The sequence below is a fragment of the Salvelinus fontinalis genome, chromosome 11 (genome assembly GCF_029448725.1).
Source record: "Salvelinus fontinalis isolate EN_2023a chromosome 11, ASM2944872v1, whole genome shotgun sequence".
Taxonomy (NCBI): domain Eukaryota; kingdom Metazoa; phylum Chordata; class Actinopteri; order Salmoniformes; family Salmonidae; genus Salvelinus; species Salvelinus fontinalis.
In genome coordinates, this window is record NC_074675.1 from 14192165 (window position 1) to 14336343 (window position 144179).

General features: G+C 42.6%; 2 protein-coding genes and 1 long non-coding RNA gene across 7 annotated transcripts; all 3 read right to left on the reverse strand.

Moving 5' to 3' along the window:
• Nucleotides 1-21700: 21700 nt before the first annotated feature.
• On the reverse strand, nucleotides 21701-65779 carry LOC129865103 (anoctamin-4-like). 5 transcript variants are annotated; one of them, XR_008761317.1, is made up of 29 exons: nucleotides 65280-65779; nucleotides 64002-64082; nucleotides 57772-58008; nucleotides 46303-46497; nucleotides 45863-45999; nucleotides 45393-45545; nucleotides 44477-44577; nucleotides 41792-41836; nucleotides 41557-41688; nucleotides 41091-41197; nucleotides 40693-40748; nucleotides 40235-40356; nucleotides 39854-39988; nucleotides 39465-39561; nucleotides 38785-38845; nucleotides 31579-31661; nucleotides 30226-30366; nucleotides 29778-29942; nucleotides 28478-28514; nucleotides 28160-28271; nucleotides 28008-28065; nucleotides 27385-27482; nucleotides 27151-27293; nucleotides 23898-24050; nucleotides 23440-23587; nucleotides 23214-23333; nucleotides 23027-23135; nucleotides 22459-22927; nucleotides 21701-22362 (listed from the first exon to the last, which is right to left on the reverse strand). XR_008761317.1 is itself a non-coding variant. In XM_055937590.1 (29 exons), the coding sequence occupies exons 1-28, from the start codon at nucleotides 65518-65520 to the stop codon at nucleotides 22745-22747; spliced, it is 3450 nt and encodes a 1149-aa protein (XP_055793565.1). In that variant the 5' UTR covers nucleotides 65521-65778; the 3' UTR covers nucleotides 21701-22362; nucleotides 22733-22744. The 5 variants fall into 5 exon arrangements, 4 of the variants coding, with proteins under 4 accessions (XP_055793565.1, XP_055793566.1, XP_055793567.1 ...); XM_055937590.1 differs by having other exon boundaries at nucleotides 22733-22927; nucleotides 65280-65778; XM_055937591.1 differs by lacking the exon at nucleotides 41792-41836 and having other exon boundaries at nucleotides 22733-22927.
• Nucleotides 65780-78728: 12949 nt separating this feature from the next.
• On the reverse strand, nucleotides 78729-86596 carry LOC129865105 (normal mucosa of esophagus-specific gene 1 protein-like). The gene is made up of 4 exons (XM_055937595.1): nucleotides 86365-86596; nucleotides 85999-86087; nucleotides 85691-85751; nucleotides 78729-84075 (listed from the first exon to the last, which is right to left on the reverse strand). The coding sequence occupies exons 1-4, from the start codon at nucleotides 86404-86406 to the stop codon at nucleotides 84007-84009; spliced, it is 261 nt and encodes an 86-aa protein (XP_055793570.1). The 5' UTR covers nucleotides 86407-86596; the 3' UTR covers nucleotides 78729-84006.
• A 19274-nt stretch (nucleotides 86597-105870) lies between these two features.
• On the reverse strand, nucleotides 105871-141472 carry LOC129865106 (uncharacterized). The gene is made up of 5 exons (XR_008761318.1): nucleotides 141290-141472; nucleotides 133233-133300; nucleotides 122069-122166; nucleotides 108454-108545; nucleotides 105871-108316 (listed from the first exon to the last, which is right to left on the reverse strand). It is a non-coding gene; the product is annotated as an uncharacterized LOC129865106 (long non-coding RNA).
• Between the last annotated feature and the right edge of the window lie 2707 nt (nucleotides 141473-144179).

Consider the following 144179-nt stretch of genomic DNA (forward strand, 5'->3'; position numbering starts at 1 on the left):
GGTGTAAAGTACCAGAAAATACCCAATGTTCCCACATTATTTCCTATCAAATACCAGGTAAATACCAGTCAAAACAGCAGTGGTGGATAAAGTACTCAATTGTCATACTTGAATAAATGTCAAGCTAAGCTGCCTGCCACCCAGGACATCTACACCAGGCGGAGGAAAGGCCCTAAAACTGGTCAAAGACCCCAGCCACCCCAGTCATAGACTGTTCTCTCTACTACTTCATGGCAAGCAGTACAGAAGTGCCAAGTCTAGGACAAAAAGGCTTCTCAACAGTTTTTACCCCCAAGCCATAAGACTCCTGAACAGGTAATCAAATGGCTACCCGGACTATTTGCATTGTGTGCCCCCCCAACCCCCCTTTTTACACTGCTGCTACTCTCTGTTTATCATATTTGCACAGTCACTAACTATACATTCATGTACATACTACCTCAATTGGCCAACCAACCAGTGCTCCCGCACATTGGCTAACCGCATTGTGTCCCACCCACCACCCGACAACCCCTCTTTTACGCTACTGCTACTCTCTGTTCATCATATATGCATAGTCACTTGAACCATATCTACATGTACATACTACCTCAAATCAGCCTGACTAACCGGTGTCTGTATGTAGCCTCGCTACTTTTACAGCCTCGCTACTGTATATAGCCTGTTTTTTTACTGTTGTTTTATTTCTTTACCTACCTATTGTTCACCTAATACCTTTTTTGCACTATTGGTTAGAGCCTGTAAGTAAGCATTTCACTGTAAGGTGAAATGTTGTATTCAGTTGTATCCTGTTGTATTCAGCGCATGTGACAAATAAACTTTGATTTGATTTGAGATAGCTTAATAGAAAATTACTCAAGTTAAAGGGAAAGTCACCCAGTACAATAGTACTTGAGTAAAAGTATTTGGTTTTAAATATACTTAAGTATCAAAAGTAAATGTAATTGCTAAAATATACAGTACTTAAGTATCAAAAGTAAAAGTATAAATCATTTTAAATTCCTTATATTATGCAAACCAGACTGTACCTTCTGTTTTTTTAATTTACTTCCAGAGAGCCAGGGGCACACTCCAACACTCAGACATCATTTCCAAACAAAGCATGTGTGTTTAGTGACTCCGCCAGAGGCAGAAGGATGACCAGGGATGTTCTCTTGATAAGTGCGTGAATTTTCCATTTTCCTGTTCTGCTAAACATTCAAAATGTAACAAGTACTTTTGGGTTTCAGGGAAAATATATGGAGTAAAAAGTGAAAGTAGTCAAAAATATAAATAGTAAAGTACTGATACCCCCAAAAACGACTAAAGTAGAACTTTACACCACTGCAAAACATTACTGTTAATTTTTTGTGCTACAGAGAAAATATGCCTACTGTACACATACAGAAGGTAGAATCATTGAGATATGATGCACTCATTACTCAAGCGCTAATAATTCATTGATATCAACAGGAAATGTGTCATTTCAGATTTGCATATCTCAAGTTGGGATTGAATAGTACACTAAACAGTGTGACATGACAGAGTTACACAGGAGTGTAAAACCTTCCCAGTATGAACAAAACAGAGACGGAGAGAGCAAACCACCCACAGGGCACACACTGGTTGAATCAACGTTGTTTCCACGTCATTTCAATGAAATTAGGTTGAACCAACGTGGAATAGACAATGAATTGATGTCTGTGCCCAGTGGGCATTGTAAAGGGCAAACTTTCATATCGTAGCCATCAAGAAACCCAGTTCTGTTAAGAGGAGCTCAGGTAGGTCACACCACAGACATGCATTAGCTGAAAATAGAGAAAGGGGGTGTCACGTTCCTGACCTTATTTTCCCTTATTTTGTATTTCGTGTCAGTGTTCGTGCCAGTGTCAGTGTTCAGGGACCGTGTCAGTGTTCGTGTCAGTGTTCTTCTGACGAAGAGGAGGAAATCTGCCGTAACAGAAACACCCACCACCAAAGGACCAAGCGGAGTGGAAAAGGGCAGCAACAGCAGCAACAGCAGCGGCCAAAAACCCAGGACTCCTGGACTTGGGAAGAGATCCTGGACGGCAAAGGACCCTGGGCTCAGCCAGGGGAATATCGCCGTCCCAAGGCAGAGTTGGAGGCAGCGAAGGCAGAGAGGCGCTGGTATGAGGAGGCAGCGCGGCGACGCGGTTGGGAGCCCGAGAGTCAGACCCAAAAATTTCTTGGGGGGGGGGGGGCACACGCGGAGTGTGGCAAAGCCGGGTAGGAGACCTGAGCCAACTCCCCGTGATTATCGTGGAGTGAGAGGGCGTCGTACTGGTCAGACACCGTTATGCGGTGGAGCGCACGGTGTCCCCAGTACGCGTGCTTAGCCCAGTGCGGACTATTCCACCTTGCCGCACTGGTAGGGCTAGGTTGGGCATCGAGCCGGGTGTCATGAAGCCGACCCAACGCAGCTGGTCTCCAGTGCGTCTCCTCGGGCCGGCGTACATGGCACCAGCCTTACAAATGGTGTCCCCGGTTCGCCAGCATAGCCCAGTGCGGGCTATTCCACCTCGCCGCACTGGCAGGGCTACGGGGACCATTCAACCTGGTAAGGTTGGGCAGGCTCGGTGCTCAAGAGCGCGTGTCCTCCTTCACGGTCCAGTATATCCGGTGCCACCTCCACGTACCAGTCCTCCGGTGGCAGCCCCCCGCACCAGGCTGTCTCTCCGTCTCCTCCCTCCAGGTGTACCTGCCTGCCCAGCGCTGCCTGAACTGCCTGCCTGCCCAGCGCTGCTTGAGCTGCCTGCCTGCCCAGCGCTGTCTGAACTGCCTGCCAGCCCAGCGTTGTTTGAGCTGCCTGCCTGCCCAGCATCATCCGAGCCGCCCGTCTGTCCCGAGCCGTCAGAGCTGTCCGTCCGCCAGAGCCGTACGCCAGACAGGAGCAGCCAGAGCCGTACGCCAGACAGGAGCAGCCAGAGCCGTACGCCAGACAGGAGCAGCCAGAGCCGTACGCCAGACAGGAGCTGCCAGAGCCGCCAGGATCTGCCAGAGCCGCCAGTCAGCCAGGAGCCGCCAGAGCCGCCAGTCAGCCAGGAGCCGCCAGAGCCGCCAGTCAGCCAGGAGCCGCCAGTCAGCCAGGAGCCGCCAGAGCCGCCAGTCAGCCAGGAGCCGCCAGTCAGCCAGGAGCCGCCAGAGCCGCCAGTCAGCCAGGAGCCGCCAGAGCCGCCAGTCAGCCAGGAGCCGCCAGAGCCGCCAGGAGCTGCCAGAGCCGCCAGAGCCGCCAGGAGCTGCCAGAGCCGCCAGCCAGCCAGGAGCTGCCAGAGCCGCCAGCCAGCCAGGAGCTGCCAGAGCCGCCAGCCAGCCAGGATCTGCCAGAGCCGCCAGCCAGCCAGGAGCTGCCAGAGCCGCCAGCCAGCCAGGATCTGCCAGAGCCGCCAGCCAGCCAGGATCTGCCAGAGCCGCCAGCCAGCCAGGAGCTGCCAGAGCCGCCAGTCAGCCAGGAGCTGCCAGAGCCGCCAGTCAGCCAGGAGCTGCCAGAGCCGCCAGTCAGCCAGGAGCTGCCAGAGCCGCCAGTCAGCCAGGAGCTGCCAGAGCCGCCAGTCAGCCAGGAGCTGCCAGAGCCGCCAGTCAGCCAGGAGCTGCCAGAGCCGCCAGCCAGCCAGGAGCTGCCAGAGCCGCCAGCCAGCCAGGATCTGCCAGAGCCGCCAGCCAGCCAGGATCTGCCAGAGCCGCCAGCCAGCCAGGATCTGCCAGAGCCGCCAGTCAGGAGCTGCCAGAGCCGCCAGTCAGGAGCTGCCAGAGCCGCCAGTCAGCCAGGAGCTGCCAGAGCCGCCAGTCAGCCAGGAGCTGCCAGAGCCGCCAGTCAGCCAGGAGCTGCCAGAGCCGCCAGTCAGCCAGGATCTGCCAGAGCCGCCAGCCAGCCAGGATCTGCCAGAGCCGCCAGCCAGCCAGGATCTGCCAGAGCCGCCAGCCAGCCAGGATCTGCCAGAGCCAGCCAGCCAGGATCCGCCAAAGCCTGCAGTCAGCCAGGCGATGCCAAAATCGCTCTTCACTCTGGAGCTGCCGGAGGCGTCCTTCACTCCAGCGCTGCCGGAGTCTCCCGCCTGTCCGGCGCTGCCGGAATTCCCCGTGCATTCGGGACCCAAGGCTAGGGTTCCCAGGCCAAGGTTTTCCTCGCCGCTCATAAAAGGCCACGGGGGCGATTAAGGAGGCGGACAAAAACATTTTTGAAGTGGGGTCCACGTCCCGCGCCAGAGCCGCCACCAAGAACAGACACCCATCCAGACCCTCCCCTAGAGTTTTAGGTGGTGCGCCCGGAGTTCGCACCTTAAGGGGGGTGTTATGTCACGTTCCTGACCTTATTTTCCCTTATTTTTGTATTTCGTGTCAGTGTTCGTGCCACACGGGACTGTTGTTCGGTTAGATTATCTTTTGTTATTTTGTTTCGTGTAGTGCTCAGTTTATTGTGAATAAAACATGGACACTTTCCACTCTGCGTTTTGGTCCGATCCCTACACCTCTTCGTCAAATCTGCCGTAACAGGGGGAGTGTTCTATGAAATGGAATGTACTGGATATTCGGAAGTGTTGTCAATTCACTCTTTTCTAGTGCTTTAATAGAATGGAAATTCAGTGGTAGTTATTTTCATGGGCGCAACTTTGGTTTTAGAAATGAACTTTTTTTTAAATCCAGTCAGACACACTCTCCAAACAGCCTACCTGTCACGTTCCTGACCTGTTGTCTGTTATTTTTGTATGTGTTTAGTTGGTCAGGGCGTGAGTTGGGGTGGGCATTCTATGTTTTGTGTTTCTATGTTTAGGTCATTGGTAATTAGCCTTATATGGTTCTCAATCAGAGACAGGTGTTTGACGTTTCCTCTGATTGGGAACCATATAAAGGTAGGGTGTTCACACTGTTTGTTTGTGGGTGGTTGTCTTCCGTGTCTGTATGTATGTTCGTACCACACGGGACTGTAGCGTTTTTTGTTTGTAGTCTATACCTGTTCGTGCGTTCTTCGTGTTATTTGTAAGTTCTCTTGTTCAGGTCTGTCTTCGTTCGTTTTTGTTATTTTGTAATTATTCCAAGTGTTGTTTCGTGTTCGTCTTCGTCGTTTAATAAATTCATTATGTTTTCTAAACCCGCTGCATGTTGGTCTGATCCCTACTCCTCCTCTTCGGACAAAGAGGAGGAGAACAAGCGTTACACTACCCGACCGCTCGCAGGTGTCTGCATGGTCCTAAAGCACACCATTGCCTCGTTTTGTATCACATTCCAATGACAAACCTGGGGGGAACAAAAATGCAATTTCAGAATGTGGGGAAAGCATGTCCCCCTCCCCCAGTGAAAGTTGCACCCCTGGATATTTTGAATGATGAAACATTTTAAATTGCCTTGAAATGAAACGTAGGTATTAAGGAATAACTACCTTCTCTGTTATATGCATTTGGGCTCCAGATGCGTTTGGGCTCCAGGTCCACCTAGACTCAAGTAAGCTTTATGCAGAAACAGCACTCAAGTTATTTTCAGTTTCTGTGAATGGAAATTACATCACTTGTAATTCTTAGAAATGCACCACTAATATATTTAGATTACATAACATCAGTGTTTTCCCAGGAATATTGTGTCAAATGGGCTTCCAACAACTATTTCAATGATTCAATAATTGTTTTATTTAACTAGGCAAGTCAGTTAAGAACAAATTCTTATTTACAATGACGACTCCCGAATGGCGCGCTGCATCTGAGTGCTACAGATCCTGGTTCGATTCCAGGCTGTATCACAACCGGACCACGCTGGACCAATTGCGTGCCGCCTTATGGGACTCCTGATCACGGCCAGTTGTGATACAGCCCGGGTTCAAACCCGGGTCTGTAGTGATGCCTCTAGCACTGTGATGCAGGGCCTTAGGCTGCTGCGCCACTCGGGAGGCCATTCATACGTTTCCTCTGGAAATATTTCTTCCTTCACAATTTAATATTTCTGTTTTCTATCAATTACTTTATAAGGACATTTACTCCAAGGCTTGCAAGCTTCCCCCTTTTCCCTCCAAACATAACAATGGTCATTATGCCCAAATGGTTCTATTTTTGTTTCAGAGGACATTTCTCCAAAAAGTACGATCTTTGTCCCAATGTGCAGTTGCAAACCGTAGTCTGGCTTTTTTATGGTGGTTTGGAGCAGTGGCTTCTTCCTTGCTGAGCGGCCATTCAGGTTATGTTGATGAACCAGACTTGTGGAGGTCTACAATTTATTTTCTGAGGTCTTGGCTAATTTCTTTTGATTTTCCCATGATGTCAAGCAAAGAGGCACTGAGTTTGAAGGTAAGCCTTGAAATATATCCACAGGTATACCTCAAATTGACTCATATTATGTCAATTAGCCTATCAGAGGCTTCTAAAGCCATGACAACATTTTCCGGGATTTTCCAAGCTGTTTAAAGGCAGTCAACTTAGTGTATGTAAACGTCTGACCCACTGGAATTGTGATACAGTGAATTATAAGTGAAATAATCTGTCTGTAAACAATAGTTGGAAAAATTACTTGTGTCATGCACAAAGTAGATGTCCTAACCAACTTGCTAAACTATAGTTTGCTAACAAGAAATTTGTGGAGTGGTTGAAAAACGAGTTTTATTGACTCCAACCTAAGTGCATGTAAACATCAGACTTCAACTGTATGTCCCGTACATAGAACTTTTATGAGGGCCTGATTCCACAATTGAGCTAGAGTTCTCTGCACTAGACAACACAGCCTTAAAAACAGTTACAGGTTTTAGTTAATCAGATTCCTTCGTCAGATGAAACCTAGTGATTGGAACTATCCTGGTACTACATGTCTGTACAAGTCACATTTAGCTGTGATAGAATATTATACTGTGATCACGTAATACTCACAACACAGTTTGTAAAAATGGCACAACAGGACACATTCTACAGTTTGAGGGCTGAGTCTCTGGTTGTTGGTGAAGAAGTTGCAAACATCTTATGAGCCACTCTTAAGCGTTCCATTCAAAAAGAGCTGAGAGAGAGGAGAGAGAGACACACAGAGACAGAGAAAGATGGGTATTGGCATCCAATACTGTCATATGACAGTTATTAACTTGTTTTCTCTGCAAAATAGCCTTAATGCTAGAGTCCTTAATTAAAACAATAAAAAAGCGGCCATCCCACCTGTTTTGGTAAAAAAAGAAACTGAGGGATGGACATGGAGAAATGTAACTACTCAAATTCATAGACATAATGGATCATCAGTCCCTGCATCCACAGCTCTATCATAATTATAGTTTTAACCATGTTGAGCCTTTACAACAGGGCTGCCCAACCCTCTTCCTGGAGATCTACCTTCCTGTGGGTTCTCAGTCCAACCCTAATTTAACACACCTGATTCTACTAAATTAGCTGCTCAACAAGACCTTAATTAGTTGAATCAGATATGCTAAATTAGGGTTGGAGTGAAAACCTACTGGACAGTTGATCTCCAGGAAAAGGGTTGGGCAGCCCTGCTTTACAGTGTTTGTTTACATTTACAAACATTGTAGTAAAATTTGTTGACATTTTGGGTTCTTATGGGGTTAGTTGAACTAAACTCATGAGGCATTAGCTATTAAATTAGATAACCATCTGGATTATGCTCGTTTAGTTGACTACTTACAGTGGAATACCTCGAACCACCATGTAGTTTAGAACTACTAGTGAAACTGTTATTTTACCAGCTGAAAATTAGGCTATAAGGGAATAGATCGAGTCTCATTGAAAAGACTCCCAGAGAGCTGCCAAACAAAAGAAAAGGTCAAAGCAATAGAACGTTTAACATAACCACTTACATTTCCAAACGATGAAGATCCTCACAATAATGCGACATCGTTTTCTTCGTATTGTGACCATAACCAATGAACGTATTTCGTTATCCTCTGGAACTGTTCTCATCTCACAGAAGATGCGTAGGCTATATTTCGTAAAATAAAAAAATATTATATCCAATACTTCATACAATAAAATACACTTTCAAGCAGAATGCCACATGATTGAGCACTTCAAACGCGGCGTAGTCATCTCTAAACAGACTTCAAAAGCGTCCGAATGAAAGCAGAGGTTTTAGGACTCAGGAAGCGTGTTGTTCAGTTCACCTTTTTGTGGTAGCGGTTGCGCACAAAATACATATGGCACATCGATAGTAGGCTTAGGCTATTAAATCAATTAGGCGACTTGTTTCCTCGTGTCCCCGACAAATAAAAGCGTTGCTTGTTTCTCTCAAATGTTGTGCACCAATTTGTTTACATCCCTATATGTGAGCATTTCTCATTTGCCAAGATAATCTATCCCCCTGACAGGTGTGGCATATCAAGACACTGATTAAACAGTACGATCATTGAACAGGTGCACCTTGTGCTGGGGACAGTAAAAGGCCACTAAAATGATTTGTCACACAACACAATGCCACAGATGTCTCAAGTTGAGGGAGCATGCAATTGGCATGCTCACTGTAGTAATGTCCAACAGAGCTGTTGCCAGAGAATTGGATGTTAATTTCTCTACCATAAGTCATTTTAGAGAATTTGGCAGTACATCCAACAGGCCTCACAACCGCAGACCACGTGTAACCCAAAAACTCATTCTGATTGGCTGCGCCTGGCTTCCCTGTGGGTGGACATGGCTCCCAAGTGGGTGGGCCTATGCCCTCCTAGGCCCATCCATGGCTGCGCCCCTACCCAGTTATGTGAAATCCATAGATTAGGGCCTAATTAATTTTTTTCAATTGACTGATTTCATTCTATGAACTGTAACTCAGTAAAATCATAGATGGGCTTGGGCTTGCTCCTACCTATCTTTCCGAGTTGGTCCTGCCGTACATACCTACACGTACGCTACGGTCACAAGACGCAGGCCTCCTAATTGTCCCTAGAATTTCTAAGCAAACAGCTGGAGGCAGGGCTTTCTCCTATAGATCTCCATTTTTATGGAATGGTCTGCCTACCCATGTGAGAGACACAGACTCGGTCTCAACCTTTAAGTCTTTACTGAAGACTTATCTCTTCAGTAGGTCATATGATTGAGTGTAGTCTGGCCCAGGAGTGTGAAGGTGAACGGAAAGGCTCTGGAGCAACGAACCGCCCTTGCTGTCTCTGCCTGTCCGGTTCCCCTCTCTCCACTGGGATTCTCTGCCTCTAACCCTATTACAGGGGCTGAGTCACTGGCTTACTGGTGCTCTTTCATGCCGTCCCTAGGAGGGGTGCGTCACTTGAGTGGGTTGAGTTACTGACGTGATCTTCCTGTCTGGGTTGGCGCCTCAGCTTGGTTTGTGCCGTGGTGGAGATTTTTGTGGGCTATACTCGGCCTTGTCTCAGGATTGTAAGTTGGTGGTTGAAGATATCCCTCTAGTGGTGCGGGGGCTGTGCTTTGGCAATGTGGGTGGGGTTATATCCTTCCTGTTTGGCCCTGTCCGGGGGTATCATCGGATGGGGCCACAGTGTCTCCTGACCCCTCCTGTCTCAGCCTCTAGTATTTATGCTGCAGTAGTTTGTGTCGGGGGGCTAGGGTCAGTTGGTTATATCTGGAGTACTTCTCCTGTCTTATCCAGTGTCGTGTGTGAATTTAAGTATGCTCTCTCTAATTCTCTCCTTCTCTCTTTCTTTCTCTCTCTCGGAGGACTTGAGCCCTAGGACCATACGTCAGGACTACCGGGCATGATGACTCCTTGCTGTCCCCAGTCCACCTGGCCTTGCTGCTGTTCCAGTTTCAACTGTTCTATCTGCGGTTATGGAACCCCTACCTGTCCCAGACCTGCTGTTTTCAACTCTTAATGATCGGCTATGAAAAGCCAACTGACATTTATTCCTGATTATTATTTGACCATGCTTGTCATTTACGAACATTTTGAACATCTTGGCCATGTTCTGTTATAATCTCCACCCGGCACAGCCAGAAGAGGACTGGCCACCCCTCATAGCCTGGTTCCTCTCTAGGTTTCTTCCTAGGTTTTGGCCTTTCTAGGGAGTTTTTCCTAGCCACCGTGCTTCTACACCTGCATTGCTTGCTGTTTGGGGTTTTAGGCTGGGTTTCTGTACAGCACTTCGAGATATTAGCTGATGTACGAAGGGCTATATAAAATAAACTTGCTTTGATAGAAATTGTTGCATGTTGCATTTATATTTTTGGTCAATATAGATAGGCTAACCTACCCCGGTAGAAGATTATGGCATAGGGTTTCACACACATGTGTTAAAATCCATTTCATCAGTTTTATTTAGAAATTATTTAGTAAGTAATACTGAAAAGCTAAGTCTAGTTGTCTTATTTTAACGATTTAAATAAAATATGGGGGGATGGTGTTGCACGTCACCATTAATACCCGCACTATGAGGAGATTTGACGTAAAGTCCTTTTTAACTCACCTGCACATTCATTTGATTTGTTCTTTCTTTGTTGCTCCTTTTCCATACAATCCATTATGTACCATTACACTAAATATTATTTGAATAATGCAAGATCTTAAATCCCAGAAGTCCTTAAAATGACATTCAGGAGCAAAAGGTTTTCTATAGTGTTTTTAATTAATAAAAAAAATATTCATTGGAATATAATATTGGAATGAAATATAAATAATATTAAATAACATTGGAATATAACATTTAATAACAGTAACATAACTAATTAACTCAGTGTAACGATGTGGCAACTCTCTTATGTTCTGCTATTGCACAATTCTAATTAGTACATGTAGGTCACAAATAAAGCTATCCCTAGTAAAATTGGAGCACAACTCATGAGCCCACCTCCTGCACTGCTTGCACCTAATCCAGTCCCCACCTGTGACTGAAAACAGGGGGAGAGATGCCAATTGAAAAGCTCTCTCTTAGCTATCTACATTTTTTCTAGCTATATGACATAAAATGCTGTGTAAAATAGCTAAAAGGCTATAAAGTTGAATTAACAGTAAAGCTATCAGTCACTAGCGGAAACATTTAGAACTGAAATTAAGTTATTGTTACATCTGCTCCTGCAACGCCCTCTACTGCTCATCCTGTGTCTCCTTGACCTCTCCTTCACCACTCCGCCAGTACTCTCTCCCGCTCCCTCTCTGTGTGTGTGTGTGTGATTGTTTGGGCGGAGACAGGTGTGCTGGAGTCAGAGCAGATCTCCACCAGCTGCAACCTGTTCCATAATCAAGACTTTTACAAATACTCAGCCCTGCCACTTCCACACTGCCAGATTGTAATATCTGCTCAGTCAGTCTACGCAGCTAGCTATTTGTTACTATTCAGATCCTGTTTTGCTTGCCTGATGCTGTTTTCCTCTCCGCTACAGTTCTGCCCGCTCTGACTCTGGTGCCTGTCCCACGTCTCGTCATCATGCTACTCTGTCCTGGATTCCCCATTCTATTACTCCCTTGGATTCCCCTCCGGACCTGCTTACCCTGTCTCAACCCCTCTCACTCCAGCCTCCGCACCTGGTTTCCAGCAACACGCCCGAGCTTCCCCTGACCTGCACTCCATCTCCCCCCTGGGGTTCAATAAATACCTTGGTTACTTCATCCCACTCTCCTTGTCGGAGTCTGCTCTTGGTTTCCCCTGTTCCACTCTGCGTAACAGTTATGTTATCTTTTTTAATGTATTTTTACCTCAGACGATCTGGTAGTGAGGTTGCTAGCTAGCACTCCTAGCAGCTTATGCTAACTAGCTAGCTGGCAAGCATTTAATGCTAGTGAAGTTGCTAGCTAGCATAAACTAGCGCTAACTGGGCTAGTTATTGTCTAACTGACAGGTATAAACACATTCATAACCATAAAGGGGTAACTAGCCCCCAGAGGTCAGTTACTCCCTAGTAGGGGGGAGAGTTGCCCCAACACACTCATCTAACATACTCAAACTATCAACATGTTTCTCTCTAAACAAGTTGGTTATTTATGTTAAGGCTTTCCTACTTGAATATTTAACAAAAATATATAGATCTAACTTCATTGGAATGTATCTACAACTTTTTCTAAATGTCCGAAAATTTGATCAACTTACCACAAAATCGTTTTGTTGAAATATCTCAAAGTTGTCATGACACAGGACATTTTTTGTTCAGCAAGAACAGTGACAGTCAGGGAAAGTGTTGGAAAAATAATTAGACATCTTGTGGTCTTTATGTGAATTACAGGAGGGGGGTGGGGGCAGTTACCCCAGGTGGCTACTACTACCCTATTTACAATTATTGTTGCTAAAGGCTAATCAAATGCCATTTGTAATATACAAGTCTAATCAAGAAATGTAGGCTATGAAAGCAAAGAGAAATCACAGATATTGATAAAATCGATAATCAGTAAGTGCAATCAAAGGTTTTTTCTTGAATTATGTAGGCTACATTCCACTGGACAGTTGTTGTCAACTAAATTGAATACAGCAACAGAAAATTCCCCATGTCATTGGATTTAAGTTTAAAGTCGGGTGAAAACACCCCGATATACCCTTATGTTGATGTTGATTTGATTTTGATTGATTTTTGAAAAATCCAAATCAGTTTTCCAAATTGATTCAACGTTGAATCAACTTAACCAGTTTTTGCCCAGCGGGATGTTTCTTTTGCCAAACATTTTATTGCGTTGCATTCTCTGTTGTTCATGTTATAAAATCATTGAAAGGATCCTGCGCAGACACAATTAGGTGGCCTATCCCATATCTCTCAAGTCTCCACTTAAAGGGCCAATCCGCTGTTGAAACAATAACAAAGCGTCAACCCTGCCTCTGTTTTGGTAAAAAGCTGAGGGACGGGCCTGGAGAAATTTAACCATTTAAATTCATAGACAGAGGACTGACCATACATTATATCAAAGGTGTTGTTTTAACCATTAATACCATGTTTTAACTATGTTTTTCGTCTATACAGTGTTGAGGCTATACATTTACAACGTTTACAATCATTGTAGTAAAACCAGCTTATATTTTGGGTTCAGATGGGGTGTGACAGTTCAACTAAGCTCATGAGGCATTACGTTATATTCTTCAAGAATGGGTATATATAATTAATTTATAAGTCCAAAAATGGATGTAGCAACTGCAGTTTGCCCTTCATTCTGTTCCTGAGCAAGGAAGTTAACCCACTGTTCCCCGGGCGCCGATGACGTGGATGTCGATTAAGGCAGCCCCCCGCACCTCTCTGATTCAGAGGAGTTGGGTTAAATACATAAGACACATTTTAGTTGAATGCATTCAGTTGTACAACTGACTAAGCATCCCCCTTTCCCTTTAAGTCATATGAAGACAGTGGCTTTTTAAATCGGAATAGAGAGTAGCATGGTTATGGAAATCACCATATGTCTTCTACCACAGTCTTTAGTGGAGAAGAATTTCAACAGACATCCACTGTAACAAACTGGTGCATTGAACTGTATTTAGCACCTGGAAAAGGGAACAATAGATTGATTGTATAAGAAGATAATTATAGGCCTACAGTATATATTTATAAAAAATAATCAACACTTGAACTTGTCTACTTTGGATAAAAAATTATATATTTCATAATTGAATATGAGGTACTCTTATTGTCACAACAAAGGACATACTGTATGCCATGTCTATTGAAAAGCAGTTATTAGGCCTATCTGGCAACGTTTCAAGTCTTTTGGGACAATCGAAAGACCATGGAGCTTTAAATTCAGCCCATACCCCTGACTCATGTACCTCATTTCCTGTGACTGTGTTCTTCGAAAAGGTCCCGCTGACATGACCAATGCCTGGTGGTGTTATATTGATGTTATATGCCACCCACGGGGTAGTATTACCCACATATTCTATTAGGAATAACATTATTTTAACAAATTCAGTGCATGGGTTAAATCTAAGTTTGAAGGGTTTGATTGGCATAACCAATATGAAACACTTCTCACCCACCTAACAGCTTTTAGCATTGAATATAAAATATTTGATTAGCTTGAATGATACAACTCATCCTACACAGATTCCCTCCCTAAATAGGACATGATGTGAATCGCTGTAGGCAGTGGTGTAGTGGTGCCTGGAGAAGTGGATATAAAATCCAAGAGAGGAAGAAAAATCCAAATGGCCCACCCGGCAACAGAAAGGCACCCTGTGAGAAAACATCTGAGAAATAGTGACACACTCTGAATGACCTAAAATGATAAATCCCATATTGGTCTTTCACAGTCAGGCCTACCAAAGCTGTACTGTGCAAGTAGGCTAATAGTAGGCCTTCTATTGAAACATATAAATGAGTCTGTCAACTGAGTCAGAAATTCACAGGTTTATTATTTACATATTTTTTAAGGTTTTTCAGTCACTTTTTTAATATATATATTTTTTAAATTGGAAGTTCTAAGTCACACTTGTCAAACTCATTCCACGGAGGACCGAGTGTCTGTGGGTTTTCGCTCCACCCTTGTACTTGATTGATGAATTAAGGTCACTAATTACAATAGTAAGGAACTCCCCTCACCTGGTTGTCTAGGTCTTAATTGAAAGGAAATAACAAAAACCTGCAGACACTTGGCACCTCCATGGAATGAGTTTGAACCTCCTCTTCTCCACATGGTCTGTGAAAAATCAAATACATACATTTTTTATTGTAGTTACCCTTTGATTCAAGTGTGAAAGCACATAGCACTGTTGTTTGGTTAGCGGTGTTTCTGTAGCACATGGGATGGAGTTTTCAAAACAAATAGCCACTGGATTGATGCAAATAATCATGATATCATTCAGCCAGGTAGGCTACTTTGTAGCTGGTTAACATTTAATTGAGAAGGTTTTGGGAAAGCCTTTCCATCTCCCAGAAGGCGGTTAGTCCCATCAATTGGCAGCAATTACATTATACAATACTTCCTCATATGCATTCTCCTGTTTTATTGGTTTTCTTTAAACTTTCTTTCATTGTCGAGCCACCAAAGGCATAATCCTAGTCATATTAGCAACCCATGATGTTGCATCTTTAGATCTCCCCTCTTTTAAAATGTCTAACAGATATTTAGATCTCTGTCCATGAAACTGCTCGCATGTGCGATGGGCATTTCAGAACAATGTTTTCCCGCAAATTGCATTTTGGAACATTTGCGAGTAGGCCTACCACCATGTAGCCTCTGCAGACTCCCCAACAACTGGATGTTCAGTTTTGAGGGAAATAGAGCCTGTGATACAACTTTTTCTATTGGATTTTAACAAGGTGACGCTCCAGCTTAACTCCTCCTCCACGTGTACTGGATTGGTTGAACAGTGCAGAAGAGAACCTCCCGACAGCTTTTTTTCCTTCTCGTCAAGAGCAGTATGTAGGGGATCTAGTTTCAGGCGTTTCTTTTACGCCTGCTACATTAGGTTAAACTCCATGTGCACATTGGTGCGCTTAAAATGTGAAGAAATAAGTTTATCAACATTTTAAGATGTTGATTCAAAATTGTCTGTTCCATCAGCCTTATTAATTGATACGGCGTATACTGTACCTCCACTACACTAGTCTCTGTGTCGTCAGCAAACTTAATGATGGTGTTGGAGTCGTGTTTGGCCATGCAGTCATGGATGAACAGGGAATACAGGAGGGTACTAAGTACACACCCCTGAGGGGCCCCAGTGTTAAGGATCAGCGTGGCAGACGTTTTGTTGCCTACTCTTAGCACCTGGGGGCGGCCCGTCAGGAAGTCCAGGATCCAGTTGCAGAGGGAGGTGTTTAGTCCCATAATCCTTAGCTTAGTGTCCCCATCCTGGTGCACGCCCTGACCAACTAAACACATACAAAAATAACAGACAACAGGTCAGGAACGTGACAGAACCCCCCCCCTCAAGGTGCGAACTCCGGGCGCACCCCTAAAACTCAAGGGGAGGGTCTGGGTGGGCATCTGTCCGCGGTGGCGGCTCCAGCGCAGGACGAGGACACCACCATTGTCTTTGTCCCCCTCCTTAGCGTCCTCCGAGTGGCGATCCTCGCCCCCAACCCTGGTCTAGAAACCTTCACACCGGTCCCCCCTAGATAGCTCAGGACAGAGAGGTAGCTCAGGACAGAGAGGTAGCTCAGGACAGAGAGGTAGCTCAGGACAGAGAGGCAGCTCAGGACAGAGAGGCAGCTCAGGACAGAGAGGCAGCTCAGGACAGAGAGGCAGCTCAGGACAGAGAGGCAGCTCAGGACAGAGAGGTAGCTCAGGACAGAGAGGCAGCTCAGGACAGGGTGGCAGCTCCGGGCTGTAGGGCAGCTCCGGGCTGTAGGGCAGCTCCGGGCTGTAGGGCAGTTCCGGGCTGTAGGGCAGCTCACGGCTGGAGGGCAGCTCACGGCTGGAGGGCAGCTCACGGCTGGAGGGCAGCTCACGACTGTCCGGCGGAGGGCTCTGGCTGATCCTGTCCGGCGGAAGGCTCTGGCTGATCCTGTCCGGCGGAAGGCTCTGGCTGATCCTGTCCGGCGGAAGGCTCTGGCTGATCCTGTCCGGCGGAAGGCTCTGGCTGATCCTGTCCGGCGGAAGGCTCTGGCTGATCCTGTCCGGCGGAAGGCTCTGGCTGATCCTGTCCGGCGGAAGGCTCTGGCTGATCCTGTCCGGCGGAAGGCTGGCTGATCCTGTCCGGCGGAAGGCTCTGGCTGATCCTGTCCGGCGGAAGGCTCTGGCTGATCCTGTCCGGCGGAAGGCTCTGGCTGATCCTGTCCGGCGGAAGGCTCTGGCTGATCCTGTCCGGCGGAAGGCTCTGGCTGATCCTGTCCGGCGGAAGGCCCTGGCGGCTCCTGTCCGGCGGACGGCCCTGGCGGCTCCTGTCCGGCGGACGGCTCTGGCGGCTTTGCGCAGACGAATAGGTCAGGCGCCGTTGGGCAGACGGGCAGTTCAGGCGCCGTTGGGCAGACGGGCAGTTCAGGCGCCGTTGGGCAGACGGGCAGTTCAGGCGCCGTTGGGCAGACGGGCAGTTCAGGCGCCGTTGGGCAGACGGGCAGTTCAGGCGCCGTTGGGCAGACGGGCAGTTCAGGCGCCGTTGGGCAGACGGGCAGTTCAGGCGCCGTTGGGCAGACGGGCAGTTCAGGCGCCGTTGGGCAGACGGGCAGTTCAGGCGCCGTTGGGCAGACGGGCAGTTCAGGCGCCGTTGGGCAGACGGGCAGTTCAGGCGCCGTTGGGCAGACGGGCAGTTCAGGCGCCGTTGGGCAGACGGGCAGTTCAGGCGCCGTTGGGCAGACGGCAGCCTCTGGCCGGCTGAGAGGCACTGTAGGCCTGGTGCGTGGTGCCGGAACTGGAGGCACCGGGCTAAGGACACGCACCTTCAGGCTAGTGCGGGGAACAACAACAGGGCACACTGGACTCTCAAGGCGTACTATAGGCCTGGTGCCTCATACCGGCACTGGTGGTACCGGGCTGAGGGCACGCACATCATGGCGAGTACGGGGAGAAGGAACAGTGCGTACAAGGCTCTGGAGACGCACATGAGGCTTGGTGCGTGGTGCCAGCACTGGTGGTACTAGGCTGGAGACACGCACCACAGGGAGAGTGCATGGAGGGGATGCCGTGCCTCATGCACCAAACCAGTACATCCCTCATATCTTTCTCCTTCAATTTCTCCATTAACTCCTTTACTGTCTCTGTGTCACTCACCTCCAAATCCGCCCTCACCGGCTCCTTATGTAAAGCAGGAGGAGTTGGCTCAAGTCTCCTGACTGACCCAACTATATTCACCGAGAGCCCACCCCCAAGACATTTTTGGGTTTGACTTGCGGGCTTCCAGCCTTGTTTCCGTGCTGCCTCCTCATATCGCCGCCTCTCCGCTTTCGCTGCCTCCAGCTCCGCTTTGGGGCGGCGACACTCCTCTGGTTCTGCCCAGGGTCCTTCTCCGTCTAGGATTTCCTCCCATGTCCATTCCTCCTTGTACACCTGCTGCTGTCCGTTAACCCGCTGCTTGATCCTTCGTTGGTGGGTGGTTCTGTAACGCTTGTTCTCCTCCTCTTCGTCCGAATAGGAGGAGTAGGGATCAGACCAAAATGCAGCGGGTTTTGAGAACATAATGAATTTATTAAACCACGAAGACGAACACGAAACAACACTTGGAATAATTACAAAATAACAAAAACGAACGAAGACAGACCTGAAATAGAGAACTTACATATAACACGAAGAACGCACGAACACGTATAGACTACAAACAAAACGCTACAGTCCCGTGTGGTACGAACATACAATACAGACACGGAAGACAACCACCCACAAACAAACAGTGTGAACACCCTACCTTTATATGGTTCCCAATCAGAGGAAACGTCAAACACCTGTCTCTGATTGAGAACCATATAAGGCTAATTACCAATGGCCTAAACATAGAAACACAAAACATAGAATGCCCACCCCAACTCACGCCCTGACCAACTAAACACATACAAAAATAACAGACAACAGGTCAGGAACGTGACAGCTTAAACTAATAACACACAAATTATTGTATTTATCTTGTCTATATTGAATACATAATTTACACATTCACAGTGTAGGTTGGAAAAAGTATGTGAACCCCTAGACTAATGACTTCTCCAAAAGCTAATTTGAGTTAGTAGTCATCTAACCTGCAGTCCAGTCAATGAGACTAGATTGTAGATGTTGGTTAGAGCTGCCTTGCCCTATAAAAAACACTCACAACATTTGAGTTTGCTATTCACAAGAAGCATTGTCTGATGTGAACCATGCCTTGAACAAAAGAGATCTCAGAAGACCTAAGATTAAGAATTGTTGACTTGCATAAAGCTGGAAAGGGTTACAAAAGTATCTCTAAAAGCCTTGATGTCCATCAGTCCACGGTAAGACAAATTGTCTATAAATTGAGAAAGTTAAGCACTGTTGCTACTCTCCCTAGGAGTGGCCATCCTGCAAAGATGACTGCAAGAGCACATCGCAGAATGCTCAATGAGGTTAAGAAGAATCCTAGAGTGTGTGTGTGTGTGAGAGACGGAACAGGTTGCTGTGTCGCTCCAGGCAACCAGTGAGTGGTTCTTTCTCTCCCTGTAGCAGGGACAGAGGAAGACAGTCATACATCTAATCTGTTTGGGCAAACAGCCTGCGAGGAGGGCTCTTTATCAGCAACATTAGGACCGACAGCTAGGACCCTGACATTCAAGGACATGCACCATGGCACTGTCGCCACGGGAGTGCTGAAATCATTTATGACATATGATAAAAATACAAGACCATGTTAGAAACCAACACACATCAGTTGTGTGTTGGTGCTTTCTGTTGCTCAAGGGGCCTATGCATTATTCTGGCAAAGCTCTCACTGGGGTTGGGAAATGTCTGAGGGACACTGTGTGATTCAGGTGTGCTAGAGCTTTTTCACCCTCACATTGTAGTTCCGGATCCTGACAAAATAGCTTTTACCTGTGAGCCTTGATCTTGGGGTATACAAATTTGACCATTATCAAATCCAAGTTGTCTGTGGTAGCACACCGAGCTAAAGCCTTAGAATTAGCTCTAGGAGCTGACATGGGTTTGCAGGTATCAGGCTGGTTGATCATCAGGCAAGCAACATTCAAGGAACCACACAATGCAGGGGGTCTCTTCAATTAAAATCTGAATGTCTATATTTGAGAACTCCGATTAAATGTTATTGAACACCAATAAGTCTGGGTATAACGTGAGACATTGTGTTTGATGTCTGAATCGTGGCTGAGACAGACTGGAGAGGTAGACTGAGTAGTCCTGCATGAATAAGTATTAGAAAATGAGTTAGAATGGATTAATTAAAACGACTAGCGAGGGATACAAATTTGAGGAAAGAAAAACCAGACGGGTCAAGGAACACTGGTCACTGGTCTGAACGAAATGGATGAAAACTCAAATGAAGCTTACATCCCATCAAACAGGAGTCTGGACATATACATATAATCTATTCATTCATTCTATTTCTATGTTCCCAGGTCCCCTACCACTTCATATTGGACATTTCTGCAAAAATACCGGATATGAGGCCATGGTCAAAAAATACAGGATATGAGGCCATGGTCATTTGATCCATATGAGGCCATATGATCGCAGATTCCCAGGATAGCCTTACGCAACTCAAAGCCGATGTCAGGGATAATCCTCTTAGAGGAGAAAATTTGCCTTAATAGGAAACAAACACGCCATGTTTCCCCTCCTGTTTTTAATTCTCAAAATGGAGAGTTTACGTGTGGATGGGCACCCTACGCTAACTCCTCCACCACACCACAGTAATCCACCCTGAAGGACATGGCACTGGACTAAATAGAACTTATAGCCTCCAATTTGTGGTGATGTGCATCATGTGCATCATGTTCAAGCGAAAGTTACAGCAGATTACAAGCATTTTGCAAGGGTCAGAAGGATTAAGCATTTTGAATATGTAATATGGAACAATATGGAAAAGTTATGAAGCTAAAAACAATATAGAAAGACCCTTATGGATACGGTGGTTATTAGATTAGTACATCCATGTATTATTACTTAATACTTAAACTACATCTCAACGACTCAGATGCTAATGTGATTTCCAACAGCTTCCAGCTCCACATGTAACAGTTCCAGTCAAGGTCAGACAGACTAAGAAGGGATACTTTATGTAACCTCAGAATGGCTTTATAATGCTAACACAATATGACCATAGACAAAATACTGTAAAAGCGGTTTTCATAAAACCTACAGAATGGTTTGGAACTTCCCAGTGGCATTACAAAGCCCTTTTCTCAGGCTTCCAGGGTCAAGACAGTTGCAAGATGAGTGTGATTCCGTTGTCAAGACAATCAACTTCCAACCAAAATGCTGTCTCTCTTCAATGACATTCAGCCAATAAATTTTCCCCCAACATTTGTGTATTTTGTGCTCAAACAGGAGCATCCAATCTCTGCTTGAATCCAGCCCTGTGGTTGCTGCTGAAAAGGCCTTTCTGTGTGCTCTGTGTGCCAACATGATCTTGACTGGCCACTTCAGCAATCTTCTTGTTTTGTCTTATTAGACCCCTGAACCTCAATCATGAATAGGAGCTGTAACAGTTTTAAATGACATCTTATCCTCAATGTAACTGGGATAATGTAAAAGGGATAACAAGCTATTTCACCTTGATAGGCTGTTATAGTGCCAAATGTGTGAAACAAGTCTGACAATTCCTACGGATATGAAAGAAAGTGGTTGATATTGAGGTGGTGCTTGGGGAACCAACTGTTGCCCTTGGCAAAATGTGTATTACGTAGACACTAGGAATTATATAAAACGTACAGGAGAAAGCTGCCAACAGAAGAGAGCATTCAAATAAACATAAAGCTTTAAGGTTTGACAGATATTTTACACCAATAATGGTGTAAACCAAACAAGAATTGCTCCAGGGGCACAAAACAAAAACACCCTACAATGTCAATGGTAATTTCCCCTACAATAACGTAAATAAAGATACTTCTCATCTTCAAAGTATCAGAACATGACTGTTTATTTTTGGACACTTGAGAACTAACTGTAAACCTATTCCCTTCTCTCTCATTGTTTTGAGGCCTGTAACTGCATCAGAAGATAGGTGTATTGGCGCCCCTTGGTGGCCAAGTAGGGAACTGCAGAGGGGGAATCATGTGTTACCACACTAGACACTAGAGACAGACAGTAGCTGCAGCTACAGTTACTTAGTGGGCAGCCTCTAAACGAGCTGGAGGAGACATCAGTGTTAGTGATGCATACTGTGTTCTGACAACCTGACCTACCCGCTAAGGACGTGCTAACCTCCATGGAGATTCTCATAGTGGAACGTTCTGTCAGATGGAAACATGTGAAACGGTTTTAAAATTACATCAAAGTGCAAATTGGACAATTACAAAACCGGTTTGTAACAAATATGAATTTTTATTACTCTTGTTATTAGTATCCATTGTAAAGGAAGGCATTGGATGTTTGAGCAGTCTGCGTTCACTAACACAGATCTGAAGGAACGTTTCAAAATAACATTGTAAGCAGCACACAACGTAAGCAGAGAACATGAATTGCTTTTACAACCTTGTAAAAGCAATTAATCATGATTCCTCATGAGTTTGTCCTCAAAATAAAAAGACTAGGATTGTAAACAGGGTTTGTCATTCAACCGCACGGATTACTTTTTTTAAGTTGTGACAATAGAACTGCAAAAGTTTGTTTTTTGTGTTTCTTTGAAATCTACATTCAGGTTTTGAAGAAATGTACAGTTGTGAGTCCAAAGTGGAAGGAGCAATCTGGAAAAAAGTAGTAAACCCATATTGTCAAATGTTCCAATGTATGTCCTCTTTTTTCCCCTCACCCACTGGCCTCTCGGATTCAAAATGACGTACAGTACGTTTGAACACCATGGCGAGGAGCATGCTGAATGCAGGTTTGTTGGACGGTCCTCTTGGGGGCGCTCACCTGGTCCAGTGAGAGACGCAGACAGGCAGGACAGTCCCTGGCGTGCATGCAGCCAGTTCTCTGTCATTCCCACACACAACGCCACCGAGCAAAAATGGACACCAGCATGACCTGTGGAGTCATAGAGAGAGTGTCAGTAGATAATCACAACAGTAGTGGAACTTCTAGACAACAGGAACAAATAGGACATTACTTTATTTTATTTACTTATTTCGCTTCCTTGCACAACCTGGTCCCTTGTCTTCCCGTGCTTCAATTGGCAAATCTTACTTCGATAGCTGATGTGTGTTGAGCGTTCAGGCATAAAATGACAGCTGTGCTTCACCCAGATGAGTGGTGCTACACATTGGTCATACAGGTGAGTTATTCTTCCTATATATAAATGTAATTCCTATGCGCCACACTCTGCAGCCTGCAAACTTATAGATTGCCTGTCAGTATTCCGTGCTGGTCCCTTCAGTGCAGTGTAGTTATTTATCACCTGTTTGTGCATTCAGAGCAATGCGTTATGATGGGCCCTGTAATTCTTCTTTTTCTCCTTCTGCAGTCTCTCTAGCTCGGCCTCGTACATCATCTCCTGGATCAGGTACTTCTCCCGCCGCATGCGGTCCCGCAAGTCCTTGGGCAGGTCTGGGATCAGGTAGGCGATCAGGTTCTTGATGGTGAAAACCATGTGCTACAAAAGAACAACACCAATAGTACAGTAATTACAGAATCATCTTGGCTGAATATTGTGTTATGGTTTTGTTGAATGGAATGAACTGTACAAACTAACCTCGAAGACTATGATGAAGGCCAGCCGTGCGGCCAGGACATGCCAGAACTGCAGCGTGTAGGAGTATGGCTCACCGGGCGAGTCTGGGGGCTCTCTGTAGTCACGGTACCTGGGGGGTCAAAAGTTATGACTTTTCTGTTCAAACAAGCCCAACCATACCAAGACTCTCTTTGGTCACCAAACCTACCTGCAGTACTTCACTGCTTCTCCAAACGTATCCGATCCATCTGTCCTGGGCACGGACGTGTTCTCAAAATCAGACACTCTGAACATCGATAGACTGGCGTTCACATATCCCATCATGCACCTGGACAGGAAACAATAAAATGTCAGTGGTTTGACGTTGTGATGCCAGAATACATGTCAAAGGCAGACACTTTGCCTGTGTGGTCACTGTGGGCAGGCTCGCTCACCTCTCCCCGGCCCGGCCCTGCCCGGCACACGGGCCGTACTTGTATGCGTATACAAGGCGTGGGATGAAGTCGGAGGTGACGGCGATGACAAAGGCGTTGGTGATGACGGACAAGATACCGATGCCCTCCAGAATGCCGTACCAGATCCCTGGAGGGAAAATAACAATGTTCTTGCTCCGATGCAAATGATTTATTACAGTTCACCAGCAAGCAGCCTGTCAGGACTTCAAAGAATACTTATAAAAGGGTATGAAAATTATTCCAAAAGTATAAAGCATAATAGACTGGCCGGCTAAAATCATCTGTCTGTGCTGAAACTAATGAAATAGGGTTCCATTAAGTGAAAATAGCTGAGGCACGGTGTTGGCGTAAAATAATTACGTCTATATGGCATGTTTTGCGTTCCTTTGAAAATGGCCCTACAATAGGGGATTGTCAGACCGGAAGATGAGCCTAACCTATGTCTTTGGCTTGAGAGGGCAGGGGTCTCCGCCACTGAGTGACAAACTTGTAGGCGTCCAGGCGGATCTCAATGATGTTGTTGAGGAGGGCCAGGAGCGGGGCCAGGGGGAAAGCTGCCACAAATATGGTGGTGAAGCCAAACTGTAAGACTGAAACACACAGACACAGAGAGTAAAGCGTCACCAGTAGTCCTATTCAAAACCCCATTCAAAAACCCCATTACATTTTGTACAGATGGCCACCCCAAAGCCATATTCACTCAGAAAGGCCAATATGATTTGAGGTTATACCATTCAATGTCGCAATTGTTACTGTATGTCAGTGCGTGTGGGCATTTCACAGGATAAAGTTAGCCATTTGATTTTGTGCTTCGTGAAGAGCCTCGCCAAGGAAGTCACAGTACATCGGGCGTAAATAGAAATCAGCATTCAAAAAGCCTACAGAGACACCACATAATGGATCTATGCAGCATTATGGGTTAAAATAGCATTATGGGTTAAAATAAACAGTGACGCATGCATGTGGATATAGCTGCATGCTGTGTGCAACCACGGAATCCTAGCCTAAGCGTTACACTGATCTGTCATTGTCATAAATGTCACGGTCATCTGACATTGTCATACATAAATCTGTCTACACCAAACACATGTAGGAGAAATGCTTCAAGCAACCATTGTGTGATTAATACATGGCATGTGCCTGCTTTATGTATACCTCACATAATCATACTTAAAGGACAACTCCACCTCAAACTAATTAAACAATACCAAAAGATAGTTTTGGGGCAGACTCTTCCTTCAATATACACTTGGAAAATATATGTAGACATTAATGATTCATATTTACCAGCATTCACATTGATGGTAAATAAATGTAAACATGATATATACAGTACATGGCATGTATATAATGGTTTACATGAGCAAACACTGTACGAGTGCTAGTTTATGGTTAACCTTTCGACCTCCAGCTCCCCAGGGGGGCAAAGAGGATAAATCAGTCATGTAGATCAACTTATTCTAGAATGTAACAAGAGCAGGTTAGAGATCTTACTGTCCAAACATGGTCCGGTTTTTACTCAACAGTTCTTAAATATCAGACTGTATTATAGGATTATAAAATAGTGAAATGATGACATTTCAATAATGATCTCTCCTAGTTAGTCAAGTTGGCAGAGGCTGCATGCCGTTTTAGAGGATGTCATTCCTGTAAAGGTGAAGAGCTTGATATGGACATTTCACATGGAGAATTGCAACGCATTATAAATCAGTTAACTTTTCAATAATGACATCATACACAGGTCATAACCACTCATTCTTTACACCAGTGGTTACTTGGTCAATTACATTCCCGGGTCATTTGTAATACTGGTATAAATTGTTAGAAATTCTGTATTCTTATTACAGGTGTTTTTAGCCTTGTGGGCCCTGTGACGTTTAATCTATGAACTGGCCACTTATTCAAGTAGGCTGTATTTCAGTCTGGAATCTCTCAGACTGAAAGGTCATTTCCACCACCCAGTAACTAGCTAGGTTAATCAACATCCTCTGAGGTGATCTATAGTCATCAATAGACTGTAGTCAGGTGTGTTATTGTTTTGGCAGCCTGGAGAAAAAGTTGCCACTAACACCAGCACTTTGCCCACTGCAGAACCACCCGCAGCCCCTTATAGGACACTGTTTTGCCCAGTGGAAATCTTTTTTCTATAGATGTAATTAGGTCATAAGCTAATATTCATGGTCTTTCTCCTCTCCATGTGCAGTTTGCCTGGCAAAGCAGAATATGATGGCAAGGAGCGCAATAAACATATTTGGCACATGCATTCATGACCTAACTAGTAAACAACATTTTGTTCTACAGTACCTTTCATGTTCACTGCAAGCAATCAGGCAATCAGGGAAAAATGACAACGGAGTTGGTGTCCCACATCTGACCAATAGGTTCTCTCAACTTATTAACAATTTACATTACACTACTCTTATTACTGTTGAATTATTATTGTAAGCAGTGCAAAAACAATTGTAATTAGTCATTGCTACACTGTACTTACTGTTAGCGTAACTAATGGTTACGTCTAGGGGTGCTGCTAGGGTTAGTTGTGCTGCTCTAAGTCGGAGTGTAACAATGAGTAATTAAAATTCTTGTAACACTGTACTCACAGGAATAATTACACTGTACTCACAGGAATAATTACACTGTACTCACAGGAATAATTACACAGTAATAAGAACCCTGTGTAAAGTGTTACCCAAATTGTTTAAGGAAATGGTTCACCCAATAGACACATGTACATTGTTTTCCTTCCACTGTAAGACGTCTAGAGATAAGGTTAGACATCAATCAATCCTTTGGTATTATATACCTGGCCACAAGTCCCAAATTCTAACATTGTGTTTTTTTTGTCCAAAGACCAATCTAACTCAATATCCCCAAAATTAACATGTTTAGCATTTCATGTCCAAATCATTCCACATTGTCTACAATTGAGCCATTTCTAGTCAAAGCGTGTGAACATAACAAACAGAACAGTATGAGCACCACTGATGGGAATGGGACAAACAGAAAGAACAGGATCTATCGATGACAACATCAACACATTTTTACACCCATCTTACACAGAGGAGTTGGCTATGTTTTCTGCACTTGTGTATTAACTGTATACAAGATGATGACGGCAATGACTCTGTGTTCTCAATGCAGAGCAGTGGCTTACTTGGTTGCTCACTCAGGTCTATATCGCTCGAGCCACACTGATTTCTTCTGATTGGTCAATTGATTGATAGTGAGATAGAAATGATTTGCATTTTAAAGTAACTGTCCAGTGTTTCCAGATTTCTATGGAATATAACCTAGAACAAATTACAATATGAGTGAAATATTTTTCATCCAAAAAATGGTACTTAAGTATGTTAAAAAGCAGCTTTTTTGTATTGGAACGTTGTGGCCTAACAACAGAAAGGTGTGGGTGTACGCTGGTAAAAACATTTTTTTATATGAGTAGACCAACTGATTGGCCAGGAGGATGACATCATCCTCTATGTGGAAATAGCAAGCAATTTTTTAAACGGTCTGTTTGAGGTGTTTTTTAAAAGTGTTTTTTTCTCCAATGTATGCTTTGGCCACAAATACGAGTATAGGATGAGTCAACAACATTATTTGGGTATGAGTTTACAGAATATTAAGTTTTAAAAGTGAGATTTTCATTGGACAGTTGCTTTAAACGTTGGCTCAGGGTCAAAGGGCACATACTCATCTCCAGGTATTCGTCAAACAGTCCGTAGGCATTCATGGGCTGCAGGTTGTAGTCCCTCTCCCACTGCGGGAAGCTGGCCTTGGCGTTGGGGCCGTGCTCCTGCCTCAGCCTTCGCCGCGTCCACCAGTTCTGGATCAGCCTGACAAACAATAAAGTCACGGGGGGTGACTGGTGGAGATGACACCCTAGGCGCTAGTTGCGTCTAATTGGCTAAGCCAGGCCATACTCACGGGTAGCCCAGCTCCATGAAGTTGTTCCAGGTCTGCTTGAGCACCATGATGATACCCATCTGCATGCAGAGATCTATCAAACAACCACTGGGATGGCACTGCACAGAAAGGGGAAACAGTGCTGAAACTTTATTCAATCAACAACTCTTCAAATAACTATCCAGTAACCCTGCACCCTAACTCTAATTTTCTGGTTCATAACACAGAGGTTTGAGTGAGAGTACAGTGCTCCAAGCTACTTTCCACTTAAATCTGGGACGGCATAAATTCAATTCAGTTCTGTGCGGAGACGTGTTAGGAAATATACTAAAGAGATTAGTGAAATCTCCACCCCTCTAAACTGAAACTCTCAGACAGTTTCTGGCAAGTCTACGGGACAAATTGTCCCCTCCACTTCCTAAATTCGAAAGATGCGAGCACCTGCGAAATTGTGATGTGATCAGCGATGAAAAATCTACGTACTGGAACAAAGTTTCTAATTCGTAGTGGCATCCCACAGTCTGTCGTTAGATGCTACTACCATTTTTGTTATGTGCATCTGTCCACGAGAGTACTTTCCACTATAAATTTTCCACATTGAACACATTTGAAAAGCCTAATGAAAAACATACAAGTTCACTCACCTCTTCCAGTTTCCAGCGGTTAATGAGGCGTATATAGGCTCCTGGCCGACCAGTGAACCTGACAAAGGTGGTCACATCATTTTACTAACTAATCTCTATGAAATATAGCCGGGTATTACAATTTACACCATGAAGTAGAGATGTTTCTTCACCTGCCCAGGAAAAAAGCTATGTAGAAGGTAGAGCTGTTGAGATTGACAAACTGAAACAGGAACATCTTCAGGGTGAAGCTGTTCTCCCACTCGGACTCAGTCCTTGGCTGCTCTGTGGATACAGAAACAGAGGGAGAGACAGAGAAACAGAAAGAGAGAGAAAATAGAGAATAAAATTAAAATAGAGAAAGAAAAGAGGGAGACAGAAAGAGAGAGGGTGTGTATAAAATGACAGCCCCTGCATTATATTGACTGTAATTACCTCTGAGGAGGGCATGTTACAGCATGATGACAGATGGAGGAACAGTTGTAGCTTACCTAAATTGGTGAGCAGAAGGGCAACTTTTTCATACAACTGAAAAAAACAAGGTGACCAGTTAATAGGGTTTGTTTTCCATGATTCTCTTGATTCTCATGATTCTCATGCTGTTGTAGATAAAACGCGATACGTCATGACATTGAAGGGCGTTAGGATCCATTTTTAGCAACATTTTGAGCGCAACTGTATTTAACTATATCAAAAAGCGCTACACGACATTAGGGTTTCACCACTAATAGACATTAATATACACTGTGTACAAAACATTAAGAACACCTTCCTAATATTGAGTTGCAACCCCCTTTGCCCAAGGAACAGCCTCAATTCATCAGGTCATGAACAAGGCGTCGAAAGCGTTCCACAGGGATGCTGGCCCATGTTGACTCCTATGATTCCCCCATGAATTGCTGGTAGTGGATCTCTACTCCAAATAGCTTGTTCCATCTCATCCCACAGATGCTCAATTGGATTGAGATCTGATGACTGGGCAGGCCACTGCAGTAAGCTGAATTCATTCATGTTTGTGGAACCATTTCTGGACAATCCTAGCCTTGTGGCATGGGGCATTATCCTGCTGTTAAAAATCTATTCGCAGGCGGATACGCTGCTGCCATGAAGGGATGCACCTGATTGGCAATGATGTTCAGATATCCTTTGGCATTCAAATGTTGCTCCACTTTTATCAAGGGGCCTAATGTGTGCCATGAAAACACACCCCACACCATCACCACCAGCCTGCAATGTTGACATACATCAGTGTGAAACAGCAGGAACCAGGATTCATAAGACCAGGCAATGTTTTTCCAATTCTCCAGTGTCTTCGTTGCTTAGCCCACTGCAACCACAGTTTCTTGTTTTTTGCTGAAAGAAGTGGAACTCTGTAAGGTTGTCGGCTGCCATACCCCATTCGTGTCAAGGTACGACGAGTTGTGCATTCTTTTGTGTGTTTTTGGGCACCAATGTTGTACTGGACTGTCAGTTGACTAACTGTAGCCCGTCTGCTGCTCTGCACAACTTGTGTCAGCCTCCTTTGTCCCGTCATCAATGACCCGTTTTTAACCACTGGTTTGTTATTGGCTGGATGTCCTTTGGGTGGAGCAGGTGTTCCTAATGTTGTGTACACTCAGTGTGTGCGTGCTATATATGTATGTGTGTGTATATATATGTATGTGTGTGTATATATATATATATATATATATATATATATATATATATATATATATATATATATATATATATATATATATGGCACTTTTTTAATCTCATAATCCTAAATGCATTTCTCAACAAAGCCCTTACCACATTGAGGAGCATGATGGTGCAGAAGTTGATGCACACGGCTGTGCCGGTGGTGGCCACCTGAGAGTTATTCCTGATGAGAGCCCAGCCGAAGGCGGCAAAAGTGCTGACTGTGATCACGCGGTAAATCACGATGCCGAAGACGGCAGCGATCACCACCAGTATCTGAGGTCAATAAAACATTCCGGTCAGACACACCGATAGCAACAAGGCAAATTCGATAGCTCACTGGCTTGAGTTAGCTTGCTTGCTTGCAACATCACAGTTGTGGGTTTGATTCCTGCATGGGCCACTTACTGAAGATTTGAATGAAATAAAAAAAAAAACAGTGGGAAACTAGTTCAACAAGCGGCAAGCATGAGGCAACATGCAAACCATTTTAATGAATCTGTGCCTACTCAAATTGATTTATTATGAAATATTCACTATACCTACTCCAGGGACTTACCATAAAGAAGATTCCAGAAGCTGAGACGATGAGTCGGCTGTACTTGTCTGTAAAGGCCTGGTACGGCTCAGGCTTTCCAGATATGGGGTTCATCCTCTCCTTTTTGGAATATTTGGCCTCAAACTGGGGACGGATTTCCTCCTGCAGCACACAGAAAGCTGGCTGAGCCACAAACGCTCCCAGAATGTTCTGCAAACGCCTGCAAAATGTTCTAGGAATGTGATCATGACACGTCTCCTTGGATTTCTTGAAACCGCTGTAGAACGCATAACTGTGGGTATTTCAAGAACACAGCAGAGTGTCATAACCTGAGGTCAATAACCTGAGGTCAATAAAACATTCTGGGCTGCGGCCAGAACGCCGCAGCCCGTCTGGTGTTCAACCTTCCCAAGTTCTCTCACGTCACCCCAGTATTTCCCGCCAAAACTGGAAGTGTCATTCAAAGTGTTTAATTTTTTGCGTGTGGACTATGTCACTGTATTATATGGACATCGCTCAAACCATGAAGCTGGGAGATAAACTGTTATGCTGGTGCAGGACATGCAGCCTACAAAGTTAAAAGTATAAGTAAGTGAATTTGATTGAAAAAAATGTATGTAGTAAGGCCTATTTTACATTTCTATAATTAGTAGGCTTACACCTATATACACACACCTTTCATAATATTTCCCCTAATGTTGTGTGACGTGTGTATTAGCGTATAACCACCCCGTTTGGTAATATTTAGATATGTGCAAAACTGGCAAACACATTTGGAAGGAAAATAAGTGGGCAGAATGTATATATTTTTGTTATTCAATTTAAAACCCTAAATTTAGAAAGGGGGTGTTTAAAAAAATATATTACATGAATGTACCTCAACATAAAAAAAAAGAAAACAATTCTGTGCTCCATACTGAGGTGGGTTGTATGTCCCCAACGTGAGCATTGATCATGGAGATTTGTGATAGCAGAGAGAAGGCCATAGACTCGATAAATTATATGTCTAAATCTTAACAGTTATATTTCACATCATGCTGTTCATAGAAATAATTTACCGGTTTCTTGCTGTTAGTTATCCAGAGAAAAGGGATTGGGTTTGAGTGGAAAATCTCAGTAACCCAGTTCCCGCTACTCAAACCTAGTCATAACCCGAGTGGGAATCTCAAGGCAATGCTCCCTCTTGTAATATGTTGTATATTTCAGCAAAGTGGAACGTCCCTAGGACCTTCATGGTATGATTGTTAAAATCTTATAAGAAATGTAAAAAAATAAAAATGTATCTGAAAAGATCTTCTTGAAAGAAACACACACGTTATGCCTGGGAGATTATTTCTAATTTGATGATGCTGATTACAATGAAGATATATTTACCTCCTCTTCCTCCCAGTCAATTAGGTCCCAGTCATACGCAAGGACCGCTCGCCGCCTCTTCCAGAACTCGAGAAACACGGTTGCTAAAATACACAACTAGGTTAGTGTTTGAGGGTTGTTAGGGCTAGGTGAGTATGTGTCATATTCAATGTGGGACAAATATGTACACTTGTGTTCAAGCTATAAAACAGTGTTGGCAATGTATTACAAACAGAATCTTTTAAATTCAACCATCTCTTGCAATGCTGCCAAAAACAAGAACCATTTAAATTCAATGTTGAAGGAAGGTTGTTTTGCATGACTCAAAATGATTAAATTATCACTTCAAGAAGTTCTCCACATTCAGATAAGACAATAATACAAGTATTTTGCAGCAGGGTTGCTGGGTGCCAGGATTCATACTGTTACTTCAGTTATCTAAAATTGTTCACTTTTTTAGCTATTTAGGATGGTCACAATAGGTCATTTCACCAACAAGCCATTGCTGCCTTTAAAGCACTGGAGAAAGAGGGAAGGTTCTCCTGAACAAGGTCTTTTGGATGGGTTACCCATTGCCAATCTGTTTACCAGTGTGTCACTTGACAATCAGAGCAATTTCTCTTTGCAGAGGCTGGACTAAGATCAGTTAAACTAGTAGCTCTGAATGCAAAGGCACATGTTTTAGTAGTTCCAGACAGTTGCGTGATGCCGGCCAGTGACTAGCGGTCTCTTTTGGTGGAAAGGCACATGTTTCTGCAGAGCCAGCAGCAGGGGAGCACACTTCAGAGGAATGTTAATGAAGCGATTTCAATGGTATTCTACTGTAGGTGAATGCCAAGAAATAGTCCGTGTTGGACAACAGCAAGGCCCTGCAGCAAGATCCACTGCTCTCCAGACAAACCCAGGTAGGTTGTGTTTTATACTTATTTACAGGCAGTCCAACGATACTGTATGGCAGGGATCATCAACTAGATTCAGCCGCGGGCCGTTTTTTTCTTCAGCGCATGGTTAGGAGGTTAGAACATAATTACAAATAATTTGTAGATTGCAAAAAGACTGCCCAAACAGATTGTTTGACTTAAACAATAATTTCAAACCTTGCTTGCATTTGTATATGATCACGTCATGTCTCTCTATTATGCGGGAGAATACTTGGGAACAGATTTCTTAAATTAGAGTAACTAAAGCTGTTTTCTTTTTTACAGTCTCATGTCCAACAATGAAAATTCCCCCCACAAAAAAAAGAAAACGTTTTTGCTCATTTGACCCCATTAACCTATACATGAATCTCGCTAAGACATTAGATAACACGTTAGATAACACATTAGGGAAAAAATTCACAATAGGCGAAACAGCACCACTGGACACCCCACCCGTATTGTTCTTATTTTGAGGAAATAAGCATCCAGCATCGTACATACTCTGCTGTTCTCTCACGCGTGCAGAGATGGCCGAGGGGGAAAAAACAATTTGTTTTAAAACCTCTTGAAGCTAGGGGGCAGAATTTTTATGTTTGGAACAATAACGTTCCCATTGTAAGCTGCCTATTTCTCAGGTCCAGATGCTAGAATATGCATATAGTTGACAGAGTAGGATAGAAAACACTCTAAAGTTTCCAAAACTGTAAAAATATTGTCTGTGAGTATAACAGAACTGATTTTGCAGGCAAAAACCTGAGGAAATCCAACCCGGAAGTGACTTACATTTTGAAAAATCCCTGTTCCATTGCCTGCCTTTCGTCCATTTAAAGGGATATCAACCAGATTCCTTTTCCTGTGGCTTCCTCAGGGTGTGAACAGTCTTTAGACACAGTTTCAAGCTTTTATTTTGAAAAATGAGCGAGATTTATCAAAACGCGTCAGTGGATACACGGATGTCCCTCAACACGGAACCCAAACCGGCTGCGCGCGTGCGCCATCGTGCGCTATTGTGCATACATTTCTTTTTCCCCCCACACCAAACGCGATCACGACACGCAGGTTAAAATATCAAAACAAACTCTGAACCAATGACATTAATTTGGGGACAGGTCGAAAAGCATTAAACATGTATGGCAATTTAGCTAGCTAGCTTGCACTTGCTAGCTAATGTTAATTTGTCCTATTTAGCTAGCTTGCTGTTGCTAGCTAATTTGTCCTGGGATATAAACATTGAGTTGTTATTTTACCTGAAATGCACAAGGACCTCTACTCCGACAATTAATCCACACATAAAACGGCCAACCGAATCGTTTCTAGTCATCGCTCCTCCTTCCAGGCTTTTTCATCTTTGAACTTATGGTGATCGCATCTAAAACTTTCATTGTATTACTACGACAACAGGCAACAAAGTTCGTCTTTCTGTCACCCACGTGGGTATAACCAATGAGGAGATGGCACGTGGGTACCTGCTTCTATAAACCAATGAGGAGATGGGAGAGGCAGGACTTGCAGCGCGATCTGCGTCAGAAATAGGAACAACATCTATTTTAGCCCTTGGTGTCGCAGATGCTCGCAGACGCTCGTTGGCGCGCGCAAGCAGTGTGGGTGCAATAATTGAATAACATGGATTTCCCAAAAAAATTTGCGACGCTCGCGCACGCGACTTGTCCGGTCTGGTCAGCATGTTCTTGCGCGCGACACTGGTTGCTCAACATTTTCTCTCTCTCCAGTATTGAATAGTTTACAGTCCGGTTGAAATATTATCGATTATTGATGTTAAAAACAACCTGAGGATTGATTATTTTAAACGTTTAACGACCTTTACGGATACTATATGGAATTTTCGTCAAGCCTCGATGACTTGCTTAGGCTGTGGAATACTGAACATAATGCGCCAAACAAATGGAGGTATTTTGATATTAAAAAAATCTTTATGAACAAAAGGAACATTTGTGTAACTGGGAGTCTCGTGAGTGCAAACATCCGAAGATCATCAAAGGTAAGCGATTAATTTTATTGCTTTTCTGGCTTTCGTGACCAATCTACATGGCTGCTAGGTGTTCTTAATGTTTTGTCTAGTGATCGATAAACTCACAAACGCTTGGATTGCTTTCGCTGTTAAGCATATTTTCAAAATCTGACACGATAGGTGGATTAACAACAAGCTAAGCTGTGTTTTGGTATATTTCACTTGTGATTTCATGAAAATAAATATGTTTAGTATTTTTTTTTAATTTGGCGCTCTGCAATTCAGCGGTTGTTTACGAAAATGATCCCGCTAAAGGGATCCGTGCGTCAAGAAGTTTTAAGTAACGTCTTTGTTGTTGTAATATCGCAAACGGATGTGGCAGTTTCACCGCTGGATTCAAGCTTTAAGTACACGATGCCTAAGTAAAGCCATCACAAACAACGACCACTGATCAACACGTGACCATTCAAAACAGTATGACAAAAATCATGACTCATGAAGTATGCAATCAGTAACCATAGCTACTAACTTACACTGAAGAAACATGCATACCCTACTGTCACAAGCTCTTATGAAGAATGACAGCCTCTGTCAAGTCCAAAATGTTGTTATCTAAAGCAATTGGTGGTTGACGCTACATGCTAATGTCTCTGTCTTCTCTGGATTGGTCCTGGTCCAGTGTAAAGGAGTAGATCGATGGGCTGTCCCCAGAATGACAGCTTCTCTCTGGACCTTTCCCAGTCAGACGTCTGGGTCTGGCAGCCAGAACCCACGCCAACGGCGGGTGAGTGAATCACATACAGCTGAAGTCGGAAGTTGACATAAACTGAGTTTAAATGTATTTGGCAAAGGTGTATCACAATTCCTGACATTTAATCAAAAAATGTCAGGTCAGTTATGATCACCACTTTATTTTAAGAATGTGAAATGTCAGAATAATAGTAGAGAATTATTTATTTCAGCTTTTATTTCTAAAATCACATTCCCAGTGGGTCAGAAGTTTACATAAACTCAATTAGTATTTGGTAGCATTGTCTTTAAATTGTTTAACTTGAGTCAAACGTTTCGGGTAGCCTTCCATAAGCTTCCCACAATAAGTTGGGCGAATTTTGGCCCATTCCTCCTGACAGAGCTGGTGTAACAGTCAGGTTTGTAGGCCTCCTTGTTCGCACACGCTTTTTCAGTTCTTCACACAAATGTTCTATAGGATTGAGGTCAGGGCTTTGTGATGGCCACTCCAATACCTTGACTTTGTTGTCCTTAAACCATTTTGCCACAACTTTGGAAGTATGCTTGGGGTCATTGTCCATTTGGAAGACCCATTTGCGACCAAGCTTAAACTTCCTGACTGATGTCTTGAGATCTTGCTTCAATAACCACATAATTTTCCATCTTCATGATGTTATCTATTTTGTGAAGTGCACCAGTCCCTCCTGCAGCAAAGCAACCCCACAACATGATGCTGCCACCGCCGTGCTTCACGGTTGAGATGGTGTTCTTCGGCTTGCAAGCCACCCCCATATTCCTCCAAACATAACGATGGTCATTATGGCCAAACAGGTCGATTTTTGTTTCATCAGACCAGAGGACATTTCTCCAAAAAGTACAATCTTTGTCCCCATGTGCAGTTGCAAACCATAGTCTGGCTTTTTTATGGCAGTTTTGGAGCAGTGGCTTCTTCCTTGCTGAGCGGCCTTTCAGGTTATGTCGATATAGAACTCGTTTTACTGTGGATATAGATACTTTTGTAAATGTGTCGTCCAGCATCTTCACAAGGTCCTTTACTGTTGTCCTGTGATTGATTTGCACTTTTCACACCAAAGTACGTTAATCTCTAGCAGACAGAACGAGTCTCCTTCCTGAGCGGTATGGCGGCTGCATGGTCCCATGGTGTTTATACTTGCATACTATTGTTTGTACAGATGAACGTAGTAACTTCAGGCGTTTGGAAATTGCTCCCAAGGATGAACCAGACTTGTGGAGGTCTACAATTTTTTTTCTGAGGTCTTGGCTGATTTCTTTTGATTTCCCATGATGTCAAGCAAAGAGGCACTGAGTTTGAAGGTAGGCCTTGAAATACATCCATAGGTACACCTACGATTGACTGAAATTATGTCAAGTAGCCTATCAGAAGCTTCTAAAGCCAAGATATCATGTTCTGGAATTTTCCAAGCTGTTTAAAGGCACAGTCAACTTAGTGTATGTAAACTTCTGACCCACTGGAATTGTGATACAGTGAATTATAAGTGAAATTATCTGTCTGTAAACAATTGTTGGAAAAATGACTTGTGTCATAAACAAAGTAGATATCCTAACCCACTTTCCAAAACTAGTTTGTTAATAAGAAATTTGGGGAGTGGTTGAAAAATGAGTTTTAATGACTCCAAGTGTAATGTAAACTTCCGACTTCAACTGTAAATCAAGTGCTATATATTGCATCTGAAAATAGCCTAGAATGCACCTTGGAGCATTGCTCCATTGTTTGTGTTGGTCAATTCATTCTTCTTGGATAAACTGAATTTAAATAGTAGACTTACAGTACCGTATTATATGTAGAGTGTGTAATGAATACCTGATCCAATGTATGTTGAAGTTAAATCCCTCTATACCATAAATTGCTCACCATAAAAGAAAAATGACAAAGACATTTATAAGAGTGGTTTCCATAAGCCCTGAAGACAATGTCTGAATTTGCAGTGCAATCAATAATTGAAAAACTAAGAGTTACAGCTATTTTAATGAGCACAGTCTGGCAGCGCACTCACCACCTCAGCTTTGGAAGTCACCTGAGAAGAATAGAAGAAACATGACACAACTTGTATTTCTCATTTGAACTATCTGGAAAATAGAGAGGACTGGTAGTATGGATTAGTGTTTTGGCAGTTTACAGTCCGGTATCTACAGTGTATTAAAGCCATAGTTCATGCCTGTTGTGTACGTTTCTGGAAAACAGATGGAAGAGGACTGGTGTGGAAGAGGAAATTAGATTTTTAATTCGATTTTTAATCTGTTCTTCGTCTTGTCTTTAAGGTTGTTCTGTTCCCTGATATGTAATATAACTAGTTTGTTTTAGAACTGTTTCTAAACTGCCCTGTTGTAATTTCCTGTCAAACAATCTTTCAGTGTTCCTGTTGTCCCAGGATGTGTGGGGGAGTGGACATGTCCTTGATATGATTGGTCTTTCTCAGAGTCTACTATCTGTGGTGATAAGCAGAAGTACCGGACTCATTTGAAGGGCATGTGAAACACCCCACCCCATCCTTGGTCTGTATAAAATGTCTGTGGAGAACAAATAGCGAGTCAAGTTGGTTTTCCCTTGCATGCATGCTCGTAATAAAGCTTTTTTATTTTGAGATTGGACTGCCTTTTTCCACCACACTGGTTACAGTCTACAACTTCTGTATGGTTACTTTGCTATATGTTGCAAAGGGCTTGGCCCTGGCCATTACGAGCGCTTGTCCAGATGTGCTAGGTCTAATCTAGGTCCATTTCCCCAGGGACATTTTGGATAAACTGTAGACATTTGATCATCCCTTCCTCTACATCAGTCTATCAGCTTTGCGCTCTTCCTTTATCTCACTAACTCTTTCCCCACCTGTCTTCTCACACAGCCGCCCAGGTCTTCATTTGGCTAGCGCTTCTGTTGGCGTTTGGCCTGCAATTCTACCTAGCTGTGTTCTGCCTGCTGAAGTGCTGGAGTTTTGACACGAGGCTAAAGCAGGCTCTTAAAAACCTGCCCTCTACAGGGAAGCTCCTCACAACAGGTAGGCCTATTCCAGGGATGTTGCCTTGACACAGTGCAGTGATCCATGAACTGACCAAGGCAAGTATGTAGTTTGACAAAAACTTGTTTTTGCTTTATCAAATCCACTGAACACTTTCGATCTCCCTACATTCTGAAATCAAAAGTTAAGCAGGTTGAAATGCGACCTTTGATTTGAATAAACTGGAGGCAATGTTAATAACACCTGTATTCCATGTTTCAGTCCCTTCCTCCATCATTCAACTTCCAGAGGACTTGAAGAGTGTGAAACCACCGGCTTACTGTCGTTATGACGTAGAAGTGGCTGAATCCTCCCTGCCTAGACCCTGCTGCTATGACGATGAGGAGGCTGGGCCCTGCACTAACTCTCCCTATACACCCTTTGCCTGGGATCTTGTGCAATGCTGAGGAGAACCATGTAACACTTCACTGTAAATACTGACACTTAAATATAGTGAACATGGAATGCTGATCCATAAAACTGTTGAGTAAGTTACTTCTTAAACTTTATTTTTCAATAAAATTATATTTGTTTTAAATTGAACCTATAGTATTTATACTAAATGCTAACTCACCCCACACAGCCATGAATACAGCAAAGAAAACTGTTGCTCCGTTGTCAAAAAGATGGGTGACCTAAAACCAAGAAACAGATCAATAGCAATTGCTTAGAGAAATGAATTCAGTACAAACACATAAAGTAGTCACATTTGTATAGAAAGATTACAAAGGAGGGTTGTTTGTTAGACATTTTCCAGAGCAAGCTCACAAAGTAGTCCCGTGTAGCTCAGTTGGTAGAGCGTGATGCTTGAAACGCCAGGGTTGTGGGTTTGATTCCCATGAGGGACCAGTATGAAAATGTATTCATTCACTACTGCAAGTTGCTCTAGATAAGAGTGTCTGCTAAATTACAAAAAATGTGAAGTAAAAAGGTTACCTTGCTAAGTGTGTTGTACTTATGTTACTGTGGCATAGCTCTGGAGGAAATGTGTCAAAAAATGCAATATTGTTTTAAAAAGTATATGACAAAAATCCCTGTTCCTGGAGTGCTGCAGTGTACGCAGGCTTTTGTTTCAGCCCAGCTCTAACACAAAATAATTGTGGTCTAAATTTATGACCATCATTAGTTAATCATTTGAATCACACACAGTGGCTCTCCAGGATCAGAATTAGCCACAACTGCCCTGATGTTTGTCAGCAGTGCTCAGTCTGGGGCAAACGTTTAACATACTCTACATGGTAGTACGGAAGTCACCTTGGCATAGATGCAGCTGTCTGAGAGTCTCAGGTAGGGGCAGTACTCGTCACATATGGGGCACATGATGATGTCAGTGGCCTGGCAGATTTCTTTACTGGAGAATCACAGACAACCTTTAGCCTGGTTCCATACACTCATCAATTCTTAGTGCATTTATCAGCCTGTGTCAGTGTTGCCACACAACTAAGGTATTGATAGCATTGGTAATAGACTTCTATCAGACTAAGGCCAAATTTACACCAGTGTAAAGCATGTGTCTGTTTGGTATTTTTTCTAGTGGAAGAACACAAGACCAAACATAGTGAAGGATAAAATATGTATAAAATACTAAGGTAAAACAATGAGGTAAAAAGAAGACCAATGAGTATTAGGTGAGCTCACATTACCTGACCTGGCAGTGGTCTAGGGTGAACCAGCCGTAGAGGAAGACCATGAGCCCAACCAGCGCCGCAGGGAACAGCATCCCAGTGTACCAACCCAGCCAGGCAAAATAGAGACCAATTTTCTCCCCGAAATACCGCCTGACAACACCGCCAGGAGACAAACATGTCATTATGTACCACCACTGAAATTATGTTGTGGCTTCATACGTTTTTAATGATCTAGTAAATTCACTCCTTCATTGATTAATTCATGTGGCTTTAATACATGTGGCTGGTGAAGTTGTATTGCTTGCAGGTTTGAGGACAACCTGCAAGGTGCAGATAATACATTGTATTAGATCTGTGATGTCCTTATAGAGCAGGAGTGTTAACACAGTGTTGTACCTTATGAGGTCCAGTGGCTGGTACTTGTACCACACCCCCCACCAGGCCCAGCATTCATACAGCAAGTGTCTGTGGTTCTCTGCCCCATGCGTCCGGATGGAGTTCTTACTTCTGTAGCTCCCCTGTTAACACACACACAAACACATTATTATAACTACAGATGTAGGATCTTAATTTGATCACCGTTTTGTTGCTGACGGGAAATGCAAACTTGTAGTGTATTTGAGTTTGAAAAATGCTTTGAAAGCTTGTAATTTCCACTTTGAAATATAAGACTTGATTTGTCCCTATGAAAAATGTATCAACCCCTACAAAAATGTCCATTAAATAAATAAAATAATAATTCACATTTCCGGTTGCCGCAGGATCATTTTCCCGCTGTAGTGAACCGACTCAAAGGAAGATCCTACAATTGATATTTATCTTCCAAGTCAATGTGTGAAGTGTCAGTGCATTACCTCATGAAGGGGAAAAGCTGCCTCGTATGAACTATTGCTCAAAAGACGATTCAGCCCTGGAGCATAAACAAGAACATGAAGACACCGTCAATAACTCTACACACCAGAGACATGCTGTATCTCAAACGTGGAACACATCTAGCAGTGGACTTGTACTACTTGGAGAGGCGCCAGGTAGCCTACCGGTTAGGAGCGTTGGGCCAGTAACTGAAAGGTCGCTGATTCGAATCTCTGAGCCGACTAGGTGAAAAATCTGTCAATGTACCCTTGAGCAAGGCACTTAACCCTAATTGCTCCTGTAAATCACCCTGGATAAGAGCGTCTGCTAAATGACTACAATGTAAATGTATTATCCAGAGGCCATTTGTAACTGTGTTAGACGACGATGACAATCTCACCCATTTTGTCTTTGCCCTCCTCATATTTGACCCTTTGCAAGATATGATGGACGATGCGACTCCTGGTAGCGTTGTTGAAGAACGTGTCTTTGTTGTGAATGGTGAAACTGTAACATAATATAGATACAGAAAAGGATCCTAGATCATATTTCTTCTAGACCGTTCCAGTCCGTTGGATTTATTGAGCTTTTGAAAAGCACACCATTTTGGCCTGATGTCATCTCAGTGCATTCTATATCATTTTGCCTCGACTGGCGCTTGTGAGCCCCCCCAAAAAGGCCACTAAAATTGGACCACACCCACAAGGAAATTTTGTTCATTTGTTTACACTGCAAAAATGTGGTACCCAAAACTAAGAATTGTGGTTTAAAGATGGAAGACATTGATTCATTTTCACCTTTAAGTTAGTGAGGAAAAAACATATACCAGACTGGTGGTGGACACACACACACACACACTCACTCACTGATGTATTCTGGAGCGACTGAAGGGGGCGGTAAAGCTCTCGTTCTCCTCCAGGTCAGGGAGGTCGTTGTTGTCAAACTTCATAGGTTTGCGAGGCAGCCATCCTCGAAATCTGTTGATTCTCTTCTCCATCCTGGATGGTGACAGAAAACCCAAAACCACATCAAACATAGCCAGAGACCATTAACATTAGGGCTGTGCCCCAAAATTCAACCAATAAATAAATTCGCACTCACCTACTCATGAACTTGTACCGTCGATGCATGTAGTAGATTTTTCTCCTGAAAACTCCCACAACATTATCAACTATTAAAAGTCTCAGTGCATTAATGCCTTGCAGTGGCCTGCGGCGGTCTAGCAGTCTAGGTCACTTAAGCCTCTGGAACACACGGTGCTCGAATGTGTTAGAATGGTAAGAGTGCTCTAGAGGGGTCAGATTCTATCTAACAAACATGAAGAAATACAGAAAATAAAAGTGCATTGCAAATAACTGTAGATTCATAGTATATAAGAGAGAGTCAGTGAGAGAGAGAGAGAGCGAGAGTCAGTGAGAGAGAGAGAGAGCGAGAGTCAGTGAGAGAGAGAGAGAGCGAGAGCCAGTGAGAGAGAGAGAGAGCGAGAGTCAGTGAGAGAGAGAGAGAGCGAGAGTCAGTGAGAGAGAGAGAGAGCGAGAGTCAGTGAGAGAGAGAGAGAGCGAGAGTCAGTGAGAGAGAGAGAGAGCGAGAGTCAGTGAGAGAGAGAGAGAGCGAGAGTCAGTGAGAGAGAGAGAGAGCGAGAGTCAGTGAGAGAGAGAGAGAGCGAGAGTCAGTGAGAGAGAGAGAGAGCGAGAGTCAGTGAGAGAGAGAGAGAGCGAGAGTCAGTGAGAGAGAGAGAGAGCGAGAGTCAGTGAGAGAGAGAGAGAGCGAGAGTCAGTGAGAGAGAGAGAGAGCGAGAGTCAGTGAGAGAGAGAGAGAGAGCGAGAGTCAGTGAGAGAGAGAGAGAGAGCGAGAGTCAGTGAGAGAGAGAGAGAGCGAGAGTCAGTGAGAGAGAGAGAGAGAGCGTCAGTGAGAGAGAGAGAGAGAGCGAGAGTCAGTGAGAGAGAGAGAGAGCGAGAGTCAGTGAGAGAGAGAGAGAGCGAGAGTCAGTGAGAGAGAGAGAGAGCGAGAGTCAGTGAGAGAGAGAGAGAGCGAGAGTCAGTGAGAGAGAGAGAGAGCGAGAGTCAGTGAGAGAGAGAGAGAGCGAGAGTCAGTGAGAGAGAGAGAGAGCGAGAGTCAGTGAGAGAGAGAGAGAGCGAGAGTCAGTGAGAGAGAGAGAGAGCGAGAGTCAGTGAGAGAGAGAGAGAGAGAGTCAGTGAGAGAGAGAGAGAGAGAGAGAGTCAGTGAGAGAGAGAGAGAGAGAGTCAGAGAGAGAGAGAGAGAGAGAGTCAGAGAGAGAGAGAGAGAGAGTCAGTGAGAGAGAGAGAGAGAGAGAGAGAGTCAGTGAGATCGTTCCACAGAGCTGTGAACGATCTGAGAGACAAGGCAAGAAGGGCATTCTATGCCATCAAAAGGAACATAAATTTCAACATACCAATTAGGATCTGGCTAAAAATACTTGAATCAGTCATAGAGCCCATTGCCCTTTATGGTTGTGAGGTCTGGGGTCCGCTCACCAACCAAGATTTCACAAAATGGGACAAACACCAAATTGAGACTCTGCATGCAGAATTCTGCAAAAATATCCTCCGTGTACAACGTAGAACACCAAATAATGCATGCAGAGCAGAATTAGGCCGATACCCACTAATTATCAAAATCCAGAAAAGAGCCGTTAAATTCTACAACCACCTAAAAGGAAGCGATTCCCAAACCTTCCATAACAAAGCCATCACCTACAGAGAGATGAACCTGGAGAAGAGTCCCCTAAGCAAGCTGGTCCTAGGGCTCTGTTCACAAACACAAACACACCCCACAGAGCCCCAGGACAACAGCACAGTTAGACCCAACCAAATCATGAGAAAACAAAAAGATAATTACTTGACACATTGGAAAGAATTAACAAAAAAACAGAGCAAACTAGAATGCTATTTGGCCCTAAACAGAGAGTATACAGTGGCAGAATACCTAACCACTGTGACTGACCCAAACTTAAGGAAAGCTTTGACTATGTACAGACTCAGTGAGCATAGCCTTGCTATTGAGAAAGGCCGCCGTAGGCAGACATGGCTCTCAAGAGAAGACAGGCTATGTGCTCACTGCCCACAAAATGAGGTGGAAACTGAGCTGCACTTCCTAACTTCCTGCCCAATGTATGACCATATTAGAGAGACATATTTCCCTCAGATTACACAGATCCACAAAGAATTCGAAAACAAATCCAATTTTGATAAACTCCCATATCTACTGGGTGAAATTCCACAGTGTGCCATCACAGCAGCAAGATTTGTGACTTGTTGCCACCAGAAAAGGGCAACCAGTGAAGAACAAACACCATTGTAAATACAACCCATATTTATGTTTATTTACTTTAACTTGTGTGCTTTAACCATTTGTACATTGTTACAACACTGCATATATATATAATATGACATTTGTAATGTCTTTATTGTTTTGAAACTTCTGTATGTGTAATGTTTACTGTTCATTTTTTATTGTTTATTTGACTTTTGTATATTATCTACCTCACTTGCTTTGGCAATGTTAACACATGTTTCCCATGCCAATAAAGCCCCTTGAATTGAATTGAATTGAGAGAGAGTCAGTGAGAGAGAGAGAGAGTCAGTGAGAGAGAGAGAGAGTCAGTGAGAGAGAGAGAGTCAGTGAGAGAGAGAGAGTCAGTGAGAGAGAGAGAGAGAGAGCGAGACAGAGAGAGACAGGCAGTGTGTGTGGTGGGAACCTGTTTGTCGATGTGATTTATGTGTGTGAGTGTCTGGAACTACAGAGGCTGTGTGTTCTCCTCCCCACCTGAACGGCATCCGAATGTTCATAAGCTCTGCGTAGCGACACAGCACCTCCCAGGGAGCATGCAGCTTCAGGAAGATCACATCACTGTTGCACACAGACAACTGTTGGAGGGGAAAAGACCCAGCATTAGAAGTATTATGTCCTGTTGATACTATTTCTTAGAACAGTTTCTTAGCACATTCAAAAATGTGAATAATATAAAATCTAATGTTTTAAATGAAAATGTTTCTATTCTAAATCATGTTGCCACACATGTATCGAGCTTCAGTAGATATGACATTATTTTGATCTCTTTTAGTCCTCATTTGGACTAATCTTCTTTATGGACTTCATAACTGGACATAAAGAGGAAAGGGACAGTTGAAATATTGATTTTCTTTTCTCTCTCATCATTTCCTGTGACATCAATATCCTGTGACTGATCTCAGAACAGTTAACAGGCATTCACTGTCATGGCTGCGGAATAGTTTGTACTAGGATCTTTAAAAGATACCAAACTATGTGAGTTTGATTTCGTCAAAATCCCAGTAGCACAGTTATATAGTCAGTACTGCATTCTCTGATAATTTCAAGCAGAATTCTGCCTTGCATCTTGTTGTCATCATAAGCAGTCTGACAGCAAATGATGCTGTTAAAAGAGAGAAGAAGCATAGTCTCTTTGAATGCTCCATATGATGACCTTGATGTTACTGCGTCAGCACACTAGGCGTCAGCCTCTCACACACATGCAAAAGCACACACTCAGCACATTGCTTCCCTGCTCCATTTAAACAGGCTTGAGGATGAAACTTGCCATCAGCACATTTGTATTGGTTTATGAGTGAAAGGCAGAGCTTCAGTGACTACTGTAATACTGTCATACTATAATATACTATTACTGTAATACTATGTTACTGTAATACTCCGTAGTACTCGCCTCCTTCTCCATCTGCAAGCCCTCGGCCCGGATGTTGCGCTCAAATATTTCCCTCTTCTCCGACTGTGGACCAGACTTCCTGTAAACCAGGATGTAGTCGATGTGGCACTTGCCATCGCTGAAGCACAAGCCACTGGACCTACTTCTCCCTACCTGGGGAGAGAAACAGAGGGAGGGAGTAACCACTATAAAGTTGTTTGACCCAAAGTGACTTTAATATATTTTACCATTAGCACTGCCTAACATTTACAGAGGCAGTTGAGCTAAAGTGCTTTGCTCATAAGCACAATATCTAAATATACTCTTCCAAGGGTTATATATCACACTACTGTAGTAAGAAACCAATGAGCTCACCCTAAGAAGACTAAACGTCTTTACAGTTCCCCCAAGGAGGATAAGAATAACACTGACAGCTTCAACCCACATCGACCATACGTGCTTTACGGACACACCTGTAATTGACCTCTCACCTCTGGTGCCGGGTCAGTCCTGGTGTTGTCGTCCAGGATGCTACTGGTCCCGGGGTCGAGCAGGGTCGAGTCGCCATCTTTGGACGGAGTGCTCAGCCCCTCCAAACTCTCCATTAACAACTTCACATCCTTCAAAACTGGACAGAACATCAGCAGAAAACCCAGCGTCATTGGTCAAACCCTCAATATGTTGTTGATTCTGTGGACACCTAGATTACTTCCTAACTCACTTAATCCATCAAAAACATTTAACAACATATTGACAAAAATCCCAAAAAATAAATAATAATAATTAAGTGCATGACTACCACTCAGATTAACTTCACAAAAGTTTTTTTGTCTCATAAAAGCTGCTCTTTAAAAAGACGCTGCACAACAGTTACATTATGGTAATGTTATTTGGTTGAGGTACCCCTTTAAGGAGGTGCCAAATGGCTTACCGGGGGGTGGCACGCTGTTCTGTGTGCTGGGGGAATCAGGAGCCCCAGCCAAGGACTCCTCCATTCTGACTGGCGACCTGTTGTGGGGGAAGGAGAAATCCGCAGCCTCAACCCCAGGGGACGGGGGACGCAGAACTCTGCGTCTGTGGGGGCTCTGCCATTGGAGCTCAGCCCCATGTAGAGAGAAACTCACACCTGGAGGAGAGATACAGAGACAGAAAGACAGAGCGAAAGAGAGAGAAAAAGATAGAGAAAGAGACAGTGAGAGAGAGACAGTGAGAGACAGAGAGGAGAGGGAGAGAATTCATCATATAATCAACCATCAGTAAAGACTGAGGCCCCACATTTAGTGGAAAACAGATGACTATAGAGGGTGAGGGGTATTATCAGAGCTCAGTAAATAAAGTAAAACTCACAGTTAAATAAGGGTTCAATAAAATACAAATACAAATAAAATAACCTAACAGGAAGGGAGCTGGAACATTTACATTGTAACGTTTGAGACCTTATCAAACCTTCAGGAGACATCCTCTGTTGGTTAGGAAATGGGAGATAGGTGAATCCAGAGCCTTATATAGTAGGGCTGGGAATTTCCCGGGAGTTCACGATATTATCATCTCGATACTTAGGTGCCGATATGATAATGTATGGCAAATCTCACGATTCTATATGTATGGTGATTCTATATGTATGGTGATTCTGTGATTTTATTGCGATGCGATACTGTGATTTTATTGCGATGCGATACAGTGATTTTAATGCGATGCGATACAGTGATTTTATTGCGATGCGATACTGTGATTTTATTGCGATGCGATACAGTGATTTTAATGCGATGCGATACAGTGATTTTATTGCGATGCGATACTGTGATTTTATTGCGATGCGATACTGTGATTTTATTGCGATGCGATACAGTGATTTTATTGGGATGCGATACAGTGATTTTATTGCGATGCGATACTGTGATTTTATTGCGATGCGATACAGTGATTTTAATGCGATGCGATACAGTGATTTTATTGCGATGCGATACAGTGATTTTATTGCGATGCGATACTGTGATTTTATTGCGATGCGATACAGTGATTTTAATGCGATGCGATACAGTGATTTTATTGCGATGCGATACTGTGATTTTATTGCGATGCGATACTGTGATTTTATTGCGATGCGATACTGTGATTTTAATGCGATGCGATACTGTGATTTTATTGCGATGCGATATTGTGATTTTATTGCGATGCGATACTGTGATTTTATTGCGATGCGATACTGTGATTTTATTGCGATGCGATACTGTGATTTTATTGCGATGCGATACTGTGATTTTATTGCGATGCGATACTGTGATTTTATTGGGATGCGATATTGTGATTTTACTGTGATTTTATTGCGATTCGATGTTTCTAACATATTGCTCACCATATGTCTGCTGCAGAGAGACAAGAGAGAGACATGAGAAAAGTAGTTTTGATCAGTCAGGGAAATAAGTGCTGAAACCATGTTGGCTTAATATTTAAAAAAGAAGATGGAGAACAAGCTATAGGAGGTAAATACCAGAGTTTTGGCACAGGTTGGCCCACAGCCGATAGCGCTAGCTAACGCTACCAATAGTAGCAAAAATAAATAAATACTTTGTGTCAAATATTGATATAATATTGTCCCAAAATAATACACCCCCCCATCACTATTATACAGACATGCAAATCATGAGTAAACTTTACAGTGGCCCCAAAGAAGATGTAGAGATATATCTATCTCTATACAGTCGGGTCTGAAATGATTGACACCCTTAATAAAGATGAGCAAAAAAGACTGTATAAAATAAATAATACAAACACTGAGCTATATTGTTTGCACATTTTTTTGTTGATACTAATGCAATTGATCAGAGAAAGAAATTGCGTGCCCTTAAGTGATTCTGTGCTCCCCCTGAGAGGAGCCATTATCTAACATGGCCTAGTGAGTAGGCTAACAACAGCCCCTCTGAAGAGGTCTGTGACCCACTCTTCCATTTGACGAGCCTAGGCTCTGGGGAAGGTCGTCGCTGGTCTGAACGCTGAATTTCCCTTTGTGACAGCTCCGCGACTCAGCAGAATATTTCTGCTGAGCCCCAGACATACAGAGGAGGAGTGGGAGAGAGAATGCTCCCTTCCCGCAGTGGCTGAGGTATTGAAATAACAGCAGGTAATAAAACCACCATGAACTCTTTCTTCCTGGCTGAAATCGATGGGCGGGTTCCCTCAGTGACTTCAGTTGAAATAAACGTTTCACTCAGCCATCAGCTGCTAGATGGTCTTTTATAGCGCGAGTAGAGGTTACTGCAGCCCCAAAGGAGAAGTGAGGGATAAAAGCCAGGGCACTATAGAAATCGAATGATTCCTACCATAATAACATTACATTTGAAAGAGTTGTCCAACGCAGCTCTGCCGGTCTGAATTGACACATCAAAGCATATCATTTGCACACTTTAAAATTCCACCTGTGCCCATCAAAATCCAAATGACCTGCTACTTCCAAACACAAGGTCTATATTGTGCTGTTACCACGACTACCACAGTACCCTCTAAGTTCAAGATTAAGCACAAGTCACAACATTGAGAAAACCCTTTACATTTAAAATATACTTTACATGATTTATATTAACTAGTCAGTAGATTAGACCCTGGAAAATTATAAATATTGAACATGACAAGATGATTGGCCTACTAATAGACCATTAGGTTGATCTAGGTTGGATGATAAGATATGATATAAGCATAGAAGCCTAGGTGTCCATAGAGAAACAAAGCCAATCAATAATTAACAACAGTGGTTCTGTTGCCTCCGAGTGACCACTAGGCAGCAGCACACACACATTTTAGTCATTTAGTAGATGCTCTTATTTATTTATTTTTTTATTTTTTTATTTTACCGTTATTTTACCAGGTAAGTTGACTGAGAACACGTTCTCATTTGCAGCAACGACCTGGGGAATAGTTACAGGGGAGAGGAGGGGGATGAATGAGCCAATTGTAAACTGGGGATTATTAGGTGACCATGATGGTTTGAGGGCCAGATTGGGAATTTAGCCAGGACACCGGGGTTAACACCCCTACTCTTACGATAAGTGCCATGGGATCTTTAATGACCTCAGAGTCAGGACACCCGTTTAACGTCCCATCCCGAAAGACGGCACCCTACACACAGGGCAGTGTCCCCAATCACTGCCCTGGGGCATTGGGATATTTTATTAGACCAGAGGAAAGAGTGCCTCCTACTGGCCCTCCAATACCACTTCCAGCAGCATCTGGTCTCCCATCCAGGGACTGACCAGGACCAACCCTGCTTAGCTTCAGAAGCAAGCCAGCAGTGGTATGCGGGTGGTATGCTGCTGACGATCCAGAGCAACAGTAGTGAGTGCATACATTTCCCAATACTGGTCCCCCACGGGAATCGAACCCACAACCCTGGTGTTGCAAGCACCAAGCTCTACCAACTGAGACACGCACACACAAAACACAAACTGATTTACACAGAGTTAGACAGTCACAGTGCAGAGTCAATGGGCATATCGGCCAAAATCCTGACCCAAAGTACACACACAAAATGCCAATTGTCATGTGGTAATCCATGCCATAAGCGTGGAGGCCAAGCCAGTGCTAACATGTTGCTATGCTAGCTATCTCAGGAGGATGTTCAGGCTAAGCTAGTTGGTTTAAGTAGTTTCCCACACAAAACCATTGTACAGTCACAAACACATAATACTCCTCTCCACTGAATAGTACTATCAGAAACTTCTAATTGATAATGAGAAGTACATTACATTCAGGTGTGCTGCATCACATCACCAGCTAATTACAGGACAAATAGAGTGTCTCATGTGAAAAGTCTAAACAGGATCCATGGGATTTCCCAACTCTAACGACACCCAATTGAAGTTGACATTTAAAACGTTTAATGGTTAGAGTAAGGGCAGGGAAGTTCCAAGGATCCCAGATAGCACCAACAGTGGCTCATGGCCTCTGCACGTGAACAGGTAAGCATTGAGTCTCCCACATGGAGGGAAAAATAGGCTCTATTCCTCCAGGAATGGGGGTCATTACCAAGATGCAATGAAGTTAGCAGACAGCAAAACAAAGTATGAAGTTACATTCAGTGGATGTAATCTAATTACACGCAGGAAATGTAACATGGGACTAAAGTGATTCTTAGGTGACTTTATTTGCTAATCTGTGAGTAAAGCTGCACCATTTAGCTAACATGATTTAGCTACAGTGGCGACAAGCATGATCTCTTTTTTGTTTTCTTGAGTGAGGCAGCTCCAAAATGGAGGTGTTTCAGCCTAGCTCAGTGCTTTTTGTGGTGGTGGGGCGAGCCAGCAGAAAATAGGAGCATTGCGCCGTGATTGGCTTAGTGTTCTGTCACTCATGGGGACACTATGTCATCGCCAAGTTTAAGTCCTTAGTAAGAGTAGACATGCAAAATTTCAGTCCTTTGGGTCCTGCCATAGAGCTTTATTACAAGTCTCAAGATCATTGGCCACATATAAAATTATGTCAAATCACGTTATATGTACAGTAGCTTTGATTGGACTGATCATGTCAACATCTTACTTTCAAAGTCTTAGTTAGCTAGCAAGTCATCATCATCATGAATTAAGTCAACAATCTACTGGCAAATCATTTTTAATCCTTGTCATATGAAGAGAAATAATGAATAGAAATTATAGATAAAACGTTTCGGTGCTCATCGGCCATTAGACATAAAGATTACACAACAAGTTTGAAATCACAAATTCAACAATGAGTGGTTTGTAAGAAATCAGTGGCTGACTGCAACATTGCAAAGCAACCCCTAGCCTGCTATTCAATGGAGTGGCTGTGTGTTTTTCCCCCAGTGCACCCACCATAAATCCAAAGAATGCCAGACTTTGATGACAAAGTTTGATGACAAATGTGTTGTATGCTGCTGCATAAATGATGTAATATGCCAGAGAGATATGTATACTGTAGCTAAGAAAGTAATACTAAGTGTATGTTGTGTAGTAAGCTGTTAGTAGCCCATGTGCATCACCTTAATATTTTGGTTAATTTTCACCAACGTGGTATTGTAAACACATCGTTTGTGGGAGGTGTGTGGTTATTTGCTAATTTTTGTTTGTACAGTGCTACTGATAGTAGTGGTGGCGCTTGGCTTGCACGTGCAAATTCAGCACACACAACATTATATAATAGAATTGTGTTATTTGACTTGTCAAATTAAAAGCTTATTTAATGAGTCAAATAGTGTTATATGACGTGTATATTTTTGACAGGCAAAGACCCAAACGGCGTTCAATGTGCCTCACCTTAATAATTTGGTCCATTTTCACCTCTTAATTTTGTCTACTGTTCTAACTTGGTGGTGCACATGTAGCCTATAACCTGTTTTATAGAAATGTAATAACTGAATATTGTAAAAGCTTTCATTGTCTGTTTATGTGCCCCCTTTATTTTTCCTATGGTTCTGACTTGTTGTACAGAGAGTACACTAAGAACGGCCCATGTTCTGAATTCTGTCGCTGTACATTTCAAAAGTCCTGAACAAATAGTTATTGACTACGTCCGTAGTCGCTCGCTCATTAATCGAAATTACAGATTGCCTCTTATCCGCTTGTCGTCCTCTTATGCCATAGTTTGTACATCTCAATTGTCAGTAGAAACCACATTTGTTTAAGCAAGTCAGCCATCTCAGCTATGTTTTTTTAAAAGGCAGTAAATGAGGCTGAATTAACTTTCTTCTCTGGGAGACAAGGCTCCGCTGAAAGCCAAGTGTAGCAGTGGTAAGGTGTTGGGACTGCTGTTGGGACAGCTTTATGTATGACAGCTTTATTGGGGCGGCAGGTAGTCTAGTGGTTAGAGCGTTGGGCCAGTAACCGAAAGGTTGCTAGTTAGAATTGCCGAGCTGACAAGGTAAAAATCTGTCATTCTGCTCCTGAACAAGGCAGTTAACCTACTGTTCCTAGGCCATCATTGTAAATAAGAATTTGTTCTTAACTGACTTGCCTAGTCAAATAAAGGTTAAATACAAAATAAAATGTAGGCCCTAACAGTTTGTGGTCACTGTTATAGTGCAATAAATGTATTGTTTAGTGTTGTGTTGTGTAGTGGCTTTGCTGGCTTTGCTGGCATGCATCCCACATTTTGTTTTGTGTGCCCCACCAAGATTTACATGTTATAATCACCACTGTTTAGCTAACATTATTTAGCCTCGCTCACAATTCACAGCAAACCAAATCACATTTTATTGGTCAATTACACATATTTAGCAGATGTTATTGTGGGTGTAGCGAAATGCTTGTGTTCCTAGCTCCAACTGTGCAGTAATATCTAAACAATTCACAACAGTAGTGTTTCCTACAAAATAATCATTCTGTCAAGAGTCAATTTGTTTTTCCCTCATTCCCATAAATGTTACCTCTTACATGATGAAAAAGAGATAGGTTAGTATTGATTCAGAATATTTATTTCACATTTCATGTTATTTATGACCACACAAATCTAGTGAGCTGAGCTCATAGAGGTCCTATAATTCATGTGATTCTGTATGTAATTCTATGGCTTTAACAGTCGGCACTCATTAGATCTGTATCATTATAAGATTCTCTGTTATACCTGAATTTGAGTGATTCCATACGAAACCAGGACAAAATGTCAGAAATATGCCAACTTTTATTAATTATTTCTCAATTATACGTTTAGATAAATATGTCAACAATACCTCCCCCAAAGAAAAATGATATGAATAAAATAGTGAAAATCCCCAAAAACCATGGTATTTCTTTGTCCTGGTTTCATATGAAATCTCCACTCATTTGTAACATAAGCTACTGGTGAGGTCACCTCAGCCTTGGCAGCAGAGGAAAACAGACAGAGCACCGAGATGTTTTGGGATGGACGCCCATTTTTGGATCTGAATGTCTGGAAATAGTGAACTCGTCAAAAACTAGACCACCCACACAATTAATTTATCATGGAATCTACAAACAATCTAAAACTGTTGAACAGGACAGACAACAGCAAATGTTGCATGATACCCAGTCAGACACACCGATTAACCAACAATCTAGGCTACATGAGAATACTTAAAAATCAGAAGTAGGGTTCAAATAAATAGTCAAAGCTAGTTTCGGTTGGTTTTCAAATAGCTATTTAGTGGACTTCTCCACGCATCGAGGAAACAAGCCCAAGGCTTCCAGGCTCCCACTGATGCAACGATGGTGAGTTACATTGCATTACATTCTTGGGTACAATAAAACTTTTGTTGAATATTAAGATGTTTTGCAACAAAGTCCATGAACTGCTAGTTATGCTGCGAAAATGACTTTTGAATTGAATGAAAAATGCTACAGTATAACAGTATTGCTAGTTGATTTGTAACCCTGAATCCTAAACCACCGATGATTGTCAGTAGAGAAATCTTTCTTGCGAAAAATTATTCCCCAATGAAATCGCTAGCGCCTCCTCAGTTCATATGACATAACCTTGCCTTAGCATGACAGCTCACAGTAGGCTAGCTGGTTGGGTAAGTGAGCGGAAAATAAAAAGGGGGGAGGGTTGCCATGGGGACCAGGAAGACAGAGGAGGGTTCTGTACCACTACACCAGCACAGTCAGGGGACAACAGACCTCCAGGCTTCGTTAGGCCCCGGGGCAACACAATGGCCGTTTCACGCCTGCCAGATGGGAAACAGAGCTCAGACACACGGCGTCTCCACTGAGCCCTGACCCACTTCTCCTTCCCTGAACCATGCATAATGGAGGAGTGCTACACTTTGGACACACAGCTCATTTACAACCCCCGGAGTGAAACTGTGTGGGAGGGAGGGCGATACGGGAGCCAAGGAGAGATGGGAGAAAGAGGGAGAGAGTGTGTGTGTGTATGCGTGTGTGAAGGTCAAATGCCTGTACGGTTCAGGAACACAACAGTGTGAAAAGAGAACAGAGATGATAGACAGTAAAAGAAGAGTACATGTGGGTCATAGCATATGAGTGAGGGACAGAGAAAGAAAGAGATCGAAACAGAGAGGGGGGGAGCGAGCGAGAGCGACAGAGAGAGAGATCACTGCAGCAAAACCACTACAGAGGGGGAAAACACACTGCTGTGGGTCAAGTTGCCTGTAGCACTCACCATGCGAGGTAGAGAGGGAGAGAGCTTCAACCCCTCAGAGGGCAACAGGAGGAGGGGACGACACAACCCAGGGGCCGACCCAGCGGAGGCTCTGCAAGCGCTACAGTAGCGACAACTAGCTAAACTTGGCTCCCGCACTAAAGACCCCGCAGGGGGAAAAGGACCTTCTGCAGAGGCAATTAGCTGCATTCCCCATGTTACTTCCACTCCCGAGCACCGCAGCGCTCTGCTCTAGCTCCTGAGCTCCCTCACACACACACACACCACTCTGCTCATCCCCAAAACATCCCTCAGATTATATAAACCTCTGTCCAGCCGGCACGAGGCAAAGCTCAGGAAGAAACAGATGCAGACCAGCTTAGATCCTCTCAGAGAAAAATACAAGCAGAATGTCTATGCAGAGAGAGGGAGAGAGCGAGAGCAAGAGAGCTGCAAGACAATCAGTATTCTTAATCAGTTATCCCCGTCAGCCAATCCGTGGGATAGAAGCTTTGAGGGTAGCCAATCGGAGCAGGGCTGCCTCTATCAGTGTGGTTGTTGACCAAAGGAATGACAGTTTCTGCTGCTCTGGGTGTCAATGTGTTTTTTAAAGCCAGCACCTCACACACATGCACATAAACACATTGATGCACACACACAATTGTTGTGTACAGTGTATATATTTTAAAAGGAGGAATCCTTTAGAAAACTCTACCATTAGTTACCCTACTTGCATGCAACACTCAGAGTGAGTGAAACTACTGCAAATTAAACAAACCCTACATATACTATAATAGCTGGCTGCTTTCCAAAAGTGTGTTTTCAAGTCTGTTGTACGCTTTACCATGTTAGTAACACTATTTTAACAATTTGTTTTCAGGCAGGATCCAACTGGAACAGTCTGCTAACTAGTGGTGTAAAGTACTTAACTTCTTTGGAGATCGGTGTCCCTTCCACGGGACGGTTGAGGCTAATGCGATTAGCATGAGGTTGTAAGTAACAAGAACATTTCCCAGGACAGACATATCTGATATTAGCAGAAAGCTTAGATTGTTGTTAGTCTAACAGCACTGTCCAATTTACAGTAGCTATTACAATGAAAGAATACCATGCTATTGTTTGAGTGCACAATTTTGAACATGAAAAGTTATTAATAAACAAATTAGGCACATTTGGGCATTCTTGATACAACATTTTGAACAGATATTAAATGGTTTATTGGATCAGTCTAAACCTTTGCATATACACTGCTGCCATCTAGTGGCCAAAATCTAAATTACACCTGGGCTGGAAAAATATATTATGGCCTTTCTCTTGCATTTCAAAGATGATGGTACAAAAAAATACAAAATAATGTTTTTTTTCTTCTTTGTATTATCTTTTACCAGATGTATTGTTATATTCTCCTACATTCCTTTAACATTTTCACAAACTTCAGTGTTTCCTTTCAAATGGTACCAAGAATATGCATATCCTTGCTTCAGGGCCTGAGCTACAGGCAGTTAGATTTGGGTATGTCATTTTAGGCGAAATTAAATTTTAAAAAAGGGGCAGATCCCAGAACTTTAAAGTATTTTTAATTAAGACTTTTTGGGGGTATCTGTACTCCACTATATTTTTTTGTTGTCAACTTTTACTTCACTTTCCTAAAGAAAATAAATGTACTTTTTATTCCATACATTTTCCCTGACACCCAAAAGTACTTGTTACATTTTGAATGCTTAGCAGGACAGGAAAATGGTCAAATTCACACACTTATCAAGAGAACACGTGGTCATCCCTACTGCCTCTGATCTGGCAGACTCAATAAACATAAAATGCATAATTTGTAAATAATGTCTGAGTGTTGGAGTGTGCCCCTGGCTATCCATACATTTTTAAAACAATAAAATGGTGCATCTGGTTTGCTTAATATTGTCACGCCCTGACCTTAGTTACTTTTTTATGTCTCTATTTTGGTTTGGTCGGGGCGTGAGTTGGGGTGGGCATTCTATGTTTTGTGTTCTATGTTTTCTATTTCTGTGTGTTTGGCCGGGTGTGGTTCTCAATCAGAGGCAGCTGTCTATCGTTGTCTCTGATTGAGAACCATACTTAGGTATCCTTTTCCCACCTGTGTTTTGTGGGTAGTTGTTTTCTGTCTCTGTGTCTGTACCAGACAGGACTGTTTCGTTTGTTCCGCTTTTGTTATTTTTTGTTTTAGTGTTCAGTGTTATTAAAAATCATGAACACGTACCACGCTGCACGTTGGTCCTCTCCTTCTTCCTCAGGCGAACACCGTTACAAATAAGGAATTTGAAGAGATTTATACTTTTAATACTTAAGCATATTTTAGCAATTACATTTCCTTGTGATACTTAAGTATATTTAGAACCAAATACTTGGACTTTTACTCAAGTAGTATTTCACTGGGTGACTAACTTTTACTTGAGTAACTTCCTATTAAGGTATCTATACTTTTACTTAAGTATCACAATTGGGTACTTTTTCCACCACTGGTACTAACCACAAATAGACTGTGTGTGTATGCTTATGTAACAACCATATTTGTTTCAAGCACAGAATTTTTTCGAGCATGGTTAGGTTTTGTGATGTACAGTATGGTATTTCAAATATTAGATTCACAGTCAACCAATAAGGTGGAAAGCATCCACATATTATTTCAAAAAGGTCAGCGGTGGGTTGTTCCACCTCAAAAAGCACAAGAAAGAGGATTTACACCCATTATCTCAGATTGTTCTGAAATTGTTTCTGTTAGAAACATAAGATTAGCACTCCTGCTACATTATTTTGTTGAGATATTAAGCTAATTTATTGAGTATTATATGAATCCTATAAATAAAAAATTGGCAATTTGCATGCAATCAATTAGCTTGATTTCTCAGAAATCAAATTATATTTCAACAAAATAATGCTGCAAGACATCTTATCTGTTTCTAACTACAGAAATAATTTCAGAACAATCTGAGATAGTGAGTGTCATGACTTGCTGAAATGACATGGAACAATCCAGGTGTGTTCATACTATAATGTGATTCCAGGATACTCTCTTCTGTGCAACTCAGAACCAACAGACTGACTCAATATAACTCAGAGGCCCGAATGCATTTATTTCAAATTACTAACTCAGTAAAATCGTTGAAATTGTTGCGTTTATATTTTTGGTCAGTATACATCTACTGATGGCTCTCACTACTGCCATCTACTCCGATTACGGTCAACGCCAAAGGTTCTGAGCTTAGGCAGGATAAGCCGTTTCTAGACCGGATCTTTAGTGACCAAACCACAGAGCTGAGATTAGAATGAAGTCAGGGTTCAAAGTTGAAAGGTGAAACCTTACTTGTGCTGCTTTCGCTGATGGTCTCCTGGCTGGCGCTGCAGTGGGATGATATAGGGTTGATTGACAGGGAGGCAGGACAGGACACTGGCTCTTGGTACTCAGGGAGTTGCGGGGCTGCGGCAGCGGAGGCCTCGGAGCGAACCCCATCAGGACTGTCACACAGGGGGTGACCTCTGGAAGGGAATGGACTGTTCCAATGAGAGATACCAATGGCCACTTGGCCCCCGAGATCAAACCCTGTAGGGAATATTAATATCTCAGACTGAAAGAGTTTCTCAAAACAGACTCCCTTCCTATAACACATAACCCTGGAAAGCATGTGAATGTGAACACTTGTCCTTGCAACTTGCATACTTAGTCTATTTATCTTACAGCAATGTCAGGGTTCTTTGAAAAGCCTTGATATTGAATAGATCCCAGAAAGTCAGACATTGCAGAAAAATCCCATTGCTTGAAAAGGGAAATGAGTGATATTATTCAAATAATTTCATGTTTCATAATGAAACTAAGGTTGTTGCTCTCTGGAGGATTGAGTTTCCACTTACGATTACATTTCCCATATCTCAGAAATTCAGGGTTCCGCTTCCCTAGTTGAACCAATTTAGCAAAATGCAGACATATTTCGCTCTCCCAGTTCATAAGGAAAAATATGTCCATAACAATGCTGCTCTCTAGTGGTTGATGTTGCCAACTCCATGACTGTCCTTTCCCTTGTCTGATGAGTCCATCTTCGTTTCTCGTTTGTCAGTGGTCTACTTCCACATACTTAGTTCTGATACTTCCCAATATGTATGAGGAGGCTACTTATGACAAAAAGTATGTTTTGACTGTTGCCAACTAAATCTATATCAAAAAGGTATGTTGTGAAACATTTCCACCTGCAAGCACCTTTGTGGAAGTCTGTAAATTCTGTAAAATCTGTAGAATGAAATAAGAAAAATATGGTAACATTGATAGCATGCTGCATAGTGTACATTTAACTTGAATTGATTTAACAGAGTTTACTTTATGCATTTGACTTTCCTTTTGAAGCATACCACATGAAGGTTGCCAACAAACCCAACAATCCTAAAGACATTGTATGAACGCAAATATCCAAAGAGCAAAGAGATCCTTCTTTAGCTTTTCTGGAAACACAACCCCAGCACATTATAAGATACACTTCAAATGAGTGGATTTGGCTATTTCAGCCACAACCGTTGCTGGCAATCTCCATAGACAAACATTGACAGTAGAATGGCCCATCTGAAGAGCTAGTAGCCTTCTTATTAATGCTGTGTAAAGCATCAGTAGACAGTAATGCATAATTCATTGCATTTTTTATTAGGCTATATATTACACTGAAGCAAGCACTAAAATGGAATTAAGAATGTAGGAAAAAAATGTATCACCTCTACAGGTGGCAACTATATTACTACTATTTATTCATTAACATAAATCTTTATTCCTATCATTGCAAATGTAGTGGATCCCTGGGAAATCTCAACCTCCACTGCAACTGTATGCCACTTGAAATGCTATAGCATACAAGGTAATCCACTGCAACTGTATGCTACTTGAAATGCTATAGCATACAAGGTAATCCACTGCAACTGAATTCTACTTGAAATGCTATAGCATACAAGGTAATCCACTGCAACTGTATGCCACTTGAAATGCTATAGCATACAAGGTAATCCACTGCAACTGTATGCCACTTGAAATGCTATAGCATACAAGGTAATCCACTGCAACTGTATGCCACTTGAAATGCTATAGCATACAAGGTAATCCACTGCAACTGTATGCTACTTGAAATGCTATAGCATTCAAGGTAATCCACTGCAACTGTATGCTACTTGAAATGCTATAGCATACAAGGTAATCCACACCTGCGTGTGCTTCAGGGTGCCCTCTAAAACCATCCATGCAATGAGCTGTTTGAATGATACAGTGTGTTCTAAGCAACATCTCTGTCGCAGTCATCATAAAAATAAATGCCCTGCCTAGCTCTCTGAGGAACGTGAGGCCCAGATCACCACCGCCAGCACTTCCTGCCTCTTAGAGGGACCAAGGTACACTACTATGCAGGTGCCTAGAATTGGGCTAGATTTGTATTATTTTGTATTTATTAAGGATCCCCATTAGGCAGCAGCTACTCTTTCTGGGGTCCAGCAACATTAAATCAAATCAAATTTTATTGGTCACATACACATATTTAGCAGATGTTATTGCGGGTGTAGTGAAATGCTCGTGTTCCTAGCTCCAACAGTGCAGTAGTATCTAACAATTCACAACAATACACAAATCTAAAAGTAAAAAAATGTGTTGCATTAAGGCAACATATTACATGACATTACATTTCATAACACTTTTCACAACACATTAAGTATGCTCCCTCAGGCAACTACTCTACTACCACATATCTACAATACAAAATCCGTTTGTACTTGTGTGTAGAGTGGGTGTATTATCATGTGTGCCTCTTCACAGTCTACAGCCTTATTCTAAAATGTATTAAATTAAAATGTTTTCCTCATCAATCTACACATTGTAGCCCATAATGACAAAGCGAAAACTGGTTGACATTTTAGCAAATGTATTAAAAATTAAAACAGGGGTCTCCCGAGGGGAACAGCGGTCTAAGACAGTGCTGGAAGTGTCACTACAGATCTGGGTTTGATTACGGGCTGTGTCGCAGCCGGCCGCGACCGGTTGTCCCATGAGGCGGCGCACAATTTGTTAAGCGTTCAGCATGCGCGCTGACTTTGGTCGCCAGCTGTACAGTGTATCCTCTGACACATTGGTGCGGATGGCTTCCGGGTTAAGCGAGCAGCGTGTCAAGAAGCAGTGCGGCTTGGCGGGGTCGTGTTTCGGAGGACGCATGGCTCTTGACCTTCACTTCTCCCGAGTCCGTACGGGAGTTGCAGCCATGGGACAAAACTTTAACTATCAATTGGATATCACGAAATTGGGGAGAAAAAGTGGTAAAAAGTACAAACAATTAAAATATATACATATTACAAAAAGCTCTCGGCTGTGCTTCCCTTTGTAGTCTGTAATAGTTTGCAGGCCCTGCTACATCCGACGAGCGTCAGAGCCGGTGTAGTACAATTCGATCTTGTCCTGTATTGATGCTTTGCCCGTTTGATGGTTCATCTGCGGGCATAGCCGGATTTCTTATGAGCTTCCGGGTTTGAGTCCCCCTCCTTGAAAGCAGCAGCTCCACCCTTTAGCTCAGTGCAATGTTAACTGTAATCCATGGCTTCTGGTTGGGTTATGTACATACAGTCACTGTGGGGAAGACGCCATCGATGCACTCATGTGGTGTACTCCTCAATGTCATCGGAAGAATCCCGGAACATATTCCAGTCTGTGCTAGCAAAACAAAACACAGTGTCCTCCATCATTCTTAAATGGAAGAAGTTTGGAACCACCAAGACTCTTCCTAGAGCTGGCCGCCGGCCAAACTGAGCAATCAGGGAAGAAGGGCCTTGGTCTGGTAGGTGATCAAGAACCCGATGGTCACTCTGACAGAGCTTCAGAGTTCCTCAGTGGAGATGGGAGAAACTTCCAGAAGGACAACCATCTCTACAGCACTCCATCAATCAGGCCCTTATGGTAGAGTGTCCAGACGGAAGCCACTCCTCAGTAATAGGCACGTGACAGCTCGCTTGGAGTTTGGCAAAACACACCTTAAGGACTCTCAGACCATGAAAAACAAGATTCTCTGGTCTGATGAAACCAAGATTGAACTATTTGGCCTCAATGCCAAGCGACACGTCTGGAGGAAACCTGGCACCATCCCGACGGTGAAGCATGGTGGTAGCAGCATCATGCTGTGGTAATGTTTTTCAGCGGCATGGACTGGGAGACTAGTCAGGATCGAGGGAAAGATGAACAGCGTACAGAGAAATCCTTGATGAAAACCTGCTCCAGAGCGCTCAGGACCTCTGGGGTGAAGGTTTACCTTCCAACAGGACAACGACCCTAAGCACACAGCCAGGACAACGCAGGAGTGGCTTCGGGACAAGTCTCTGAATGTCCTTGAGTGGCCCAGCCACAGCCCAGAATTGAACCCGATCTAACAGCTCTGGAGAAACCTGAAAATAGCTGTGCAGCAACGCTCCTCCAACCTGACAGAACTTGAGAGGATCTGCAGAGAAGAATGGGAGAACTCCCCAAATACAGTTGTGCCAAGCTTGTAGCATCATACCCAAGACTCAATGATGTTATCGCTGACAAACGTGCTTCAACAAAGTACTGAGTAAGGGGTCTGAATACTTATGTAAATGTGATACCATTTAAAAAAAAAATGTTTTAATAAAATGTCCCCCCAAAAATGTAAAAAAATGTTTATGCTTTGTCATTATGGGGTATTTTGTGTAAATTGATAGGGGGGAAAACTATTTAATCCATTTCAGAATAAGGCTGTAACTTAACAAAAATGTGGGGAAAAAACAAGGGGTCTGAATACTTTCCGAATGCACTGTACCTGATGTGAAATAGAGTTCCATGTAGCCATGGCTCTACAAAGTACTGTGCACCTCCCATAGACTGTTCTTGACTTGGGGACTGTGAAGAGACCTCTGGTGGCATGTCTTTTGGGGTATGCATGGGTGTCTGAGCTGTGTACTAGTAGTTTAAAACAGACACCTCGGTGCATTCAGCATGTCATGGATATTATTAATGTTTGCTCTCTGTGTACATTTAAGGGCCCTGTTCTGAGCCAATTGTAATTTTCCAAGGTCCCTCGTGGCAACTGACCACACGACTGAACAGTAGTCCAGGACGACCAAACTAGGGCATGTAGGACCTGCCTTGTTGATAGTGTTGTTAAGGTAGAGCAGCGCTTTATTATGGACAGACTTCTCCCCATCTTAGCTACTGTTGTATCAACATGTTTTGACCATGACAGTTTACAATCCAGGGTTACTCCAAGCAGTTTAGTCACCTCAACTTGCTCAATTTCAACATTATTTATTTATGGCTTTACTCAAAGCCAGTGGCATATCATTAGCAAAGATTGAAAAAGTAAGGGGCCTAGACAGCTGCCCTGGGGATTATGTTGGAGAGGAAGCCTCTGTGTTCTGTTACACAGGTAACGCTTTATCAACAATATAGCAGTATTGCAATATAGTAAAGGCTGCTGAAACTTACTAAATAAATAACGTCTGTTTTTGGATGGACTTTTTTTTAAAGCCATAACACATACGTTTTTTCGGCAGCAGACAATGATCGATAATGTCAAACGCAGCACTGAAGTCTAACAAAACAGCTCCCACAATCTTTTTATTATCAATTTCTCTCAGCCAATCGTCAGTCATTTGTGCAAGTGCTTGTTGAACGTCTTTCCATAGAAGCGTGCTGAAAGTCTTGTCAATTTGTTTACAGTAAAATAGAATTGTATCTAGATTCATCATGGGCTGTGATCAGCTGGCCTGGTCAATAAGTGAATTCAAACAATGGTGAGTGCAGCAGTCAGTATGTTTGACCAGGCAAATATTCTGCATCAATAAATCAATTCAATACATTTGATTAGATGTAGCTCATCACTTTAGAACACCATTTGCTTGGAATCCAGGAATTGTCCATGGTTATAATACACTTATTAATTTCCGATATTCAACAGCACTTACTAGAGTAAAGACTACAACAAACCAATAGAGTTGAATTAGGGGAGACTGAACGTCCATTAGCACTTTAGGGGACCCATAGTGATGCAGAGTATCCTATCCTGGCAAACAATGGGGAAAGATTTTAAATCACACTCATCCAGGGGGCATATCGACTCCTCTGAAGGCAGCTTATTGAGAAAGGCTATTGAGGTCACTTTCTGAAGACTAGAGGTGGCTCAAGGTAAAGCATGTGGGCTACATTTAGAATGATCAATCTGTGAAGGACTTGTGCCTGGTCAAGAACTCATCCATGCATCCATTAACATTAGCTTTTTATGTAGGCTACTCTATATCAATTTCATTGTCAAGAACTCCACATACAGCACCTGAAGAATTGTTCATGTGCAGGTGTAAAAGATGCATGATATTGGATCTTGTCTACTTCTACCTGATAAAGGATAGACTCATTTTTGAAATGTCTGATTTCTTGGCGTGATCAGCATTTTCACACAGGGTCTATTTTCCAAACATTTCTGAAAGTTTCAGTGTGACGTTTTCCCGCCAAACCAAATACGGCCTCCCGTTGCGGTCTCTTTTGGATATAGAGTAAGACATTCTGTAAAGTACAATTACCGATGGTGATCTGACTGACGCAGCTGTAAAAGGTTCCCGTTCCAGTGGAGACGTTGTAACTGCCACTGCTTGGTTCACGGTCTGGAAAGACAACATCATCATTGGTTGCCCTTGATCAGAGCCACTCTCACATCACACTCAACCTTCAAGAACATGTTTATTCACCCCAGATAACCTGGATTCATCCCATGCAAGGTCACACACAGTAGTTGGTGTACTGCTTTGGAGTTTCTTTAAGGACATCTTTGTGTTTTAGAACAGAAGACAAAAACACCCCCATTGGTTCGATAAGCTTTTATGGAGGAGCTAAATCTTGCCAGAGGCTGCTGAAACTTACTAAATAAATAACGTCTGTTTTTGGATGGACTTTTGTGTCTGGGATGGGGAAAGTGCTGCAATATAATCAATACTGTACTCAGAGATACATGCTTCCCTTAATTCAGGGGGATGTTTGTTGTCGCCACTCTGAAAATGGACTGAAAACATTTGCGCCTAACTATCCAATGTGTATTTAAAGTAAAGGCACACTAAATAGGTCCTAAATTGCAATACTGTTTCACGTCCACTACAAGACCTATGTCGAGTCAGACTACTCAAAATATGCAATGGTCATTCAGTAGCCAAAAAGACATTAACATTTTGGAAACGTTACTACTTATATTAAGGGGAAAGGGTGCCAACATTTACAAACAATTACGTAGGCGTACTTCAGATAACATGACGCAAAAGGTTTAAAAAGACTCACATCTTGTATTTCCACACTTGGTGTCATATTGGAATACTGGTGTGCATGCATGTCAATGACTCTCCATAATGGGTGAATGTGAGCAATTTTGCTGGTTACGATTATGAGGGTCATCCAGTCAAATAAAACATTTACCCTGAAACCTATGGCTGATGAGCTGAGAAATAACCAATTCAATCTGGGTCATCAAGGGAAATTAAAATGTTAATGTTTAATAACTCTGAGTTGGCCGATAGAAAAACAATCACATTTAGGCTTCATCAGGACTATACATGATTTATATTAAGCATCTATGTACTTGCTTATGGCTGCCCTTAAATGTTTAATTTAAAGTTAGTGTGGGATGTTAGTGTAAATTGTAGCGCACTGTACATTTTGCTACATTGTATCACCACCCATGCACCAACACTTATCTACAGAAGCAGATATAAGCGCTCTGTGTAAAGGGGTTATTCGTTTGTTTTCATTAATCTCGTGTCGCCTACTTTGAAAACCTTAAAGAAAAAATATACAATGCTTTCTTTGGACTTTACCTGCTGTGGAACAGGAGGATAGCCGCGTGTCTGTCGCCAGTGCTGGGCTTCCAGGACACACCCGTCCCGTTTCATCCTGAGATTGCAGACAAACAATATTTTCATTGACGTCTCCAGTTTTACATCCCCGTTGCTGCTCGGTCCCTCCGCTGCATATCCCTGGTTGAATCCTCATACCCTTGTTGAGCTGACGAACCAACCGAACATCAGTCCCAGAACAGTCATGATCCACGAGCATCATCACCAGCAAGTTCAATTCCTGGGATATGTTAGCCAGCCTACATGTCTCGAGCACACGTGTAGCTAATATTTTAATGACTATAAATAAATACAGAACGTAGCCTACAACTACTCAGGATGTATAACGTTTTTTTATGGATAATTTGGTTTGCCATTCTGTTATCGTCCACCCTGACTTCGTCCTTCCAAATAGCTTGGAGAATAAGGTCGATGGATTTAGCATTGGGCGAAGAGTTTGGGACAGGCGTGGTTTTCATGCACGTCAACAAGGTGGCATCCTGCCACACTCCTGACTGTTCATAGGCTGCAGATTAATAGATGGACGTGTTCCTACAGCTAGAGACTTACAAAATACGCATCTTTATAAATTAACCATGAGTGTAGCATATTGGTGTAGCATATTGCTGTAGCCTAAGACCATTAAATATATTTTAACCTTAGAGGCATTTTCTGATTTAAGCACACAACCCTTTATGGAAAAGTACTTACATTTGACTGACGTCAAACAACAAATTCTGCAGCATATAGCACATTGTGTGTATAATGCTATTATAGAAAAATATGGCGGCATGAAGTAGCCTACTTAATTTCACTAGTTCAAATGCCAGTGTTTGAGTTTTCAACCGAATGTAGGGATAGGGTAACCCGTGATACCACTTTGAGGGTGTCTCAGGTGTAGTTGGCATATGCACAAAAAAATAGGATAAATAATTATAAGCACCCACCAAATGATTATTGTTGTAGATCTGTGGCTACATGCAATTACGGACTCTCGAAGAGGGGATTATCCTGCACAAAATGTCTACATAAAAATGCATGAATGAATCAGCAGTCAAATATAAGTAGATTAATGCATTACACATAAACTCTACCTTGTGGATGGTTTGCATGGTACAGTGAGTACAGATGGCTTTTATAATTAACACAAATAAACAGCTAGGTGCAGAGCTTGTACACTGCATCTTTCAGCACTGTCAGATTGTGCTATAACCTTGAGTCTCAATATTTTTGTCAGGATTTCACATTGGAGGGAGCTGTTTATCATGCAACTGTTCGAAAACACTTATGCAATCAAATTCTCAAATGATTCTACCCAATGAGGAATACCAGTGTTTATCGACCTGTGGAGTGGTGTGATGAAAATTGTATAATCCTGGATCACCAGGAAGTGATCTTTTGTGTTCAACAGGATGTCTACAACACACCTGTCGTGATCAAATCAAATCAAATTGTATTGGTCACATACACGTGCTTAGCAGATGTTATTGGGGGTGTAGCGAAATGCTTGTAAGTTTGATATGATCCACAACCAATCCATTAAAATCATGGGGCCGTATCCTAAAATGTCCATGTGAATTTAATTTGCAGTAAGAGGTTCATGAGCAAATCTACGTAGGCTAAGATCAAGGTCTTTTGGGTCAAGAAGACAAATGTTGTTTCCATGTTTCTGCTCCACCATTCACTTTCATGTAGTACAGAATGACAGTTTGATATGATATAGCAGCTTCTGCCACCCTGTACAGCTTAAAAACACCATGTTGACTCCTTCAAGTTTGTTAAAAAAATTTGTTGGTCACTTGCACTTAAAGAGTCCTTTAAAAACTAGGATAAAACTTTTCGGTGCAGCGATGAAAAGTATGTGCGCTATACATTATATGCTTGCTCAGATGCTGTGAAGTGGAATCTCAGCTAAATCGATGTCTAAACCGAACATGGAGGTATCTAAAATATATTTTCAGCATGGGCATAAAAAAACGAATTTATAGGACACAGTTTGCATTGCAACATCTTAAAACAGGAAAATACTGGAAAAATGTGGAGCGTGTTTCATAATTTTTTGTGTGCGTGTTTGTCAACTTTGGGTGGAAAAGCTCCTCAGCAAAGCACAGCACTGTGGAGAAAGGCCCTCTTGCCCAGGGGAAATAGCCCAAATCCGTCAGGTCATTACTCAAAGGCCGATATCCTCAATGCCGTGTTCTACATTCACAAACATAAGATGAAGGACCTGGGGACTTGAAATTAGGGTTTCGCCTTTGCAGGGAACTTCTGAAAGTATCCCTCGCTTTACCTTCACATCTTTCAATGTAAAAGGGGGAAAATGATAGAAAGTTAGAGCTGGGCTGTTTTAAAGGGCCAGTGCAGTCAAAAACCTGATTTTCCTGTGTTTACATGCTATTTCCACACTATGAGGTTGAAATAATACTGTGAAATTGTGAAAATTATGATAATGCCCTTTTAGTGTAAGAGCTGTTTGAAAAGGCTGCCTGAAATTTCCGCAGGTTTTGCATGGGTGGAGTTTTGGCCTAGTCCTGGACTTAAAGCATGCTCAATGGAGAATCTCTGAGTAAAGTACTTTTTAAATTCAGGACTAGTAGGCTAAATCTTTGGCTGGAAAACCGTCTTTTAATGTTTGGCAGATTATGCTGCCATATGCTTTGCTTCTCTTATGCTGAATTCAATCAGTACTTCACATATCAGTGTCTACGGTCTTCCAAGAAAAGGTGCTATCTAGAACCTAAAAGGGTTCTTCAGCTGTCCCCATAGGAGAACCCTTTGAAGAACCCTTTTTGGTTCCAGGTAGAACCCTTTTGAGTTTAATGTAGAACTCTTTTTCACAGAGGATTCTACATGGAACCCAAAAGAGTTCTGCCTGGAACCAAAAATGGTTCTACCTGGAACCGAAAAGGGTTCTCTTATGGGGACAGCCGAAGAACCCTTTTGGAACCCTTTTTCTAAGAGTGTATTTCACACAATTACGTTCAATGTTATTATTCACCACGAAACAGTTATCTCTTTTCAAAGTACATTTTGAAGAGACTTTTTGGGGTCACTAGCAGCTGCACTGTCGCACCATCGGACCCATAAAGAGTGGGAGAAGTTTACCTCTAATTTCTGTGAAACACAATACATATTTTCTGATGAGCTACAACGTTGTCATAGTCATTTGAAATGAATTAAACAAGACTATGGGTTCATCTTATGTCAAAAAGGGCCATCAGGCAGTCACTTTTATCTGGCAACCTGCCTCTTCCCAGGGTACAGCTTCAGTAAAAGGCAACCTGACACTAAAAGTGTGTGTATGTGTGTATGTGTCAAAGTGAGAAACAATCAATGTCAGTTGCCTCACACCAAGCAGCTGTATGATACACAGCAGTGTCTTTTGTTTGCTTGAGTAGTGTTAGGCCTCTCTACACAGCTGCACGTCTTCATTTCACTCACCAAGCAGCCTACAGTGCATCCTTACAGCCAAAGAGTATAGTCTAGATACAGAAAGAGGCCCAGAAGCCGTCATCCATGAAGCTGGAAAACTAAGCAGTCACAGCTTCTATGGCTAGCTCAGCCAAACAGCACAAAAGGCATGTGACCATGTCAAGTTGCAGAACATGTGTAGTACAAGTTGTTGTGTTGGAAACTTTGACAAGAAACTTTGTTGTTGTTATTGTGTTTGAATTGAATCTGAATCTTATTAGCCACATCAACACAACACTTGTGAAAGCCATCCGTTAGGATGGAGTAGCCCACACACATCAAGCAAGAACCTGTGTGTTACCTAAGAAGAGACATAGAGGTGGACTCATCATTGCCTTTCTATCTGGGTTGCTGTGTCTGCAATCTGAGGGCATGTTCCACTAAGGCTGTGCAGAGTGCTGACTCAGAGGCTCCCTTCCTCACCCTCTCTCTCTGGGGTGGGGGTATGCCGGTGAGTAGACGCATAAAAGTAGATGCATAAATAGGCCATGGTGCATGACTCCCACTAAACAGATCTCCAAGGCTATCTGTAGCAAGTAAATGCTGTGTGCCATAGGTTATGAACACACTTTTGCACATAACCTACCACCAGGTACTACAGTATAACACTGAATGACAATACATGCCTCTTGTATTGTCATTCAGCAGAGTGATCTTAGAATGGAATAGGTCCATTTGTATTTCTGAATCTCTATTCATTCATGTTCAGATGAGAGCTCGTATGTGTTAGCAATAGTGCTTTTTTACATTCATGCTAAAGACGCAATCATTACCTTGCTCAGTTTGTCTATAAAACACTGTTTACTTTGTAACATTTCCACCGTGTCACCATCTTGAAAGTCTCACGTTCGGTGTTCTCAAAAGCGCTCTCATGCACTACTTTACCTGTGTAGTGTGCAGGCATTTTTTGGGCTAAGTTTTGTGTCAATTAAAATGAATTATACTAATTCCATGACCATTATACACTGAGTGTACAAAACATCAAATCTTCGGGGCATGTACTCTAAAAGGTGTCGAAAGCGTTCCACAGGGATGCTGGCCCATGTTGACTCCAACGCTTCCCACAGTTGTGTCAAGTTGGCTGGATGTCCTATGGGTGGTGGACCATTCTTGATACACACAGGAAACTGTTGAGCGTGAAAAACTCAGCAGCGTTGCAGTTCTTGACACACTCAACCAGTGCGCCTGGCACCTAAAACCATACCCATTCAAAGGCACTTAAATATTTTGTCTTGCCTATTCACCCTCTGAATGACACACACACAATCCCTGTCTTCATTTTCTCAAGGCTTAAAAATCTTTCTTTAACCTGTCTTCTCCACTTCATCTACTCCGACTGAAGTGGATTTAACAGGTGACATCAATAAGGGATCATAGCTTTCACCTGGATTCACCTGGTCAGTCTTTCATGGAAATAACAGAACATGTTCATAATGTTTTGTACACTCAGTGTATGTGTTGATGTCAAATAAACGCTTATTGTATCTTGTTTTCCTGGAGGAGAAAAGCATGCATGCAATTATGTAAACATAATTCCTCTCCTCGCCTCCTCTCCTCAATTACCTTTGAACTTCTTCAAAAGGAGGCAAGGAGAGGAAGGAGGGAGTGGAAGTAAGGAATCGAGGAAATCCAATTGAGAAAAGGCCAAGGAGGCATCAAGAGAGGTGAGAGGATGCGAAGAATCGAGGAAGATTAATTGAGAAGCAGACAATGTCCTAACGCTCTCTCTGTGTGTATTGTGATTCGAGTGCCCTCTAGTGTCAGTGCAGGCCAAGGCCCGACACCTGTTGCTCCATACCTACAGTACAGCCTGACCAGCTGCATCGAGCAGGTCCTGACTCACAGGAACAGGGCTACACACACATGCACAAACTGCAGAGAGTCCACCGCCTAGCCTAAAAAATGTGCATCTATTGGGCATGCATTCTAAGTGGTACACTGGTATGGACATTAGAACAGAGACTGCTATTCTCTTCCAGAGGAGGTTGGTGAGAGGAGCTACAGGAGGACAGGCTCATTGTAATGGCTGGAATGGAATAAATGGAACTGTACAGTATATTTTATTTTATTTCACCTTTATATAACCAGGTAGGCTAGTTGAGAACAAGTTCTCATTTGCAACTGCGACCTGGCCAAGATAAAGCATAGTAATTCGACACATACAACAACACAGAGTTACACATGGAATAAACAAAACATAGAGTCAATAATACAGTAGAAAAATAAGTCTATATACAATGTGAGCAAATGAGATGAGATAAGGGAGGTAAAGGCAAAAAAAAGGCCATGGGGGCGAAGTAAATACAATATAGCAAGTAAAACACTGGAATGGTAGATTTGCAGTGGAAGAATGTGCAAAGTAGAAATAGAAATAATGGTGTGCAAAGGAGCAAAATAAATAAATAAATAAAGGAGCAAAATAAATAAATAAATACAGCAGGGGAAGAGGTAGTTGTTTGGGCAAAATTTTAGATAGGCTATGTACAGGTGCAGTAATCTGTGAGCTGCTGTGACAGCTGGTGCTTAAAGCTAGTGAGGGAGATAAGTGTTTCCAGCTTTAGAGATTTTTGCAATTCGTTACAGTCATTGGCAGCAGGGAACTAGAAGGAAAGACGACCATAGGAGGAATTGGCTTTGGGGGTGACCAGTGAGATATACCTGCTGGAGCGCGTGCTACGAGTGGGTGCTGCTATGGTGACCAGTGAGCTGAGATAAGGTGGGGCTTTACCTAGCAGAGACTTGTAGATAACCTGTAGCCAGTGGGTTTGGTGATGAGTATGAAGCGAGGTCCAACCAACGAGAGCGTACATGTCACAATGGTGGGTAGTGTATGGGGCTTTGGTGACAAAACGGATGGCACTGTGATAGACTGCATCCAGTTTGTTGAGTAGAGTGTTGGAGGCTATTTTATAGATGACATCACCGAAGTCGAGGATCGGTAGGATGGTCAGTTTTACGAGGGTATATTTGGCAGCATGAGTGAAGGATGCTTTGTTGCGATATAGGAAGCCGATTCTAGATTTGATTTTGGATTGGATATGCTTAATGTGAGTCTGGAAGGAGAGTATGGAAGCCACATGTTTGACTCAGTTCCATTTATTCCATTCCAGCCATTAAAATAAGTCTGTCCTCCTATAGTTCCTCCCACCAGGCTCCTCCGTTCCCTTCCTAACCTCAGGATCCAGTACTGGCCGGTCATTGATCACATGATCAGCTGTTAGTTTGTGTGTGAAGGATCCTTGGTTATCAATTTTGAGTTAAATTATCACTAGACTGAGACAGAGAGAGTGAGATCTGTCTTTGTGTCTGTCACTCACGCTTTCTTTTACTAAACAATGCAGCATAACTGTCAGTCACTGTCTCACCTGGAATATATGTTGACTGGAAACATGTGAATGAAGAACCTGTTAGTACATTCTGAAATAATAAATATAGTATTTTGAAAACTCACCTAAAAAGTTGATTCGTTATTAGATACAAGGACCCCACTGGGCACAGATTTCAAATCAACATCAATTCCATGTTTGTTCAACGTGATTTTATTGAATTGACGTGGAAACGACGTTGATTCAACCAGTGTGTGCCCAGTGGGAAGAGGCAGAGAGACGTGAGTCAGGTTAACATGTTTAGTTATAATATGGCAATGACAGAGGTCATACATGTTAACCTGGGTTTTGACATTGACTGATATATTATAGGACAAGAGTGTTATTTGTGGTCTCTTCTGCTTCTATGGAAGACTAGAGTGGTGAGATCCTGTTTCTGCTGTTGTATTACACTAACACCACTAGATGGCGTAGTTGTCAGCAGTATGGTGTGTTCTGTCCAGACTTGAGCCTAGGTGTCACAGTCAGGAAGAAGTGAAGCATACACTCATGCTGATAACCACTACACTTGACTAGCCTGTTTTTCTTCTATACTAATAACCACCACACTGTGACTAGCCTGGTTTAGAACTGTAGTACTGCACTCTGCTCTTGACCTGGGTGATCAGTTTAGAACGGATACAAACCCTGCCCATCCCAATAACCAAGAGGAAACACAGTCCGTGTTCTGATTATGGAGTGGAGTGGACGCCTAAGTCACAATGAGCTAGACTTCCCGATCACAAGACAGTGGTGTGAGTGGCAGGATGTGTGTATGTGAGACTGTTGTCACGTACACACACTGACCCTATTCAAACCCTTTACATGTGCACCTTTCCTTTCTTTCTTCTTTCCTCTAGGTAAGTGCAGATCTCACACAATTGAATGAGTGTAAGCAAGGGTTCTGTTGTATAGCTTTCACCCATCCAGTCATATCAGATCATTGATTACCTCAAAGAGAGGAGGATGGACTATTTAGTCTCTGTGGTAATAAAGAGGGTCTTTTTTACTTGAGATATCAAATTGATATGGTTATAGAGAAATATCTGTTGATACAGTTGAAGTCTGTTTACATACAAGTTTGTTTACATACAAGTTTACATACACTTAGGTTGGAGTCATTAAAACTAATTTTTCAACCACTCCACAAATTTCTTGTTAACAAACTATAGTTTTGGCAAGTCGGTTAGGACATCTACTTTTTCCAACAATTGTTTACAGACAGATTATTTCACTTATAATTCACTGTATCACAACTCCAGTGGATCAGAAGTTTACATACACTAAGTTGACTGTGCCTTTAAACAGCTTGGGAAATTCCTGAAAATTATGTCATGGCTTTAGAAGCATCTGATAGGCTAATTGACAAAATTTGAGTCAATTGGAGGTGTACCTGTGGATGTATTTCAAGGCCTACCTTCAAACTCAGTGCCTCTTTGCTTGACATCATGGGAAAATCAAAAGAAATCAACCAAGACCTCAGAAAAAAATTGTAGACCTCCACAAGTCTGGTTCATCCTTGGGAGCAATTTCCAAATGCCTAAAGGTACCACGTTCATCTGTACAAACAATAGTACGCAAGTATAAACACCATGGGACCACGCAGCCGTCATACCGCTCATGAAGGAGACGTGTTCGGTCTCCTAGAGATGAACGTACTTTGGTGCGAAAAGTGCAAATCAATCCCAGAAACAGGTACAAAAGTATCTATATCCACAGTAAAATGAGTCCTATATCCACATAACCTGAAAGGCCGACCAGCAAGGAAGAAACCACTGCTCCAAAACTGCCAAAGCCAGACTACGGTTTGCAAATGCACATGGGGACAAAGATCGTACTTTTTGGAGAAATGTCCTCTGGTCTGATGAAACAAAAAGAGACCTGTTTGGCCATAATGACCATCGTTATGTTTGGAGGAAAAAGGGGGATGCTTGCAAGCTGAAGAACACCATCCCAACCGTGAAGCACGGCGGTGACAGCATCATGTTGTGGGGGTGCTTTGCTGCAGGAGGGACTGGTGTACTTCACAAAATAGATGGCATCATGACGATGGAAAATTATGTGGATATATTGAAGCAACATCTCAAGACATCAGTCAGGAAGTTAAAGCTTGGTCACAAATGGGTCTTCCAAATGGAAAATGACCCCAAGCATACTTCCAAAGTTGTGGCAAAATGGCTTAAGGACAACAAAGTCAAGGTATTGGAGTGGCCATCACAAAGTCCTGACCTCAATCCTATAGCAGAACTGAAAAAGCATGTGCAAGCAAGGAGGCCTACAAACCTGTTCTCAGTTACACCAGCTCTGTCAGGAGGAATGGGCCAAAATTCACCCAACTTATTGTGGGAAGCTTGTGGAAGGCTGCTTGAAACGTTTGACCCAAGTTAAACAATTTAAAGGCAATGCTACCAAATACTGAGTGTATGTAAACTTCTTACACACTGGGAATGTGATGAAAGAAATAAAAGCTGAATTAAATCATTATCTCTACTATTATTCTGACATTTCACATTCTTAAAATAAAGTGGTCATCCTAACGACCTAAGATATGGAATTTTTACTAGGATTAAATGTCAGGAATTGTGAAAAACTGAGTATAAATGTAGTTGGCTAAAGTGTATGTAAACTTCCGACTTCAACTGTATATGGGTACCGAGGTAACAAGAGTTCAGACTTTGCCTCACAGGAAGTCTACCTGTCCAGGTTCACCATGTGGTTAAATGACACAAGCTCATCTGTGGTAATGGCAGCTACAGTGCCTTCAGAAAGCATTCACACCCTTGAGTTTTTCCACATTTTGTTGTGTTACAGCCTGAATTTAAATGGATTAAGTTGAGATTTTGTGTCACGGGCCTACACACAATACCCCATAATGTCAAAGTGGAATATATATTTTTTTAAATGTTTACAATTTAATTAAAAATGAAAAGTTGAAATGTCTTGAGTCAATAAGTATTCAACTTCTTTGTTATGGCAAGCCTAAATAAGTTCAGGAGTAAAAATGTGCTTAACAAGTTACATAATAAGTTGCATGAACTCAATCTGTGTGCAATAATAGTGTTTAACATGATTTTTGAATGACTACCTCATCTCTGTACAAAACATTAGGAACGCACCCCTTTCCCCCCCCGGAACAGCCTCAATTCGTCGTGGCATGAACTCTGCAAGGTGTCGAAAGCATTCCATTGGGATACTGGCTCATGTTGACTCCAATGCTTCCCACTCATGTATGACGAGTTGTGCATTCTTTTATAGGGCCTTGGGCACCAATGTTGTACTGGACTGTCAATTGACTAACTGTAGCCCGTCTGTTGCTCTGCACAATTTGTGTCACAGCCTCCTTTGTCCCGTCATCAATGACCACTGGCCTGCCGTTGACTGGAAGTCCTTTAGGTGGTGGACTATTCTAGATACACACGGGAAACTGTTGAGCATGAAAAACCCAACAGCGTTGCATTTCTTGACACACCCAAACCGGTGCGCCTGGCACCTACTACCACAACCTGTTCAAAGGCACTTAAATATTTTGTCTTGCCAATTCACTCTCTAAATGGCACACACACACACATTCCATGTCTCAATTGTCGCAATGCATAAAAATCCTTCTTTAACCTGTCTCCTCCATCTACACTGATTGAAGTGGATTTACCAGTTAATCAATAAGGGACCATTCACCTGGATTCCCCTGGTCAGTCTATGTCATGGAAAGAGCAGGTGTTCCTAATGTTTTGTGCACTCAGTGTATACTTGTAGTAAGTGGTGATATAAAAATAACGCTTTATGAGAGGGACATGTAGGTGTTATTGCTCCACCAACCAGTAAGAGGACTGTCTCTGAATGCCAAACACAAGGAGAGCAACACAAAGGTGCATGAACGCGTTCACAACAGAGACACACAGTGTCCTGAGGGTAACTCTATCCCCGTCCTGCTCTCCCTCTGCCTCAGTGTAATCAGTAATCATTTTAAGAGCGGGATTGGCTCCAAGCAGCCCAGTCTGGTGCATTAGGACTGCATTAGGACCATCAGTCAAGACAATGCATTGCCGATAATGTTTTCTGAATACTAATTCTAGACTGACAGTTTGGGACACAGACAGAAGCCAGACAGAACTGTGATGTCACCTTATGGACAGTTTGGCACAACGGCTTTCGTTACACAGGTTAATGTTTCCATCAGACACACTTCTGGGGACCGAGACAAGCCAGACAGATCTGTGATAGAGTTACCTGGATGATAGTTGGGGACACAAGCTTTTGAAAACAACCACCAGAATGGACGTACTTAACTACATGTAGACACTCCTCATTAATAACACGAGCAATGGTAATGTTTTATTGCAATAATTATTATTTCACACACACATACGATTTGTTTCACACAAGGGCTTTCAGTAAACTTCCTGAATTGACAAAATTGAAATGGAATTGACACCAACCCTGCTAGCTTCATACTACATCCACAGTCAATCAATCCCACAGGGCATCAAATCATCCCTACTGCATCTGCCTCCTTTATCAATAGGTCCCCATGCAATGAATCAACTGTGAATACAGATGTTTAGATAACAGATTAAATTACTTTTAGATGACAGTAGAAATAGGAGACGTCCCGCCCACCGATGGGTGCCCAGCCCTTTGTGGTAAGTTATAGTCCTACTTGGCAACGTTTCTCTGTTGTGTGACTCAGCAGAATAAAGGAGGAACCACTGCATTGGCACCCAACCTATACCCATAACGTTAACCACAGAGTGGTCTCAATACCCATATCAATATCAATGTAGAGTGGTCCTCTATCAGAAATAACGAGGCATATGAAGAGTGTTTATAATGTAAACATACACAGCACACTAATTAAGCCAAAAAAAGCAAGAAATGTCAATACCAACATAGACAGGTAAGAAATAGACAGACATAAAAAGTGTTTATAATGTTATCAATCACCTTCCGTGGTTTAGATGGGCCCAGTCTCTCCCAGGGTTCAGGGTTTGTGCTTTTATTTCAACTGAAAGAAAGTTAGAGAAATTGTTCAAACAGAATATATCTCTGCCTGCTATGCCAGGGTTTGTCTTTATCAAAATATAAAGTTAAAGGGGCAGGCCTGTCAGAGACTGATAAACAAATGTGGAAATCAGCATGGGGCTACAGTTAAAGCGAGATCATACCAGGTTAGTACTTCAAGTTTCTAATCATACCCATTACTAGAAACACAATGAAATAGTCAGACAAGGAAATATAATGCGCATGCAATAACAAAACATTTAGATTCCCCAGACCAAGATTAAATCTTACCCTGAACTAAAAATACTAATTTGAGAATCTCCACAAAAATGCTTTGTACAGTACTAGGTTTATTTGGGTCCAGGAAATCAGCCCTAAAAATGTACAGCAAATACATGATAAAATACAAAAAATCTCACATGACATCATTCTTTGTAAATAGGAAGTAGAGGGAGGCACAGGTGACTCCTACAGCAGCCAATGCCACAAAGCCAATCAGAGGATCAGCTGGGGGAGAGAAACATGTAGCTGTCAGGATAAGGACCTTATACTCTTATACGTGGATTGCATGGTTGGTCTTCACACCATTTGAGAATTGGGGTCTACATATTTTAATTCAGGAAGCAAGGGAAATGGAATTTCCATAAATAAATACAACTTAAATGATTTATTTGGAATTTAATTTAAACTCTTGAAGGGAATAACCTTGCTAGGATAGGAAGAACGAATAACCTTCATCAGAAACCATAGAAACACTGATCCAAAACAAGAAATAGAGAGAAACTCCCCTCTTTCCTCTTCCTCAGCATCTGAATAAATCCATACTGCATTTTAATTTACAAATTCCCTTCAGGTATTTAAAAGAAAACACATAGCATTGTTTTAAATGATTGAGTCGAATATTCATTTGGTAAAAAGTATTATTCTGTCTAGCAAATATTTTTCTGTGTAGGTCCATCCTATAAGGCAACAGATGCTGTCTGTCTCACCTGCTGCCGCCAGAGTCCCAAGGTCCTTGTGAGCAGAGCATCCTGATCATCTATTGAAGTAGGCTACTATCCGACCAGAGGTGATACGACTTGTAAAGCACGTAGATATATTCGCTATCGAAATCCTTCACAGTGTTTCAATTGAGCCGGCTGTTGATCAACTTTCCTCTGTGAGTGTGAGCGCATCGCCCCCGGTGGTTTCAAATGTTCAAGGTGAAAATGCCAAGTGCATTTCTGTTGCATGTTTTCTGAGCACCTCGAAAGCAGAGAACTCTTTCAGGTAAATATAATTGCTAGAACCATTTTGATAGAAAATAAAATGTGTTTAAATTGATGGAATGTAAAGATACTATTATTTAGGGAAAATAAATATGTTTAGGAAACTTTTCTATTTTGTTTCTTGTGACACCTGGTGGTTACCTGTATTGGACCAGCAAATGAATATGGTGCAGTCAGTCATTGATAGACACCAAGCAAATACATAGTTTTCAACTTCACTGAACAAAAATATAAACGCAACATGTAAAGTGTTAGTCCCATGTTTCATGAGCTGAAATAAAAAATCCCAGAAATGTTCTTTATGCACAAAAAGCTTATTTATCTCAAACTTTGTGTATAAATTTATTTACATTCCTGTTTGTGAGCATTTCTCCTTTGCTAAGATAATCCATCCACCTGATAGGTGTGGCATATCAAGAAACTGATGAAACTAGCATGATCATTACACAGGTGCATGTTGTGCTGGGACAATAAAAGGCCACTTTTTTATCCACCATCACCGACCTCAACCTAATTGAGTTGGACTGCAGAGTGAAGGAAAAGCAGCCAAGTGCTCAGCATATGTGGGAACTCCTTCAAGACTGTTGGAAAATAATTCCAGGTGAAGCTGGTTGAGAGAATGCCAATAGTGTGCAAATCTGTCATCAAGGCAAAGGGTTGCTACTTTGAAGAATCTAAAATCTAAAATATATTTTGATTTGTTTAACACTTTTTTGATTACTACATGATTCCATATGTGTTATTTCATAGTGTTGATGTCTTCATTATTATTCAACAATGTAGAAAATAGAAAAATAAAGAAAACCCTTGAATGAGTAGGTGTGTCCAAACGTTTGCCTGGTACTGTACTGTACATACATACACACATACATACATACATACATACATACATACATACATACATACATACATACATACATACATACATGCATACATACATACATACATACATACATACATACCATAACATAACATAACATAACATATAAAGAAATACAGAAAAAAAGAACCAGAAGGCATTTGAACCCACTATGGGAAACAAGCCTATACACAATCTATATACTGTACACATGTGCCATTTACCACATATAGAAGCTAAATATTTTTAATGCTAGGTATCCCTTTTTCTTTTATTCCAGGCTTTATCTTAACATTCTGCAAACGGAAATACACAATGGACAAAAAAACATTACAATTGAAAAGAGCAGTAACTACACATTTGGTCAAAATTGAGTTAAAACTGAAATCAGGCTTTGTAGTATCGGTTTATCTTGGGTCAAATTTGCTGTAACTACAAAATCAAAGTAAAAACCAAGGCAAATAGCAGTAAATGAAGTTACTAAGTGCACTCTGGCTTTGTTCCACCATGTTTTCACTGAAGTTACTGTGATTTGCCTTGATATTCTATCGGGCCCTGAGTTCAGGCTATCCCAATCATGACGCCCTTACACACACACACTATGAGAAAGCCAAGAAAATTGGATTAACAAATTTCGATTTTTAGATAGTGCACTTTGCTTTTGCATTACCAATATAAACTCAGAAAATAAAGAAACGTCCCCTTTTCAGGACCCTGTCTTTCAAAGATAATTCGTAAAAATCCAAAATAACTTCAAAGACCTTCATTTTAAAGGGTTTAAACACTGTTTCCCATGCTTTTTCAATGAACCATAAACAATTAATGAGCATGCACCTGTGGAACGGTTGTTAAGACACTAACTGCTTATAGACGGTAGGCAATTAAGGTCACAGTTATGAAAACTTAGGGCACTAAAGAGGCCTTTCTACTGACTCTGAAAAAAAACAAAAGAAAGATGCCCAGGGTCCCTGCTCATCTTCCCAGGGCAATAAATTGCAATGTCCGTACTGTGAAAAGCCTAAGACAGTGCTACAGGGAGACAGGACGGACAGCTGATCGTCCTCGCAATGGCAGACCACTTGTAACAACACCTGCACAGGATTGTACATCTGAACATCACACCTGCAGGACAGGTACAGGATGGCAACAACAACTGCCCGAGTTACACCAGGAACGAACAATCCCTCCATCATTGCTCAGACTGTCCACAATAGGCTGAGAGAGGCTGGACTGAGGGCTTGTAGGCCTGTTGTAAGGCAGGTCCTCACCAGACATCACCGGCAACAACGTCGCCTATGGGCACAAACCCACCATCGCTAGACCAGACAGAACTGGCAAAAAGTGCTCTCCACTGACGAGTCGAGGTTTTGTCTCACCAGGGGTGACGGTCGGATTCGCGTTTATCGTCAAAGGAATGAGCGTTGCACCGAGGCCTGTACTCTGGAGCTGGATCGATTTGGAGGTGGAGGGTCCATCATGGTCTGGGGCGGTGTGTCACAGCATCATCGGACTGAGCTTGTTGTCATTGCAGGCAATCTTAACGCTGTGTGCTACAGGAAAGACATCGTCCTCCCTCATGTGGTACCCTTCCTGCAGGCTCATCCTGACATGACCCTCCAGCATGACAATTCCACCAGCCATACTGCTCGTTCTGTGCGTGATTTCCTTCAAGACAGGAATGTTAGTGTTCTGCCATGGCCAGCGAAGAGCCTGGATCTCAATCCCATTGAGCACGTCTGGGACCTGTTGGATCGGAGGGTGAGAGCTAGGGCCATTCCCCCCAGAAATGTCTGGGAACTTGCAGGTGCCTTGGTGGAAGAGTGGGGTAACATCTCACAGCAAGAACTGGCAAATCTGGTGCAGTCCATGAGGAGGAGAAGCACTGCAGTACTTAATGCAGCTGGTGGCCACACCAGATACTGACTGTTAATTTTGATTTTGACCCCCCCTTTGTTCAGGGAGACATTGTTCAATTTCTGTTCACATGTCTGTGGAACTTGTTCAGTTTATGTCTCAGTTGTTGAATCTTGTTATTTTCATACAAATATTTACACATGTTAAGTTTGCTGAAAATAAACGCAGTTGAATAGTGAGAGGACGTTTCTTTTTTTGATGCGTTTAGTTGTTGAAGGTCATACAAAGGCAGAGTGCAGTATCGGCATTTTAGGGGTCATAGGTCAGATCAGTGGTCATGGTTGTTTTCCTTAAACAATTATTTTATAATAAGATAATACAGTGCCTTCAGAAAGTATTCCCACCCCTTGACTTTCTCCACATTTTGTTGTGGCTGAATTTATTTATAAAATGTATATACACTGCTCAAAAAAATAAAGGGAACTCTTAAACAACACAATGTAACTCCAAGTCAATCACACTTCTGTGAAATCAAACTGTCCACTTAGGAAGCAACACTGATTGACAATAAATTTCACATGCTGTTGTGCAAATGGAATAGACAAAAGGTGGAAATTATAGGCAATTAGTAAGACACCCCCAAAAAGGGAATGGTTCTGCAGGTGGTGACCACACACCACTTCTCAGTTCCTATGCTTCCTGGCTGATGTTTTGGTCACTTTTGAATGCTGGCAGTGCTCTCACTCTAGTGGTAGCATGAGACAGAGTCTACAACCCACACAAGTGGCTCAGGTAGTGCAGCTCATCCAGGATGGCACATCAATGCGAGCTGTGGCAAAAAGGTTTGCTGTGTCTGTCAGCGTAGTGTCCAGAGCATGGAGGCGCTACCAGGAGACAGGCCAGTACATCAGGAGACGTGGAGGAGGCCGTAGGAGAGCAACAACCCAGCAGCAGGACCGCTACCTCCGCCTTTGTGCAAGGAGGTTCACTGCCAGAGCCCTGCAAAATGACCTCCAGCAGGCCACAAATGTGCATGTGTCTGCTCAAACGGTCAGAAACAGACTCCATGAGGGTGGTATGAGGGCCCGACATCCACAGGTGGGGGTTGTGCTTACAGCCCAACACCGTGCAGGGCGTTTGGCATTTGCCAGAGAACACCAAGATTGGCAAATTCACCACTGGCGCCCTGTGCTCTTCACAGATGAAAGCAGGTTCACACTGAGCACATGAGCACATGTGACAGACGTGACAAAGTCTGGAGACGCCGTGGAGAACGTTCTGCTGCCTGCAACATCCTCCAGCATGACCGGTTTGGCGGTGGGTCAGTCATGGTGTGGGGTGGCATTTCTTTGTGGGGCCGCACAGCCCTCCATGTGCTCGCCAGAGGTAGCCTGACTGCCAATAGGTACCGAGATGAGATCCTCAGACCCCTTGTGAGACCATATGCTGACACATGCACATTTGTGGCCTGCTGGAGGTCATTTTGCAGGGCTCTGGCAGTGCTCCTCCTGCTCCTCCTTGCACAAAGGCGGAGGTAGCGGTCCTGCTGCTGGGTTGTTGCCCTCCTACGGCCTCCTCCACGTCTCCTGATGTACTGGCCTGTCTCCTGGTAGCGCCTGCATGCTCTGGACACTACGCTGACAGACACAGCAAACCTTTTTGCCACAGTTCGCATTGATGTGCCATCCTGGATGAACTGCACTACCTGAGCCACTTGTGTGGGTTGTAGACTCCGTCTCATGCTACCACTAGAGTGAGAGCACCGCCAGCATTCAAAAGTGACCAAAACATCAGCCAGGAAGCATAGGAACTGAGAAGTGGTCTGTGGTCACCACCTGCAGAATCACTCCTGTTTTGGGGGGTGTCTTGCTAATTGCCTATAATTTCCACCTTTTGTCTATTCCATTTGCACAACAGCATGTGAAATTTATTTTCAATCAGTGTTGCTTCCTAAGTGGACAGTTTGATTTCACAGAAGTGTGATTGACTTGGAGTTACATTGTGTTGTTTAAGTGTTCCCTTTATTTTTTTGAGCAGTGTATTTTTTGTCACTGGCCTACACACATTTCATTTTAAAGTGGAATTTTGTTGCATGAAATTTTTACAAATGAATAAAACATGAAAAGCTGAAATTTGCTAAACAATTCACATAATAAGTTGCATGGACTCACTCTGTGTGCAATAATAGTGTTAAACATGATTTTCTGTACCCTACACATACAATTATCTGTAAGGTCCCGAGCACTGAATTTCAAAAACAGATACAACCACAAATACCAGGTAGGTTTTCCAATGCCTCGCAAATAAGGACACCTATTGGTAGAGAGGTAAAAATTATAAAAAGCAGATATTGAATATCCGTTTGGGCATGGGGAAGTTATTAATTTACATTTTAATTCAGGCTGTAACACAACAAAATGTTGCTTAAGTCAAGGGGTATGAATACTTTCTGAAGGAACTATCAGTGCATTATTATAGTACAATATATTTAGCTGGAAGGACCACCTTTTTTTTATTAAAGCAATTTTTCTGATGGTGGCATTGTCATCCTACAGCCATTGCTTTAGATTGGATCACACAGGCACACACTCCTCATTAATCATTAATAACACGAGCCATGCCCATTTTCAATTGCAATAACTTATTTCACCCTCACACATACATTATGTTTCACAAACAAATAGCTTTGGTCACACTTATAGTCAGCTATAGTGGAGTACAAATGTACTGCAGGATCAGAGAATCTAGTCTGTGTAGAAATTATTCCGCTCGACTGATGGAAGGGGAGGCAGGCAACTTGGTGGGCTCCCAATTAGGATGGAGGGGGAGGGGAAAGGGAGAGGGTGGAGAGAGAGAGAGCGAGAGAGAGCGAAAGAGAGCCCGCACTTGCGAGGTCACTTGGTCATGCTCTTCACCTGTTCCAGTTCTTCAATCGGCCTCTGCTTCTGGTTGATAGTGACCAGCTTCAGAATAGGAACAACAGCAACACTTACAACAACAAGCACCACTACTGATCACATTTTACTACAAATACTCACCATGGTTGGGGTCAAATCCATTTACATTTGGTCAATTCACAATGCAAAGTGACATTTTTCCTCATTGCTTGATTAGAATGTCAGTTTCCTGAATTGACTGAATTGAAATGGAATTGATACCAACCCTGTTAGCTTCCAGTGTTGGGGAGAACTGAACTACATGTACTTTGTCTATTTAGATTTATTTTTACCATGTAGTGGTGTAGCTGACTACTGGAACTACAAACTACTTCTTTACCATGTAGTGGTGTAGCTGACTACTGGAACTACAAACTACTTCTTTACCATGTAGTGGTGTAACTGACTACTGGAACTACAAACTACTTCTTTACCATGTAGTGGTGTAACTGACTACTCGAACTACAAACTACTTCTTTACCATGTAGTGGTGTAGCTGACTACTGGAACTACACACTACTTTTTTACCATGTAGTGGTGTAGCTGACTACTGGAACTACAAACTACTTCTTTACCATGTAGTGGTGTAGCTGACTACTGGAACTACAAACTACTTCTTTACCATGTAGCGGTGTAGCTAACTACTGGAACTACACACTACTTCTTTACCATGTAGTGGTGTAGCTAACTACTGGAACTACACACTACTTCTTTACCATGTACTGGTGTAGCTAACTACTGGAACTACACACTACTTCTTTACCATGTAGCGGTGTAGCTGACTACTGGAACTACACTACTTCTTTACCATGTAGTGGTGTAGCTGACTACTGGAACTACACACTACTTCTTTACCATGTAGTGGTGTAGCTGACTACTGGAACTACACACTACTTCTTTATCATGTAGTGGTGTAGCTTACTACTGGAACTACACACTACTTCTTTACCATGTAGCGGTGTAGCTAACTACTGGAGTTGCAAACTACTTTATTTGCAGAAAGAAAATTAAATATGGGTGAAGTAAGCAATCATTTCCTTTCCTTTTCAGAATAAGACTTACCTAACTCTCACTTGAAACATAATTTTTGTGTTTAATAGGCTAAATTACATACTTATAATTTTCAGATTTACATATGATAATTTTTCACGAAGTAGTTACGATGTAGTGAACTACTTTTTCAACGCAGCTTTAGTTAAGTAAACTATATTTTTCACAGGGGTAGCATTAGAGTAGCTCAACTTCTTTCAGTATGAAGTAATTGGTAGCTTGGTAAACTTTATTTTCAGAGTCGCTTCCCCAACACTGCTAGCTTCTCACTACATCCACAGTCAATGAATCACCCATCATGTAACACTACTGGCGCCTGCCTCCTTCACCAATAGGTACCCATGCAGAGAATAACCCATGAATACAGACGTGTAGATTACAGTTTAAATGACGTTTAGATGGCAGTTAAAATGGGATATATACATCCTGCCCACGATGAGTGAGTTATAGTTATACTTGGCAATGCTGCTCTGTTTGTGTGACTAAGCAGAATAGAGAAGGAACCACTGACACAAATGGCTACTGATGCCAATACCAACGTAGAGAGGACAGAAATAGACATAGAAATAGTGCTTATAATGTTATAAATCACCTTCTGTGGTTTAGATGAGTCCACTCCCTCCCAGGGTTCAGGGTTTCTACTTTTATTTAAACTGAAAGAAAGTTGAAGACAAATTATTAAAACAGAATATATCCATGCCTGCTATGCCAGGGTTGGTCTTTTATCAAATGAGAAAGTAAAAGACCGGCAGACCTGTCAGAGACTGATAACCAAATTCCCTTTAGATAAAAGTTTTTTTAAATGTCAGGTTAGTACTTCTAGTTCACATTACTAGAAACAAAACAAATAGCAAGACAAACACATGTAATCCATATTAAATGGTATACATCAAATCTCACATGACATCATTCTTTGTAAATAGGAAGTAGAGGGAGGCAAAGATGGCTCCAGCAGTAGACAATACCATGCAGCCGATCAGAGGAATCACCTGGGAGAGAGAAACATGTGGGTGTCAGGATGAGGGCCTTATACTTCTTATAGTAGATAACACGGTTGTTCTTAACTCCTTTTGAGAATTATGGTCCTCATATAGTATTTCAATCCAGGAAGCAAGGGAAATGAAATTCCCATAAATAAATAACCCTGATAGTAAAGACAAGCTTAAATTCTCTATTTGGAATTTCCTTTAAAACTCCTGAGGGGAATAACCTTTATCAGAAACCATAGAAACACTGATCCAAAACAAGAAATAGAGAGAAACTCACCTGTTTCCTCTTCCTCATAATCTGAATCAATCCAAACTTCATTTTGTTTTTCAAATTCCATTCGGTATCAATTCTTATTCTGTATAGTAAATCCTTAATCTGTGTAGGTCTATCCTATAAGGCAACAAGTCAATAGATGCTGTCTGTCTCACCTGTTACTGACAGAGTTCCAAGGTGCTTGTGAGCACCGTCTGTCTGACCAGAGGTGATATGAGTTGTAAAGCACGATATGAGTTGTAAAGCACGTAGACAGATGCACATGATCAAGTCTGAGCACATCTCCCCCCTGTGGTTTTAAATATTCAAGGGGAAAATGACATGCATTTATTTGTACACGTTTTCTTAGCATTCAGACAGCAGAGAAATCTTTTAAGTAAATTTATAGCCACTTTGATAGAAAATAAAATGTGCTGAAATTATGTATGGAATGTAAATAAAATACATTTAAAAAACCTTATATTTGTTTATTGTGATACCTGGTAAGTTACCTGTATTGCACCAGCAAAGTGATACTGATAGACTGTGATAGATGCCAAGCAGAGACACAGGTTTCAACTGTGTTTATCTACCGTTTTGTTTGGAATTTGTATCAATATATCATTTCATTTATCATTTTTAATGGATCACTTTTGTGCCATTTTTGTTTGTTTGCCTTTGCCATCATTATCACATTGGAATCAAAAGTGGAACCATAATGGGGGAGGACGGGGTCATAGTAATGGCTGGAACAGAATGAATTAAATGGTATCAAACACATGGTTTTCGTGTGTTTGATAACACTCCACTCCAGACATTATTATGAGCCTTCCACCGCTCACCAGCCTCCTGTGCATTATTTTCTGTTTGGCCATAATGACCATCGTTACATTTGGAGGAAAAAGGGGGAGGCTTGCAAGCCGAAGAACACTATCCCAACCGTGAAGCACGGGGGTGGCAGCACCATGTTGTGGGGGTGCTTTGCTGCAGGAGGGACTGGTGTACTTCACAAAATAGATGGCATCATGTGGATGGAAAATTCTATATTGAAGCAACATCTCAAGACATCCGCCAGGAAGTTTAAGCTTGGTCACAAATGGGTCTTCCAAATGGACAATGCCCCCAAGCATACTTCCAAAGTTGTGGCAAAATGGCTTAAGGACTACAAATCAAGGTATTGGAGTGCCCATCACAAAGCCCTGACCTCAATCCTATAGAAAATTTGTGGGAAGAACTAAAAAAGCATGTGCGAGCAAGTAGGCCTACAAACCTGACTCAGTTACAACAGCCTTGTCAGGAGGAATGGGCCAAAATTTACCCAACTTATTGTGGGAAGTTTGTGAAAGGCTACCCAAAACGTTTGACCCAAGTTAAACAATTTAAAGGCAATGCTACCAAATACTAATTGAGTGTATGTAAACTTCTGACCCACTGGGAATGTGATGAAAGAAATAAAAGCTGAAATAAATAATTCTCTCTACTATTATTCTGACATTTCACATTCTTAAAATAAAGTGGTGATCCTAACTGACCTAAGACAGGGAATTTTTATTAGGATTAAATGTCAGGAATTGAGAAAAACTGAGTTTAAATGTATTTGGCTAAGGTGTATGTAAACTTCCGACTTCAACTGTATATATCGTATTTTATACCATCTACTGCACCTTGCCTATGCCCGCTCGGCCATCGCTCATCCATTTACTTATATGTACATATTCTCATTTACCCCTTTAGATTTGTGTGTATTAGGTAGTTGTTTGGGAATTCTTAGATTACTTGTTAGATTTGTGCTGGAAAGGCCTGCCTTTGAAGTTACAGCAGGAAGCCCCGCTGGAGAGGGTTATCGAAAACTTCCAACGCCATTCATGCTTCATCCAACTGTATTTAAAAATATATACATATTTAACCTTTATTTACCTAGTCATTTAAGAACAAATTCTTATTTCAAATGATGGCCTACTACGGCCAAAACCTAACACGGGTGACGCTGGGCCAATTGTGCGCTGCCCTATGGGACTCCCAATCACGGCCAGTTGTAATACAGCCTGGAATCAAACCAGGGTCTGTAGTGACGCCTCTAGCACTGAGATGCAGTGCCTTAGACTGCTGCGCCACTCGGGAGCCCATGAAAACTCAATAAGGTTATGTTCCCCATAGACCAAATGTAATGGTGCATTCAAGGGAACTCGGAACTTGGACAAAACAAGCTCCGACTGAGAAACATTGTTTTGAACGGTCATCCAACAATTACAAGATGGAAATTCGGGCATCATCTAATGCCATGTTTAAGACAAAATGGAACTCAAAAACTCAGACATTTTCAACTTGGAAACTTGTTGTAGAAAGTTGAGGCCCAAGTTTCCCACTTGGGAAATTTCAGAATCAACCAAGGAAGCTCTAAGCAAATAACTTAGGTTAATTTTAACTCAGAGGTTCCGAGTTTTTGAATTGTCTTCAACGCAACACTAGAGCTCTGACTTCTCCGACCTGAAGATAAAATAAAATAAAAATGTATTGGTCACATACACATGGTAAGCATATGTTAATGCGAGTGTAGCGAAATGCTTGTGCTTCTAGTTCCGACAGTGCAGTAATATCTAACAAGTAATCTAACAATTCCCAAACAACTACCTAATACACACATAGCAGGATCGGTAAGTTTGTCAGTTTACATAGATAAACATTAAGATTTAGCTCTTGCATTTCGGGTTCCTTAATATGTTTTGTTCATTGTCAAGTTAGGTAGGTCTACAGGTGTAGGATATTCATTTGACCTGTATTGTCGCAGCAAAATAATCCTGCAGCAACAGGATTTGAACGTTTGGTCCATAATGTTGCTTGATTGGTGGTTAAGTTATTAGCTGGTCAAAATGAGGCTACATGAAAAGTAGGAAACTGTTAATATAATCTCAGTAATTTATGTAAATCCCGAAGCTCATACGCATTGCGCAGGAAAATTCTCAGCATCAAAAGAGTGATCAAATTAAGATCCTACATCTGCATAACCTACAGTACATGCACATTTCAAGTGTCTCTAACTGTACGAACTCTGAAGTATACAGTTATCTCAGAATATTATCTGTCCAGCTTTGTGGCATAGGCTATCCCTGGCGTAATGCACGGCCAGCAAACCAGTCAATTAAATGTTAGTCTGTGTACACCTTAATACTGTGATGTGGCATAAGCATGCCTATACACTGCTGTGTGATGTGCTGGAGTTGTTTTAAGCAGTACATTTTGGAACAGCTCAGCTGTTGTGATGTTGTTTGTTGATCAATGCTCTGTTTTGGACTGTTTGATCAACATTCACAGTAGAAGTTGTGTAGGCTTTTTTGTGTGTGTTGGGTTGTGTATAATGTGTGTCCGTTCAGGTTGTTACTTTAATTTGTGTTATCATGTTCGGCCATTTGTACTTCTGTTGTCTATTTCAGTGCTTCTTGAACCTCTCCTCAGGGACCCCCAGACGTTTCAATTTCTTTTGTCGTTCTGAACTAGCTCACCTGATTCAACTAGTCAAGGACTTGATGATTAGTTGACAAGCTGAATCAGGTTTGCTGGCTCTGGAATAGATCAAATACATGGAACGGCTGGGGTCCCTGAGGAGAGGTTTGAGAACCGCTGGTCTATTTGATGCACAATACTATAGTATATTTTTGAGGTCCTTATAGTGCTCTGACAGGGCTTACTTTTACCTGTAATCACCACCAGAGAGAGACAAATACCTTGGTATAGAGAGAATGATAGATATGGTCTGTGGCAAGACGACTAGGGATGGACATTTTTATTTATTTATTTTATTTAACCTTTATTTAACTAGGCAAGTCAGTTAAGAACAAATTCTTATTTACAATGACGGCCCACCCCGGCCAAACCCTAACCCAGACGACGCTGGACCAATAGGGCGCTGCCCTATGGAACTCCCAACCACGGCCGGTTGTGATACAGCCTGGAATCAAACCAGGGTCTGTAGTGACGCCTCTACCATTGAGATGCAGTGCCTTAGACAGCTATGCCACTCGGAAGCCCATACATTCATACAGCTAAAATCCAATCAAATTGTATTTGTCACATGTGCCGAATACAACAGCTATATTGTATTTGTCACACACCTTACAGTGAAATGGTTACATACAAGAACAGTGCTACTAGTAATAACATTGTTACACGTTACAGTACAGAACCCACACAGGTTAATAGGATAATCACTTTGAACAGTCACTTTTGAAAGAGATAACTTGTTAAAAGATGGAACAGAGCATCTACCACTGTTGACACGTTGGCTCGTCCATGAAAGGATCTGTAGTCACATATTGTGTATCCAGTGAATTACTATGAATGTATTGGTATTGCCAGCTATTTCTGATTCATGAGTTATGTTAGATTGGTCTATGTGTTTCATAGATCAGTATTCGTGTGGTGTTGTCAGTTTGCGGACCTACCGTCAACCTGTGTGTCTGACTCATGTCCCCATCTCAATTGATTGGGGTTATAATTGAGCGATGAGACAAAAGAAAGAGATCTGTCTCAATACTCAGACAATTTAACCAGGGGTGGACAGATCACAAGGGCAGGAAGAGCGAGAGAAGAACCTGAATGCCTCATTAGGCAAAATGTCTCAAGGCCTCCAAAGGCTCATTAAATTTGTTTAAAAACCTGTTCTATTTTGTCCTCAAATGATGAAATGGTCATGTAGTGTTCCATAGTTAAAAGTGTGACATTTGACTGAAAAAGGTAGAAAGTACCACCTAAAAAAATAGTTTAACTAAAAGTACAGGATTCTGATTAAATACATTTCACAATTGTGAAACTGGTAGAGGATTTTCATTCACACCACTTCATGTCAAAGTCTAAATTAAACTATAACAAATTAAATGAGTGACATTATTATTGTTATTTTATTGTTACCTTTTTGTATTGTATTTTTTACTCTAATATATTTAGTAAATATTTTCTTAACTCTATTTTTCTTAAAACGGCATTGTTGGTTAAGGGCTTGTAAGTAAGCATTTCACGGTAAGGTCTACTACACCTGTTGTATTCGGCGCATGTGACAAATAAAATTGGATTTGATTTGATTCAACATACCAGTAGTAAAATGAGTCAGAAATTATAAGACAAGGCAAGGCCACTATTCAATATACACCAATCTAGTTGTTAATTAGATTATTTATTTAACAGGACAATGCGTCATTAGTTATTTTTCGACACATTTGTTCATAGTCCATGGGCAGTACCAATATGTTGCCTGAACGACAGCATGACAGCATGTTGTAATTAAGGACCCGAGCTACAGGCCTAGCGGTAATATTTTAGAACACAGAATCCCAAATTTGGTTGATTAGGACCTTGTGACTTCAAATGAGTCACCATAGACTTAAACAGACCATTCTCCTGATTGCCCAATGGGCTATTGAATTACTGACAGGGCTGTCTAGATTAAAACACTTTCTGTCTTTCTACATGTCAGGAAGCCAGCAGAGTTGGGTCTTTGCACTTGGCCTCAATCAATCTCAGGTAAAATGATAAGCTGTGGTTTATCTCGCCCAGGTCACTGGGATGAAAATAGGTCATCGATTCCCTTGTTGGCCACGGTAGATTGCAAACAGCCTCTCTGCCCTAGTGCCCTCCTGAACATTGAGGACATTTCAAGCCAATCAAAGAGTGAGATCTTCTGTGGCTGACCATGACGGTTGTAGGGGGAGGAGGTGTATTAGGATGCAAGGGGAGCATTCATTGTGCTACAGGCAGATTCAGAAGACTTTGTAACTTCCTGCTGAAAGAAAGCAGGGCTGAAACATACATTTTTACATACAGTTTTACATACAGTAGGAGACAGAAAATGATATCCTGATATCAGAATAACTCCTTTTTGGTGACACTAGTAACAACAATAAATGTAGGCCTATTAACATATTGTTGTACAATAGTTTAGTAATTGTATAGCAATTGAGTTGAGCGTTTTTTAAATCACACAAGATGAATAGAGATCATATTTACAGTGTCACTGCACAAGCAGTTGTCTGTAAACGGGAGGGGGTGTATAGCTCGAGGGGGGAAAGAGACATAAGGATGACTGAAACTGTGTTAGAGTGTGTGTAGTGTGTGTGTGTAGTGTGTGTGTGTAGTGTGTGTGCGTGTGTGTGTGTGTGTGTGTGTGCGTGTGTGTGTGTGTGTGTGTGTGTGTGTGTGTGTGTGTGTGTGTGTGTGTGTGTGTGTGTGTGTGTGTGTGTGTGTGTGTGTGTGTGTGTGCGCGCACAGGTTATTTTTTTGGCAAAAGGAGTGCGATGAGGCAGGCTGGTGCTCAGCCAGCCAAAATCCTATTGCATTCTCAGAGTTGGAGAGTGGGGGTGTGTGCAGTAATTACTTTGGGGGAGACCGTCGCTGTGCTGGGGTGGAGGGAGCTTGGAGCGCGTAGCTGTGCAGCTTTGTAGCCGTGATCTTTCCATCTCATCTCATCACCTTCGTCTGGCAAATTCCCTCGACGGCTCTGTGAAGCCTGCTGCATTCAGCGCTGTCAGTCTGGGCCGTCAACTCAAAAAAAAATCGATGCCCATCTCGTCCACTTCTATATTTAACCAGGTTCAACGACTCAGGCACTGATAGGGAGCCTCCCTCCTTGCCGCTCCGCTCCCTCGCTCTGAGGTTAGATTAGCAGCAGCTCCAGACCGATCAGGGCAGGATAATACACTCTGCAGCCAGATCAGATCAGGCTGAAGCTCTGAGATGCCTTCTGTTACTAAACCAATTTGAATTTTAATTATATTGTATGCAGTGGCGACCCGTCATTCAGTGCAGGTGGGGCACCTGTTTGCATGTTATTTTGGCATTAATACGTGTCACATATCAATTTGCAAACAATGTTAAAAGAAAACAAACATTCATTGAGTTAATAAAGCTGCATACACACTTGGTCTCTTTTTTGCTTTCTTGAGTAAGGCAGCTCCAAAATGCAGGTGTTTCAGCCTAGCTCAGTGCTTTCTGTAGTGGTGGCTCAGCCAGCGGAAAATACGGAGTGTAGGGGTTGGTAATGTTCTCTAGTTGTGCCTTGATTGGCTCAGTGTTGGCTCAGCCACTCATGGGGATACTACGTCACTGCAAAATATACGGTAGAGCTCAAAAATTCAAGCCCTTTGGGTGCTGCCATAGAGTTACATTAGAAGTGCCCATCCAAGAAGGCTCAAGGTCATTGGCCACAGCTAAAATGATGTCAAATCAAATCAAATCAAATTTATTTATAAAGCCCTTCGTACATCAGCTGATATCTCAAAGTGCTGTACAGGAACCCAGCCTAAAACCCCAAACAGCAAGCAATGCAGGTGTAGAAGCACGGTGGCTAGGAAAAACTCCCTAGAAGGCCAAAACCTAGGAAGAAACCTAGAGAGCAACCAGGCTATGAGAGGTGGCCAGTCCTCTTCTGGCTGTGCCGGGTGGAGATTATAACAGAACATGGCCAAGATGTTCAAATGTTCATAAATGACCAGCCTGGTCAAATAATAATAATCACAGTAGTTGTCGAGGGTGCAGCAAGTCAGCACCTCAGGAGTATATGTCAGTTGGCTTTTCATAGCCGATCATTAAGAGCAGCAGATCTGGGACAGGTAGCACATCCGGTGAACAGGTCAGGGTTCCATAGCTGCAGGCAGAACAGTTGAAACTGGAGCAGCAGCACGGCCAGGTGGACTGGGGACAGCAAGGAGTCATCATGCCAGGTAGTCCTGAGGCATGGTCCTAGGGCTCAGGTCCTCCGAGAGAGAGAAAGAAAGAGAGAAAGAGAGAATTAGAGAGAGCATACTTAAGTTCACACAGGACACCGGATAAGACAGGAGAAGTACTCCAGATATAACAAACTGACCCTAGCCCCCCGACACATAAACTACTGCAGCATAAATACTGGAGGCTGAGACCATAGGCGGAAATCCCAGGGGGGACGGGGGGGACACGACCCCCCCATCTTGGGAAAAATATGATTTGTCCCCCCCAATATATCACTGTAAACATAACTATGTAATTTCAATAATATTAATAATACGCAATGAAAGCACTTGTGCTGATTATAGACACTTAATAGCGCATTTAAATTTCAAAAGATTGCGACCCCCCCCGCCCTTTGCCTCACAATGGTTTGATCCACTGCCAGTTCTTTAGCTGGCAAGGTAATAAAGGGTTCGTATCTACTGTCCGAAAGGGACATGTACGTAACTGACGTGAGGTTAATTCAGTCAATCCATAGCAGGTCCATAGCAAGGTTATTTTTTTTTTTTTTATGTTGGCAGGGTTCACACACTAGCTGAATTTGCAGAGCTAGCGCGCAAACTAAAGCAAACATTAACTATCAAGCTCTCTTCTACAATTGTCTTAAATATATATAATGGTCTCGTTGCAAAAGATAAATTGTCGCTAGTGAACTTTTTTTATTTTATTTTATTTCACCTTTATTTAACCAGGTAGCAAAGATTATAGCAAACACACAGAAACGGAATTGGTGCTCGCTAGCTTTACAAATTCAGCTATTGTTGGAAGCCAGCCAATATGAAACAAACTATTTAAATTACAAAAGGTTGCAGCATGTGTTGTGTAAATGTGTGTGTGTGCAGCTAGGCCAGCCAGCGAGCCAGGTAGAAAAATGGCAGAAAAAAGTAAGAAGACGGACATCAGAGTATTTGTCAGTACACCAAAACGCATAGTAAGAACTCTAGTATCCTAATATCTCAAAGACTAGTTGATAAAATGTTCATAAGAAAGAAGTAAAATGCTAATGGAAATGTTTCACAATGATGTCATTAGGCAGAGCAGGCAACAGATGGCACACAGACAGCAGAGCTGGGGACAGATATGCAGGGACAGATTGGCAGACAGGGAGTCTCAGGTAAGTTTGTTGAGTCTTTGTTTGGCAACATTATGAAAGGTTCTCAATTTTTTTGACTTGTAAAATAGGGACATAATTGGAAAATGCCATGGATACCCCCACTCTCAACTTAAACTGGTGACTAAACTAAGATTTGTTTACGGCAATGGTATTGCTGTTGTGATTAATTGTGTAGTTTTGGGTACCGGTAGTTAGGAGTATGGCAAACACCTTATTTATTTTCTAGGAGACAGACTGAGTCAGTTAGGGTGGTGAAAGGGAAAGAGCCAGGGAGAGAGACTTCAGAGGACAGTGTCACAGCCACGGCAGGACCAAGTGTCACCCTTGTTGCCAGCAGCACCAGTATAGGGGACAGTGGCACAGCATTGTCCAGTTACCACAGTGATGGCACAAAACCATATCAGCCACACCCACAATTTATAGAACCGCAAACTCTTGCCAACAGAGTGTTGACGTTTCAAGAGAGATGGTTTCGCGATTTCCCCTGGCTACATTATAATCCATCAATAAAAGGAGTGTTGTGTTTTCACTGTAGCCAAGGGTTTTCAAGCCAGCCATCTTTTGGCCAAAGAGCTGATGCTGCCTTCGTTAGTGCAGGATTTAGGAACTGGAGAAAAGGCATTGAAAAATTCACAGCACATCAAAATTGCCAAACCCACCGCCACTTTGTAATTGTAACAGCACACCAGCTAAATCCAATCAGTGTCCAGTTATGTCCAGCGCGTGGGGTAAACAGCAGGATGACGCAAGGCATTGCTTGATGAAAATTGTTAGTTCGGTGCGGCATGTAGTAAGATAGGGACAAGCCTTTAGAGGCCACACGGATGACAGTGGGAATTTATACCAGATTTGGAAACTTAGGGCAGAAGAGGATGATCCCATTTTACTGAAATGGTTAACAGAGCGTACCACAATGTACACAGGCCCCAAAGCACAGAATGAAATTCTGAACATCATGGCCAATAGTCATTCGAGGCATTGCAGCTGAGATTAGGTCTCTTCCGATTGTACAATTTTCATTAATTGTTGATGGTACTCAAGATGTCTCTGGTGCTGAACAGGAGAATGTCTGTCTGCGTTATGTTGACCATGACCATGTCCCTCACAAGGAGTTTATTGGGCTATACAGGGTGTCGGAGACAACAGGCGAGGGCATTGCGAAAGTGCCAACTGATGTGTTGTTGAGGAAACCCGCAAACATATGCTCGGTTCTTTTGTTCAGTAGTGTGTATAGCAGTGGCTCTCAACCTTTTTGGGGTACTGGAACCCCTGCATATTTTGAGGCAAGGCAGGCAAGGTTTTGAGCGGTCCTCAGGGACCTCCACCCCCTTTATATTATATGTAAACTTACTGGAAACCTTGTGGTACTGACTACATTCATTACACTTTTTTATTTCACGGACCCCTTGCAATTAGTCCATGGACCCCTGTTTGAGAACCCATGGTGTAATTGATAGCTGTTCTTTTGTTTAGTAGTTTTTAGTACACTTACAAATGATTTATTTCATGTTATTTTATTTAAAATTGCATACTTTGTGTGACATACTTGTCCATAGCTGCTGTTTGAAGAGTTGAGACACTGACTGAAGGATATTTTGGTTGATTTATTTGGGTTTTTCATTGAAGTAGTTATTTTGCTTTTAGAACTGTACTTATTTTAAGATTTTTGTTCTTGCAAAGATATTGTAGACTCAGGCCAGGTGGACATATTTAATGACTATATAAATGTATCAGAAAAAGTCAAATTAAAAGGTCAATTCCATACGGAGACCAACTTTGTGATGGTTCTCAATGGAGATTCTTTTAGATGTGATCACACCATGTTCATTGTATTTATGAAAACTACACCCATTCAGTGTACAGTACCATTGTCACCTACTGACCTTTCTTGATATTGCTGGTTGTAAGTACGAATACCTGCATACATACTGGACTGGTAAGGAGCACTGCTATAACTATTATTAGTAGTAGAATTATAATGATTTAAACATTTGAACAAGTTGGGAAAACCCTTCAGTTAACTACTGTACCTATCAATTATCCAGTTGTAGGAATTATGGTTCCTCAATATACATTTAACAACGTATGCTATGTGTTACAGCACTACTTTTGGTGTCCCCCTTAGGAATTGCTCTTGAGAAAATTTAATGTAATTGTCCCCTCCAAGGTTGATTTCAGATTTTCGCCCCTGGCTGAGACAGGAACGGGTCAGGAGACACTGTGGCCCCATCCGATGATACCCCCGGACAGGGCCAAACAGGAAGGATATAACCCCACCCACTTTGCCAAAGCACAGCCCCCACACCACTAGAGGGATATCTTCAACCACCAACTTACCATCCTGAGACAAGGCCGAGTATAGCCCACAAAGATCTCCGCCACGGCACAACCCAATGGGGGGGCGCCAACCCAGACAGGAAGATCACGTCAGTGACTCAACCCCCTCCTAGGGACGGCATGAAAGAGCACCAGTAAGCCAGTGACTCAGCCCCTGTAATAGGGTTAGAGGCAGAGAATCCCAGTCAAATCACGTTATATCTACAGTAGCTTTGATTTGACTGACATGTCAACATCATACTTTCAAAATCTTAGCTAGCAAGCTAGCAGTCATCATCAGGAATCACGTCGACAATCTACTGGCAAATACTTTTTAATCCTTGTCATATGAAGATAAATATTGAAGAGAAATTATAGATAAAACGTATTGGTGCTCATCAGCCATTGGACATAAACATTACACAAGAAGTTTGACATCGCTAATTCAACAATGAGTGGTTTGGAAGGAATCAGTGGCTAACTGCAAGCATTGCAAAGCAATCACTAGTCTGCTATTCAGTGGAGTGTGTGTGTGGTCCAAGTCTGGGTTTAAGGGTCTCTTTTCCAAGCTTAAAAGGAGAAACCTTCAACATTGGCCATGCTGTCAATTCAGCATGACTCCAGCCGCGCTCAAAACAACTAGAAACTCGGAACTGGGACATCTCAGACTTCAGTGCGTCAAGACAACTGGGAACTTGGAAAAAAACAAGCTGGGAAAATAAGTTTTGAACGATCATCCAACTTGGAATTGCAAGTCGGGAACTCAGGTCTCTTTCTTGAACTCCGACCTGAAGATCACTGACGTCATCATGATTCGACTTTGTTTTTTTCAGGGTTCCTAGTTACCTTGAAAGCACCATAAATCCAGAGAATGCCAGACTTTGATAGCAAAGTTTGATGACAAAAATGTGTCCACAAAGGACCGCCGCGCCACATTCCTGTTCAAGTGAGCACAGCACAACAAGGTGAGTCCAAAAATGTCTTGTATGCGGCTGCAATAAATTATGTAATATGCCAGGGAGATATGTATACTGTAGCTAAGAAAGTAATACTAAGTGTATGTTGTGTAGTAAGCTGTTAGTAGCCCATGTGCCTCTCCCTAATCATTTGGTCCTTTTTCCCCTCAGAATTTTGCCTACTGTCCTGACGGATTGCCTCTTCTTCGCTCGTCGCCCCCTCATGCCATAGTTTATACATCTCAGTTGTCAGTAGAAACCACATTTGTTTAAGAAAGTCAGCCATATCAGAAATGTTTTTTTAAAAGTCAATAAATTAGGCTGAATGAACTGTTTCACTGCCAGACAAGGCTCTGTTGATAGCCAGGTGTAGCAGCGGTAAGGTGTTTGGACTGTTGTTGGGACTCTGCTGTTGGGACAGCTTTATGTAGGCCCTAACAGTTTGTGGGCACCGTTTATCACTGCTAAAGTGCAATTAATGTATTGTTTAGTGTTGTATTGTGTAGTGGCCTTACTGGCATGCATCTAAAAACATTTGGTGGGAGTTTGCCCCACCAAGATATACTTGCTAAAATCACCACTGATTGTATGGACACTTTACAGTTGTGTAAAAATAATCAACTAAACTATAAGCTAATGACAATACAGTTTCCTCCAAAGACACACTTGAGATGTCTGTCAGGACATTTAGAATGAAAGAGCCCAAAAGTCAAACTGTAATAAAGGACTTTATCATTATCAGTCAATGGAACATTTGTCTGTTATAGTCAAATGTGGCATACTGCTCTAATTGCACACGGTAACGTTTGACATTTCCCTCATTAACGTGACCAAGTGTCCTCAGGAGGAATGAAAGCATATGAACAAGGTGGATTTACATCGTACTTTTAACCCTGTCGCTAAGCGATGGTGAACCCACCTGGATAAAGGGTGGCTGCTAAATTAATGAGTAACGAATGGGGGAATGAATGAAAAGCGGAGGAACGTGGTGAAGAAGCATATTTGAGACAGGTGGCACAGCCAACTTCATCAAGGGACGAAGCTTTCTCTGGCAAGAGATGGGCCGATAGTCTGCTATGCTAATTAATTGTTGGCATCATGGAGACGGCAACAGTGTGTGTGTGTGTGTGTGTGTGTGTGTGTGTGTGTGTGTGTGTGTGTGTGTGTGTGTGTGTGTGTGTGTGTGTGTGTGTGTGTGTGTGTGTGTGTGTGTGTGTGTGTGTGTGTGTGTAGAAAAGAGAAGGTGTCAACTAGTTCTCACAGTCTCACGTCAGAATTAGACGTTCATCCATGTTTCTCAAAAATCTAATTTCGAAGTTGTTCCAAATGTCACATTTCAAAGTGTTTAAGGTTATGTTTAGGCATTAACTCCGGAATCTTAATGTTAAGCATTAACTCCAAACGTTCAAGGTAAGGGTTAAAGTTCGGGAAAGGCTTAAAAATAATCTTTTAAAAAACGTTCTATTGCTGGTTTTGAACTTGCAACCTTTTGGTATCAGAGGCAGATGCTTCAAACGTGCAATCTTTGGAATCAGAGGCAGATGCTTACGCCAATCCACCATCCCTGTCCACAACGCCCTAGCAAAACCAAAACCTACTTGAAGATAACAGTGCTCACTGTTGCCCCTAGTGGCGCTTTCCACGTCATCTCCCGACGTCCTCAGACATGGATGGACATGGAATACTGACTTGTATGACAGGTGACCTGGCTGGTGTGTGTGTGTGTTTGCACTGGTGTGTGCGTACTGTGTTGCTGGTTGCACTGAAAGCCTGTTGCTATCTGAACATAACACAGGCTTCTTTTTAGTGTCTTTTGTTTGATGAGGCCCTCCACTCTACTTTTGTCAGGCACTTTTTATAGGCTTGGAGTAAGAAAATGAGGGAGGAAATATACTTATTGATTACCAATAAAATTAAAAGATAATGTCTTTGAAACCAGGCAACTGAAATTATGATTTTACAAGTAGGCCTATTTCCGTGTTCACGTGCTAGTCGGAACTATAGGAAACTTAGAAATGTCCGACTTGCTAACTGGTTGTAGTTCTACACGTGCCGCGTTCAACCATTTAGTAAGTCAAAAATGTTTGAGTTTTATAGTTCCGACTAGCACGTGAACACGGCATATGACTGCATTCTTGTGTTAAGGAAGCATCTGGCTCGTTGTCAAAACATATTTATAATAAAAAAACAGTCTGATAATATAGAATGAATGTTTGAGAATATAACTTCAACTTCTTGTTAGTATTCCGAGGAAGCACCATGTCTCTGTCAATTTTTGAATTGGTTTTCCATGAACAGAGAGTACATTTACCGTGGTAGAAAAGTTTTACAAATAACTTCCTCTATGTCCTTGGCTGCACACCCAGTCAGTGCTCCTGCAGGCATTCCCATAATCATACCAATCAGTGAGACACTCCCATCTAACTAATCCCACTCTTTATGTATGATAGTGATTCTCTGTATTTACAAACCACCCAATTGCAACATAGCATCGCTTCTGACTTTTCAGGATCTTGGTGGAGAAAAGTAGGGGTTCTGTGTTACGCTGAATGCTTGAGAGCAAATTACACGAATTAATTTAATCAAATGTGTACAAGGAGGGGATGGAAGTAGACCCCGGTTGTGAGCACTGTTGATCATTGTTCTACCATGCTAAATCAGATGACACCTGTAGGGAGGAACACTTGTCGAGCGTAGCAATTGCATCTTCTAATTGGGAAGACTTCAGCTGGTGCACAGACACAATCAATAGCCCACTGTGAGAGGAAAGTCAAACCCATTCATACACTGCCATGAGCATTACGAAAAGTTTGAGAGTACATTTTGTATTTTTTCACTTTGTTTCAGATCGATTGCAGAAACCAGAGTGTATATCGTAAATAGTCCAAATAGGACAAGAAAATGCTCATATGTAGGCTAACAGCTGTGAAATTATATGAAGTCAACCACATCATTTGGGACTCATTGTGGCTCCTTTAATTCCACAATGGTTAAGTTTGCCCTGTGGCATTTTGGAATGGCTGACACTCTATGTAACACAATCTGATTGTGTTTATCATGTATGGATTCAGAAAGGTTTATTCTACACTCTTAGAATTTTTGAGTGTAGAACACCCACTCACTTTACATGCCACTGTACACTCTTACACTCACTATCTACAACCTAAAATGGTTCTTTGACTGTCCCCATAGGAGAACCCTTTTTTGTTTGATGTAAAACCCTTTTGGGTTCCATGCAGAACCCTCTGTGGAAAGGGTTTTTCATTAAACCAAAAAAGGTTCTACCTGGAACCAAAAAGGGTAATTCAAAGGATTCTCCATTTTAGGTTCTAGATAGCGAGTGTAAGAGTGTACAGTGGCATGTAAAGTGAGTGGGTGTTGCAGAATCAGCCAACAGCAGGGGGTGCTGTGTCTATTTCAGTCATTACCCAGTATTGGGTTCAGGTGTGATCACTGAGCTGCTTTACTTATGCACTACCCTAATATACAGTGTTGGGGATCTATGTTGACATTAGTCCATGCTGTAGGTAGGTGGTTGTATGTGTATGGCACGAAGGGACGAATTGTCTTCAATTGGACATTCAATCAGTTCTCATTTATCTTCAAGAACCTGTTCAATGGTGAATGCAATTTTCTTTGCAGGAAAAACCTTTTGGAGTACCTATTGGCTTGTTTTATTTAACATGGACCACAACACTGGATTGCACCAATTGTGGCTTGGCTGTGACCTGATATTTTAAGTTATTCAGACAGGTAGACAACCATATTTCATTGTTCATAGACACGATGGGTTCATCAAATGGAACTGTGTAGCTCTTACAACAATGTCGGGTTACAGTAATACCATTCACTTCACTGACCATTAATAGGATATACATACATGCTGTAATTCAAGTCCTGGGGAAAATGCAGATTGTGGGATTATTTGTTGTAACTAAAACATATATAAATATAACCCTATATGAATACAACCCTATATGAATATAACTCTATAGGAATATAACCCTATAGAAATACAAACCTATAGAAATATAACCCTTTTGTAATATAAACCTATAGGAATATAAACCTATAGGAATATAAACCTATAGGAATATAACCCTATAGAAATATAACCCTATAATAGTATAAACCTATATAAATATAACCCTATAGTAATATAACCCTATAGAAATATAAACATATAGAAATATAAACCTATGGAAATATAAACCTATAGAAATATAACCCTATAGAAATGCAGCAGATATAGTATGCAACCCTGTCTGGATGTAATGAATACTCATGGGAAAAAGGTGTAGATTCACGGGCAGAGTGCGGCAGATGTTTATTAAGCCTTCGCAGAAGGCAGGAAATGTGGTCGCAGGCAATGGTCAAACACAGGTAGGCAGTCAAAAACAAACAGTACCTCACAACCATACAAAGAGAAAGAAAGAACTGAACTAAATAGGGAGCTGATGAGACCAGGTGAGAAACAAACGCAGGTGAAATCAATGAACAAAAATGAAAGACAGGGCTACGTTCCAGAACACAAAGAAACAGGGCTACGTTCAAGAACACAAAGAAAAAGAACACAAGGTTGACTAAGAAAAGAAAAGCAGAACCTTACACTGGATGGTTGTTGGGAGAGAATATAGCCATTCCTAACAGGAATGGAATTATTTTCTTGCCAACATTATCCAGTTGTTGACTGAGCAAAACTCAAACACTCTCAGTAATTACAGGTTTAGCTTGATACTGGACTCAGCAGCAGCAATTTAAGCAATTAATGTTGTTTGGGCAGCTGGGATGCAACACAGAAAAGACCATTAACAAACCATTAAAAAGTCATAACCACTGTGATCACCACCAGATTGCTGACACACTTGTTTGAGGACCTGGGATAAGGAAGCGTTATTGTGAGATGTCTTGCTAAGACATATTTAGCCAATAAGACTCAGCAGCAAGGTTCACTATAGGTCAAAGATGACTAATTAAACTACTGGTATTGAGGATGCATATACTGGCCTTGTCCAAATACCCATACCTACAGTATACTTGAGTTATAAATACTGTGGTAGCCAATTTCAACATTTGAGTACGCTTTAAATCAAATAATGTGTATAAACCCTGGATTGCTGATGCTATATATTGGCCAATGAGAGGCTATGAAGGCATTGGTCGCCATATTCCATAGTCCATCTGTAAATAGCCCACCCAATCTACCTACCTCATCCCCATATTGTTTTTATTTGCTTTTCTGCTCTTTTGCACACCTGTATCTCTACTTGCACATCATCATCTGCTCATTTATCACTCCAGTGTTAATCTGCTAAATTGTAATTACTTCGCTACTATGGCCTATTTATTGCCTTACCACCTCACGCCATTTGCACACACTGTATATAGACTTTCTTTTTTTCTATTGTGTTATTTACTGTATGCTTGTTTATTCAATGTGTAACTCTGTGCTGTTGTTTGTGTCGCACTGCTTTGCTTTATCTTGGCCAGGTCGCAGTTGTAAATGAGAACTTGTTCTCAACTAGCCTACCTGGTTAAATAAAGGTGAAATAAATAAATAAAAATTTAAATATTTGTACTCCTCAGAAGGCGCAGTCATAGGAATGAATGGAATGCTATAGTATTTCACAAAAATGTTTCAAGGACATAATTACATGTATTTAAGTATTTCCTTGTTGTAGTTGGGACAGTAACATTAGCACTCTCTAAAAACTACTTTAAGGAATATGTTTTTATATATTATTCATGTTTATGTCTTATTCACATAATATAATTGTAAAGTATGCATTAAGGTGTCTGTATTAGAATATACTTGTCAAAACGACTGTAGACATTAATAAATGCATTTCTGTAGCTTCATAAATCTTTTTTTACAATGGAGGAGTACCAAAATGGCTATGTGGTGGCTTCCAAACAGCATCCCCCTGTCAGTCATTGTTTAAACGCCAGATGTCAAACTAATTTAGGCCTTTCATTTAGTAGAATTGGCAGCATGCTATTGAGGAAGAGAATCGTCTTTTCAGACACATGTGTGTTTGACAACAACTGACAATCTGCTGGCAGGACAGGCTGTACCAAAACTGAACAATTGGCGGGGAATGCAATTGTGCATTAGATGACACATTCTCAGTATATGTGAGTCCTAGTATGCTGACATGTTTTGCTTACTGCATCATTTTTACTAAACAGTACATTCAAAATAGTGTGTATTACGATTAACAGCCTATACAGTATGCCGTTTTAAAAAGTAGGCAAGACAGATTTTGGACATGACCATCGAGTTTCACTTTCTGAATTAATGGGGAAACAAATATACACATGACTCTGGCTGCATTTACTCAGGCACCCCAATTCTGATATGTTTACCACTAATTGGTCTCTTGACCTATCACCTCAGATCTTTTTCAGAGCTGATCTGATTGGTCCAAAGACCAATTAGTGAAAAAAATATCAGAATTTGGCTGCCTGTGTAAATACAGCTTAATCCTTCTTTGACTGGCATAGTTTAGGATACCTTTGGCTCACCCTGCAGTTGTTTAGCATGCGTTTCACTCGCTGGGCTCATCTGAATCAATATTTGTCAGAAGTTCAGGTTTAATTACAAACTCCCCGAACACACTGCCGAAATTCCACGGATTATCCAATTACCATTTTATTTCCGTGCTGACAAACAAGTGGGCTTCTTTGCGTTCCGCTAATTGCGATAAGAAGTGGAAGCAGCGCTTGGGGGAAAAGGCTACAGGGAGGAATTGTTGAAGAAAGGAGAGACGAAATAGAAAAGAGAATGTGTGGTGTGCCGGCAGCAGTCAGATTTCCTCTAGTTTCATCATGAAACCACAAACTGGATCCCCCAGACAAATGGCTGGTGTGTGTGGGCGGGTTGCTACCAACCACAGTGAAGAAGAAAAACATGCTGGTCTTCTATCAAGTTTCCACTTTAACTCAATCACTCACTCCAGACTGCTCCGCTCCACTCTGCTGTCACGGTTCGCCTGTCCTTGCAATCACTCAAACTCTCTCAGGCTTTCCCTGACAATCATGTCCGAAATATTGTTTGCCAAGCCAGTGTCAAGTTTTAACCCTTGATTTTTTTTACGACAACACATTGGCACAAATGTACAACATTTTCCTTTGACAATTGATGAAAGGATTCAACACAGTGCTCTTACAGGTGTTAGGGTCAAAGGTCATGATTGGGTGTGTTTTTTAATTGCTATTTACATACGAAATGAGTAGGAGTTTAGACTTTTTCAACCCCTGCGGTAGCCTTTCAGCATTTCATTTGAGAACACAAGTTTGTCTAGGTGTTGCGAAAACAATGCTTTGGCGTGTGTGTGTGTATCATTTAAATAACAGTGCAGATGAGCAAAAGAAACAGATCGGTACAGAAGGTTGGCTGAATGCATCATTTATTAATCAATTCGCACCATTGAAAATATGAAAACAAATGAAGAACGGCAACAAGACAAAACACAAAAGAGCATTATTTATTACAGCAAAATCAAAGTCTGCCAGGAGATAGATTCTTAAAAGACAGAGATGCATGTATATACATACAAAGACTTTATATTAATGCATCAACTCAACTCAGGAAAACAGACAGCCACACACAGCCTCAGGCAGTGAATCCATTGGCAGTAATCTATTCCAACACATTCTCCCTGAAAGCTTTGAGGTCTATAGAAAACACTGTCAATAATTGATGCTCCTATCATGTGTTGTGATGTAGATTTATAGTGTGAACATTCATGTACATTAGTGAGGGTGTTGAATTATTACACGTCAGCTATGATGGCAGCTAGAAGTAGGTTTTATGAAGCACATAGAATAACATTTCACGCTTTACAATGATTCATCTCAGTATTCTAATGTTCATCCTATTTGGGGTTGGGAACCTGGACGAAACTCACCTCAGTTTAGATGGCTGTAGTGGACCTACCTTAGCTTGAAGTATTCCATCCATTTGTCAGCAGAGAAATGTCATCCCTTTTCTTAAGGATTGCTTGAACAAGGTTGTTTTGGACTATATCTTAGGACCTTCTTTGGCTTTGTTACAGTACTTTAGTACTGGGCCTTTGTTGGTGGGTCTTTGAGAGTTGCCATTCTGTTTAGGCCTATGTGTTTGGCATTTCTGTTTAGAACTAGTTTTGTTTTCACCCTTTTTTTCTCCCCAATTTCGTGGTATCCAATTGGTAGTAGTTACAGTCTTGTCTCATCGCTGCAACTCCCGTACTCGGGAGAGGCGAAGGTCGGGAGAGGCGAAGGTCAAGAGCCATGCGTCCTCCGAAACACACAACCCAACCAAGCCACACTGCTTCTTGACACAACGCACATCCAACCCGGAAGCCAGCCGCACCAATGTGTCGGAGGAAACACCGTACACCTGGCAACCGTGTCAGCGTGCACTGTGCCCGGCCCGCCACAGGAGTCGCTAGTGCGCGATGAGACAAGGATATCCCTGCCAGCCAAACCCTCCCTAGCCCGGACGACGCTGGGCCAATTGTGCGTCGTCCCATGGACCTCCCGGTCGCGGCCAGCTGCGACAGAGCCTGGGCTCGAACCCAGAATCTCTGGTGGCACAGCTAGCACTGCGATGCAGTGCCTTAGACCACTGCGCCACCCGGGAGGCCCGTTTAGAAGTAACTTAACGGTTGCATGTAGGTCTAGAGTTAGATAGTAAACTCCACCATAACTTCACCGCAGGATATTTGCTTTGTGTGGAAAAGGAAGCCTTGGCTCTACTGGCCTGCACGTTGACCTCTCACCGTGTGTTTAGTGGCTTCTATCCCTACATGAACACATCTACCCTCACGTAGGAATAAAAAGCCATAAGACACAGCAGCAATCTCACAGGAGGAGGAGGAGGAGGAGGGACGGACATCACCTGAAGGAGGGCAAGGAAGAAAAGAGGGGGAGGAGGAGAGGAGATACCGGTGCTCGGAAACTAGTGGAGGAGGAGAAGAACAGTGGGGCAGCAGGGACGTAGGGACGGGGGGGAGACACACAGACAGGGACATTAAGGGAACTAGCTACTAGCAGGGAACAGTCAACATGGACAAGTGGAGGCTTGGCTGGACCGTGTGTGCATGACTCTGCGTGTAGATTATCAGTAACACTTCCCTTCAGATCTCAAAGTGTAACTCATCTCATCTTCCCTGTTTGCGTGTGAGAAACTGCCTGTTTATGTGTCGGTTTGTCAGGTGATTGACATGTAGATTTCACTGACCATCCTCACTCAGGACCTCTCATGCTCAAACCATTAGGAATGCACCTCGGTTTCCTTCCTCACTTATGTACCACGACTAAGTTATGCCTGCGTGCGGGTTATTGTGCGAGTGTATTCGTGCGTAAGCCAGGCACACGGCAATAAATATGCATGACTGTCTGCCGCTGATATCCTGCTTTGTATGGAAATGAGCTTGTGTAAGTTTAATAATGCAATCCCGGTGGATTAGAAAGCCGACACGTTGCAGAGCGGAATTTTAAACAGGGCTCTCCACCTGTGGGCTCCTCATGGCTGGGATCAGACCTGGCTCTCCGTACATCAGAGACACCATGAGAGCCTTCCCCTCTGCAGCCCAGGGCTCTGACATGGGGGCCAACGTTAATGAGGGGTACAAGAGAGGGAAGGCCAACTGGATTCTCATTGAAAGCCACTGTCACAACTAGACCGCTGGGTGGAAACAGCAGGACTGAACAACAAGGGACTGGAGTCAAGTTGGTGATGGGAACTGGAGTCATGTGAGGTTGAGTTCGAGCTGGATTGGAGCTTTTAAACTCCTAGGGCGTGATGGGATTCTTGGGATTCATGGAGGGTGAGCCCAGCACATCTTGTGACCTGTTTTAGAAAGAGGGGGGATGGGGGGTTACACAATTGCAGGTACAATTATGGACATGGTCAATGCGTAAAGTATTATATAGACTGATAACCTCGCTCTATCTCTATAATAGATGTCTTCAGAAGACATGACTAACCTGTTTGTGAGATGGTGGCACCAGACGACCCACCTGTTAATTGCTGACATGTTGGTCGCTGAAACAACTTCTTCAAATGATTTTGTGGGGCCCTGAAAGAAGAACGGAGGGATAGATTATTATAATTATTATATAAAATAATATAAATGTAATGCTGTGACAGTTACTATCACCATTACTAAACATCACTATTGTTAATGGCAGCAGTAAAAATTTAGTTATTAGTACTGCCATTAGCGGCACAATTGAAGCCTCCTATAAGACCCTATGGACCTCATTTGATAGATGTGCAAAAAATAGGTTCTCTTTTCAAAGTGTCCTATTTTTTTCCTGTCTCAATTTTGTTCCAAATGGTTCAGTGTTACATGGCACACAATGAGCAGTGACATATTTATTGTAAAAAGATCGATTGATCTGCCTCAAACTGGCGCTATTGGAGAGACAGATTGCTCAAACATTTTAGCTCCAATAGCACGACATGACAAATGGGCTATTTACACAACAGATGAATAATGACTCACTCTAACCATTAGAAGTGGACTCTGGAACTACCCCAAACTGCAAAGGCCTTGCCATCTATTAACATGTTGTACATGAATAATTAAACTCCTATAAAGTGCTAATTAACGTGTAATTTATGTACTATCCACAGATTTGATTGGGTTCTGGCTCTGATGGATCTTTGGGTGCGATTTCACAGTGGGAACAGATGTATACTCGTGCTTCTGAGAGAGCTACGGTTGCTAGTGATCATTCCCACCCCACTGAGAAGAAAATAGCCCTCATATATCCCTGTAATCTGCATTAGCACTTGAGCGGGAGCCCCGAGACAGCAGCTAGGAGGATGAGTAATGGGCTACTGCTGTAATGGCTGCCCCTGAGCCACACCCCAAAACCAAACCAAACTGCATGCAAGAGAAGAGGAGATGTTAGTAGAAGGAAGCTCCCCTCAACACTGTTTCTAATAACCAGCATCTCTCCAGCTATTATGACACGTGTCACGATGATACACCCGTTGAGCTAAAGACCAAAGAACACATCCAAGTCAGAAAACTGACCTAACACTGTAAGTCCCAAGAAATCATGGAGCAACTCCTCACACAGACGTCTGCACTCAATAATTCAACACAACCAAGACCTGGCCTGAAGACCCCTTCCCAACTTAGCCAACAATTCTCTGAAGAGTCTTTCCCTGCAGCAAGATAGGGCAGCCATATCTGATGTTGGAGAAGCTAAAGCCAGCATTTCACCCTTGAGGATGAAATAGCCTTCAGAATGTCATGATAAAACGCTCTTAAAAATCAAATCTGGCCTCCCCTGCAATCTTCCATTCAGCTTCTTTCTCGTTCTCTTTCTACCTCTCGTTCTCCATAGCACTCCCACTCCCTTCGACTCCTCGATAAGTGAAAAGATTTTAGAGTAGGCAATAAAAGGCTCATCAGGACAAGCTGAAATGATTTCTTAATACGATGGCTTTTTAATGAGAACTGAACGAGACGGCCGTGTGGCTGATGGCAGGTCCCTCTTTATCTACGAGGGCAGGGCAGGAGGACTGATGGCACTTAAACACTCTGGCTGGCAACCCTCTCCACGGTGAGTGTGTGTGTGTGTGTGTGTGTGTGTGTGTGTGTGTGTGTGTGTGTGTGTGTGTGTGTGTGTGTGTGTGTGTGTGTGTGTGTGTGTGTGTGTGTGTGTGTGTGTGTGTGTGTGTGTGTGTGTGGACATGTTTAACTATTCTTGTGGGGACCAAAAGTCCCCACAAGAATAGTAAACAAAGTAAAAATTGACCAGCTGGGGACATTTTGTTAGTCCCCACAAGGTCAAATGCTATTTCTAGGGGGTTTAGGGTTAAGGTTAGAATTAGTGTTAGGGTTAGAATTAAGTTAAATATTAAGGTTAGGAGCTAGGGTTAGTTGTAGGGTTAGGGTTAGGAGCTAGGGTTAGGTTTAGGGTTAGGATAAGAGTACGGGTTAGGATTAGGGTTAGGTTTAGGGTTAGGGGTTAGGGAAAATAGGATTTTGAATGGGACTGAATTGTATGTCCCCACAAGGTTAGCTGTACAAGACTGTGTGTGTGTGTGTGTGTGTGTGTGTGTATGTGTGTGTGTGTGTGTGTGTGTGTGTGTGTGTGTGTGTGTGTGTGTGTGTGTGTGTGTGTGTGTGTGTGTGTGTGTGTGTGTGTGTGTGTGTGTGTGTGTGTGTGTGTGCGACTGTGGATCATTGATTGCCCTTTATTCAGCCTACTCCAGTCATCATTTTTTACTCTGAAAACCTGCTTCCTGCATTGTGAGAAGAGAGCCCTGCTATGATATATCTACCATATGATGACATTGTTATGAAAGACAAAAATATTGCAGTTAAAGCTGCAATATGTAACTTTTTGGGCGACTGGATTAAATTCACATAGAAATGTTAGTTATAGATCTGTCATTTTTGCTTCTTTTACTTTTGGTTTTGTACACCAGCTTCAAACAGCTGAAAATACAATATATTTGGTTATTGAAAAAATATTTCACAACGATTTAGATGGTACAATTGTTTTGTCACATAAACTGAAATTAGGCGAACTATTAGAATTTTAGCAACCAGGAAATGGCAGATTGAATTCTACATAGTGCACCTTTACATTTCTCTGCCTGTTGGTGAATGACTCGGCAGAAGTATAGCATTAGGTTACAACTAACATAACCGTACATGCTGCATTGATTCCGGCTGGAAAAGTCTAACTTTGTAGAATTATTTTCTACACCATTCTTCTATTCTTCCAGCATTCGGGTATGTCTGTCCTTATTCAACGTTATTTCTTATCCTCTCACATCTTTCTCTTTCTTTCATTTATCTCAGTCTCTCTTTCCTTTGACGGCTCTCATGTTGGATGAGTGGTCAGAGTTGGCTGACTTTGCTATGAAACCTGGAGGTCAGATTAGAACGAAGGCTTCACGAGAGGAAGAAGGGGTGAGGAGTAGCAAGACGGAACGGAGGAGGAGAGAGACCCCCTGCTAGGCAGACAACAAAACGTGTTTGCGAATCGCCCGCGTGGGCGTCCCGCCAAGCCGCCCCCCTCACACAATCAGAGCCTGGTGCGGACACAAGGTCGTTTCAACACCGGCTACGCCTCCCCAATTAGCATGCAGCCCGTGGCGCGGCCTGTCTGGGAGCAAACACGTGCATGGCGCGTCGCTGCCCTAATGAGCTGCCAGTCAGCAAGGAGCAGGCGGCAGGCGCAACGTAAAAACTTTCCTGGAGTGTTTGCGTGTGATCTCAAGGGCGGAAGAGGACACTCTAACCTTGAGAAAACCGTCCAGCCATATACTCTGCAGGTCACCCTGTCAGCTCCCTTGGAGAACAGGTGCTAAACTAGTGCTGCTATTCTACTCCACGACTCTGCCCAAAGGTCCTCAGAACTGTGTCTGAACCACTACAGCGCTACAACTTCCAAAGCTCTGTCAATACTGCTTATACATAGTTGCAAAGGCCCTTTCCAAAGACACAAACTGTCTTTGCATGTTCTGTCCCATTGACAAATAACATTAAATGTCAGTTTTCAACTGAAAGTGACTCCCTGTTGAGAGCCAGCTATACAGCCGTCTTCCTGTTGTCTTTGAATGTGTAATACTTTACATCTTGTTTCAGAATACTGTCCTTCAACAGTTTATCAGTCTGCATCAAGTGATGATGTGGTCTACACAGAGTAACAGCAATAACACATTCAGGCCAAGTACACCGGAAAGCCTCTGTAACTGGGTCTGTCGCTAAGAGACGTTATTTACACACAAAGGACAATATTTAGACCTGAGCCATCTCTCTCTGTGCTGAGGACCGATGGTAGGAGGCAGTGGGGGATCTTGACTAGATATAGATGTTTTTTGGGGCTAAGTGAGTGTCAGCTTTGCTAGAAGCTCTGTAAACCGTCTGGAGCGTTCATGATTCACTAAACAAACACACCACATAGTGCCCATTATTCAATTCATGTTTTATGTTAGACACCTACTATTTTACAAGCATATAGAGAGCTGAATGCAAAGCTATGGCTTGCAGGCCCACAAAGTGTATGCATTGGTATATTACACTGATATATTTTAGTAAGAGAGGGGATGTAAGGAGGATAATTATCCAACAGAATCTTCTGCTTCCCACACGTTTGTTCCAGATTCATCCTCCACACCAATCTGTCAAGACAATCTGCTCGATTGCCTTGCCCAAAGTGTGATCAAACAGCCTGAACCAGCAGACTTGGAAAGGAAATAAAAGGACTAGTTTGATACTCCTTTGAACTCTCAATAAAGCACAGTGTCATTCTCAAACATAATAATTGATTTGTTTATTTGGGCATGAATGACTCAATTCATTAAATCATTTCTTCATCCACCCACTGCAGACGGAGGGATGTTGGAAGATGTACTGGTATCTAATGGGACCATTTCTGATAGGCTGCAGCACTGAATAACAAGTACAATAACACAACGAGTACAACATTAAGGTGCATGTAAGTTTTATGTACGGTATTATTAAGATGGACCAATGTGTCATGCCCTTGACTTCTTCAAATCCTCTGTAACAGTTTCCCATCATTACATAATCACACATCTACATAATGGCACATCTACAATCAAGGCTATGTGAAAGCAAGTCACGCCTCGTAAAGCCCCGACGGAGTTCGCTAACTGTCTTTTTTGTCATTGCATCCGCATAGTGCCGGTCCCTGTCGGCAAAGGAGTGTTCTGTTATTGCTGAGCCAATCACCCTGCTGACTGTTTGCTGGGCCCTATTTCCCTGCCACTAATCTGCCAGCTCCCTGATGCAGCCTCTAAATCAGCTTTCACTCCTGGGCTGCCACCCCATGACGGCGCAGGGAGCATCCCAAGGGCGCCTCGCGGAGCAGCCAGAGCCCAGAGTTTCCATGGAGATGTGAGCGTTAGGACGTGGATGGGCTAATGATGCCGTTATCTCCACTCTAATGGTTCTGGCAAGAGGCCAGGGTTATTAACACCATGAGATGACCCTAACAAGGAGGTCAGCTAATGACGGAGGGCCTCTACTGTCCAAATACACCTGCTGTCTACTACGTGTTTTGCGTGTTTGTGTGAGTGACAAAGAGAGAGCAGTTTTAAGGAATACAGAATGTTGAGGCCTTACACCTCTCAGAATATATTACAACTCATGTGTTACAAACACAATCATCTTTGATACATGATACATGATACATGTGATACATTTGATACATGTTCCCAAACTCGGTCTTCGGGACCCCAAGCGGTTCAGTTTTAATGGTATAACACAGGGTATCCCAAACTCGGTCCTTGGGACTTCAAGGGGTTCCATTTTTTTGTTTGTATTTTTCACACCTTTTTTCTCCCCAATTTCATGGTATCCAATTGGTAGTAGTTACAGTCTTGTCTCATCGCTGCAACTCCCGTACGGACTCGGGAGAGGCGAAGGTCAAGAGCTATGCTTCCTCCGAAACACAACCCAACCAAGCCGCACTGCTTCTTAACACAATGCCCATCCAACCCGGAAGCCAGCCGCACCAATGTGTCGGGGGAAACACCGTACACCTAGTGACCGTGTCAGCATGCACCGTGCCCGGCCCGCCACAGGAGTCGCTAGTGCACGATGAGACAAGGATATCCCTGCCGGCCAAACCCTCCCTAACCTGGACGACGCTGGGCCAATTGTGCGCCGTCCCATGGATCTCCCGGTCGCGGCCAGCTGCGACAGAGCACTGCGATGCAGTGCCTTAGACCACTGCGCCACCCGGGAGGCCCCCAAGGGGTTCAGTTTTAATGGTATAACACAGGGCATCCCAAACTTGGTCCTTGGGACTTCAAGGGGTGCACGTTTTGGTTTTTGCCATAACACTACACAGCTTGATCAAAGCTTGATGATTAGTTGATCATTTGAATCAGCTGTGTAGTGCTATGGCAAAAACCAAAACGTGCACCCCTTGGGCTCCTGAGGACCAAGTTTGGGATACCCTGTGTTATATTATTAAAACTAAACTAAGGATTACTTTATCTTCAGAACAGAATTTAGTGTCCATTGGGCTGTAACAGTGTGAAATCTTGTTGGTAAGAATTCCTCCACAGGATCGAATGGAGGGCTTCTCTCACCACTTGAGAGGGACAAGCGGTGAGAGATGTAGCTGAGAAGTGAATAAACTCAGAGGAAGGTGGTATGATTAATATGCGAGAAGTTACGGCTAGCACACAGACACACTTAGCCCCCCGTTATCGAGAAGCACAGATGTGCACAGCTACTTCCCAGCCCTCCCCTCATCCACATCCATCAGAGAAATGCACCTTGGGAGATTGAGAGGATGGCACCGGCACCAAGCCCACCATCTGCTGTCATTTAGAGATAAATGACGGCCCAAACCTAGGGGGAGCTCTCCATCCGCCTGTCTGGTTCTGCTGCCAGCCCCCGACATGGTGACGGATCCGCCCAACCTTCGCTTCCAAAATCGATGTCTGAGACCCTGGCTGTCAGAATGGAGCGCACCTCGGAGAGAAACTCAGCCTGGCTTTGGTTGGCCGAGCACTGTCTTTTCCTCTGGAGGGTGGGCAGCTGGAACAGCTGCACTGCCACTGATGCCACTTTGTAAAGGTACTCACTAATACCTTACAATTGGTCAGGTTAATCAAGGCAACATGATAATATTTTGTGAACTATGCATAAGGAGCACCTTGGGGAACATCATTGCTCCAGGTCTAGGAACATCCTCTGTTCCCTGGGAAAAGAACTAAAGTTCCAGTTAGCTAAGTTCTCACACTGACTCCACTATGCCACTATGTCACCGAGCCACCAAGCCATAGCAGTCTGCTGATGGGAGGTTAGCGTGATTAATTTCATGGATTTGGAAATGAGCCGTGGTGATAAGGCTATCGCTCCCTCATCTGGGGCTGACGGGGGCGTAATTAAACAGATAGCCAAAGATGATGAGGAAACGGTCTGGAAAGCCTGGGGAATATGAGGGCGGAATCGTCGGCTCGTTTACGCAGGCGGATGATTAGATTGGCGCTTAATTGCCGCCTATGCTATTTTTAGGGGATCTGCTCACATGAGGCGTTCCCCCACTCTGTCATCTGAGCGGTCAAGGTCAGCCCACTGCTCCCCTACTCAATTGTTAAGGCTGTGTCAAAGGGATGGGTGGTAGGCGATATTGAGAAAAGGTGCCCACGAATCATGTCTTTGCCGAGATGTCTCTGAGATTGGGGTCAGGAGTGGGTGAACCGCAGCCTAATGGGAAAATCCAGGATGATGGCTTGAAATGGCACGGCGGTGCCCAGTGAACTTAAAGCACCCCCAGGATCAGTTATCTATAGCAGAACTGTGCTCATCAGTGTAGCTTATCGATCTCTGATATCAATCTCTGCTAGAACTGGTTGACCACTCTACCAGTCTCACTAAGAGTCTCTGTATCCCAATACTGGAATGGTCCTAAGCAGAATCACCTGTTTATCTCTCTGAAACCAATGCTCTTTCAGAATGCATATAACAGTATTCCTAGGGTTGTTGAGGCAAGATTTCGTCTGCACTTAGTCTAAGTTGTTTTTTCTTCTAACCTTATCTGATACACAAGTTGTGCATTATCTTGATAGATGTATATTACATATCCTCTTACACCGGTCTGTTCTCTATCTAAACAACCAGATACATTTCAAGACAGGCTGGTGAAATGCTTGCTCTTGCAATAGAGGAAGAGAAAGTACATTATCAAGCTCCTTCGGGATGCATACTCAATAGAACTTTAGCTACCTCCGGTGCTGAACCACACCTTTCTGCAAGCCAGAGAACAGAAGAAAAAGTCACTTGGGAATTGGAGCCACACAATAGCACTTATTTGCAAATTGAACAGTTCCTATAGTGTTGAAGCAAACAGAAGGTTTGGGTGGTATTACTGAAAGAAAACAGTTTGATAAATTGTCCCCTGGCTAGATCAATATCATAGCCTGATTGTTGCGCCATAGCATCGAAGACTGCGAGACAGAGATGGAGAACTGGATAACGGCATAGATGCCATTGTGTATTTCTCACAAAAGCTATTGGATGAGAGCTTCCTGAGCAAAGAGTCCTCAGTCAAGGCTATTGGGTGAGGTGATTTCATACATACAGACACATGACTCGATTGGAGGGTTCGAGTCTTTCGAGAAACAGAGAGGACGATTGGATGAGACAGATGTGAAAACGTGCTGTAGACGTCTGTCTCATGCTCACGCAGTCTGCCTGAACGGCCATGGTGTCTGTGTTGCATGCCGTTCTCCAAAAGGCTCTGCGAAACGCTAAAGCCGTCCATAAAACCATAATCCCGGCTCTGCAGACACAGAAGACAATAGAGCTTTATCGCTTTGGGTGACACTCTCTGTGTGTTTCCCAGCATCCTCCGGGCTTATCGCGCCACGGCACCCAGCATATCGTCCCATTATCCCAAGCACCGGGGCAGTCCTTAGAGCTGGAGAATGAGCCGACTTGTCAGACAGCAGTACAAAGAGAATCTGTAGCCATGGATTAGAGCGATAGAGATAGATAGATACAGGGAGGGAGAGAGCGATGCAGGGAGGGAGAGAGAGATGCAGGGAGGGAGAGGCAGGGAGGGAGAGAGAGAAAGTCAGAGGGAGAGAGGTGCCTAGAGAGAAAATGAAAAGGATGTTGAAGGCGAGTTCTACCTTATACCTGTCGTGGAAATTCTACACAGGGACAATCACATACCATTTGCAGTCGTTCAGTGAACTCTGGGCTGACCAACTGAATTGTTGCTAAAGGTAGCAACAATCTTTAATCAATCAAAAAAACAAGCAAGCATTCAATCAATCAAACAGGATGAAAGAGAAAACACTTTATTTGTGCAGTAAGGTGTGATTGCAGAAAACACCTCCTCTCCCGTCCACAATCACTCACACACACCCGGACGCCAACTCTCGTAGAATCCCAATATCACCAAAAAGCTGTATGGTGCAGACGAGCACGCACGCCATCCCAAGATCCCACACTTCATTACGTGCCCAGCCAACCTTGACTGGAGTAAATCGATGCAGGATAATAGCCAGCAGACGCCTCCTCCCTCCATCCCACCCGACGGTTTTATCAGCACTGCAGATCATTCCGCTTATCAGACTGGGCCAGTAATAACCCTCCCATATAGCGTCTGTTGTGATCAGTGACAGCTCGGCTCTGCTCTGTGTGGTGACAGTATGTATATGTTAAGCTCACTCTCCTGTTCTGTCTGCCGTGTGTCAGACTCCTTTCAGTTTGGGGCTGTTCTGTTTGATGTATTTTCAGGTATCTGAGATGTTTGTGTCTGTGAATGACAAATAAAAAGCCCTGCACAAGGTTAATGCTACACAGTCTCATGCTCTCTATTTTCAACAATGACATGGGGTTGGGTTTGGATGCCCAGTTGGCTACAATTACAATTATAAAATGCTCGGAACATATCAAAATCTTGGCGTATCTCTCTTTAACTCCACTATTAACATTATGCATCATTCAAATGGGAGAACATTTCTTTGAGTGACAGTTAAGGCATTTCCAATTACCAAACACAGGGTTTTTTCTGTGGAATTAAAAGTGAACAAATCAATTATGGGGATTTGTTAAGATGTGAAGAGGGAAAGGAGGTAGAGTAGAAAAGACAGAGAGTCAAAGGTCGCAAAGTTTTGTGATATTAGAATTAAATAAAGAAAATGTCTAGTGTGGAGAACCAGTCAGCTCTGTCAAACGAACCATTTCAAAAAATGTTAAAGACACTTCTTAAAACAAAATACGGTAGTGGGAAAGAAAGGGTATTCAGATATTTCAAAGAGCTGTCAAAAAGAAAGGTTTGCTCAGGTGATGATGATCTGTCAGCAGAGTATTGATCAGAATTATGATCAAAGACGGCATCCTTTCACCTTACCAGTAGGAAGCAAAATCCCAACTGAAGGTCTTATCTATGATGGAGAGCACGGTTGGTGAGTAAAAAAAATAAAAGAATTGTCATTTTTAGCAGACACTTTTATCCAGAGCGACTTATAGGAGAAATTAGGGTTAATTGCCTTGCTCAAGGGCACATCGGCATATTTTTCACCTAGGCTGCTCCGACATTCAAACCAGCGACCTTTCGGTTCCTGACCCAACCCTCGTAACCGCTAGGCTACCTGATGTCCGATCTCATGGTGTCTCAAAGCTCTAACATTTCTTGCTATCCTCATTCCATTCCCTGGCCGGAGCTCTGTGTAAAACATTTCAAATGCACCCTTCCTTTTTCCTTTCCCTGAGGTAATCACTGCTAGGCATGACTAGATTGGTGTAGCAAACACCACTATCTCCTGACAGGACGGGGACTAAATAAATATCAAAAGACTTAAAAATAGTAAAATATCACATCGAAAGAAAATTGTACTATGAATCAACTGAAAGTCTAAACACATGTTAAATGAAGCCTACAACATATAAATGTAAAAGAAATTCAATCACTCTTCAGCTGTTTAGTAAGTAAATTCCACTGCAGCCGGGCTAGATGTAAGGTAAACCTATCCGAGGCTGGTGTTGATGCAGAGTTAATATTGATGCAGCTGCAACTCTCAGTGAGGCGGCCATTAAGATGGGGAGGGTGATCGAGGGGGTTCTCCAGAGAGGAGGTATCTAATGAAGGAACATCGCTCCTCGACATCTGCCTCCCCCCATCCCCGTTTACACCCCTCCCTCTGCCGCAGCAACCCCATCGCCTCCATCTCTTCCTCTCCCTGTTAGCTATGTTTGTTTTCAGCCGTTTTTCGTAGGGGGGTCTGGAGAGAATGAAGGAGGGGTGCCCCCCCAACACCTTCTCCCCAGGGCTGCTCATAAACCCACCATCCATCTCCATTATGCCCCAGAAAATGCTGTTTGTCACTTTGCGGGGAAAAAATAATCAATATGTCTTGTGGGGGCAGCGAGCGCATTAGAGGAAGCAAATTGATGTCTCTCGCCCCAGCGCGCCTCTCCAGCACACTGCACCCCAACTAATGGGAAACCTCACAGGTCTGGCAGACAGTGTGTGTGTGTGTGTGTGTGTGTGTGTGTGTGTGTGTGTGTGTGTGTGTGTGTGTGTGTGTGTGTGTGTGTGTGTGTGTGTGTGTGTGTGTGTGTGTGTGTGTGTGTGTGTGTGTGTGTGTGTGCACGTGACTGAATAATTGAGTGAGCTGGCCATAGGGAACCGGTAAGTAATGCATTTGGCCAATGGGTTTGGCAGTGTGGCTATATAACTGTATCTCTGTATGTATGTGGCTCCTCCTTCCCTAAGCCTTAGCTCTACTAGCCATCTGGTACCAGGTCTCTGGGCATGTCTCTCTGTCTCAGGGCCTCCACGGAGCACCTTAAAAAAAAACTCCCAGACTGACACTACACTGTCAGGGCCAAGAAACCCCCTCCCCTGATTGGTGCCTTGCAGACAGGAGTGACTCCCACTCACGTCTCATCACCATGTTCCTAGAGAGCTCACACAGCAGAACCCATGTGGTCTTAGCTCAGGTGGTCGGAATCACAAAGGTCCAAGTAGAGCCTGCCAACATCTTTTAGAATCTATCATAATAAGTCTCTCTCCTCTTCCTGGAAGGGTGATGGTGGTTTCATTCAGCCTTAGACACTTGTCTTTAATAGCCCCAACCCTGGGTAGGTTGAGACAAGGTTTGTGGTTGGGTGTCTCAAAGATAAAGATCGGTCGCAAAATGAGAAAAGACACACACACACACACACACACACACACACACACACACACACACACACACACACACACACACACACACACACACACACACACACACACAGAGAGAGAGAGAGAGAGAGAGAATCATTCTCAGAATCTGTCAGAGCTCAGAAGGCTATGTGTCTCATTCCAAGCTCTGGATGGGGGCTGGCACCACAGGATATTATATTATTCATCTATTCGCTGTTGAGGGCTTCAGGGCCTGTCAATCACAATTTACCTGGGCTGTCCACACACTCCCACTCCCGCCAGCTCCCGCTAGCTCCCCCCTGCTCAGCCACACACACACACACACACACACACACACACACACACACACACACACACACACACACACACACACACACACACACACACACAAGCTCTGAACACCTCTATTTTGCACATTTCCCTTAGTTGTAGTCCTTGATCCAAGCAAGGTGATCTAGAGATTATATCCGCCTTACAATACAAACCTGGTTGCTTTCGAGCAGCCAGCAAACAAATTCATCACACAGACTCACAAAGGGTTGACATTGCAAGGTCTTTTGGGAGGCATGTAATAGAGAGGAAATAGAATTTTGTATATTTATGAAGCATTCTCTTGAGTATTTACCATTATAAATGGAATATTTTAAATGTTTTAAGCACCATATTATCCAATGACTTTCAGAGATTAGACAATTAACAACTTTACTTGATTAGAATATCTAATTTCATGCAGCAACAAGAACACAATTCAAAGTTGAATATTTTAAAACTTTACAATGTATGCATGCACTGTCACGACTTCTGCCGAAGTCGTTGCCTCTCCTTGTCCGGGCGGTGTTCGGTGGTCGACTTCACCGGTCTTCTAGTCATCATCGATCCATTTTTCATTTTCCATTGGTTTTGTCTTGTCTTCCCACACACCTGTTGTCAATCCCATTCATTACCTGTTGTGTATTTAACCCTCTGTTTCCCTTCATGTGTTTGTCAGAGATTGTTCGTTGTCAAGTGTTGTGTGTTCTGTGTATAGGTGTGCTATGGGTCTTCATACCCAGATTTTTGTATTATAATTTTCCGTGAGTGTTATGGAGCTAATTACTGGGACTATTATTAAAGTACTCCATGCTACACTCTATTTTTGACTCTCCTGCGCCTGACTTCCTTTTTTATGGTCAGAGATTCTGTCACAATGGCGTGTATAGGTGGCAGACGAAGTCAGGCGCAGGAGAGTCAAAAATAGAGTGTAGCATGGAGTACTTTAATAATAGTCCCAGTAATTAGCTCCATAACACTCACGGAAAATTATAATACAAAAATCTGGGTATGAAGACCCATAGCACACCTATACACAGAACACACAACACTTGACAACGAACAATCTCTGACAAACACATGAAGGGAAACAGAGGGTTAAATACACAACAGGTAATGAATGGGATTGACAACAGGTGTGTGGGAAGACAAGACAAAACCAATGGAAAATGAAAAATGGATCGATGATGACTAGAAGACCGGTGAAGTCGACCGCCGAACACCGCCCGGACAAGGAGAGGCAACGACTTCGTCAGAAGTCGTGACATGCACACATCTCTACTGAAAAATATGTTTTTTTTAAGTAAGCACAGATCCACCAGGAAAAGGCGGATACTTAGGCTGTGTTTACACAGGCAGACAAATTCTGATATTTTTTACACTAATTGGTCTTTTGACCAATAACATCAGATCTTTTCACATCAGATCTTTTTCAGAGCTGATCTGATTTGTCAAAAGACAAATTAATGATTAAAAGATAAGAATTGGTTGCCTGGCTAAACACAGCCTAATCAAACATTCTTCACAGTTAAAATGAGTTAAGATGATGCAGTAGGTGGATATATACAGACTAATGGTTTCAGTATTGATGCACACAGACACACACATGATGACACACCTATGGTAGAGCTGAATCGTCCTCGTGGCCTGTTCTGCTCCAGTCGATGTCAGTCTGTACCACACACCGTCCATAGTAGAATATGAACATCAGTCTACCTGCATAACAAAAACAGAAGAGACCCATTATCAAAGACAGTAAGACATCTCTTATCTTTATCATAAAAACTGTATACTCCACAATCCCTTCCATGTAAATTCAGAACATGTTATCTAGCAAGTGCTATTATCCTACCATCTATCTCAAAGGGAGGATGCGAGCCGATTTGGATCTCATTCTCTGGTTGCTGCTGACAGCATGTTTGCATGGCCATTTGTCTGCCTGTCCCTACCTGACTATGGCAATATGTTAAGACTGTCATAGAAACCTGTGCCTGATTGATGATGACAGCATGTTTGGTTTCTCGTCTGTCGTTTTGTTCATTGCTGATGATGATTAATGACAAACAGTTGACTGTCATGACATATTTAAGATCATAAACTGGGTGGTTCGAGTCCTGAATGCTGATTGGCTGACAGCCGTGGTATATCAGATAGTATACCACGGGTATGACAAAACGTTTATTTTTACTGCTCTAATTATGTTGGTAACCAGTTTAGAATAGAAATAAAGCACCTCAAGGGTTTGTGGTATATGTCCAACATACCACGGCTAAGGATTGTGTCCAGGCACTGCGTTGCGTCGTTCCTAAGAACAACCCTTAGCCGTGGTATATTGGCCATATACCACACCCCCTCGGGCCTTATTGCTTAAATAGACACTGATGATGATTAGGAGAAGTTCTCACTGGCTGCAAATCCAGGATCAGCTTGTGTATCAGTAACTGCTAGATTGTGTATAAGCTGTAACTAAGTACAATGTAAGTATTATAGCAATTTGCAATATGCATTAGTTTGCAAGTAATGTATAATAAATGATGTGCAGATCAGTTCCAGTGGTAGAGCAGGTGCAAATTGGTTTCAGTGAAAGAGACATGGCAGTGTATGCATGGGTTTAGGTGAAAGAGACATTATCATTCTAGTATACAATATAAAAAGCTTCTCTCATGTCAAGTCATTTTTATGATATCCCCATACTCATTTCCGTTCTGATTGAATAAGGAGCAATGTTTGGCAAAGGTGCCATTTTCAAGAAGAAACATTTTGTTCACATCACAGACAGAATGAGATCGAGACGCCGTAGGGTAAATCTGAGCTTTGGCTGATGCCGACAGTGAAACTATGGCAATTAGAAAAACAGTGTGTGAGTTGGCTGGTGCATGCACCGCTGGGCACAAATGAGTCTAGCAGCCCGGGTGACACAGGCAGGCTGTAGCGCAGCCGCCTAAGACATGCCTAAGACTCCCATTGTACCACGGCTAATCCATTTCCACTCTAACAAGCTGCTGCCTCCGACTGAGTCATCCAACTAGTCGTTTCTCTCCCGTCTGTTGGTCCTCGTTCTGGTCCAAACTCAAGCTGTACTGGGATCTGTGTGACGCTAACATGATGGCTCGGTTACAAAAGGCAAAGTCACTCCCAGGGACATAGTTACTGGTTCAGGGACTGTCCACGTTTATTGTTAAGTTCAATGAAAAGCTTTAAGACTGGTGGTGATGATGATCGTAACACCTCAACAAATGTGGGTGTAATATTCGAAGCAGAGCAATACATGTACCATGCACAGACTCAATAATAGTACGTTTGAACCAATACCAGCGCAGTGAACATTCTTTATATGACTGAAATATCCAAACGCGCATTTCTCCAGCATAAGAAGAACATACTCTGTACCTCGGCAGGGAGTTGTGTGAGGTTACTGACTTTCCTCTCGACGTTTGATGCTGACAGGTAGCAAATCAACTACAGTGCATCCTCAGCCGTTCTGACACATGGCAGTATCAAGTACCCTGCAGGCAATGTGAGATGATGGGAGTTTCTCTCTAACCAGTCGAGTTTGAGCATCAAAGCAGCCACAGCAAGCCGCATATATTGTACAGAGAATTAAAACTGCCCTTTCACCATAACACCATTGTAACTCCCGGGAGAGACCATGGAGAAGATATTAGCACGTCTCCAGTCTGGTATCATGAATGGGATCATGCTCTTCATCACTTATGACATGTAACCCCATTTATTTAAAAAATGTAAACACTGCCACAAAATCTATTCTCTACAATTCATTTTGGTGATGGAGTGGATTTTGTACAGACAATCTGGTCATAATCGGTAGACCTACTGTCCAAGTTAGTAGTTCCTTTTCATATCGTTTAATAATTCAAATGATTGTGACAAATACCTATCTGGATGTTAGTCCAAACAGAGGCAGATTTTTTAGCAATAGCATTACCTCCCATGAATGCTTTTCCCTCACTAGAGACAATAAAACTAGCAGAAATTGTCCCCCTCTAGGTCATGGGGGCTCTAAAGCTGGTTTAAACAGTCCAGAGCACAGGGGCTCCCAAAGCCAGGTAGAGGCTTGCAGAGACCTTACAAGGACTCACAGAGTGGAGACATGCGGCTCTCCTAATGAAGCCCTTAGAGACACACAGGAGTGACACATGTACTGCCTTTAAAAGGTCCCATCGAGACTGGAGGTTGGTCCTCCACTTTTTTTCTCTCTCAACTATTCTATTTTTATCTGCCTCTAGCCTTCCCCCGCTATAGGCCCGTGACTCTGGAAATTAGAAGAAAGTGTTTATTACATTTAAAAAATCATGGAGGTCCTATTTCAAAGAAAATTGTGTTTTGGCCAATTTCGGCCTGTCTCTGTCTAAGCTGCTCCCACTTTACAATAAGTGTCCCTCAGACCATGTTGAGTGTAATTACGATTGTGAGTTAATTTGTAAATCCTTGAAATAGGATGCATGATGCAAACAGGTATTGATGTGTAACAATGTATAACTAAACTGTAGCTGTCTATAAAACGACCATGTAAATAAATCGTTCGTTTGATTGTGGTTTATTGTCTTAAAAAGTCAGCAGTAGACATTGGTTCAACTACTTGTTTTGTTATTTAAACACTTATTTTCTGTGTGTTTGAGTATTTTCAGATAATGTGACCCGAATCCACTACTTCTATTGAAGTATTTTTAAGTATTTTCAAAGACTTATTTAAAATACTATTTTTAAAATACTTGGGTTAAATGCATGGGAGTGTAGTTGAGTTAGTCTATTTGAGTATTTACAAATACATTCCATTATTCAACTACTTTTCAAATAAAAATATCTAAATACTTACTTCCAGAGGTCTTTGAAGTAATTGAAATACGCTAAATAGTATTTAAACGCAGGTCTGGTCACCAACAGACCAACATGCTTCTGAAATACCAAAAGATGACCAAGTGAGAGTCCTCCACATCACACATAACATCAACAGTCACCACATCTCACATAACATCAACAGTCACCACGTCTCACATAACATCAACAGTCACCACGTCTCACATAACATCAACAGTCACCACGTCTCACATAACATCAACAGTCACCACGTCTCACATAACATCAACAGTCACCACATCTCACATAACATCAACAGTCACCACATCTCACATAACATCAACAGTCACCACGTCTCACATAACATCAACAGTCACCACATCTCACATAACATCAACAGTCACCACATCTCACATAACATCAACAGTCACCATGTCTCACATAACATCAACAGTCACCACATCTACATTTACATTACATTTAAGTCATTTAGCAGACGCTCTTGTCCAGAGCGACTTACAAATTGAATCTCACATAACATCAACAGTCACCACGTCACACATAACATCAACAGTCACCACATCTCACATAACATCAACAGTCACCACGTCTCACATAACATCAACAGTCACCACATCTCACATAACATCAACAGTCATCACATCACACATAACATCAACAGTCACCACATCTCACATAACATCAACAGTCACCACATCTCACATAACATCAACAGTCACCACATCTCACATAACATCAACAGTCACCACGTCTCACATAACATCAACAGTCACCAGGTCTCACATAACATCAACAGTCACCACATCTCACATAACATCAACAGTCACCACATCTCACATAACATCAACAGTCACCACATCTCACATAACATCAACAGTCACCACGTCCCACATAACATCAACAGTCACCACGTCTCACATAACATCAACAGTCACCACATCACACATAACATCAACAGTCACCACATCACACATAACATCAACAGTCACCACATCACACATAACATCAACAGTCACCACATCTCACATAACATCAACAGTCACCACATCTCACATAACATCAACAGTCACCACATCTCACATAACATCAACAGTCACCACATCTCACATAACATCAACAGTCACCACGTCTCACATAACATCAACAGTCACCACATCTCACATAACATCAACAGTCACCACGTCTCACATAACATCAACAGTCACCAGGTCTCATATAACATCAACAGTCACCACATCTCACATAACATCAACAGTCACCACATCTCACATAACATCAACAGTCACCACATCTCACATAACATCAACAGTCACCACGTCTCACATAACATCAGCAGTCACCACATCTCACATAACATCAACAGTCACCACATCACACATAAGATCAACAGTCACCACGTCTCACATAACATCAACAGTCACCACATCACACATAACATCAACAGTCACCATGTCTCACATAACATCAACAGTCACTACATCTCACATAACATCAACAGTCACCACGTCTCACATAACATCAACAGTCACCACGTCTCACATAACATCAACAGTCACCACGTCTCACATAACATCAACAGTCACCACATCTCACATAACATCAACAGTCACCACGTCTCACATAGCATCAACAGTCACCACATCTCACATAACATCAACAGTCACCAAGTCTCACATAACATCAACAGTCACCACATCTCACATAACATCAACAGTCACCACATCTCACATAACATCAACAGTCACCATGTCTCACATAACATCAACAGTCACCACATCTACATTTACATTACATTTAAGTCATTTAGCAGACGCTCTTGTCCAGAGCGACTTACAAATTGAATCTCACATAACATCAACAGTCACCACGTCACACATAACATCAACAGTCACCACATCTCACATAACATCAACAGTCACCACGTCTCACATAACATCAACAGTCACCACATCTCACATAACATCAACAGTCACCACGTCTCACATAACATCAACAGTCACCACATCTCACATAACATCAACAGTCACCACATCTCACATAACATCAACAGTCACCACATCTCACATAACATCAACAGTCACCACGTCTCACATAACATCAACAGTCACCAGGTCTCACATAACATCAACAGTCACCACATCTCACATAACATCAACAGTCACCACATCTCACATAACATCAACAGTCACCACATCTCACATAACATCAACAGTCACCACGTCCCACATAACATCAACAGTCACCACGTCTCACATAACATCAACAGTCACCACATCCCACATAACATCAACAGTCACCACATCACACATAACATCAACAGTCACCACATCACACATAACATCAACAGTCACCACATCTCACATAACATCAACAGTCACCACATCTCACATAACATCAACAGTCACCACATCTCACATAACATCAACAGTCACCACATCTCACATAACATCAACAGTCACCACGTCTCACATAACATCAACAGTCACCACATCTCACATAACATCAACAGTCACCACGTCTCACATAACATCAACAGTCACCAGGTCTCATATAACATCAACAGTCACCACATCTCACATAACATCAACAGTCACCACATCTCACATAACATCAACAGTCACCACATCTCACATAACATCAACAGTCACCACGTCTCACATAACATCAACAGTCACCACATCTCACATAACATCAACAGTCACCACATCACACATAAGATCAACAGTCACCACGTCTCACATAACATCAACAGTCACCACGTCTCACATAACATCAACAGTCACCACATCACACATAACATCAACAGTCACCACGTCTCACATAACATCAACAGTCACCACGTCTCACATAACATCAACAGTCACCACATCACACATAACATCAACAGTCACCACATCACACATAACATCAACAGTCACCACATCACACCTAACATCAACAGTCACCACATCTCACATAACATCAACAGTCATCACATCTCACATAACATCAACAGTCATAGGCTACGCTACACCATCAGCTATTGTTTGCTTTCGAAGCAGTGCCCCCTCCACCCACTCCCTGCCAAGGTGTTGTGATATGAGATTATAGATTAACAGGCTGTTCAAAGTGACTGCTACTTGCGACTTTTCTGATTGGCAGAGGGAAAATCAACAAAATAAACCTCCAGCCAAGGACAAGGCACGTCAATAACTGCCAACCTCGGCTTAGAGGAGCTTATAACAGGGTCTCATTTCCTACGTTAAAACAACGAGCCTGGAGACCGGCTCAGTGCAAACAACAGAACAAGAAGCCAAATCCCACTCACCTTCATTTTGAACACGTACAGTTGGTGTTTGAGCCACAGCAAATATTAGCATCACAACTAGTGGGATGCTATCTGACTGTTTCACTGTCGTTTGGTTTCCAGAAGCCTCTCTTAACAAAAGCAGAATAGACAAAGAATGTACTATTTTATGTGTATGATATATTTTTTTTAAAGTAACAGCCTAGAATGTGCGTCAATGTTTAGATAAATCTGGACACGTCCTTTTGATATCTGATGCAATCTGGTATAGCCTGGCAGTAACAGCAGTATGACTATGTATGCTACAGTATACACTATAAAAGCAAACTCGAGATGTGCTGACCTTATGTGGTCACCAAACACTTGGAATATTGCAAATATCAACGTCGGTGTTCTACTTGTGTAGTATCCTGGTGGCAAGCTCTTCCTGTGTGCTATACTGTTAGTTAACATAGGGTAGAGAGGCTACGCAGTGTGGTTTTGGCTATAGCACCTCGCCAGCTCTAACCTAGTTCTGCCTCTGGTAGAGTTGTTTCTCTGGTCCCCCACACATTGTGGAAGGATGAGTTTCCCTCAGTGGTAATGTGTGCAGTGAAGCCTCCATCTGGGGAGCGTAGACTTCTATTAGAGCCATAAATCATGTTAGTGGGAGAGGAGGGTGGACAGGGGGAGGTGGAGGGTGGACACGGGGAGGTGGAGGGGGGCTCAGGGTCGTAAATCTCATTACCCGAGACTGTTGCTCCCCGTTCTCAATCACTCCCATTATCAGCTGACCTTGACCAGCAGTGCAGACACTCACACTCAATCAGGCCTCGGGGAGATGTATGCTTGTGTGCGTTGTGCGTGTCTTGTGTGTGTGTGTGTGTAGTGAGAAAATGTCAGAAACCTCTTTACTTTTCCCACATTTTGTTGTGTTACAATGTGGGATTATAATGGATTTAGTTGTCCATTTTTGTCACTAATGTCAAAGTGGAATGAAAAATAAAACACTAATATACTGTATCTTGATTAGATGAGTATTCAACCCCCTGAGTCAATACTGTACATGTAAGAATCGCCTTTGGCAGCGATTACAGCTGTGAGTCTTTCTGAGTAAGTCTCTAAGTCTAAGGGCTTTGCACACCTGGATAGTGCAATATTTGCACATTATTCTTTTAAAAATTCTTCAAGCTCTGTTAAGCTGGTTGTTGATCATTGCTAGACAGCCATTTTCAAGTCTTGCCATAGATTTTCATACCAATTTAAGTCAAAACTGTAACTAGGCCACTCAGCAACATTCAATGTCATCTTGGTAAGCAACCAGTGTATATTTGCCCTTGTGTTTTAGGTTATTGTCCTGTCTGGTGAAAAGCAGACTGAACCAGGTTTTCCTCTAGAATTTAGCTCTATTCCATTTATTTTTATCATAAAAACACGTCCTAGTCCTTGCCGATGAAAAGCATACCCATAACATGATGCAGCCACCACCATGCTTGAAAATATGATGAGTGGTACTCAGTGATGTGTTGTGTTGGATTTACCCCCAAACCTAACACTTTGTATTCATGACAGAAAGTTCTTTTTTTTTCTTTTTTTTTGCAGTTTTACTTTAGTGCCTTATTGCAAATATGATGCATGTTTTGGAATATGTTTTATTCTGTACATGCTTCCTTCTTTTCAGTCTGTCAATTAGGTTAGTATTGTGGAGTAACTACAATGTTGTTGATCCATCCTCAGTTTTCTCCTTTCACAGCCATTGTTACTATTTTAAAGTCCCCATTGGCCTCATGGTGAAATCCCTGAGGGGTTTCCTTCCTCTCTGGAATTAGGAAGGACACCTGTATCTTTGTAGTGACTGGGTGTATTGATACACCATCCAAAGTCTAATTAATAACTTCACCACGCTCAAAGGGATATTCAATGTCTGCTTTTTGTTGTTGTTGCCATCTACCAATAGGTGCCCTTCTTTGCGAGGCGTTGGAAAAGCTCCCTGGTCTTTGTGGTTGAATTTTCTGTTTTTCGAGCATTTCTGTTTTTGAAATTCACTGCTCGAATGAGGGAACTTACAGATAATTGTATGTGTGGGGTACAGAGATGAGGTAGTCATTAAAAAATCATGTTAAACACTATTATTGCACACAGAATGAGTCCATGCAACTTAGTATGTGACTAGTTAAGCAAATTGTTACTCCTGAACTTATTTAGGCTTACATAACAAAGGGGTTTAATACTTATTGACTGAAGACACTTCAGCTTTGAATTTTTTACGAATTTGTAAACATTTTGAAAAACATAATTACACTTTGAAATGACAAGGTATTGCGTGTAGACCAGTGATGAAACATCTCAATTTAAATTCAGGCTGTAACACAACAAAATGTGGAAAAAGTGAAGGGGTGTGAATACTTTCTGAAAGTGCTGTATATCTGACTAGGTCAGGGTCGTTTAACCTCCATACAATATAACCATTAGTTCCAATGTGTCCATGATATTCGTGATCTCCTTAAGTGCATGAGGGTGATAGTTTGCAGTGTGATTTCCTTTACATTCCACTGAAGTACTGAAAACCTTTTTTTATAGTCTCTCACCACACAAAATGTGGAAAAAGTCAAGGCGTTGAATACCCTCTGAAGACACCGTATATTATGTGTGTGGGGGTTCATGTGTTAGAGGAGTCTTGTTGTCATACAGATCAGCTGTTACGAGGCTTATAATGTCAGTGGTGCGAATGGATTTGGACATGAACGTGTTCCTTTTCCTGTTGCATTTCAGCTCGTTTAGTTCTTTGATTCATTTTTTGTCTTCGCACTCCAATCTTCTCTATCGTCTCAGCTGACTTTCTCCATCTGTCGTCTTTATTGGACCTCTCTGACCTTTTCTCAGTCTCTGTCCTGTGCTGTTTGCTTTTCTCAGAGTGGAGTTGCAGCTCTGTGGCGTTGCCCTTGGTTTCTCTGTTGTTAGAGCACTCCTGCCATCAATCTAACAGTGGGGAACACTGACCAAATGAATGTCAGGATTCCAAAAAGAGCAGAGAAGCCAGTCTTGTGTTACTTACACACAAATACACACACACACACACACACACACACACACACACACACACACACACACACACACACACACACACACACACACACACACACACACACATACACACACACACACACACACACACACACACACACACACACAAACAGACACTCACATGCACACCACAGGAGGCTGCTGAAAGGAGGACGGCTCATAATAATGGCTGGAATGGAGTGAATGGAATGGCATCAAACGCATGGAAACCGATGTGTTTAATATATTTGATACCATTCCACCACTTCCGCTCCAGCCATTACCACGAGCCCATCCTTCTCAATTAAGTCAACCTCCTGTGACACACACACACACACACACACACACACACACACACACACACACACACACACACACACACACACACACACACACACACACACACACACACACACACACACACACACCAATCGTTATTCACAAACCAATCTCTCTATTTTTCTCCCCGCTGTTGGCTTCTTGCTACTTCATGTCCTCTTTCAGGCACACGACAATCAATTACCAGCTGGATGCAAACCGCAGTGCAAGTTCACTTAGAATGTTTATGCTATATCAGGGGTGTTGACTGCATTCAGACAGCATACCCTGCAAGCTGTCCACCAACAATGTCATTGGATATTGAGGCAAAACAACATCAGTCCTAACAATACATCTTGACAAACATTTTTAGTAAACCTGCAGTGCGGTATATGTTTTTGGGGCTTTAGTCACCCACTGTTGAGCGCGCACACACACAAACACACACAGGTCTTGGAACAGGTCTCGTTAAAGACCCCTGCAGGGTCAGAGTGCACCGTTCCCGTGTCACTTAGCCATCCCACAATCCCCTGGGGCCTCAGCACAAACACAACAAATCACTGCACAACGCCTGCTGCCGGCATCCTAATGCCTAGATCTTTACACTTCAAAAACACAATTATGCTAATGCCAGGAATCATTTGCCATTCTGGGTCTGATTTAATTCAACCTTTTAGCGAGGAAAGCTAATTAGAGGGTTTAATTAACATTTGCGAAACAAACCGAGAATGGGGCGGCGAGCCTGTCGATCGTAGAGAGCAACTGGCACTACTGAAGGCGAGAGAGAGAGCGAGAGAGAGGTCTGAAACCCATGCAGATGAGTAGAGGGAGCACTAAGTGAAGGTCTTCCATCCTTCTGCCAGTGAATCAGAGCACTGTCTTGTGATGTCTACTGCTGCAAGGGTTTGGTAAATATCACAGTGTGACTCAGCCAACGGCCGTCTCAGTAACACACTACGGGTGACATTTTACACTAGCAGTTCAGTCTGGCCAGTGAGCAACAGGGGGGAAGGAAGCGCAAAACAATACAGCATGGAACAAGTGGTGACATCACACCCACGGAAAGGAGGCATCCCAGTAATGCACTCTAACCCAGGCCAACAGGTGATCACAGATAACCCTGCTTTATAATCCCATTGGGAACATGTCAGTCACACACCTTAATGGAGTGTTAAAGGCCCAACAGTAGTAGCTGTGTAACACATCGGCTGGAGTCATCACAAGGACACCCGACGATCCTGGCTGAAGCTAGTCATCAACGAGATTAGGGAATTTGACAGGAGGGAGAATGGCACACCTTTGTATGCAGTGCACTCCACTCAGCCTTCGTCTTCATGACACAGAGCAGCTCCTCGTCTCCTCCACCTGGAAGGACAATCATAAAGAATACATTAATGAAGGCTTAACTTCACGCTCTCTCTCTTCACTTTCTCATTTTTTTATGACATGACCAATAGAGGTCTTCAACATCAAACCTAAAACCAATTTGACACTGGCTCAGTGGTACTCTTAGAAAAAAGGGTTCCTAAAGGGTTCTTTGGCTGTCCCCATAGGAGAACCCTTTTGGGTTCCATGTAGAACCCTCTTTGGAAAGGATTTTACATGGAACCCAAAAGGGTTATACCTGTCCCGGAACCAAAAAGGTTATTTAAAGGGTTCTCCTATAGGGACACCCAAATAAGTATTGTAGGTTCTAGATAGCACTTTTGTTTCCAAGAGTGTCAGGTGGTGCTCTGTCAACACCACAGCCCAGAGACGAACAACAACAGGAATATCATCAGCTATGAAGTGAATCACTGTAGCGATTGACTTCAACAGTATGTCATTTTGATAAGACTTGCTGGGGTCTCGCTATCCGGCGAAACACGGTTTTTATATGAAGTCAATCGCCGGCATTAATCCCCATCTTCAAAGAACTGTGAACATAAAGGCAATGGGAGAAAAAAAATCTCTGATAACTTCAATCGACAGGCTGCACCATGCAACGCTCATTAAAAAAACAATATGAGCCTAGAGGAATAGAACAGCGGCAACAATGGTGGTATACCAGGGTGGTTGGATGTGAGGGCTTTGTAGTGAACCTGATTAGAGGGAAATTGCTTTCTAACGCTCTCAGGGTCTGCCTCCCCGAGTGGCAAAGCTCTTGTCAGCGGTAAAGGTAGAGTTTCAGAAACTATTCTGTCAGTCAGAGATACCCAACATGAGGTGATGCTTCTGAGCTTGTCTGCTGGAGAACAAAGAACGAGGAGGTTCTGATGATGCCTAACAGGATGATGGGTTAAATGGCTGTTGAAGAGGGGGACTTTGTTTGAGTTTATATCGGCTTGATCGGGTTGATGCTTCACTTGACACCAACGCAGGCAATCCAAGTCACCACGACCATCTGGGAGGTTCCCTCCAATAAGCCTCAACTCCTTGACTCGCAAATAACTACAAAATATGCCAGATCCTGGTGGTCTAACATCACTGTCAATTCTTCAGAAAAATAATTTTGGCAACTTGGGCTATCAAGTTAAGTTCAGTTAATTAAGATGCAAGTCAAAATAGTGTTTGGTTGATGTTTGATTGATGTCGTAATTAAACTGAGTGAGCACTCAGACCCGTGTCTGTATTGTATTCGTGTCTTTGCATTCGTTAGACTGTGTCGACTAGGCTCTAGATAGGAGATATGTCAGTGACCGAGCCAGGACAGGAATCCCATGGCAACACTCATCCCACACGATCGATAACCACTGTGACAACCGCCGCATCCGCCTCGCCCTCGGTCGCAGTCCACAGAACAAGCCATCCTGGGGCCTGAGACTGACGATAACAGCCCCGGAGAGGTAGCTTGATTTATGACAGGAGTACCAAGATTGAGGCACCCCCATCCACCACAGTCGCCCCCACAAATGACCTGCCTCCTGATGCTCACACCAGTCTCCCCATCTCCACGCTTGTCCACCCTCCAGTGACTGTCTGTCTGCCATTTAACAAGGCTAATATGCAACATAGCTCAGGTTAAAGTACCTGCCCTGGAGGAGTCTGAGTAATCAAACTGTCATTCTCTGTGTTAGAATGGACGTCACATAGGACAGATAAGAAGACTCCATTTTAAAGGGTAAACAGGAAGGAGGAATTAATATATCCCTCACTTCAATTAACTCGACTGCCCAAGTTAAGGGTGTGTCAGTCTGTCGGCCAAATAGAGCTATTCGCAGATGTTGTCCCATACCTCAGCCCCCACCGCCACCCCCTACCCACCTATCCACGACCCCCCTCTCCTGTTCATCGGTGGAGGTTGATGAGCGATTGAAGACACTCTGCCTCCATCTCTCTCCCAAGCCGTATCAATATTCATGGGGCTGTCGGGCATGTGTGCGCTGCCTGTCTCGTTACCCTTTGATCCCACTGCGAAGGCTGTCGGAAGCCCAGCCGCACCAACAACACAGGCGGCGTTTGAAGTGAGGAGAGAACAGCTGCTCACATTGATCTCCAAACACTCTCTTTCTCTGCAGCACCCCCACACACATACAAAACACATACAAAACACATACGAACACATACGTTCATTCTCACCCGCAGGCATGCACAGCTACGCATGAAGCAGATTGAGTCTGTGATGAAACATCAAACACAAGTGAACAACCTCTATGTAGACACCCCACTATGCCAAACATAGTAATAGAAACAGTACAGCTGTGACAAGTGCCTTGTTAATTTACTCTTCCATCATATTGTCACAAAGAACTAATCAACAAGTCTTTACGGTAACGAATTACCGTAGTTGCGTGGAGTCATTGCTGTATTTAAACACAGTAAAGAAAAAGCCGGAAAAGTAGTTGCTCGTAAATCATTTCGGTTTAGTTAATATCAGTGATATTATTCAGATGCACATCTATATATATTATATTATATTTCACTTACTTCTTTATGCCCTTTCAACTTCGTAATATCTAGCAATTAAATGAAATAAAAATGGGAAGAAGTTGGCTTATTTGAACATTAATTGGTTTGAAAGAGTAAATGTACATTTTTATTTGCAGTGATTGGTTATTTCAACTCTCAATAGAGCGCCGACTTGTAGTGCTAAAAAACAGAAATAAGTCACCTCAGGTTCGTTCAGCCAATCCTATGGGGGAAATGAATGAGTAAAGAATAAGGTTTTGCGATAAACGTCAAAAATAAGGTCTGTGGTAAACACAGGCTTAGGAGATTTTCTACGTTTTGTTCTATGAGATAATATCAGTCAGTTAACATGAACTGTATAAATTGTGAAGCCTTTGTGCTTTTTTTATTACAAAAATGCAAAAAAAATCTGTGACTTTAGCTGATGAAGATTATCTCATAGAACAAAAACGTATAAGATCTCTTAAGCCTGTGTTAACCACAGACCTTATTTTCAGTGTTCATCCAAAAGCCCTAGAAAAACTCCATTCATTTCCCCATAGGCTTTGACCAACAAGCCATGCCTACAGTTAGAGTTAGTGCCTACAAAAAGACGCCATTACTATTGCTCTTTATTGCAGTCAATTTTCAACCTAGAATTGAAATAGGTCTCTGAGTTCATTTGTAATTCTAACCATCCCAAACTATGATGACAACATCTACAAAAAAACATGAAGATTGAAATAATACATCTATTATAATCCTATTCAATTAAGGTTTATTGTCAAGTACAATCTGGAAATCAGGCTAATTAGTAATATCAATACAATCAGTTATTACAGTGCATTAGAATGACATTATCCAGGCCAAGTGGTGTAATCAATATAACCCACTATCAGACATTTATAAACCTGTAAACCTCGTTAACTGTAGCCTCTGCATGACTCCATTTTATGTTATACTCAGTACATTCTCATGCTCTCTTTATATCTCGTGTCATACCTCATAACATACACATTGGCAAATGATTGTTATGGACTATGTACATAGAAACACATATTTCACATTGTTGTAACCATTGGTTGTGGTGTTGGTTGGAATTGCTTCACAAAGACTGAACAGAAATAAGAGGTCAATCTAATTTGACAAGCCTAGAAACAAATCAAGGTTTTAGTTGAGAATACCCTATGAGAACACCCTATGAGAGCATCCTATGAGAACACCCTATGAGAACACCCTATGAGAACACCTTATGAGAACACCCTATGAGAACACCCTATGAGAGCATCCTATGAGAACACCCTGTGAGAACACTCTGTGAGAACACCCTCTGAGAACACCCTATGAGAACACCCTATGAGAACACCCTATGAGAACACCCTGTGAGAACACCCTGTGAGAACACCCTGTGAGAACATCCTATGAGAACATCCTATGAGAACATCCTATGAGAACACCCTATGAGAACACCCTATGAGAACACCCTGTGAGAACACCCTGTGAGAACACCCTGTGAGAACACTCTGTGAGAACACCCTCTGAGAACATCCTATGAGAACATCCTATTGAAAACACCCTGTGAGAACACCCTGTGAGAACACCCTGTGAGAACACCCTGTGAGAACACCCTGTGAGAACACCCTATGAGAACACCCTATTCCAGTGACCAAATAACCTCAGTAAGTCTAGTTAGTTCGTCAAATTGAATAAGCTAATTATTTCCCCTGGGCCTGGCTCGCTAAAGTAATACGATGCACCATTTTCAGCCTTGTATGTGAAGTTAGATAAATGTCTTACATTCTCAAGAGAAATTCAAGGACAAATCATGGGTCTCGATGCAAAATGTCTCTTTCATTGTTTCTGATAGCACCTTGAGTGTGCTTTGTATGTCAAAACGGATCTTTCACAGGGAGTGCTCACCAAATTGTGGTCACCCATGTAATATTGACTGCACAGTCCCATTCACTCAGAAGCAAAGCAGAGAGCTGTAAAACACATTTGACCTATTCAAAAAGAGGGCATTGCAACAGTGCTATGGTAACCATGCTGGTAGTATTACATATATTTTATCTACGACTGGAAATGCTCATGGAAAACAAGACAAGTGCAAGTTCTTAACAACGCTCTTATCGCAAGAGTGTTGTTAATCCGTTTCCTGGTTAAATTCCAAACCTGGCCCCTCACTCCATCGTGGCCATGTAGCCTGGTCTCCAGTGTCAAATTAGCATAACCACTTCACTGTGACAGTGGATATGTGGTGAGAGTTCTGGCACAAAATGGCTGTCATGCATAACCCAGATGGGTTCTACGATGTGGAGAGTTTCTCCATATGACAAGTCCTGAAGAGCTACTGGGTGTGCAGGCCTGTGTTCCAAGTAGTATGAGTAAATCTGATGATCTCATGATTTGGACAAATAAGGGCAGGGCAGGGCAAGGCGGGGGAAGGCGGGACTACAGTAGTATACAAGGTTTACAAAAAAATGTGAATACTGTGTTGACCACACTCTTTTTTTTCGTCTATAATACAGCCTGCTAGGAACGATCGTTTTTCTAGAGATGCTACAGTGAATCATGGGAATCCCTCCAGGGATGATCCCCCGGAGAACGACAGGAGATAAGAAAGAGTCAGCTCTGAGAAATACACCCCAGCTGGAAGTTAACCCTAAGTACAGACCTAGGATCAGCTCTGAGGAATATACCCCAGGTGGAAGTTATGCCTAAATACATGTCTAGGATAATCTCTCCCTACCCCAGTCCTACTCTTTAAACTTACCAATTGATCAGTGTGTTAAAAGCATCTTAACTCATTAATACAATATATGACACTTGGTTTGTTAAGATGTTAAATCGAGAATTACTGAAAAGCTGCTTTCAGATCAGCAGCTGCATCGTCCAATGCTCCCAGAAAGAGAGGTTGGAGATCGATACAGCCAATCTTCAGAATAACGTTAGCCACTTCCTACTGGCGCTAATGAAGAGAGCTGTCTACAGAGAGCGAGGAAAACCTTTCTCAAGGGACCCACAGTTACACATGATCACATTACGAGAGACGGGCAGTGAAACAGACGTAACAGATTGAGCAAACACACACCTAAATACACACACACATATATACACACACACTACAAACACATACCTAAATACAAACTCGTTACAAACACTCACACAAACATAAGCCACATGTGAGCCTGATACAAAATGACACAAATTCCTATATATGTATATTAAACGTTCCACTGTTTTAGTATACCTCTTAAAGAATTACATTTTGAATTAGTTTCTCATTATGTTCAAACAGTAACTCATGTGATAAGGCCTTTATAGCACTATATATAATACTCTCCCAAGGCACTGGCATCTTCAGTGCTCTTGTCTCTCTTCTGAACTTCAAATATGTGAATTGATTCCTTTCCGTACAGCTATATTCAACATATTCCTCAGTGTTTACATGACCTTCACAAGACTAATGAGGTGCTTTTGTCCCAGCCTGATCACTAGAAATAGACTTGGATGTGAAAAGGTCCTGAAAGCGTGGATATCTGCCTTCTTCTGCGCTCGCCCAGCAATGGACTCAAACTCACCATGTTCAGAGCCGGAGAGCGCTACTTCGACCACTGCGTCAGTTCACAATGCTCTAGCAGGCCGTGAGAATACTTGATGATAGTTGATGGAAATAGGGCATTGTTATTTATTATTTTGTTTTATTCCTGCTCCAAACCATAGCCCTAACCTTAACCACTCAGAAGTAATGCCTAAACTATTAACCTTAGAGTTGTTTCTGTTGTAACTCTGTAACCACACGGAATTAACCCATGTACCCACGCAGAATTAATCCTTACAAAATAGACTTTCATCCATAGCACGTTGAATTTCAAAGGGAAACTATGAGATTTTATGTTTTGTCCACCCGCTGAATTACACTGTGCCCTATGATGGCTGTGGGATTGTGTTGGCAAATTATTTGACCGCTTGTAGAACAGTTTCCATAACGACTGATAGAAAGGTATCACGACTATATTAAAATAAGAGTTGCATTTCATATTTCTCACTGTGATATAGGAACTTGAACTACTGCAATATTGCCACAACATGAACAAAATGCAATGACAATTATTATATTTTTTTCACAAAGTACAATCACTGTCCATTTGGAAACCGCCACGAGGATTTTCTTGGACATATAGCTGGAGCTGATGAACACAAATAGAGAATAGAGCTGATGAATAGAGCATACATGTACGTAAATTCATCCACACTTAGGTAGAACAACATGGAAGGATAGCAACCTGGCCGCAGGAGGACGGTTAATGTCAATGAGCTAGCTATGTGAATAGCCTCATTCCGCAAATATGCACATTGGTTAATCATTTTTTTACAAATGTTTTTGTCACTGCTCGACCAACTTTATATGAAATCTATCAATATGTTTGACCTAAGACCACAAAGGAAACAACCACGTGGACTATTTAGTAATATATGTTTAGTATTATATATAGCAGCATTCATCATGTTCATATTAAAATGTACAAAAAATTTATCCACAATCACACAGGTTATAAACCAGCAAGCATATCAGTTAGAAGTCAAATCAGTTCTCTCTTGGCTTAGAGATGCAGAGACACCGCTGACGTAATGTTCGAACTTACCATGTCTCTCTTGAACGCAACCCAACACAATAGCTGAAAATGATGCAGACACCAACAAAACCTACTGTAAACCTCCTGTAAAACTCCTGTAAACCACCTGTAAAACCTGTTTCCTTTGTTGTTGAGGTAATGCAGAAAGTACAGACAATCTGCTCTCTTTTATTAGCCGACTCAAATTGTCTCCTAAAAAAGCGCACCTGGCAAACTTTCCTTTATGACACACTTGCACAAGCGGACAAACACACACACACACACACACACACACACACACACACACACACACACACACACACACACACACACACACACACACACACACACACACACACACACACACACAGTTTCTTCACTTGGGTCACTATCAACAGCACATTTTGGGGGTTCATGCAGAAGTAGACATAATAGTTGCACAATACTCCAGGTTGCATAAAGCACCTTCTCTTTTCTACACACACACACACACACACACACACACACACACACACACACACACACACACACACACACACACACACACACACACACACACACAAACAAACAAACACACACACACATTCCTCGAAACCTGCCATTGACTAGCCTGCTTTGTACTCTGTAGAGTTTGTCACTCCCTTGCTATAGAGCTAAGCACACAAGAGCCAGTCTGATCTGAGCTAAGTGTAGGCAGTCAGGACAGCTGAGGGACACGGTGGGAACACTGCAGAGAGAGTAGAGAGGAGAGAGTAGAGCAGAGAGAGTAGAGCGGAGAGAGTAGAGCGGAGAGAGTAGAGGGGAGAGAGTAGAGGGGAGAGAGTAGAGTGGAGAGAGTAGAGCGGAGAGAGTAGAGCAGAGGGGTACATACCTACAAGGCTGTGCCGAGGCTGTGGAGTCGCAGTGGTGAGATTCATCTGGACGAGCAGGACGGATGGATGGATCAGTGCTCCTCAACGGCTCTCAGCTGAAGACTTGACATCCTTTAACGGGAGAGGAGCTGTTTCCTCTCTTCCCTCCCTCTCTCTGACTCGCTCCCCCACTCTCTCTGCCTTACGTCTCGCTCCCTCCCTTCCCCTACTCCCCTCGTTCTCTCCTCCCCTCATTCTACCCCCTCTACATTCCCCCCTTTTCTAACCCACTCTTTCTCTCTCTCCTACTCTGCCCACCTTTTTCTTTCCTTGTCTCTCTCTCCCTCCCTACACAACACTACTCCTCTCAATCTTTAGAATCGCTTTTATCCCAATGAAATTCTGATGTTCTATGAATATTTGAGGATTATTTAGATGTCCTGAATGGAGGGAGTTGACTAAGTATCACCTGTCAATCTGCGTACGTAGGATGGAACCCCTTTGTCCAAGCCTGAGTGTGTGTGGTTTAGGAACAATGAATTAAGTCTAGAAACAGGTTGAGGTGTGTCGTGAGTGTGAGTGTGAGTGTGAGTGTGAGTGTGTGTGTGTGTGTGTGTGTGTGTGTGTGTGTGTGTGTGTGTGTGTGTGTGGAGGACCTGAGAAGCTGGTCAGTAGTGATCGCTGATCGCCCCATCTTTCAGAATAGCAGAGATGCCGATGAGCTCTTGCCATCATCCGTGAACTCTGCTGTTTAATGCCTATTGATTGTCACGCACAAAAACATGCATTCTTTTTGCCAATGCTCCAATATACTGTGGAAGAGGAAATACAAACATTACACACACAGGTAAGCTTATGGCCACTGTAGCAGTTGAATGGTAGAGTAGTGGAGTGGTCTCTTCACATACACAGAAACACACTCAGAGGATTGAGCTGATGATGGCAGAAAAGGTGAAGTGCTCTCCCTGCCATTATCAGTGCCAGAGGGAGAGCGGGTGAGATCATCCCTGGACTCTGACTGCAGTCGGTGTTCCACCTTCAACCCCCCTCTGTTTTGTGCTCTTCCCTTCACTACGAAAGAGAGCTCTCACACACTGCCTCATCCCCTGTTTCCATAGTGACTCTTTCCCCCTCTCAGGCTCGGCATAATCAAGAGCAAAGGAGTGGGGAGGGGAGTGGAGTGTGGCGGGGGGGGGCAGAGAGAGTGAAAAAGGAAGAGAGATGAGGGAGGAAGATAGGATAAGCAGAGGGGAGAGAATGAGTACACAGGCTAGAGAGAAAGAGAAAGAAAGGGGAGGGAAAGAGTTGGCTGCAAAGGGAAAGAGAGAAGAGAGGGAGAGATGGGGAAGGAGAGAGACCTAAGAGAAGGGATGTTGTAGTTGAGTGAAGGAACTAAGGGAATGTAGTTGAGAAATACTGTATGCAAAGATTGTTTTGACTTGTGTTAAAAAGATTTGCTTTTAAATTAGTCATAGCATTTTCTCTGGCATCAATGTCAAATGTAACGAAAACAGACATGCAATACCAGTTATGTCAAATAAACTGTTGATTTAGCATTAAAACGTCCAAATCCTCTCCCTGAGTTGGACCCTAATTATCCCAATATACAGGAGCAAAAGGATCACAACCTCCACCTTTGAAATCTGAAAAAATAAATAGTTGCTGCATTTATGACAGAATGTCAGATTGGACGACCACCAGAAAATCTGGATCAGAGTGATCGCAATCTTATCTTGACGTTTTGAAACTCTTAACTGGAACATATAATCAAAAATGTGAAATCCCACAAAAGTTTTTTTTTTAACCTGTCTAGGCTGAGGGTGCCGCTAGCGGCACTCCCCCTCCACCCCCACTGAAAAGGCAGAGCCGCGAAATTCAAAATTTTTTTTTTTTTTAAATATTTAACTTTTACACATTAAAGTCCCATACAGCTAATGAAAGACACAGATCTTGTGAATCCAGCCAACATGTCCGATTTTTAAAATGTTTTACAGGGAAGACACAATATGTAAAGATGTAAATCTATTACCTAAAAACACATTAGCATAATCCACCATCTTTTATTTGTCCACCAACACCAGTAGCTATCACCAATTCGGCTAAACTAAGATATTTATAGCCCCTAACCAAGAAAAAAACTCATCAGATGACAGTCTGATAACATATTTATGGTATGGGATAGGTTTTGTTAGAAAAATTTGCATATTTCAGGTAGATGGCATAGGTTACAATTGCACCCACCGTCACAAATGGACTAGAATAACTACATAGAGCAACGTGTTTACCTACTTACTAATCATCAAACATTTCGTAAAAATACACAGCATACACTAATCGAAAGACACAGATCCTGTGAATACAGACAATATTTCAGATTTTCTAAGTGTCTTACAGCGAAAACACAATAAATCGTTATATTAGCATAGCACATAGCACATAGCAGCCCAGCATTGATTCTAGCCAAAGAGAGCGATAACGTCAACATCGCCAAAATATATTTTTTTTTTCACTAACCTTCTCAGAATTCTTCAGATGACACCCCTGTAACATCACATTACAACATACATATACAGTTTGTTCGAAAATGTGCATATTTAGCCACCAAAATCATGGTTAGACAATGTGAAATGTAGCCCAGCTGGTGAGAAAATGTCCGTGTGCCATATTAGACAGTGATCTACTCTTATACATAAATACTCATAAACGTGACTAAAAAATATAGGGTGGACATCGATTGATAGACAATTTAATTCTTAATACAATCGCGGAATTACATTTTTTAAATTATCCTTACTTTTCAATACAGTTTGCGCCAAGCGAAGCTACGTCAAAAAACATGGCGTCCTAAGCCACTAACATTTTTCGACAGAAACACGATTTATCATAATAAAAATGTCCTACTTTGAGCTG

Excerpts from the sequence above, each read along its gene's own strand:
- LOC129865103 (XM_055937590.1), bottom strand. The coding sequence starts at position 65,520 with ATGATGCTCGTGGATCATGACTGTTCTGGGACTGATGTTCGGTTGGTT. Across the intron at positions 31,662-38,784 it reads TGTATTCATGGCTGTGTGGG|CAACCGTGTTTCTCGAGTTC; the intron begins GTGAGTTAGCAT and ends TGTGTATTTTAG. Across the intron at positions 23,136-23,213 it reads GAAGCAGTGAAGTACTGCAG|GTACCGTGACTACAGAGAGC; the intron begins GTAGGTTTGGTG and ends TTGACCCCCCAG.
- LOC129865105 (XM_055937595.1), bottom strand. The coding sequence starts at position 86,406 with ATGAAGTTTGGATTGATTCAGATTATGAGGAAGAGGAAACAG. Across the intron at positions 86,088-86,364 it reads TTATGAGGAAGAGGAAACAG|GTGATTCCTCTGATCGGCTG; the intron begins GTGAGTTTCTCT and ends TCTCTCTCCCAG. Across the intron at positions 84,076-85,690 it reads ACTCATCTAAACCACAGAAG|CTGGTCACTATCAACCAGAA; the intron begins GTGATTTATAAC and ends CCTATTCTGAAG.